Source organism: Rattus norvegicus, chromosome 18, assembly GCF_021556685.1.
Source record: "Rattus norvegicus strain SHRSP/BbbUtx chromosome 18, alternate assembly SHRSP_T2T, whole genome shotgun sequence".
Classification (NCBI taxonomy): domain Eukaryota; kingdom Metazoa; phylum Chordata; class Mammalia; order Rodentia; family Muridae; genus Rattus; species Rattus norvegicus.
Window position 1 is genome coordinate 53,328,359 of NC_141551.1, and position 144,179 is coordinate 53,472,537.

At 42.1% G+C, this 144,179-nt stretch overlaps 1 protein-coding gene and 1 pseudogene across 2 annotated transcripts; both read left to right on the forward strand.

The window, feature by feature from the left end:
• Positions 1 to 22,239: 22,239 nt before the first annotated feature.
• Positions 22,240 to 90,394, forward strand: Slc12a2 (solute carrier family 12 member 2). 2 transcript variants are annotated; one of them, NM_031798.2, is made up of 27 exons: positions 22,275 to 23,130; positions 39,903 to 40,022; positions 40,965 to 41,040; positions 41,663 to 41,758; positions 42,880 to 43,019; positions 43,763 to 43,873; positions 45,061 to 45,169; positions 47,571 to 47,698; positions 47,799 to 47,883; positions 49,229 to 49,380; positions 51,652 to 51,759; positions 52,882 to 53,005; positions 53,668 to 53,769; positions 55,031 to 55,186; positions 56,320 to 56,419; positions 60,440 to 60,551; positions 62,521 to 62,661; positions 68,113 to 68,219; positions 74,921 to 75,000; positions 76,797 to 76,922; positions 79,337 to 79,384; positions 80,700 to 80,822; positions 82,074 to 82,185; positions 84,466 to 84,552; positions 85,336 to 85,471; positions 85,942 to 86,009; positions 87,589 to 90,386. In NM_031798.2, exons 1-27 carry the CDS (start codon positions 22,402 to 22,404, stop codon positions 87,722 to 87,724), a joined length of 3,612 nt encoding a protein of 1,203 aa, NP_113986.2. In that variant the 5' UTR covers positions 22,275 to 22,401; the 3' UTR covers positions 87,725 to 90,386. The 2 variants fall into 2 exon arrangements, with proteins under 2 accessions (XP_087449673.1, NP_113986.2); XM_087593547.1 differs by lacking the exon at positions 79,337 to 79,384 and having other exon boundaries at positions 22,240 to 23,130; positions 87,589 to 90,394.
• Positions 90,395 to 120,847: 30,453 nt separating this feature from the next.
• LOC120098445 (U6 spliceosomal RNA) lies at positions 120,848 to 120,934 on the forward strand (annotated as a pseudogene).
• Positions 120,935 to 144,179: the final 23,245 nt, after the last annotated feature.

Consider the following 144,179-nt stretch of genomic DNA (forward strand, 5'->3'; position numbering starts at 1 on the left):
CATCAGGCATCTCAATTCTGAATGTTTTGTTACATACTAGGGAGGGACACTATTTATTTGGGTGACTGGAAAATTCACCCAAACTATTTAATTTAGAAAAGCAAAGATAAATGAAGCATTTAACTTTATCTCACTTCCTTCAGAAACCGGTTTCTAAGGTTGACATGTGTTCTCACTGGAAAAAAATTCTTTACATGCAACCGAAAACCTGACTCAAGATGAAAGAATTCAGCATGAGTGAGATTCACAGTTTGTCACAAGTCAGTGATGAGGAAGCTTAGCTGAAGATACAAAACACATAGACTAAACTGAGGCCAGAGCTTCCTGGGTATGACCAGGCATCCTCCAGCCTGGAGCTGACTATTCTTAGCTGCTCTAAGGAGGGAACTAGCCAGGGTCATAGAGAGTCAACTGCAGCAAAGAGAAGGATTAAAGGAGGAAGGTCCTAGGGAGGGGTTGGGGATGGAAAATGAGCTACAGGTTCAAAGTTCTGTCTTAGCCTGTGGCACTCTAGAAGAGAATCCCAGAGCTGACATCAGAAGAAGACAGGATATGAGAATAGCGATGTACGTAAGTGCATGTTTGTGAGAACACAGGGACTACTTTGTTTATAAAAGTCCACAACATAGGGCTGGGGATACAGAACAGGGGTAGAGCACTTGCCTAATATAAGTGAGACCCTGGGTTTCATCCCCAACACCGAAAAAGAAAGTGAAAACATTTTCACAAAATGATATACATATTTCCAAAGAGTAGATATAGATGTCTATTTGTGAGTGTATAGTTTTGAATTTTTTGTGGTTGTTATTTTGTTTTGTTTTGTTTTTAAAGCTGGAGAGATACTGTGCATTCAAGTTTTGTCAACATGACAGGAGCTAGAGGTCATCTGGGAAGAGGGAACTTCCCTTGAGAAAATGCCACCATCAGACTGGCCTGTAGACAAGTCGGGCGACTGGGGGCACTTTCTTGATTAATGATTGATGTTGGAGGGGCCCAACCAGTTGTGGGCAGTACCAACCCCAGGGGCAAGAGAACCTTGGTTGTATAGGAAAGTAAGCTGAGGAAGCCATGGGGAGCAAGTCAAACAGCAGCACTCCTCCATGGCCTCTGCTTTAGATTCTGCCTCCAAGTAGCTGCTAGGGTGCCTGCCCTGACTTCTCTTCACGATGGATGGTAAAGCTGTAAGAATGAATAAACCCTTTCCTCTCCAACTTGCTTTTTTTTTTTTTTCTTTTTGGTTCTTTTTTTTCAGAGCTGGGGACCAAACCCAGGGCCTTGTGCTTCCTAGGCAAGCGCTCTACCACTGAGCTAAATCCCCACCCCTCCAACTTGCTTTTGATGGTGGTGTTTCTCCTAGCAACAGAAAGCAAAATAGGACAGAGAGCATGGAAATGAAGACCACAAAATGAGAATAATCGGAGGCTATAAATAATTCCCCCGGGCTCGTCATACAAGGAAATCAGACACCATTTTTTAAATTTATGCCAAGCATAAATTATAATGCAAAAGTAAGCAGAGGAGGGTTCCATGTTAAGGGCATTATAATAATAATTAAAAAAGGAACATCTCAGTACGCTCCTGCTGGAGGAGCTAGGGGCAGTAGGCTCATCAGAAGTGGAACTTTTTCTTGTGAGTGGATGGTGTGGGGGTGGTTCTATTTTTGGCTTTCTCATTTTGGTCCTGGGTTTGAAGACAGCAACCATCAACTGAGCACTGACAAGTCTAGGTCGATGATGGACTTCTTCAGGGTCCCTCACTTAGCTGACCAGGCTGGCTGCTACAGAGGCTGTGTCACATTGTATTTGCTTGGGAGAGCTGTGCCTTGTCCATTTGAATATCTCGATATACACCAAAGTGATCTTAATGGTCACCAAGGACCAGGACCGCACATGATCAGCAAAGGCTAAATTCATTACTCTTCATTCCTAATGTTTACTCACATAACCTCGTGAGATCCTGAACGGTATAGCAGGAAAATGGTAGTTGCCTTTTCTACGGTCAATACAGTCACCTTCTTCTTTCACAGTTACAGAAACTGAGGCACTAAGAAGGGGACCTTTCCAGACACCACCGATCAACAGTAGGCAGATCTGAGTTCCAAGAATACTTGATCCTAGTCACTGCTGCTCAATCTGCTATACTATGGCCTACAAAAACATCCTCGACCCGACAATGAAAAAAGAGGATGCCATTTGGCCATTTGGACTGCAGGAAAGGTTGAGCAGAAGTCACACCCGGCTACTAAATACCAACGTCTTCCTGCTGGTAAGTTAGAGTGCAGAACTGGCCGCAGCCCTGGGCAAACTGATTTACTTAAAGTTACATGGAAGTTCTGCAGGAAAGTCTGTGAGTCATAGCTTTTGAATTCCCCACAGGGGAGCTTTGGCTTTTGAAAAGAGAGCCTTTCTTCTTTAACTGGTGTGTGTGTGTGTGTGTGTGTAGCTCTGAAACCTTGAGAATGCCAGGAATGCAAATCCATCACTGGGTTCTATCTCTCCTGACTCTAAGACACACATGGATACAGCTACAACTGATGACAAAGTAAGAGAGTGGGGGCCTTCAGAGCCTCTTACAGAGGTTTCCTTTCAGGGCATCACCCATGGTGCTGGTGACATGCCGCTTTCAGTTTCAGATCTGGGAGATACTAAAAAGAGCCACTCCCTGGGTATTTGAAGAGGTTATAAACAGGCTGACTCTCTTCATGTGTTCATGCAAGTAGCCTAATTTATTTACCTTGCAGATTAAGAGGCTCTAAAAGTATTGTATTTGTCTATGGCTTATGGAGTACAGAACAATAGGGCTACTCTCTCTTTAAAATAAAAAAACAACTTTAAATGGAGATTAAATGGTCGTGTGGTTCTATTTGTTTGTTCTTGAGTTGGGGGTCTTCTTTGCTTAGCCCAAGCAGATCCAGAGTTCAGAATCCTCTCAAACAGAAGCAATGCTTACGATCACAGCTGTGCAGATCCACACAGCCCTAAATTTGAAAATTTTATCTGAAACTTCTAAGTTGTTGGTGAGCGCTCTCTCTCTCTCTCTCTCTCTCTCTCTCTCTCTCTCTCTCTCTCTCTCTAAAATGTGCTTGTTCTACCACAGAGATGATATCTTTACACAAATTAATTTTTTCATATTTTGATGCTCTAATAGATCTGATCAAGGCTTAGAATAACCTCCTAAATATGGGAGTTTGGGGCACAATGAGCAATCTGTTATGGAAACAGGGTTGTTCTGCAGTCTCCCTATCTGCACGAAGACTTTCCCATCTCCTTGGGAAATCTCACTGTTTAGCTCCAAATAATCCCCATATCAAGACAATGCCTGTGTCCCAGGTTCAGATTCTAGTCTTTTTACAAACTTCTAATTTCTCTCAGTCTTTCTCTACAGCCCCTCAAACACTCTCTACATTCTCTAGTCACCTTACCTTCTAAAAAAAAGTACATAAGTATTTGATTATATTGGCTACTTGCTAATCACATTTCTGTGATTTTTCCTCCTCCTGTAAACCAATAAATATGCACAGCCCCAGGTGTGGTGGCAAGGAATGAGGCCTTAGATTCCCTGATAGGCACACAGATACAGAGAGACCATGAGTAGGTAATAAAGATAGATGTTGATCTTCCAAGATGGTGTCTTCCTCATCCTCCTGACCTGAGAGAGACAAAAGTGGAGGCTTGGAGCCAAGGCCCTGATGTTGTTTCCCCTCCTGCCTGTCACACCCCTGCTGATGGACAGGCTCACCAAGTTCAAGACCAGATCAGGACCTGTGTTCACAGGAGTTGTGGGCCAGCCAGCCATCCCATCTCTTCAAATTGACAAACCCTGAATTGGGGGAAAAGAATCTTCAAAGGTTTTAGAAAACAAGCAAGAAACAACAGCCACAACAAAAACAACTTTCAAAGAGAGGCCAGTCTTAGACTCCCTGAGTTGCCACTCTGCATTGACGAGGGTCTTTTTAAATCTGTGTATGTGTTTATGAAAAGATAAAGCGGGGAGAATATGTTTTGGTGGATGTGTGGTGAGGTATGGGGGAAGGGGGTGCCTCAGTGGGCCCATGCTGAGGCATCCCTTCCCCATGAGGGACCAGCCACACAATGGTATAGTATAGAATAGAGTTTATTCAGGGCATGGGGAAGGAAATTCAGAGAGAGAGAGAGAGAGAGAGAGAGAGAGAGAGAGAGAGAGAGAGAGGAGGAATAGAGGAATAGAGGAATAGAGGAATAGAGGAATAGAGGAATAGAGGAATAGAGGAATAGAGGCTGGCTTTAAGCACGTGGAGAAAGGGGGAGAAGGGAATGGGGAGAGAGCAGGAACAAGAAGGTAAGAGCAAGAGAGAGCAAGAGAGTGAGGAGGGGGCAGTCAGGCACACCTGGCTGTTGGCAGGTAAATGTGGGTGGAGCTTGGACAAAATGCTAACACTGTGTTTGCAGACTCTGAGACGGCATAAAGTTAGTAACGTGGCATGAGGATGTGAAGCCTTACATTTCTCCTTTCCTGTAACCCTTGGATCACAGGGTTGGTTCAGTGTTGGACAAGTAGTTCATCATGGTTCTTCACGGACAGGCCCTAGACACCATCTGTCCTTTTAACTATACAGCAGGCAGGAAACCCTGACCCGGCTGGTCCATTTCATTCCCAGGGGAAAAGCAGCCCAGTTTCCCAGATTTTCTGAGTTAACTTTGAGATACCCTCTCACCCTTGTTTTTATCCCTTCAATAGGGCCTCACTATATAGCTTAAAGCTCACTGAAGGCTGACTTCGAATTTAGACATCCATCTGCCTCTGCCTCCTGACTACTAGGATTAGAGGTGTAAGCCACCACCCAGCCAATCTTCAAACTTAAGTGTTTTTAAATGGGAAGTTGGTTAAATAAGTCTAACACAGTGGTTCTCAACCTTCCTAATGCTGCGACCCTTTAATACAGCTCCTCATATTGTGGTGACTCCCCACCATAGAATTATTTTTGTTGTTACTTCATAACAGCTAAATTTTGCTACTGTTATGAATCATAATGTAAATATCTGTGTTTTCTGATAGTCTTAGGTGACCCTTGTGAATAGGTTGTTTGACAATCACCCCCACCCCAAAGGGGTCTGGACCCACATGTCGGATGATGTCATTGTGCAAGTGAAGGCAGGTACAAGATAGAACAAGGCCTGTCATTGGAGGAGAAGGAAGGATGGGCAGGAGGAAAGTTTGAGGGAAGAGGAGAAGACTGGGACGGGGAGGAGAGGAGACCACAGAGAGAACATGGAGGCTGATGTTAAGATTCCACTCTGTGTATTTACAGGTTGTCATGAATATTCTTAAGGGGTGGATGCATACAGGGCTATGTATGTTTAGGTGGGAAATTATATCTTATCAATTATATCTTATTATTGTGTTGTATGTTCATTCCTTCTTGTGGCGAATTGAGTTTAGGAGAATGTGTGGCAGCAGAGACACTGGGCCGCCACAGAGTTGGGATGTATATTCCTGGCTTGGTGGCAGCCCACCTTGGGAACTTGGTTAGAGAGATTGCTACCAGGCTCAGAGAGATGCTATCAGCAATGTTAGATGGGATGGAGCAGAGCGGGTGAGACGCTTTGCTGACTGAGATTAAGATATCTATCAGATATCTTGGGGCACTGCGGTGCCAGACCTAGTGGGGGTAAAAGACAGCATTTTGTTTTTTATAATTTTACAGCAGCACCCATGAGTTAAGAAACACTGTAACACATCAATACTTTTGACCCAACATTTATTGTCTGGGAAAGTTCTGCTCAGACAAACTGTAAGGATCTCAGGGAGGAAAATACGACCTCTTCCTGAGGAAAATACTATACTGAGATAAGCTTTGCAATAAAGCTCCGTGTCAGTTATTGCTGCGAGTGTTATGTGACAGAATGGAAAGCGCAAAGGCTGCCTGAGGCCGGGATCAGAGCTATTTGCCCCACAGTTGATTGATCTTTAGGAGATCTACTCAGGATACCGTTTCACAGAAGAAAACTCGGGAAGACAAGATAGCGTCTGACCATGATCCAGCTCTTAGGTAAGCAGATGTACAGCTGTACAGGGTTCATTTCATTGAGGCTCATGGGAAAATCATATTTGAAAAAGGAAACTAAAGAGGAGCAGATGCGGAACACACTGGGGTGTGTCTGAGAGGAGTGGCTACGGGGGAGGTGAGGTGGATGGGATCAATGTGAACGCGTATGAAGTTGTCAAAGAGTAAATAAAAGATTTTTTTTTAAGAGAGAGGAAGCTGTTGTTGTGTTTTATAAAAAGAAAGGAAGGAAGGAATGTGTTTGGTGGAGGCGCAGTACTGTGTAGGGGAAGAGGGTGCCTCTGTGGGCCCGTGCTGAGGCCCCCTTCCTCCTCTGCGGTACCAGCCACAGGACAGTATAGTATAGAATAGAGTTTATCCGGGTCATGGAGGGGAGTAGGGGAATAGAGGGAGTAGAGACAGAGAGGGATGGGGAAAGAGAGAGACAAGGAGGGAGGGAGGGGAGGGAAGAAAGGGATGGAAAGGGGGAGGGGAGGAGAGGGGAGAGGCCCGCCATGAGCACATGGAAGGGGAGAGGGCAGGGAAAGGAACAGAAGCAAGAGGAGAGAGCAAGGGCAAAAGAGTGAGGAGGAGGCAAGCTGCCCCCTTTATAGTGAGTCAAGCACCCCTGGCTGTTACCAGGTAACTGTGGGGCGGAGCCTAGACGAAATGCCAATCATCTGAGTAATGACTCAGAGCTCTGGGAAATGCTCAGGACAGCAGAGATCTGTTACCAGGGGATCTACAGTGGAGGCCAGAACCAATAGCCTGTGGGCCAACTCTTGCCCCCAAACTGCTATAACCTGTAAAATGGTTTTCACATTGTCAATGGATACAACAAAAATCAAAGATGCTCATAGAAGAAGCCACATGTTATCTGTCTATCTGTCCTCAGAAACGTGTCATGCCTGGTGCCCATGTCTAGTCACAACCAATGAAGGTTCTGAAATTTTGTCTTGCAAGCTAACAAGTTAGGCCACTGCAGAGTCATGGGTCTGGCAAGAGACAGGAGAATCTGGGGTCAGAAAATATGGACTAGTTTATAGCAATAGGAGGATAGAATCTACTGCGGTCACATGGGAGGGAACCAGGTGACAGACACCTGCTTGCACAGTAGGAAAGAAATCCTGAGCTCAGAACTCTGAAGCCTTCATAAAGGACCTTAAAGGCACCTGCTCCTACCCAGCAGGGAGCTATTCTCTCAGTCTTCTGGGGCCTTTTACTATACCTTTAAGAAAAGATAGCTTGGCTTACCAGTCAGTGTCTCTGTTTGTGAGATGGGCAGAACCCCACGTGGACACTGAGATATGTAGCTGTTTTCGTTACTTTTCCTATTGCTGTGATTAAAATACCATGGCACAAGCAACTCAAGGGAGAAAGGTTTAATTCAGTTCACAATTTAAGAGTTTACACTGGGGAAGTCAAGACAGTGGGTGTTTGAGGCAGCCATGTCATCATCAGGAGGAGAGAAAGAACATTTTCCAAAGACTGTGATAAAAGTCAGACAATGTAAGAAGGTTTTGATTTTTCGAGATAGAAAAGAAGACTTCTTAATGCCTTAGAAGTAATTATTACTGGGTGACAGTGATGTAAATCTTCGATTCCAGCACTCAGGAGGTAGAGGCAGGCAGATCTCTGTGAGTTTGAGGACAGCATGGTCTGCAGAGAGAAACTTGTCTCAAAAAGAAAAGAAAAAGGAAAAGAAAAAAGAAAGACAAGCGCAAGGCCCTGGGTTCGGTCCCCAGCTCCGAAAAAAAGAAAAGAAAAGAAAAAAAAAACAAAAAGAAAAAAGAAAGAAAGGAAGGAAGTAACCATCTAAGTTCTAGAAGCAGACCAGCCTAAGATGTCTCCACAAAGCATTATAAATGGAAGAGTGTAAAACTTAAGATAGTTTTAAAAATTCTATAGTTTTTAAAATTCTACAGTTTTTCAAGTCTATGACCAGCATTCGGTTGCATATTTAACAAGTTGTCTTGTTGAAAACACTAAGCCTTGTAAAAGTAGATCGTCTGTAGACAGAGTATGGGGGGACGGTCATAGTACCGGGCACGGTCAGCAGACTTCTCCCATTCTGATAGGAAAGGATCTCACATGAATGTTCTCATGCCGCTAAAGGAACCCTGGAGAAGACCGGTCACTTCGATGCTCACAGCCGACCAAGTCTGACCTATACTTTTCAGTCCCCAATCTGCTGAAACAAAGCGGCAGAATTGGTTTGATGTTTCGCTAGTTAATCTTACTGGGTCATTTGTGAACCACTTTCCAACAGATAGGAAGCCAGAACATAGTAAAAAACTAAGAAAGACGCGCACAGCTGGTGGCTCTCTCTGACCTCTCAGTGTTACTATGTAGATTTGCCCAGTGGGTTTTGGTGGGTTTACTTGACGTCATTTTGCTGAGAACAAAGCAGGGGCAGGGCTCACACGGACTGTTTCACAGAGACTGTTCTTATATCCTAAAATACCCATGCATATATACACTTAAGTGTTTTGCTCAGATTGTATTTCAAGGATCGTACAAAAAATAACAATATAGGATTGTTTTGTTTGTTTTAAGACAGAGTCCCAATAGGCTGGCCCCAGACTTGCTCCAACCCCCCTGCCTCTGTCTTTCAAATGCTGGGATCACAGGTTTGCGCCATCACACTCAACCCTTATTACCAGTTAAGACAAATAAGCTTAGAAAATGCCCAGATGAATCTGCTTAATGTCATTACTGCAAGCCAGTGGTTCACGGCGAAGTCACCCTGTGATACTGTGGCTTCAGTAAGACGAGGGCTGTTGCTTAGAAGGGAGTTGGAGAGAGGGTATCCTTGTGTTTCACCAGATGAGGTTTTTGTGTAATACAACATTTCTACCTGTTGGCTTTTTGGGAGACTAAAGGGGAGAGGCAGAAGTAACTTAAATGTTAAATATATTTGTGTTTTGACAATTCAGACTTACAACACTCAAGCATCTGAAGGGGTTTCTTTCTGTTCTAAGAATGCTCTCACAGACTTCGAAAGAGGTAGGGGACAAATTTATAATTCAGTTTGCGTCATTAGTACCCAACACGCGACAGCTCTTGAAATTGGCTTCTAAGCAATTTGAATGCTGTGTGTAACCCCCCCCAAAAAAAACCTTAAAAAGAATATTAAGATATACAAGAAAGTTACAAAACAAAATGCAAAACACACTAATGCCAAAATTGGAAAAGTATTTTCCGTAAAAACTAATTAAAAATGACTTTCTTTAATCTACCAGTTTTACAAATCACTAAGGGAAAAAAAATAGAACAACATAATGTTCTGAAAGAAACAATAAGAATGCAGTATAAATGCATTCACAGTGAGTTTGAGGATCTCCACAGTAAAACTGAGAAAATGACGATCCTCTGGAAGTGAAGGAGGGAGAGATATGAGCTTGAGGGGGCGGACTTGGGGGCTTGGGGGCACTGAAAATATATTTCAACACCAGACAGTGACTTAAATGGGTGTTTATTTTATAATTTTAGTCAAAATGCACATACATGTTCTAAACCCTGCTATACTGGCACACTCCTGTAACCTACACACCACGGAGGTAGGACAAGACAATCCAGAGTTCAAGGCTATCCTTGGCTGCTCCGTGAAACCCTGATGCAAAATATAAACAGAACCAAATAAAAATAAAACAAACTAGGACAGAGACAATGGTTCTGTGGCTGAGTGTGTACCTAACTTGTCCAAGGCCTTGGTTCAGGCCCCAACAACACTAAGCAGCTCCCCCAGTAAATCCAAAACAAAACCCCAACAAAATACAAAGAAAAACAAACAAAAACCAAACTACCCACTCCATGAACATTTTACACCATTCGACATTAAACCAAAGGCTTGTAGACTTCTATTCTACAATTCCAAAACATATCTTGTATTGGTGTGCAGAGTCATGCATTAGCTTGTAGGAAGAATGCCAAGGTTTACACATTAATAATCCAAAAATAAAGCATAGAGCGGCTAAATATGGAACTGCGTCTAAATCACCACAGAGAAGACACAGTCCGGTCCCAAGCATAAGTGTTATATTTAGATTAGAAGATAGAATTTCTAATTCCTCTTTCAGGATATACTTTTAATATTCATTCCTAAATTAGATACAAAGCAATCTTTTTCAAGGATATTACATTTCGTGATAAATTTATCTCATAAATTGCCGGGTTCTCTTATTAATCTTCTATTGTGATAATTGTGTTGAACATGGATCGGAACATGTGTTCATAACTGTAAAGTGAAATTATGCAGCTAACATTTTACACCGTGTTGCCCTTATAAAATGAGAACGTGAGTCTGTCAATTTTAAACTTTTCTTCCTTCTCCTTTTCTACCACCAGTACCATATATCTAGCCTGTACCGAAAGGACCTGAAAGCTGAAATGTATGAACAGATGGATCTGGTCCTAGAATCTTCTTAAGAGTCCCAAATTGGAAAAATCATAAATCATAAATTCAAAGTCATTTGCTCTATTTGAGAAGTTCAAGGCCAGCCTAGACAATACAGAGACCCTATCTGAAACTAAAAACCGGCAAACAAACAAAGGACTGGGGACTTAGCAGAACCCTTCCTCACTAGCATGCCTGAGGTCATAGGCTCAACCTGGAGAACACAGAAGAAAAACACACCTATAAAACTGTCTCCTTCTGCAAATACATAAGGTACTGTATATAGTACTCCTGGTCACAAAGGCATGCATGCTCCCATGCACACACTCACTTGCACTCACACACACATACACACACAAACATTTTCCAAAATTTGGGAAATGCGCTCTCTGCTCTCGCTTTACAGTTGTAAGCAGATTTTCAGTTCCACATTCGTCATAATTATCATTTTTAATAGTAAACATTTAAATAATAAAGAAATGTCTCCTAACCCTTTAAAATAGGTTTATACTTACTGGCAGGACTCATCAATATGGGGAATTCCAGAAACCTGTGAGCTTTGCTGCCCTGGGATTGCCAGGTAAGAAGCTTTTGCTCACACAAACACCTCGACAACAACAACAACAACAACCAAAAGACAAAAATCCTACCTTCTATGTAAAGTGCAGAGAGAGAGATTGTTCTCTATTCTCCAGTCCCCCCTCCCCCTTCCCCAGGATTGGAAAACAGCAACAAATGAAGGCTTTCCTTTCTGATATCCGAGTCTCCTGGTGAAAAGGAGAGGCTTGTTGGGGACAAGGTAAACATGCACCTTTTCTACACATTGAAATCTAAGCTGGAATGACTGTTAGACCAACACATAAAAGCCTGAATACTCAAAATATGTCCCGTGGATTGCTACAGCATTGGCGTGCACTAAAAAAAAGATCACTGTGGTAACAGGGAAAAAATGAGAGCCAACGCATGCTTCAGGTTTTATTTATCTGATCTTGTGACTCGTTTTATTTGTACGATTTTTGACAGCAAAGGATTCTCTAAGCATTCTATTAAAGATAAGAGTCACAGAAAAACACCAAAACACTACTGGGCTCACTAACTACAGGAGGTTAACGGCACGATAGGCAGAAACTACAATGCAAGGCATGACCTAGAGAAAAGGAATTTAAAGTTTGTAGCCACAGTACATTAAGATATATGTGTGAGAGAGAGAGAAGTGGGACGGGGTTGGGGTATGGGAGAGGGAGGGGGATGGAGAGAGGGAGAGGGAGGCATAGATGCTCATTCTTGGTTGCATGCCAGCTCTGCTTAATTCAAAGCAGGGTAAATTGCTGGATGGGAATTGCTACAGGAAAGCCAGGTGCAATGAGGTTGACAAGAGAAGAACTTCCAGAAGGTCTTGTGAGGACAACTGTGAAATCTTCTGAATGCTGTCACCGGAACCAGATGGGTGGTCCCTGGTTGCAGACTGAGATGGAGAGGGAAGGAGAGAGGGAGGGAGAGGGGCTTCTGGGTCTCAGGAGATCTATCTCAAAAGAGAGCGAGGCAGGACTTGCAGAGGGTTAGTCTAAACACAGGAGGATGCTGAAGCCTCAGCCACTCCCACTGGGTGCTCACTGCTGTATCCTTTCACAGTGGCCCAGGCAGCTGAGGCCTTTGTAATCTCTCTCAGCCAGCAGCCCACATTGGACCAGCCCAGGCACAGCAGTTCCCTATCGAGAAGTCGTGAGTTAGGATGAGGTAACAATTACAGCAAATTGACTTCGTGTCTAAGTTTTCAAACTACCACCCAGACTTCAAAACATGACAGAGGCTGGTTGGCACACTTCGGTGATGTGCTCACAATTTGGTTGGGGCTGGCAGGGTTTTAATTTCTTTAATTTAGTTCTTCCAAAACTATACACAGTGGTATCATCCACCCAACCGAATAAGTGGGGAACAAAGCAACTAAACAAGAATAAGAACTAAAAAAGCATTTATAGGTTTGCATCAAAACAGGATGGAAGCCAGACTCTCAGGACATAGCAAATGTCTACTACAGGCATCAGCAGGCACTTCAGAATGTACATACATAACTGCTAAAGGCTGTTCTTTGTGGGAGGCGGGCATAGTTCTGAGGCCTCTGTTGTCCTGAATGGCCTTGAACTCTGAGGATCCCACCTCACCTGAGTAGCTGGGACTGCAGATGCGTACTAGAAAGCACATCCTTAGACCGTTAGTTCTAAAATCTGAAAATTAAAATATCTTCTGCTGATCAAGTCATCACAGGACGAGGAGGGGTTCATCTTCAAAGCTGCAAGGTTAGAAGGAATCAGGAGTCAGACACAATACCAACAGAATCACTTTTCTGAAAAACAGTTTTGCAATGTATGTCAAGTTTTAAAATACACACATTCTGTCACTTTATTTCTAGGGATTTATTTTTAGGAAAAATCAATCAGGGAGAAAGCCATGAAAGCTCAAAGTGGTGTCTGCCTATAGTCAGGATAGTTAGGAGTCTGAGGCAGAAGAATCACTTGAGCCCAGGAGTTTGACACCTGCCTGGCCAACAGAGGCAGGCGTGAAGAAAGGGGCAGCCAGGACATGCACACAAAGACATTAAACGCAACATGACAGATTTAGTGAGTTGTGGTAAATCTAAATGATACAATGTTATGAAGCCAATAGAAAGTGTGGAATTGTAGGCCACCCAGTTTTACTTTATGTGGAAAATGATCATATCATTAATAAGTTTTTAAAACCACAAAACATACAAGAGGTTATTTTTATATCAAAACCAAAAGGTGTTATTTTTAGGTGACACCGTTGCAAGCATCACTTTCCTCTTGTTTTTCTCTATGGCTTTTTAACATCAGTATTGTGAACTAAAGAAATGGTTCAGGGGTAGAGTGATTGCTTACCATGCATGAATTCAGGGGTTCGGTTCCTGCTACTGCAAAACATAAAATGCCTCCCTGTATCTCTTTGATAAGATGATAAGTAATAAGTGCTTAATTACTTGGGATCTTAAATGAAATGTTTGGTATAAAGTCTATAATTTCATATTTTTAGAAACTAACTATAATAAAGGTAGATATTTTTAATGAGGGGTATGAGTCACTCTATATCGCTCAGTGTCTTAGTCCCTGTCCTATTACTATGAAAAGCCACCATGACCAAGGCAAATCTTAGGAAAGAAATCACTTAATTGGGGCTTGCTTATAGTTTCAGAGGCTTAGTGCATTATCATCATGGCAGGGAGCAGACAGTGTGCACCGTACTAGAGCAGCAGTAGCTGAGAGCTACATCCTGGTCTGCAGGCTGAGAGAGAATCAACCTTGGCCTTGGTTTAAGCTCTTAAAACCTCCAAGTCCACTCCCAGTGATAACACATTTCTTCTAGAAGGCCTTGCCTGCGAATCGAATTGTCAAACAATTTTATTTCTTGGTGACTAAGCATTCAAATATCTCATCCTGTGGGGGCCATTCTTATTCAAATTTCTACCCTCAGGCTCATCTAAATGTTACACTCCTTCAGGGTCAGGCTTCCGAAGAACTAGGATTATGCCTGTGTGCCAACACTCCACACACAGCTTGAGTTGGTTATTTTTGTTGTTTTGTTTGAGACAGGCTCTCACACCACAACTAGCTGAGTCTGACCTGGAGCTACATAGTCCAGGCTGGTCTGGTACCTTTGGTAATTCTCCGGTCTTTACTCCCCCAAGTGCTAGAATTATATGTGATTCTTTACGGTCAACTTGCAAAGGGCCTACCAATTGAACGCATTTATACTCAGGGACATATTGGAAGTTAGCTCAGTATAATTTAAAAATTCTGTTTCTTTGTTTTTGCCTTTTGTTTTTATTTTCGTCCACAGAGAAGACTGAACCCAGAGCCTGTGTGTGCTGGGCAAGCCCTTTACCATCAAGCTACAATGTTAACCTAAGAGCCTACTAAAAGAACTTTTGTGTGTGTGTGTGTGTGTGTGTGTGTGTGTGTGTGTGTGTGTGTTCGAGCACGAGTCATGCCCACACACATGCTGAAGTGAACATATGTAGGTCAGAGAACAAATTGCAAAAGTCAGTGTTCTGTTTCCACTTTATGCAACCTAAGACTTGATCAAGCCATCAGGTTTGGTGGCAAGTGCCCCTGTGAACTATGTCATCTCTCTGTCCATGATAGCTCAATTTTAAAGGAAAACATTACTTGAACTATAAAAGCTTGTTTTTACCCTCATAATCATTAGTGGGATTTGTTTCCTTAATTTTCTTTAAAAAAAACTGTAATATCAAACCTAATAGTTTTGGCTTACATTTAATGAAACATCAAATTACTTGGAAAATACAGAAGAAAGTGATAAAAACCATATGCTTAGAAACTGGGTTCCATAATGACACACTAGGAGAAATAATCCAGAAAATAAAAGTGGAAATTATACTTTTTTGCCATAATCTTTGGTCGGGATAAGAAACAAAAATATGAATTGTTTGTTTATAATAACTTGAGTTGGCTAAAATACTGAAGTGACTTACATATTCGATAATTATGTAAAATTATTTAGTGTGTTACTAAAGAAAAAAATGTCATCTTTACAATGTGTTAAATAGAATTTTTATTTTGTTTTAAGACCAGGTCTTACTATGTAGGTGTCCTGAAACTCACTGTGTAAACCAGGCTGGCCTGGAACTCATAGAGATCTGCTTGTCTCTGCCTCCTGAGTGCTGGGATTAAAGTGTATCCAGCTTAAATCTTTTTGTTTTATATATTGTTTTCGGACATTTTATTTATTGACTATTTTTATGTGTATGGGTGTTTTGCCTGCATACACGTGTGTACCACATCCATGCACAGCGTATACCAGAAGACTGAAGACACAGACAGCTATGAGCTGCCATATTGGTGCTGGGAATTGAGCCTTGGTCCAGTAGAAGAATATTCACGTGCTCTTAACACACTTCTAACACTGCTGAGCCATCTCTCCAGTTTAAATTTTTTTCTTATTTTATTTGTTTGTTTGTTTGTTTGTTTATTTAGGCAGGGTCTCTCTACATAGCCCTGGCTGCCTTGGAACCCCCCATGTATAGAGGGCTGAACCTCTAACTCAACAGAAACCTGTCTGCCTCTGCCTCCCAGCGCTGGGATTAAAGCCTTGTGCCACCACACTCAGCCTTTCCTTTGTTTCTTTTTTAAAGTGCTTACTCACACCCATTTAAGATTCTCTCCCAGGCCTGGAGGTATAGCTCTGTGGTGGAATGCTTGTCTAGCACGGGTCGGGACCTGTGCTTGAGCCCCAGTGGTAAAAAGAAGATACTTTCCTCGTTCATGGCTTTTTGGATTTCAGGCATCTTAAAACATTTATAAAAATACATCTGAATTGTGTTTGTGACTTTTTTTTTTTTTGAGGTAAGAAGAGAATCATTGAAGAGTGCACTGGAAGATTCAATCGTTAAAGATTTTTCTTATTCATGGTGAAGGAAACGTGAGTGTGCAGCTTAGTGAGGGATTGCATTAGTGCATTATTGAATATCGCATTGTTCAGCCCGTAAAGCATGGGGGAGGGGCAGAGCCATTATGAAGGGGTGTGTGTTTTAGGGAAGTCGAGGCTTTACCTCTACTGCCTAGTTTTCACAGCACCTCACTCTGCACGCTACTAGAGGAGGATGGTAAGCCCCCTACAACTGCTGTGACCTTCAACTGTGGCTTGCCCGTGAGGTCTCCACGGTGGAAGGAACCAACGACTCTGACTGGATTTAAGGCCCACTCCATGTGGAATCCAGGCCCGACACTGCTAGCGCAGACAAGACTCTGAGACTGGAGCCCAGGGGAAACCCCCAAACGATTCTGCCCCAGGAACCTAGTGTGTGATACAAGGACTCCTAATGACATTGGCTATCCCCATAGATGCGCCTCCCTCAGCCATCATCAGAGAAGCTTGTTCTTGGAGTAGAGGGGAACTATGCAGAGGCCTGCAACTGACAGTGTACAGACAAGAGACCTTGGGGGAGGTCTCCATCAAATCCCTTCCCTCAGGGCTCAACCGAGAGTGAGGAGGCAGAAAGATGGAAAAAGCCAATGGTGGAGCACACCAAGGAAACAGTGCCTTCCAGACACAACAGGACTGAGACCCACATGAAGTCATAGATAGGTAGGTAGGTAAACAGACAGACAGAAAGACAGACAGTTGGTAGCTTTGGGTTGTTTGTTTCAAAAGGGATAACTTATAAGCATGAGTTTAAATATTGTGCAGTGAAAAGGGCTAATAAGGTTTGGATTGATGTTTAGTGCTGACTTGAAAATATTTACAATGTTTTTAATGAAAGGAGAGCATGAATGGGACTTAGGAAAGAAAACAAAATAAGGTTCACGACACGAGAGAGCCAGCTTCTCCAGGGCGACTGTTTTCTTTTTCCCAGGAAAGGATAATCGCTTCATTTCCCAAGGGAAACACCGGTTGACTACATCTGCCTGCCTCATGCCAGTCAGTGAAAACACAAAACCACAGCCAGCTAGGCGGTCAGTCTGTCTAACTGAACTCACTGGCTCAGGGTCGCATGCACGTGTGTTAATTTTAAAGGTTCCACAGGAAGCCAGGCGGAGACTCGTGCTTGTAGCCCTAGCGTTTAGGAGGCAGAGGCAGGAGGATTGCTGCAACTTTGAGGACAGCCTGTCCTATACAGTGAGCTCTAGGCCAGCAGGGGCTATGCTGGTTTCAAAAGCACTGAAGGGTTCTATGCGGGTTTTGTACTTATATACTAATTCTATAGATAGAGAGAAGAGCCCAACCAGCACTTATGCCTCCATGAGGTACCTTCGTGTTCCGGCTTCCTTTCTTCACCAAAAGCAACTTAGGGAGGAAATGGGGTCATTTGATTTGCACTTCCAGGTCACGGTCCACAGAGAGAGGTCAGGGCAGGAACTCAAGGCAGGATTTCAAAAGCAGGGCTGCTTGCTATTGGGGTAGCATTGCCTCCCACCAGGGAAGGAACCTATGGCCAAAAGAAAGTCCTACAGGAACCGCAGAGGATGCTACTTGGTGGCTGACTCATGTAGGCTCATGCTCAGCTAGGATTTCACCTAAGATTTTACAGCCTAGGACTACCCTCCTTGGGATGCTGCTGCTCCCAGTGGGCGGGGCCCTCTTACATCAATCAGGCATCAAGCAATGCCCCACAGACAGGCAGGCCCATAGGCTAATCTGATGTAGGCAGTTCGTCAGGTTCTTTCCCAGGTGACTCTAGGTTGTAAGAAGTGGACAATAAAAGTGACCAGACACATCATTTGTGGTGTGAGAAGTCTGAAATAATAACCTAAGAACCTTCTAGCTCCCCATCTCGGTACAAATTGCTGAGATTGCCCAGAGTGCATTGTGCAGGGCTGGGGCTATGAGCAGAAGGTGGAAACGTAAACAGGTGGGGCAAGGGGCCTCCTCTATTTCACTGAAGAGGAGTCTGTTTTCATGAGGCCCTCAGCTGGCACCTGGCCAACAGGAGGGCCACATGACTGACCGCTACCCAAAGGAGACCTCCTGACAGCAATTCTGCATGTTTCACGTGTGTGTTCTGATTGTTTCTCCTGGAAATACATCCACTCCCATTCCCCTACCCAATACCTCTATGTAATTCAATATATTCAACTCACCTTGGTCCTGCTTCCGAACGGCTTCAGCTGGTTTTCTTCTCATCTTTTGGGTCCCTTCCTCCCCCTCCCCTTTCTGTCTTTTGTCACTGAGTTTTGGAATTACTCATTTTCGTAACTTAAGTTTTTCACATGCAACACGGGTTATGCTGCTCTATTCTTCACAGTACTGTACAATTAGACTGTGATGTAGAGGCTTTAGGCCATTGTCCCAGACATAGATCCTTCTAAAGTGGCCACTACTAATGTTTTCACCCTGGAGTAGACTGACAAAGTCTCAGATCCCATTGTTGACTCTCCCTCTTCCAGCCTTCTAAAGAGGCTGGTCACATGCCCTTCTATATCAGCAGGGATGTAGACAAAAAGGAACATCTCAACTGTCCACTGCTCTTACCTGTCTCTTATGCTTCTAACAAGACTTCAAGGTCACTGGGTCATGTTCTCTCCAGGAAGGCTTTAGTCTACACTGCGTCCCTCCCTGAAATCCATCATGTCTGCAGACACCAAACCCAACACTATTGCTGTGGTCAAGAGGTGCTTGCTGACAGGAACCCTGGTATGGCAGGTCCTGAGGAAGTCCCGCCAGCAATGCAGATGTGGATGCTTGGAGCCAACCATCAGACTGAGCTCAGGGAACCTGGTGAGGGAGTTGGCAGAAGGACTGGAGAAATGGAGGGGGATTACAACCCCATTAGAAGAACAACATAGGCTGGCCTGACTACCCAGTTTCTCCCACAGTCTAGACCACCAACCAAGGAGTGTACCTGGAGGGATCCATGGCTCCAGATACATATGTAGCAGAGAACAGTCTTACCTGATAGCAACAGGAGGGGAGGCCCTCGGTCTCGAGGAGGCTTGATGCTCCAGCGTAGGGAGATGCTGAAGCAGTGGGCGGGAGAGTGTGGGTGGGTGGGGAGCAGTCTCATATAGGTAAAGGGGAGGGCAGATGTGGGATGGGGGGCTGGTGGAGGGGTAACCGGAAAGTGGGATATCATTTGAGATGTAAATGAATGGAATGATTAATAAAAAAGAAATGCTCTGTGAGTTAGTATATTTCTAGGCGTGTTTCAGATGTCTGCTGAAATGTCACTTCCTTCCAAGTGTGACGTCTCTACTTCGTATCCTCTCTTGGAACTTCCGTTTGCAATCATAAGCTTATGCAGGTGATGATTTGCTACTCCTATATGTTTATGTTTAGTTTTGATGTCTCTAAGCTCCTGTTGTTATCTCATTCAAGCCTACTCTTTCCCTCTCACTTCAGAAGCTTCACTATTTATCAATTGCCCGGGCCAGCACCCTTGGGTTTTCACTCTGTATCCGTCTGCAAATGCTACTCTCTCCCTTACCATGACTCATCTAACCACCTACCCCCCTTTCTACTACGCACTACCATGGCCAAAGCCACACTGTCCGATGAGGGCCTGATCTAATACACCTTTACACATTGCTCTTTCTTTGTCTCTGCCACCTCTTTGTCTACAGAAGGTCCATTGGTCCTCTATGTTGGTAACGTAGGGGGACAAATCTGCTGTTTGGTAATACTGAGGGATCACTGTAGGATGTAGGTGCTCAAACCTAAATGGTTCACACCATACCATCCATGGGTTATACTCAGCCTATTTATCCTAGGCAACAAAAATGCACAACATGTCAATGAACAGAACGCCCCAGGCTTAATATAAGGTTGTGTGTGGATCCAAACAGAAAAAGTACAATAAAACAGGGATATAAATTTCTTTCAGCTCCATCATTGACCTTGCATGACAGCTTTCCTGAAGCATCACTAAGTTGGACACACTTTTGTTTTTTTTGGGTTTGGAGACAGGTTTCTCTGTGTAGTCATGGCCATCCTGGATCTTCTACAGACCAGTCTGGCCTTGAACTCACAGAGATCTGCCTGCCTCTGCCTCTTGAATGCAGGGATCAAAGGCATGTGCCGCCATCTGCCAGTCACTGAGCATAATTCTACATGGAAGATGCTCTTCCTGCGGAAGGATCCTGGACTCTTCAATGATTTGACAGCTGCTACGGACCGAATTATGTAGTGTAAACACTCACAGTTTAAGTCGCCTACCTCTGTTTGATTGAATTAGAAAGAAGGTTTTTCAACGGTCACTTCAAGGCCAAGTGAGCTCATAGGGATAAAACAGGGGTCAGCTCAACCGTGCCTTTATGAGGAGTCAAAGAAGCAGCAGAGTGGTGGCGCCCCTGTGGAAGGCCACACTGGTAAGGAAGCTGTCTGTAAGCAGAGTCCTCACCTGCGCCTAAGCCTTCCAGTGCCCTGGATTCAGAGATGCGGAACTGTTATTTTCTGTTGCCTAAGTCATCTGGTCTATACTAGTTTACCGAGGAAGCCTGAACTATCATTCCACACAAAGTAAAAGCCCCAGCAAGAGACTTGACACATCTCCCACATCCTCAAACTCTGACTTTCTGGCCCTCGACTCTTTTCATGTCTTGAGAAGAACCAGTCCAAATGCCTTGCATGCACTTCCACACCAGGCCTGCTCCCATGATGGTGCTTCTGCTTTCTCTACTTACAATAGATTGTTTCAACATATTTGCATAATGTACTCTCTCGCTCAACGGTTGGTCACCTCAGTGATGCCATCCTAAGGAAGATCTACCATTCCAGTCTCACACAACCCCACCCCCACCCTTAGCATCTGCTTCTGACAGATCTCTTTAGTTTATCCATTCTCAGGACACAGGGGAGCTCATAGCAGGTGTTCCGACATTTGCTAGGTAAATTAATGTTGAATTCTCACAGCCACAGATGAGCTGTATGCTGAAAGGCACACAATACAGAGATCTGTGACTAACACAGCAGTTCCCTAGTAGAAAAGCACACAGCTTTAAAAGCACACATCCTTTTTTCCCCTGGCTTCTCCTGATTTTCTGTTAATATTGGGAAAGTTCAAGGTGGGGAAGAGTCAGGGAGGGGTGTATTAGAAGCCTTGGCTGAATGACCCAATATCTGTTCTTTTCCATCTCCATCTTTAAAATACAGAAAATATAGCTGATAAATTATCAAGGGTGATTAAGATCTCCGGTGAACTGGCTGCCCCGCCTCCCCCCAACACCTTTTATTTCTGCAATTCCAGGCTCTTTGATCTTGCTTAAAGTAGTCAACAACAAGTGGTGTTTATTCCAACTATTCTTTAAACATAGAGTGAACGCAGGCATAACAGGCAATGATCAGAGGAAACTACTTGGGGTCACTCACTTTCACTTAGGTTTGGTGAGGCTGATAAAGGGGGATACTGATACTAAGTTGGAAAACAGGTGTTCCTCTATTTCCAGCGAAAACAAGCCCGCAGAGCAGGAGTGGCTTTTTGTGTTAAAATCTGAGGGAGTTCTTCAGGACCACAGCAAAAAGGAAAACTAGCAATTGTTAACACTGGCTGCTGCGGTCCCTGTATTCTAAGAACTGCGTTTCCTAACACTGAAGTTAAAAATGTCATCAAACGTCGAAATGAGGTTCCCTCCTCACCGTTTTTTTTTTTTTTTTACCAGCTTTTGAAATAAAGGTGTCACCCAAGTGTTGACACACCCACCGGCATCGCGGCTGGAATTACTCTTTGGTTATGGAAATCTAAAACGCGGGCACGGAGCGGTAGAGCTGGGCGCCCGGTCAGGGTGCGCGCCGGGCTCGCCGGGAGCGAGCGTGGCCAGCGCCTCCGGAAGCGCGCGCGGGCCCAACAGGAAAGCCCCCAGCATCACCCGCAGCCAGAGCGCCGCGGGCCTGGGTACCACGCGCCCTAAGGGAAACCGCCCACAGGCCCCGCAGCATCTCGCGAGATCTCGCCGGCTCGCCCCAAGTACTGCGAGTTTAGAACTTAAAAAAAAAGGGGGAAAGGAAAAAAAAAAAGAAGCGAGAGGAGTCCACAGGGTCCGTGCAGCCGGGAGAGCATCCGCGACAGCCGGTGCGGGAGCCGGGGCTGCCGGCGGGCGGGAGGACGGAGGGAGGACGCGGAGCGGACCGCGGCGGCGGAAGGGGCGGCGGCGCGCAGGTCTGCGCGGAGGCGCGTGCGGCCGCGCCTGCTCGCTGCGGTGCGGAGGCCGGCGCTCTCCAGGGTCGGCGCGCGAGGCTGGCCAGCGCAGGGCTCGGGGCGGGCTGAGGGGCGGGCTGAGCGGCCCCGCCTCCCGCGTGCTGCACCGAGCGCCGCGGCCCCGCCGCGCCTTTAAACCGCGGGGCCGGCCGCGCTCGCGGGCACTTGGCGGCTGGCGGCGAGCGTGCCGCGGGTGTGAGGCAGCGGCGCTGCGACTCTCTCTCCCCCGGCTCCTTAGTGGGAGCGCCGGCCAGGGACCCGAGCCGCGCTGTACGCAGCGTCCACCCGCCCGCTCCGCAGGTCCCCGAGCGTCGGGCGGCGATGGAGCCCGGGCCCGCGGCGCCCTCGTCTGGCGCCCCGCGGCCCGCCCGGGATGGGGACGCGCCGCTGACTGCCGCCGGGGTGGACCTGCCCGGCACGGCCGTACTCTCCGGTCGAGAGGATGCTACCGCTGGGAGCCAGGCCGGCGGCGGGGTGCGCGGAGAGGGAACCCCGGCCGCTGGCGATGGGCTGGGCAAACCTCTGGGGCCCACCCCCAGCCAGAGCCGCTTCCAGGTGGACCCGGTTTCCGAGAACGCCGGGCGGGCCGCGGCTGCTGCAGCTGCAGCGGCGGCTGCGGCGGCTGCCGGGGCAGCGGGCAAGGAGACCCCCGCGGCTGGGAAAGCCGGCACTGAGAGCGGCGTGGCCAAGGGCAGCGAGGAAGCCAAGGGCCGCTTCCGCGTGAACTTCGTGGACCCGGCTGCCTCCTCGTCGGCGGACGACAGCCTGTCGGATGCGGCGGGGGTCGGTGGCGACGGGCCCAACGTGAGCTTCCAGAACGGCGGGGACACGGTGCTGAGCGAGGGCAGCAGCCTGCACTCGGGTGGTGGCAGTGGACACCACCAGCAGTACTACTATGACACCCACACCAACACCTACTACCTGCGCACCTTCGGCCACAACACCATGGACGCGGTGCCCAGGATCGACCACTACCGGCACACGGCCGCGCAGCTGGGCGAGAAGCTGCTCCGGCCCAGCCTGGCAGAGCTCCACGATGAGCTGGAAAAGGTGAGCTCGCCCAGACCTTCCTCCCTCCCCATGCCCTGGCGCGTGCTGGCCTCAGGATGCAGCCGCTGACTCTCCCTTGGTGAGGTGGCAGCGCAAGACCCAAGGAACGACTCGCTGGCATCTCTGGATTCAGCTGTCAAGTGTGGAATTGCAGCGGAATGTAACTTAATCCTTCAAAAGTTTGCAGCGGGTTTGGCCGGTTATGTGATACAGCGGAGGCAGCACTTAGCGGCCTCTCCCAATCAGTTATATATCTTGTATACACTGTCTTTTGCACCCAGTGCCACCTCGCTGGGTTACACATGTTAGGGACCAGCGAAGAGAGTGTGGAAGAAGTTTAGAAAAGGCTCTGTTGAGACAGGGTGGAGAGAACCTACTGCCTACCATCTGGGTCCTTTTTAGATTGTAGTGTATGGCTTCTGTATATCCATTAGAGGTCCTGAGTGGAAAGGTTGGTGTTTGAAGGAAAGCTCTAATAGCATGTGTTTGTAGTCTATTAATTATTAAAGCTCAGTTTTTGCAATCCTAAATATGCAGAGGGCTATAGAAATCTTTCTTTGAAGACAGGGTCTTCCTATGTAGCCCAGGCTGTCCTAGAACTTGCTGTGTAGACCAGGCTGGGAACTCACAGAGATCCATCAGCTTCTGCTTCCCAGCCCTGGGGTGGGAAATCCCAAATCTTGTTGTTTTTGTTTGTTTGTAAACTTTTTGCAAAGAGGCATGTATGGAGGGTGGGGGTTGTAGAAAGATGTTTCAGAAGAGCACTTGTTGCGTAGGGGACCAGGAGGGTTCTGTTCCCAGCCCTCACAAGGAGGCTCACGACCACCATCTGTAACTCCGCTTGCAGTTTGACAGGCACGAAGCATGCATGCATATGGTATATACATCCAGGAGGAATGCAGGCAAAACATTCATACACATAAAATAAATCTTTGAAAGAGGGCCGAATTTAAAAAAACAAAACATAACAAAAACTGACAGTGGTGAATCTTTGAGTCTAGAGAAAAAATGAAACACAGGGATTTTATTTTACCCCTCAGGGATGTCCAGAGACATAATCTGGGGTCCCTGTAAAAGCCCTTCTACTTTGTAAATAGAGAACCGTTCTCATGTACTCTTATTGACTTTACTAATTCTGTTTTTTTATGGCCTCATAAGGCTTTTATTTCCTCCGGGTTCAGATAATTATTTGAAGATAACATTGATGCTTTTGAGATCTGATTAATATTTAACTTTTATGAGCTGAATTACTTGACATCTGCCTCAGCGAGTCCATAATGGAATTCTGTGACTTCAGAGTCGGTACCACAGGTTGAGATGATCACTGTGAAGAAGTTTCTGTGATTGGTTTTGGCTGATGTTATGATTTCATAGGGTCATGTCTCATGAGACTGCATTTGTCCCTGTGTTTGACAAAGTAACAGTCATGGTTTGAAGTAAGTGCACAAGTCCTAGCTCTCACAAGCTTAGGGAGTGTAAAAATTGACATCGTTTAGCCTTAGATAATGCTACCATTCTATTGTTGTCCTTTGTCGTATCAGGAGCCAAATACTTCCTGAATCATTTATTTTATTCGTATGTAGTTTTTCACATAGTAATAGAGTTGATAAATGATTCGGGAGCATCTTTAGTATTGGGAATTTCTGTACAGTGCATTTCACTCAGATTTATTTCAGTAAAGCCAAAGTTAGCAGTATGCCTATAAGTTGTAGGATTTAAATAGAAAGGTGTCATCTCAAACCCTTGAAAGTAAGTTTTCGCTATTTTACGTTTTGTCAGTAACAGTGCACTTCAAATCTTGGTTTGTGATTTGGGTTGTGGTTTTGTTCAGTTTTGCACATCTGAAAAATAGGCACATTATTAGTTATTTCTTAGTTGAAAAAGTCACCTGAGTCCTCAAACTCAGCTTCCCCAATTTTCCAGGATTATTTATGGTGAAGATTAAAGAAAATATGCAGTGTAAATAATGGGCCCTGGCCATCCTGAGTGCATGGAATATTATTGCTAAATGTGATTCTTATTTTGATTTTCTTAACATTGGCTCCTCAGAGTATAAGTCTAAACTCTTAAGATTTCAATTTTAGATTCTTTTCATTATATCACTAGATGGAAACAGTTTATCAAATGCTCAATTCAGAGTTCTGTTTGAGCAGTGAGCAGCATCATGAAACCTTCAGCTTTTCCTTACCTTTTCACAGCACATGGTAGATAGGTGCTGTTCCTATAGGTGGACCCCAGCCTCTACCCAGATTCCACATAGCAACCAGAAGGTGCTGGTGTTAGCTAACTCATAAGCAAACTTGAGGATTATTGCAGCAAACGGGTTAAAAACCTGTCGTGTTACATACTACAAACACCGCTAAACACTGCTCAGTGTGGTGGAAGGGTGGGCAGTGGCGGCACACATGGCCATAGTCTCTTGATTGGCATTCCCGAAGTTGTTCCTTATCCATACAGATTGACAGACACTTTTCTAGTACTTTAGCCCTTGTGAAATAATGATACTTAGAATGTCTTTGATTGTCATGTCACTGGACTCCAGTGCCTGAGCGCTTTCCCATCCTCGAGCTAAGTAACAGGTGCAGAGAATGGGAAATCAGAGGCCGTAAAAGGCAAATATGCTCCACAGACTTGTTAGGAAAAGACTAGTGTTGCCTTCTTGTCACCGGCCTTGTCAAGTCTTTCCCTAATGCCTGACTGCAGCAGGGTCAGATTCTTTCTGTGTTCTGCAGCCATTCCAGGAAGAAGGCCGAGATGGCTTTCTAGTTAGCTGTTGACTGGGGAAGGGGCGACTGTGTTGTAACTGTAGGATGATGGGTGATGCAGTGAGTGGCAAGACAGATACCATGCCTGCCTACACAGACACACAGCAAATAATAGTTATTAACATAACAAATAAAGGCAGTGAAAGGAAACATCGGGATATGATGAACCCTCGTTTTGGCTGGGCTTTGGGAAGGGATAAGTGCTGTATTGTGGCTGAGACCTGAAAGATAAGTTGATGGTGAATCAACATTCCAGAACAAAACTGTATTTATAAAGGTAGTGAGGACAGCTCTGTTCAATGGCCAGTTTGTTGTACTGTAAAAGTAGTGGGAAGCCTTCAGCGGTTCTGTGTGACAGAGAACATGATCTATTTTATTTGAACGGCATTGCTGGCCAGACAGGGCTTCTAAGGTGTGGCTGGAAATGCAATCTTAAACTGTTGGTCTGACTTAGACACCGTAAGGATTTCTGCAAAAACAGATTAGATAGATGTGAGAGAGGCTGACTCCCAGGATTTAAACATGAGTAACTGAATAGTTGGATTCTCCTACCAGACTTGGAAAACAACGTAGAGTGAATTTGGAGTGCCAAAGAGCGTTCTAGCTGTATTTTGTGTAAGACACCAAAGAGTCGTGGAGCAGGGCGTATCAGAAAGTAAGTGTGGTCGGGGGCTGGAGACCTCCTACACTTGTGTTGGGGACTTCTAATAGCCTTGAAAGCAGCACCCTAGGAAGACAGGAGTTTTAAAGATGGCAGACAATATGCAGGTATGGGAGGCTGAGGTGGCAGCACCGTTTGGTACTGGGCTAGTCGTGGCTGTTTACATGGTTCCAGGCCAGACTAAGTTATGTAGTGAAACTCTCAAAAGGGTAGACACTCTAAAATTGATGCTTGGAATTGATTTTTTTTTTTTAAGTTGCTATGCGCCCCTCTACTTCTCCCCTCAGTCAAAGCAGCAGTTTCTCCTACAGGAAGAAATAGAAAGGGTTGGGGATTTAGCTCAGTGGTAGAGTGCTTGCCTACCAAGTGCAAGGCCCTGGGTTCGGTCCCCAGCTCCGAAAAAAAAAATAAATAAATAAAGAAAAAAAATAGAAAGCAGAGAGTACCAGAAAAGTAAGTATTAACAACTTAAACACTTGTGATTGTGGGCATAATTATTAAATGTGAGGTGGTAAGCAGTCTGCTGCTGCTGGACTTAAAGCACCACCACCACCACCACCACCACCACCACCACTACCACCACCACCACCAGTGACTGTATTTGCTGACTGCAGTTAGAACCACTGTGCTGAAACATTTTCACGTTTGCAGGTACGTGTTGACCTCAGGTGTGCTGTTCATTGGAAACCTTTTACCTTGACTGACCTAGGGTTAGGCTCCCAGATCAGGCTGTGGGCCAGCTCTGGGATTATAAGCATGGGCTAGCACATCCAGCTTTTGTGCTTTACTAAACCATCTCTTCACCCCACCTCTCTTCTTTCAGTGGAGATATACTTCATATCACCTTTGCAGTTGTTCTTAGACCACGACTTAGAATCCTTTTGAAGATGTTATGTTACCAAAGCATTGAATGCCACCTCTCTTTTTTTTTTTTTTTTTTTGGTTCTTTTTTTCGGAGCTGGGGACCGAACCCAGGGCCTTGCGCTTCCTAGGCAAGCGCTCTACCACTGAGCTAAATCCCCAACCCCAAATGCCACCTCTCTTTGTCTTTCTCATTAACAAAAGGGGAAGGGAGTAAAGGAGGCAACAGTATTGTATTGTTTTTTTTTTCTTTTAATTTCTAGGAAGTCAGTCTTTTACCCACTTTACTAGTACTAAAATGATCTTATAGAAACTAAAAATGGCTTACTAGCCATTTTCATTGAAAACTACAGAACTAGAATTCAGACTTGCTTTTCTGTCTGATGCTAGAATATTTTTTCGGGGTCTTTCTCTTATCACGTATTTCTGGCTGTCGCTCAGACCTGCTGTAAGATGCTTGAGCTGCTGAAAGGGAGATTCGCCATCCTCACTTCAGCGTGTTGACATCCTGAGGATAATGAGGAGGAGGATACTTGAGATGATGCAATTGTTAATTAATCCCTCACTAGAATCAGCTTTTGTCTCATTAATTTCCATACAGAGATTAGGTACTTAGTACAGAGCTGTTCACTGAATGTATCAGGGCTGGCAGTTCCTGTCACTTAACAAGGGCTTTAAGTAAAACACTGAACAGTCGCCTCTAACACTGAGCTACTTCTATGCCCTGCTAACAATTATTTCAAGATATAGTTTGGTTCCTTGAAAGTCACCCTGGAAGGACAAGAACAGCTCCCGACTTGGGTGGTATCTGGGAAGTTTCCAGATCAAGTGGGAGCATGAAAAGTAGTTGCATGTAGCAAAGACAAATTGCAGTTTTGCTGGGGCCCCAACCTGCTAAATTCATGTCATTGGCTACTGTAGTCTGGCTTTTGGTTTCTTTATTAATTCTCCAAGGAGATGTAGCAACTGACTACCTGGGTAAAAAGAAGATAAACTTGGGGATCTAAAATGAGGCAAAGGAAAAGATTTGTACATACTAGTCACACTTGTCTCCATATCTCCAGATGTTTATGTTCATGCCTGTCCTGTGAAACTAGAAGCTAAAAGATGTAAGTTGAATCAGTTCTTCGTGGCTAGCATCTTTGTCACAGTGATTTCCCAGTGTTTGGGAAGTCTATAATACCAGTTGAATTAGTTCCTTGCTGAGGGAACTGGGTGTAAATTCAGTTATTCATCAAGTTCTTCCTGAACGTCAACAGCAGCACTATTCTAAGTGTGGCAGATACAGATAGCAGTGAGCACAAAAGCCAGGAGACTTCTAGTAGCAGACAACAGGCAGATGTACCTACTGTGAAGAAGCTAAAACAGGATGAGAAAATGGCAGCTAGGCCACCTAGGAGTAGTTGAAAACTGTCTCAATAAAAGACAGTAGCAGAGAAAGGGCTCACCCCATGCAAATACCAGGATGGATACTCTGGTCTCAGAAGTAGGCAGAATGTCAGGTGGCGGGCAGAACAGAGGTTCAGATCAAGGTGTTTTTAAAGGGAGAATTATGGGTATTTTGCTCTAGTATGGATGAAGTGTGTCTAAGTTAGGGTTTTCCTGCTTCAAATAGACACCATGACCAAGGCAACTCTCAGAAAGACATTTAACTGGGGCTGCCTACAGGTTCAGAGATTGAGTCATTATCATCGAGGTGGGAACATGGCAGTTTCCAGGCAGACGCCGGGCTGGAGGAGCTTGTTCCACCCCTTATTCAGAAGACTGGCTTCCAGGCAACTAGGAGGAAAGTATTTTTATGGAATTCTTTTTTTTTTTTTTTTTTTTTTCGGAGCTGGGGACCGAACCCAGGGCCTTCTGCTTGCTAGGCAAGCGCTCTACCACTGAGCTAAATCCCCAACCCTTTAGGAGGAAAGTATTAAAGCCCATGCCCACAGTGACACACCTACTCCAACAAGGCCACACCTCCTAATAGAGCCATTCCCTTGGCCAAGCATAGGCAAACCATCACAAAATGTATGGAATAGAAATGTAATGGTTCTTTAGAATGGCATTGCTATTTGTGGAGGTAGGCAGGACCTGGGAAGGGCATGGTTAGGTGGAGTCGGTGGGATATAATTCTGTAAATCAGTTTTACAGTGAGGCAAACCCTAGAAGATTGCAGCTACTAATTAATGAGAACTTGAACAGTTTCACATTGTAGCAGTTTGTAAGACTCTTCCTTTGTAGGATAGGTGATTGAAACAAGATCTTACAAAGTAACTAAGGTTCTAGGATTTTTACTGTGAGTATGGCTAGTGGTACCTGCTCTATCTACTAGGTACATTGAATTTATTCAGTTAAAATACTGTAATCTTAAGACAGAATACCTCCTTAGTGCCTTTGCCATTGTCATGTACTGTAAACTCAATAGTACATTGCAGTACTGTTCTTAACAGTCACACAGCTTTATTAAAATTAAGACCAGAATAATGTCTATTGTTTTTCAACTTTTAGAAATGTATTCTTCCACCTAATGTTGCTTTCCTTCCTTAAGAACATCTTGCAATAGAAGCAAGGTACCGTGACATACTGTTTTTATAAGATGTCCTTATTTCAGACTTGACAGTTCTGCAGGTTCTCTTTTAGCCCTTTGAGTACACTGTCCCAGGGTCTGACCTCAGTTGCTGCTGAAAGTCCGGATGGGTAACTCCTCTAGGACTGCAGATTTTCTCATGTTCGCTTCCAGGCGTTTGTAGCTACAGGTGCTTTCCTTTGTGTCTTGCCTGGGAGTTTGATTTCTTGCAACTGTAAATTAGTTATTTTATCTACTGCTTTTCTGTCATTTCCAGTCTGAACTGAAATCCTTTCAGTGACTTTATCATTCTAAATATTGTGCTTTTCTTTAAAATCTTGTACCAAAGTCTCAAATTTCTGAAGTTTAAAATGCAGCCTTCATTTCTTTATCAGATTCCTGTTGGTACTCAGACTTACTGTTAACTTCCTTAATAGTCCTTAATATTTTCCTAATATTCTTTAATAGTTTTAAATATTTGCATCCTGACGAGAACATTAAGTCCCTACCACAAACATTTGAATGAGAAATATTTTCTCATCTATTTATACATTTATTAGTATGAGGAGGGGAGAAATCAATATGTAGATAATACATGTAGTGACCCTGAATTTTTATTTTTAATATTCTGCAATGTATTTTCCTTTCTTATTTGAGACAGTGCCTTACTATATATTTTACCCTGACCTGGAATGCACTGTGTGACTCAGGCTAGGATTACAGCCGTGTGCCACCTTGCTAGGCTCAGGCATCACAGAATGTCTCTGTTCTGTGCCTGTCTCTGCCGACACCCACTGCTGGGCTCCCAGAACGCTCTTCTACTGTTCTTCATTTGGGGCCAGGTGATGTATGGGGATTTACTCTTACTCCTATTCTCCTTTTTCTCGAAAAATCAAATGAATTTTCTATTTCCACTGATCATTTTGAGGTCTGTTCCGTTATTTCAGACTGATCTGGCTTCTCAACTTTGTTTGCCACAAACTTCTAGAAGACTTTGAAAAAGCAGCAAACTCATGCTCTCAGGTACAGGAATCTGTTTCCCCTCTGTTCTGTGCCTCCCCCCATCCCCCAACACACTCACACACACACTTTCCCTGGGTTCTTTTCCATGCGCAAATAGTTGGGCTGTCAGTTGACAATTCTCGAGCATTAAATGGTCATTTAAATTCTAGACCATTCCATTTAATGCATTTTCCAAAGAAGGATATGGCATCTTTGATTCTGATGAACTGAAAATGAGAAAGACGACAGAAGATAGCATCTGTTGCTGTAAGAATCACATGAAGCATCCAGTGCTGTGACAGCCATGGGGTTCCCTACATAGTGCTTTCCAGGGCTGGCTTAGTTTTGATACTGCCTGTCCGTTGTTTCCTAACTTTTAGTCTTCCTTGTAAACAATTAGAGATAAAAGTTACACATGCCACTGCTTCTCGTTTCAGAAGGTGTATGCTTCCTGCGAATTCTGTTTAATGTTTTAAGCTCCTAGTTGACATTAGCAAGTTGTGTGGGATTGAAGTGATGCTTGTGTTATTATTTGTGAAACAGTCTTTTGTAGCTCAGTCTTGAAGTTTTGGTAAAGAACATGCAGAGCAGTTCCAGTACTGAATTCTTTGACTTGGATCAGCAGTTCTGACTTGGTTCATTGTGAAGTCACATGGTCACACTGTCCACTTTTATCTGTGGCACTTGAGTTTTGAGCTTTGCATTAATGCCACTGGATATTAATAGAGCATTGTTAACCAAAGCAAGTTGGATTTGTGTAAAACAATACTCTGTTTTGAAAGCATAGTCTGTATGGGGAACATTACACTGAATACACCAATCACCGACAGCTCGGACAGGAAGTGTTGGTAGCTTTGGGATGATATAATTAGCTAGTACTTGCTAAAAAATCAGGACAGTTATTAGAATAAGCCCCCGACTTTGACATCTAAATTTGCATGTGTGTCCATATGTTTTAACTGCTAAGTAAGCTATTTTATTAACATTTTGGCTTAGACTAAAACAGATGCTGTTAAATTGTATGAGTAATTTTGATGTTTTAAGGATTTTTATCAGTATTGTAACCCCCAAAATATTTTAAGATGTAAATAGTTTTTTGATGTATGAACCTTTACATTTTTGATGTATTATTTTGGATTTATTTAAAGTAATAATAACCAGTACTCGGAGACTGAGTTCAAGGCTAGCCCAAGCTTTTATGATGAAATTCTGAGACATACAACTTAAAATGCCAACTTTTCTCTCTTGAAACTCTTTAATAGCTGGTATGAGAAACTTTGTTATATAAAACTATCATTTTTTTTAAATTTTGTCTTCTCAAACAGTATGTGAAAGTACCCCATCTCACAGTGTTCAAAGTCAGCTTTTAGGGGCTGAGTTCTACAGACAGTGAGTGTTAGGACTGGGATCTGAGGAGAACTGACGTGGGAGCTGACGCTTTTCACCATGTCGTTTCAGAGTATTATTTAGAAAACAGGCTAATCATAAAGCTCAGTGTTAATTCACTGTATTTTAGTACAACTGACAGGAAACGTCTCTATTTCAGACATTCTGTTTTAATTCAGTCTGGACAAGTCGAGGTGAGCGCTTGAACTATAAAACCTGAGTACTGTCTACAAAAAGGGCCACAGCATGTGATGTGTGCTACAAAGGAACTACGAGAGCATTAGAAAGTTATGTGACCACCCAGTTACGGAGGCGAGGTTCAAGCTGGGATTTGGTTGAGGTGGTGCTACGTCCCTTTAAGAGAAAGGCAGAAGGAGCTCAAGCTGAAGGTCCCCAGGAGAAAATAGTTTAAAACCAATTTTTAGGTTGAGAGTGGCATATGCCTTTGATCCCTGCACTCCAGGTACAGATGAGCCTGGTCTACAAAGTGAGAGTTTATCTTAGTTACCAAAACAAAAATTCAGCTTTTCAGCTAAAGTCAAATTGCACCAGTTAAATACTTGATTTGAACTTGTAGTAATTTCTCAATTGGAAGCATAAGAATTGGAGGGGAGGAGTTTCAAAGAAAGTTAGTAGATAGAGAAGTCTCTTTAAAAAGTTATAGAAACTTTCTTGGCTCTGTAAGTGTCATGTATATGTCATATTTCATGTACATTTCTGCTTGTCTCATTGAGCAGTAAACTCCTCTAAGACACTGGAAAAATATAAAGTCATGATTTTGTAGATTTGACTAGAGAAGTCTCAACGTTAGAATTTCTTTCATTCCTAAAAAGGAAGTATGCTTTTCTTTAGAAAAAGTGTGAGAATTTCCCTTCTGTTAACTGTCTAATGTTTATCTTTAAACATGTCAGATACTATTTATTTAAAAAAATTGATGACAAATTCAAGGAATAATTTATTGAAAGAAAAAAAACTTGCATTTTCCCAGCCTTCTTGAAAAAGCATGGACACTTTGGGCCTGGGGGCAGGCTTACGATGGGAAAGTGTACAAGGGAGTGTGAAAGCTGCGTAGGACTGGGAGCATTGATGAAAAGGAGACTCAAGTGTGAGGGGCTCCCTTACAACACAGATACTGAGTGACTGGCCAGTTAGACTGATATCTACCTGTCAAAATGGCCTCCAAAGTTAACACACATCTGTTTCCTGTTACACATTTATATGCCTTTCTGGAGGGATTATATCTATGGATAGCGATTCCTTCTCTGAAAGTGGTGTGGCTCGATCTATAGTTATTCTGTCTTCTTTCCTGTTAGTAAAAACCTATGTCTTGCCGTGTTGGCACAGAAGAATCTGGGGATTACTGCAGTAAACCTGGGTTGATTTGGAATGGAGTCTCTGCCAGGATCCCCTTCCACAATTTTGAAAAGCCAGGTTATTCCCCAGTCTAGAGACCAGTTCTTGTGGCTATTAACGTTTTTGTAGCAGTAATGGGGAGAAGAGCTCTTTCCTGTTGCATTTTCAAAGGACTTGAGTTGAAGGCAGCTGTGGAGGCCCCCAGCAACTGTGGTGGGTGTGAGCCTCTGGAAGGCGGCTTGAGTCACTACTTTGGCTTTTCCATTTTGTTTTTCCGTAGTGTACATGTTGTAATTTGTGTTATTATTTAAAACTCAACTTGGGCTGGAGAGGTCGCTCAGCAGTTAAGATCACTGACTTCCAGAGGTCCTGAGTTCAATTCCCAGCAACCACATGGTGGCTCACAACCATCTGTCATGGGATCCGATGCCCTCTTCTGGTGTGTCTGATGTTAGCAACAGTGTACTCATGTACATAAAATAAATAAATCTTTAAACAACAACAACAAAACAACTCAACTCAGAAAAGGGTTGTTTTATTTATGTGTATTCCTCTTTTTTAGATTTTTGTCTCTTTTGGTGACTTGCAGTTGTCTGAAGTGATTAGAATTTACACAGAATAATTTGCAAAGGGATAACCTGAATAAAAGTCTGGCTCTGACTGCTAAATTTCCTGTTTTCCTCTAATGTAGCTATTATCCTGTATTCACCCCATCTTCTGAGTATTCTCTTCACCATTTTTGTCCTGTTCAAGTTTCTTTGCTGTCCCTTTAGGTTATTATTTATAAGATTTGATATACCATATAAAAGATACAACAATAAAATTGTGACCAGAATCAAGACTTTTATTTCACAGATAAAGTATGAGAAAGGCTTTCAGTGTAATAATCCTTTGCTGCCTTTTATCATGGAAAGGAGTATTGAGCCTATCTTGCCATGTCAGGAGAGTATACTATATGCTTTCCAGGACATATAATCTGACTACTGAAACCAAAAAGCTTTTATTTGCAACTCTCCGATTATTGTTCTTTAGTAAATAGCAATCCTCGTGTATTCATTAGATGAATGCCTTTTATTGTCTTCTATTCATGTGTAAGGTATATTAGTCCACAATTCAGGGTTTTTTTAAATAGGTGATGCTGAAAGGAAAATGTATTCTTTTAAATATCTCCTTGCCCAAAAGCAGGATTGTTCTTTGTCCACACAACCCATGGAGAGTTGATCCATGTATATTCAGCTGTGATCATTTGCAAGAGGAGTTAAGAGTAGTGAGGGGTCTGCTCTTAATCTACCCTTACTGGGATAGGTCAGAGCTTCTAAGCAGGCACAGCAGGAGCAGAATTGACCAGGATCAATACATGTTATAGTTCAGGGAAGCTGCTACCCTTACTCACATAGGATCAGCTGGATGAATTTTTCTCTTCCTGAAGAGTAGCCAGGAATTAAAAAGCCAAGTCACCTAAGGACTACTGTCCTGTTAAAATGCTGATCTCAAAATCATTGAAATGCCTAGCTATAGATTTGACTGTCACAATTGAACTGTGGCATTACTTAAATTTCATAATTATGGTATGTCAGTTCAATAACCCAAAGCTGGACATCTCACCCACTTCATATATGTCTGTTGTATTATGTAAAGAGCCTAATTAATGCCTTCCAGGATGTGGTATTGGTGGATAGGGATTATTACCTCCATTTAGATGAGGAAACCAGATGCTTTAATATAAAAAGGAAATCAAAAGTTGTATAGCCTTTGATAGGGCTAACTATTTACCGGAGGCTGCATTGAATATGGAGGAGCTCTCCAGTGATGGTAAAGACTTGCCTTCTCCCCTCAACTCTAGTTGGGAAGGAAAAAAAAAATCACCCTGTAAGAGGGTGGGGAAGTCCCAGCACGGTGGCCGATAGCATTGCTACCTCTGTGTCTAAAGAATGAGTGAAAGGGTATGGTTGTCATTTATGCCCAGAAACCACAAAAGCGGGGATGACGGTCAGCACCACTTTGGACTCTTGCTGCATATTGGCACCATTAAGGGGTTGGCCCATTTCCCTACTTAAAAGGTATTGATATTTGGATGGCCGTAAATTACTCTAAAGACTGTGTCCTGAACCCTAAAGAGACTCTTTACTACAGCTTTGCCCCACTGATCTTTAAAATGAAAGACAACCCAAGCATCTTCCTTCCTCCCAGGTTGAAAATGGTACGTCTTCATTATGCCTAAAGTCACCGAGTAAAGATTCTTTTTACAAAAAGCAGGATGACGTTTCCACTAAAACTGAATTTATGTTAGTAAGCATTGCCCAAAGTCTACTTTAATAGTGTTTCTGCCGTTCCTTGGGGCTGCACTCCTTAGTCTTAATGCCTTTCCTGGTGGGTGATAGGGACATGTGATAAAATCATTTTGGTAGGTGAATACGGTGGTTCATCTCTATAATCCAGCATATCCAGCATGTGAGAGGCTGTGTAGTAAAAGGATGGTTGAGTGTGAGACCAGCTGGGACCACATGGCCAGACCCTATCACAAGAAACCAAAAGCATCCCTGGTGTCTGCACTGTCATCATTGCTTGGTATTAATCTCTTTGTCCAGAGTTGACTAATTCTTTCGTGTACTTGAGGAGAAAACTCTTTGGACTTTATAACTGGGAGGCCCACAGAAGAGCTGCAAGCATAAGAAGAAGTAGCATCAGCATGGGGGGATAGGCCTGTGATTCCTGCTCTCCAGAGGCTGGGGAGAAGGAACAGGAGGTCAAGGCTACCTAACATGTAGGACACCTCCACTCAAAAGTACGAAAGGAGCTCTGTGGTGTGTAGATGAGTGTGCATGCATTAGCAACAGCATACATGGAAGACAGCCTTCCCTTTGTTGTATGTTACAGCTCTAATTAAAGTGCCATTAAGGTTTTTCATTGTAATTAAGGGGGAAAAAACCCTTGGGAAAATATTTGTCCTTAGGTACAGTTTTATTCATGATTTTTTTTTTAATCTGGCTTCATTGTAGACTGTCTAAAGTACATAATGCTACTTTAGTGTTAGGAAGAATTAGCTCAATTTGTAGGAACTTTTTGCTATGTATTTTGTGAATACTGTGTGATAAATTGTATACTATATATAGATTGGAGCATTTTCTGTTATATGATGGGAAAAAAATCACTAAGTCTAGTTGGTGCCTTAATAAGGAATATTTTCTTTCAGAGCCAACAGAATCAAAATATACATTGGTAAAACAAGTGACAAGTTGGTATTAGTAGAGTTTTTGTTTCTAAGATGTATATATCCAAGAATAAGTCTAAAATGTATTTATATCTCAGGCATTTTAAAAATTTCAATTTGGGGGCTAAGAAGCTGGCTCTGTGGGTAGCTCACCTTTGACCTTGAAGACGCGAGTCCCCATACAAAACAGGCATGTTAACGTGTGTCTGTGATGCCAGTGTTCCTTACTTCGATGAGATGAGAGGCAGAGACAGAATCCCTGCAGCCTGTGAGCCAGCTAGCCTGTCCTGTGAAGCAGCAAACAAAAAGACCCCGCCTCAAACAAGGTGAAAGGCAAAGATACGGACCCATCTACATACCCCATTTTGGCTTGGTTGAAGGAGACCTTTGAATGGACAAGAAACAAACCAACAAAAAAACAAACACACAATCCCCAAAACCAAAACCCATCTAGTCTAAACAAACAAAAGCTTTTTCAAATTCCTGCAAAGAAATAATAACCATGAAAGCTAGGGTTCTTCCATTCTTGTAATTTCTATATGCTTAGAAGAACACTCATCTGCCCATGCTTTCTCTCTGTATGTTCCTCTCATTCTGTTCCCATGTATACATTCATCTACTGGCTCTTCTGGCCCCTCTTCTACATTCCATTCATGAATTTTTAAGGTGCCTGATAGACTTTTGTCTCCTGGTCTACACACTCCACTTTTGTCTTTTTCTAACTTTCTTTTAAATAGTCCAGGCTGACTGTAGACTAATAATCCTCTTGTAATCCGAGTGCTAGAACTATAAGCATGCCTGCATATTCTTTTTTAGTTTAATATGCATATACTTTGATGTGAAATTCTGATAAGCACCCACAGCAAACATTTTGGGATGCCTGCATACTTAGACATTGTTCAAGACACCCACATTGCTACTTAGCTTTGGGAAGAGTAGCTGATTAGGGATGCACATATTCAGTTTTCTATGGCAGAGATGGAAAGAGATGCCTTCTTTGTGTATATTACAGACTTTATATTCCAGAGTGAAAACTGGAAGAAAAAAAGTTACTAAATTTCCAGGAAGCACTGTGTTTTGTGGTTTTATTTGAATAATTGAGCAGCTGAGGGGGTTGGTGAAGTTGAGTAATCAGCATTGACCCTCTGCTGTCTGGGAAGCATTTGACAGCGGTGTAAAGCCCAGCTGGGATTGTGACTCTGATGCACTAACATCTGGTCGCCTTACAGAAAAGGTATTTCTATCATTTCTGTTAGGGTTAATGGTGACTACCTGGCTGCCACGTTCACCCCAGATTCTGTGTAAGGAGAAGGACAGTAAGACTAATGCAAGGGAAATTCACTTAGTGATGTTGAAGCACTAAAGTCAGTTTCACAAATCGGATTCTGTACATACAAAGCATCGATGTTGAAGGTAACAGCTGTGCTTTGTTATCTGGTGTTGAATTAAGAACCACAGTGATGGTGAGAAGGTTGTAACTTTAGACTAGCGCCTGTGTTCCAAACCGTTTCCCGTTTCCCACCATGTTCTCATGAGTCTTTGTAATAATAGTTTGGAGATGTCAGGCCTGCGCCCCACTAAGGACTGAACAGATAGAACACCGAGAGGGGAGGTAGACTAAGAAACTAAGAGCTACAGAATTAGAAGAAAAGTGAGACTGTACTCTGATTTGTAGAAAGTGTATAGAACTGATGATGACTTAGAGCAGGTAGGGTCAGCTCAGCGTGAGGTGGCTCTGAATAGATCTGTGAATCTTAGAATCTTCTGTATTGGTGGAAGAATTTTATTCAGGGAGGTGGATGCACTTGCCTTTAATCCCATGACTTGGGGGGAGGGGAGCACAGGCAGACGGGTCTCTGAGTTCAAGGCCAGTTTGCTCTAGAGCAAGTTCCAGGACAGCCAGGGCTACACAGAGACCCTATCTTGAAAAACAAAAACAAACAAGCATATATACCCAAAAACAAAACAAAAACCCCAAACAAAAAGAACTTTACATTGTTAATGTTGATATTTCAGATGCGGGAAAGGGTATGACAGCTAGGTGAAAGAAGTTTGTGGTAAAGAGTCAAGGCCTGACTCTGTTTACCATCTGTCCATCTGTGTGTCTATCTGTATGTCCATTTGTCTGTCTGTCTATGTTGAGTTCTTACTGCATAGTCCAAGATTACCTAGAACTGGGACAGGCTGTCCTTGGAGTGTTGGGGTTCAGGACAACCCCACCGTGACCCCTAGCAGCAAGCAGGCAGCCACTGCACTCTAGACACCAAGTGTAAGACATTCATTTTGTTATTTTCATTATTAAGTCAGACTGGACCATGCATGTTGCCTAAGGTGATACCCGGATTTTGAGCTCAAACAGTCATCCAGTTTCTGCTTTCTGAGTGCTAGGATATGGTTTCTACCACTAGGCCCATTTTAAAAGCTGGAGTCATTAAAGTAGGCTTACTTCATAGGAACGCTTAAATTTTATGTTTCCTTTTACTTTGTTGCTTTGGTCTTTCTCAGGTAAAGTATTGTCTTTATACATGGAAATGCCTGAGCCAGGCTATTTAGGAAGGAAAGTTTATTTGACTCACAGTTGTGATTGCTGAAAGCCCAGACAGCATGTTGTAGGCTTTGGAAAGAGCTTCCCCTTGACTATGACACCTTATAGTGCGGTACAACAGCAGGCGCATGTGCAAACGTGAGCATTACATCACCCACATCCAGGAACATACACATATACATGTTATATATGTTTTTGTCAAGTGATTCAATGTTACATCTAATTCGTTTTAAAAATTGTTTATGTGAGCTGGTGTGAGGGTGTAAGGGTGTCCGCTCCCTTGGACCTGGAGTTATAGGGTTGTGAGCCGCCGTGTGGGTGCTGGGAACTGAACTGGGTCCTTTGAAGACAGACAGTGCTCTTAACCACGGAGCCACTTCCCCAGTCCCTATATCTAATTCTTATTCTGCATTCTTATTTCTTTCTGTCACCAGGAACCTTTTGAGGATGGCTTTGCGAATGGAGAAGAAAGTACTCCAACCAGAGATGCTGTGGTCACATACACTGCCGAAAGTAAAGGAGTTGTAAAGTTTGGCTGGATCAAGGGTGTATTAGTATGTATGCACACATTCAGTTTGCTTACAGTCCTTCTGTTGATATCCTCAAGAGAATTATGTTTTACTGCTTTAACAATTTGCTTGTGAGTACTATGGAAGGCCCAGTTAATACCTCGTGTGTTTCTTTTGTTTTAAGGAGAGAAATGTTAATTAATTATACACATCATCTGGATGAAAATTGTAAAGTCACAAATTTTATTTTTGGTGGAATGAGTCTTGCTATATAGCCCCAATTGGTCTAGAATTTGCAAAGTACACTGGACAGGCCTTGAACTTTGTGATCAGTGTTTTATCTCTGCTTCCTAAGTGTTGAACCAGTTGTAACAATACACAAACAGGAACTCAGAATAAAAAATTAACATATTCCAAATTGTGCGAGTATCATACTCAATTTAAAGTTTTCAAAAACGATGTGACCCATTGACGTTTGTGTTGGTGTGTATGCAGTATTAACTCTGCCTTAACTGTTTATGACAGATATTATGAATACACATGCAAAATTTACACAACAAAGGAAGATTACTGAGGTCTTATCTCATCCTGGTGGCATAGGCCTTTAATCCCAGCAGTTGGAAGCAGAGGCAGAGGGATGTCAGAGTTTAAGGCTAATCTGGTCTCTGTAGTGAATTTCAGGACAGCCAGGCTACACAGAAAAATCCTGTCTGGAAAATAAAAATAAAGTGTTGAAACCTTAAACAGTTGTGCTTCTGACACTTCTGGTGGGCACATTTATTTGTAAACATGTTTACATTGCACTTTCTTACATCAGCTGACAGACAGTGAGCTTTCAGTGAGCCCCTTGGACAGACTTGAAGATATTAGATTTCAAAGCTTCCACGGTTTCAAGTGCATTCTAGTTTTTGGCTTGTTTTCTCTTTATTGTTGTATCATGTTTTAGTTGCATTGTTTATCTGTGGTGTGACCTCTCTTCTCTCCCAGGTACGATGTATGTTGAACATTTGGGGTGTGATGCTCTTTATTCGATTGTCATGGATTGTGGGTCAGGCTGGAATAGGTGAGTGAAGCTTTATACTACTTGGTCTTTGTGTTAAAATAGCTGTGTGCCTTTCTACAATTGCTGACTGAACTATGGTGCTCTTTAGGTAGATTGCTGTCTTAATTGACTTCTATAATTTTGATTTTCTCAAAACTGAGATGAAAATTAGGTAATTTATGGCCTGTGCCTTAGTTACTTATCTATTTCTGTAAAAAAATATATCATGACCAAGGCAGCTAATAAAAGAAAGCATTTAATTGAGGGCTCGCTTTATAGTATCAGAAGGTGAGCCTTTATGGTGGGCTTTATGATCTACTGGTGGGGATACATGGCCGCAGGCATGACCCTGGAGCAGTAGCCGAGCTTACATGATTCTCATGCAGAATGCAGAGAGGGTGAGAAAGCCTGCTGTAGGCTTTTAAGACCTCAAAGCCCACCCCCAGTGACACACTTCCTCCAACAGTCTTCCCGCATGGTCCACCAACTAGAAAGCAAACATTCAGATATGCGAGCCTATGGGGGCTTTTCTCATCCAAAACACCAGTCCATGTTATTTCAGTGTTTAGCCCAGCCAGTTCTCGGAAATGACAAGCCTAAGAGGATAAGGTTCTTAGTTGTTTTTGCTTTTTCTCCTTTAAAGGTCTCTCCGTTCTTGTAATAGCAATGGCCACTGTTGTGACAACCATCACAGGATTGTCTACTTCAGCAATAGCTACCAATGGATTCGTGAGAGGAGGTGAGACTATCTGGCACAGGCCCTACCTGAAAGACGTGTTCATGCCTTTTAAGTTACTGCATCTTCCTTAGTGCCCAGAACCTTGTCCTGTTCTGTAAATCCCATCTGTGTTCTCGAGAGCTTGTGCTTGGCAGACTTTGCTGGGGTCCTGAGGATTCTGCCCTTGAATAATACTGCTTCTCAGTCCCATCACTCAGACCTGCATTCTTGCATTGCACAGACCAGCCTCTTCCTGTCTTCAGCTGAGTCCAGACTACAAAAGTAGCTGACATCCACAGGCACCCTTTAAAGATGACCACTGTAAATTCTAGCACTTGGCCATTCTGTGAGGCAGATGAAATGTGTTGTACTTATACTTCAGCCAGTCAGGAAATTGTTGAGCCCCTTTTGGCACATGCTGGATTTGCACAGGGTCAAGCAGGGTTCAGTATTGTAAGGACGTACAGTCATGTAGCAATAGTAGCCACTGTTGAGACATAAAGGCTGGGAGTGGTACCGTGGTTTTGACATACGTGGTCTTAATCCATCATTGCTACTTACTTTCATTATTTATATGACTAATGAGACCAGAAAGGAAACAGTCACATTCCTATCCTAGCAGAATTTAATCTGGAAGAAGATTGTGCTGCTTGGTCTCAAATGTCTAAAAGAAAAAAAAATTTTTTTTCTGAAATAATTGGAAGCCTCTTCATTTGGGTATCAGCAAAGCCAAAACGCAGAAATTGAGGAAAAGTAAACATTTGGCTACGTGTGACAAAGTACTGCATTAGTAAAGTCAGTTTGGTCTTTAACTCCATTGTTTAGCTGTGGATTACTAGTGTTACCAGGCGAAGAGTGCCAGAGTTCTTTTCTATGATAGGGAAGTTCCTTCTCAGGGTAGCTGTCAGGTCAACGCAAGCTTTGTGTAAGTTACGGAAGGCAGGTCTCACGTTCTGCTTTATTAAGGCAGTTTTCCCTGCAATGCTTCCTGCAAACACAGCATCTCAGGAACCAGGCTTCTGGTGCATTTCTTTCTGAAAATACATTCACCTAACTTGGTGAATCTGTCTTGTGAACTCCTTGGTACAATTAAAAGAGTTATTGGCATTAAAACCCTAACTTGTTTTCAATCTTTTTCTTAGGAGGAGCATACTATTTAATCTCTAGAAGTCTAGGGCCAGAATTTGGCGGTGCGATTGGCTTGATCTTCGCTTTTGCCAATGCAGTGGCAGTTGCTATGTATGTTGTTGGATTCGCAGAGACTGTAGTGGAGCTGCTTAAGGTAATCTGGCCATTTGCCAAATCCTCACTGGGATGGTACACACATGCACACACCTAAGCCTGTATGTGAGCTTTAAAACATGCTGTCTAGGGCTGGGGATTTAGCTCAGTGGTAGAGCGCTTGCCTAGCAAGCGCAAGGCCCTGGGTTCGGTCCCCAGCTCCGAAAAAAAGAAAAAAGAAAAAGAAAAAGAAAAGAAAAAAAAAAAACATGCTGTCTACATTGTTACCTCTTAAAAGTAATTTTGCTTATGGAGTAGGAACTGTGGGGTTTTGACAATAGCATGAGGATTTATTCTTTATCCCTATCCCTCTTGTAGGGATCATTAAAGCATGAGTTCATTAATTATACCAAACATAGAATGCATTTGTGGTAATGCCACTTCCTAAAACCTAACAGAATCAGTCAGACTATAATTTTTTTGGTTAGTAATTCCTTTTCTGATTAATTGGTTTCATATTAGATATACCAGTAATAGTAATTTATTAAGACATTAGATATCTAAGATATTAGTTGAATGAAACTAGTAGTAATTAGTATTCTTTTCTTTTTTTTCTCTTGTTTTTGAGAGAGGATCTTGCAATGGGGCTGGCTAGGAACTTGTGGTATAAACCAGGCTAGCCCTGCCTCTCACTTCTAAGTCCTGGGAATGCAAGCATCATCACCTACCTCTGTCCATGGCTTTAATAAGCACTGCTGTGGTGTCTGTATGTAAGGAGCTGTGCATTGTGTCTCTCCTCTGTAGGAACATTCCATACTTATGATAGATGAAATCAATGACATCCGAATTATTGGAGCCATTACAGTGGTGGTTCTTCTGGGCATCTCAGTGGCCGGAATGGAGTGGGAAGCAAAGGTGAGCTGAGACAGAGATAGATCTGTCATCATTTAGTCCACACAGCAGTGTTCTAGGAAACTCAGACTGATGTGTTCAGACTCTAGTGGAAACGTGGCCATTTTTATAGAAGTTTACGATATGTAAGAGTTGGCATTTACAATGATAGATTTGAGGATGACACATTTAAAGCTCAGACAGAGGCTGCTTTCCTCTTTGTACTCTTGGTTTTGAGTGCTTGAGAGCCCACGGCCCCTTGTGTGCTAGGTGTGATGTCTACCATCGAGTGTATCCCAGTCTTTCATTTATTTATAACTGTAAGAATTGAATTTATTGAAAAAGGTTATAATTTCATCCCTCTTGGGCCATAATTAATGTGTAAGAAAGAAGTTCCTTCTGGACTAGCAAGACATATCAGCGGATAAAGTGCTTGCTATAGAGGGAAACCCTGTGGTCTGAGCTCTAGCTGACTTCCTAGATTGTCCTCTGAGCTCCACACATGCTATGGCACGTGGTTCCCTTTCCGTAATAATCATATTTTTAAGTGCTGTTTAAAAATGTTATTTGCACAGATGACAGTATTTACCCAGACTTTGAGAAGCCAAAGTTGTTGATGATAAGTTTCAGGCTGTCTCCTCTCTGGTGCCTTTACCTGAGGTCCTCATTGACATTACTTTCTCCTTTTCCTTCTTTCTTAGAACAGTTGCAGACAGATACAGCATTATGTTTGAACCTGATACAAATCTTGTGTTGGCAACAAACATAGTCTTTACCATCCCACGATGATAGTCAGGGCAGGGAGGTGGGAAGAGTTGTATAGAATGGGAAGCCTGTGGCTTAGGTGTCTTTGCCTGTCTTTAGGCCTTGTTTTAGAAATGGGTGACATTATTCTATCTGTAATTGAATGTTCTCAGTTTTCCCTGAGGCAGGGTCTCACTAATAATTCAGAGCTGGGACTAGTCACAGACTCATGACCCTTCTGTCTGCATATTATCTGACAAGGGGAAGCTTCAGGCTCACGACACTGCATCTAGCTTTAATACAGTTCTTTAGGAGCTGTTATTCATGTAACAGCATTTATTGAGTACCTACTGAATACTTTGCATTCTTTAAGACATTTGGCAGAAAGACAAAATAAGACAAATTATCTGTGTAATGGAAGTGAGGACAAGAGACAAGGTTGTGATTTTCAGTGTGTAAAACCACAGGCTCAGATCGTCCTTCTGGTGATTCTTCTTCTGGCCATCGCTGACTTCGTCATAGGAACATTTATCTCACTGGACAGCAAGAAGCCCAAGGGTTTCTTTGGCTATAAATGTAAGTAAAAAGATTGAATACTTTCTTCAGTGCAAATTACAGCATTCTGCTGATAACTAAATTTAGTACATTTTAGGTAATTTATCCTGTAATTATGTTTGGTCTGCTGATTCACACTAATTAATGACTCAGGTTTTGCCCTCTTTATATAGTCTGTACAATTAGAGTAAAATCACTTTCATTTTTATCTTTTGTGTTTGAATATTAACAGCAGCAGGTGGTAGAGAGTAGAGAAGCCAGTTTTACTGAGGAGAAGGTGCCAGCATGTCTCCCATGTGTCCAGTTTGTGTTTCTTGTAATGGGACTATGAAACATGTATCTTTAGGTGATCTTATTGTTGCATACATGCTAGGGTTTACTTACTCTAAAATGTCGGTGATGCTGTCAGACTGGATAAAGTTACAGAACCTGTTACTTATCTGTCATTAACCAGAATTTTACTTGGCATGTGACTTTTTAAACATAAGAGTTTAAAAGTGCTCTGGATTGTAAAAGCAGACAGGAGTTGTAAAAATCATGACTTTTAGTCTCTAAATTCGTCACCTCCTATCTACTAAGGAAAATGGCAGTTTAGGAAATGTACCTTTGGTCAGATGCATGGATGATGCACAAGTGTTTCTCAGTCTTCATGGGCCTCCAGGGTCAGTTGCATTGAGTTGGTTGCCTTTTTCACAACAAAGCCAAAGCATGACTCACTATGTGATCTTCGGTCTCATTAAACTTGGTCTTCCAAATGATGACAGTTCTTGTTTATCTGTGCGGTCATTTCTCCAGGTGTTTTGTTTATATTAGCTTGTAAGTGATGTGTCCTCAGCACCCAGAATAAGGTCCTGATCTGGTCTCCCCACTGCTATGTTAATTTTTATCCTTTTGTTGATGTGATGACTGAGAGGCTTCCCTTTTGGGAAGTTGCCATTTAATACGTGATACTTTGAGACAGTGCATAGCCTTGTCTCCATCTGACTATAATCAGATAGTGTGATTAGTAATCCTTGAGCGGGCTTCCGTTAAGCCACACTGACATAGAACAGCATAGATGGTTGTCTCCTCCTTTCTGAGTCGCATCCTTCTCCTCTGTGAAAGGCTTTCCTCGGCTGTGAGCCTGCTGCTCTGCTCTCAGCGGTGGTTGCCGAGTCCATCACCTCTCTCACCCTGTCCTAGTTAGGATTACTGCTGCTATGGGCAAGCACCATGACCAGAAAGCAAGCTGGACAGGAAAGGGTTTCTGGCTTAAACTTTTATATGCTGTAAGTGGACAGAACGACATGTGTACTGTAAATAGAGGGAAAGATGGAGATGTCATTTAGTAGTAGGAGGAGTCTGAGACTGAGAAGAGAGGAGAGAAGGATGGTAAGCAGAGATGCGGGCCAGGAGCTCTGCTACAGGCACATCCAGGATGGTCTTCTGGAAACCAGAAAACCATTAGGTGATTAGGCCTTAGGGTTACAGCTGCTGGGATGAAATACCATGACCAAATGTAGCTTGGGGAGGAGAGGCTTTATTTGGCTCCATATTCCTGTTCATCATCCTAGGAGGTCAGAACAAGGCAGGAACCTGGAGGCAGAGCTGATTCAGAGGCCATGGAGGGGTGCTGATTACTGATACAACCCAGGACCACCAGCTTAGTGATGCACTACCCACAATGCACTGGGGCCTCCCCAATGAATCAGCAATTAAGAAACTGTCCTACGGGCTTGCATGCAGCTGGGTCTTGTGGAGGAGGCAGTGTCTTAATTAGGGTTCCCTTCTCTGGCGTGAGCATAGCTTTCGTCAAGGTGACGAGATAACTACCCACCACACTCTTCCTTCCTTTCAGGGCACACTTGCATTTGTCTTGGTCCTGGCCTGCCAACTGTATTTTCTCTCTTGGTGTCTTCATAGTTCAAACTAACTTCAGGAGATTGTTGTATTTTAATTTTTAATTGCTCCTGTAGACTGTTTATTTTAGTTTTTAGCCAAAAATATCTGGTCAGGAAATAGGGAAAGCTATGTTAAAAATAGTTGGGAGTGGCAGTGGGCAGTGGAGAGTGGGGCAGACTGGCTACAGGTATCCCCCGCCTCCTTTCTTGGGAGATGCTTGTGGTTCTGGTTTTGTTTGTTTTGTTTGGTGGAGAGTGGGTTAGTGATCTATACTTGTGATTTCTGTTTGAGTTAGTGTTAACAATTAAGTTTAGAATTTCTTTAAATTACTGGTAAGAGGTAGCCAAAAAGTAGGATATAACAAAGATTAGGTCAGCTTTTGATTTCCTTCACACCAGAAAACAGGAGCACTGATAACTGAATTATCATTAACTAAGGATGAGCAGTTGTGTGGAGACCATACATACGGATTACTCTTAACCTAAATTATTTTGGTCTTATTTGCTGTCTAGTAATTTCCAAAATATTTTATCTTCTGTAGCTGAAATATTTAGTGAGAACTTTGGACCGGATTTTCGAGAAGAAGAGACTTTCTTTTCTGTATTCGCCATCTTTTTTCCTGCTGCAACTGGTATTCTAGCTGGGGCGAACATCTCGGGTGACCTTGCAGTAAGTGTTGTGAAGAACTGTATCATTACTGATGTGAAACAGAATGACATGTGTGCATTTACTTTTAGAGATAGACTAAAAATGTCTTCTTGTCTTTCAGGATCCTCAGTCAGCCATACCCAAAGGAACGCTCTTAGCCATTTTGATTACGACAGTGGTTTACATAGGAATCGCAGTGTCTGTAGGTAAATAGCCTTGGTTTATTTATCTCAGGAATTGACCGAGTTTCTAGCGTAAGTGGTACTACATCATTTTCCACCTTTGCTATTCCAGTAGTGTTGGTGAAAAGTCAGAGAGTTCGTTGCTTTGTTAAATTAGTTATTGTTCTTAATCTTTAATATTAAATACAGTCTTCAAGGATCGGGACCCTGTTCTACATGCATCTATTCATTCTCAAACAAAATTATAAGCTCTGGATTTATTAATTTCATGGTAAGAGGTTTCCATGTATAATTAGTAAGAATAATGTAATTTTACCACATTTAAAAGTTATTTTGTTCAAAAGTAGCAACAGAACTCTATTTTCAAATCTCATAGCTATCTCTTAGTGTAATTTTGAAATTTAACTGAACAAAAGTTAGAAATGCTAACTGATGGGCCAAATTGCCTTTTAAAAATGATTTTGGATATAATATATTCTTAATACATAATTCTGAAGTTTGTTTGGGAAAACAACTATACGTTTAAGCATACTCATTTAACACAATTTATGCTTCCCTAAAACTTGCAAAAGTGCTTATATTATGTAGTTGAGCTAAATTAAATTTGTTTTTAATTTAATTGAGGGAGTAACTGCTTACGTTCCAACCTTTAAAGTAATGAGTTGCCAAGGACACATCTCCGACATGTCTGTCCCTCCTCGGTTGCTGGACCTCATGGTCACTTCATTCCATCTGTGCTACGTAAGCAGTGGCCGCCCCTGGGTGCTCAGGAGGGGCCAGTGACTAGTTCAGAGCAACAGAACCTTCCTTTATCACCCAAAATGTCAGGTGTGGTGTAATGGCACTGTGGGATCCATCCTCTTGCTCAGGACACAGAGGCAGGGCTCTCCCTTCAGTGTGCCTAGCCTAGCATAGACAGTGACTGTCTTCCAAAGAAACAGGCACAGGACATGGAAGCATGACTGCTTGCAAGCTGATTGGAGATACAGGGCTCTTGTCTGTCCTGTATCCTGTAAGGTCTCAAGTGTATGTAGAGGGAAAGGTGCTTTTGCCAACATGGTTGAAAGGTAGAGGGAAACAGAAGCAGCCAAGTGCTCTGTAGTCCATCTAGGGATTGAAATATTTATACAAGGGTTTCCTGCATTTGTGGAAACACACTTTTTTTTTTTTTAAATAGAAGGCTCAGTTCATTACTTAGATTTTAGTCACCCCAAAACTTGTCTGACTTCATTCAGAGTCAAGCTGTGTGTAAATGCAGTAATGCTGTTATAAGTGTCGCCTATACAGCACTGCAATCTCTTCGGGAGTGGAGGGGTAGTTTTAGGAGGAATGCAGACGTGACTGACTCTCACTGTCACTTGTGCTTTAGGTTCTTGTGTTGTCCGGGATGCCACTGGGAACGTTAATGACACCATTACAACAGAGCTAACTAACTGTACTTCTGCAGCCTGCAAATTAAACTTTGACTTTTCCTACTGTGAAAGCAACACCTGTTCTTATGGGCTAATGAACAACTTTCAGGTGAGCATTGAGCTAATATGATGTAGACATTCTGTATTTATCTAGGGTTTAGACCACCTGAAATCTGGCCATTCAGAATGTCCCTGTCCATTAGGGAAGACGGTTGTTACTTTCTGCCTTCTACTTACTGTAATTTCTGCCCTTACTACTAAACCCTGTCATCATTAACCAGGCAAAAGGGGAAAGTAAACTCTAGTGTACAGTGTGTATACCTGTAGCACATGGGTATCCTATTTTATACTATTTCAGAAGACCATGAAACAAGCATCTTTCATAAAAGTCATTTCGTCTCGTCTGTTTCTGGTTTCTGTCTGCTCTGTTCCATTGAGCTTTGGGTGTATTTGTTCATCGGTGTCAGTCCTGATTCACGTTGTGTGTGTGTGTGTGTGTGTGTGTGTGTGTGTGTGTATGTGTGAATGTATGTATATATATATAGTAAGTCTTGAAGTCAGATTAACTTCTTCCAAAATAGTTCTAGCAATTTTAGCTTCTTAGTAATTAGTAGTACCTTTATTGTTTATGTATAAATAAACTATTAAGATATACTGATCAATAGAGCTGGGCATGTAGCTTGTTGGGAGGTGCTTGTCTAGCCTTCACAAAGCCCTGGTCTCAGTCCTTAGCACCACACAAACTGGGTGAAATGTCACATGCTTGTAATCCCAGCGTTTGGGAAGTAGAATGGGTCATTGTCATTGTGGTGAAGATCTGGGTGGCACGCAGGCAGGCATGTTGCTAGAGAAGTAGCTGAGAGATTTAATTCCTGATCTTCAGGTAGCAGGCAGAGAGAGACAGACACTGGGCCTAGGGTAGACTTTTGAAACCTAAAAGCCCACCCCAACAACTCATGGCTTCCAACAAGGACACACTTCCTAATCCTTCCAAACATTCTGTAAGTCAAAGCTCCTAACACCTGAGCTCTTACACTTCTGTCTGTCCTGGACTTGGTCCTGTGTTTACGCACGTTTCGGCAGTCAGGCTAGCGTTCCTTACTTCCGTTCAGCGCTTCATTTGGACAGCTGTCTTGCCTGTCATCTTTGCTGCTGTATGTGGTGGACAACAGTGATGGAGCCCCTATTTTCAGTCAGTGTCACTACGTCCTTTCTACTCCTATTCACCATTAAATTTTAGAAGTGCTGAGGGAAAACATAAACTGGAAAGTCAGAAGTCCTACTTGACTTTTCCTACAGTATTTTCTGATACTAAGCATAGGATACTGATGTGTTTGTGCAAAGGACAGTGCTTCTGAGAATTGAGCCTGAAGTTTTCATGTCTAACTCTTGAGTGTGGGAGGAGTGCACATGCATGTGCAGAAATGTTTGGGCACAATGCACAGGGGAAGCAATATACTGCATGTACATGTAACCTTCGTCACTTATCAGGGTGTGACTAATTGTCTTTTGCTTGTAACTTCCTGTATCCCAGGTATTTAGAAGCAGAATAGAATTTGTATCATAATCTTTTTGGCTTGGCATTTTTACCTTTAACTGTTATGTACTTAAAAAACTTCATACCTACATTACTTTTACAGCCCGTACAAATAAACCCTCTTGATGTATGAGTACACTTTCATAAGAGCTTACCTCAGTCTGACTTACTGGCTAGATCTAACCATCAGTGTTCTAGAACCTAGATGAGAGAAATGAGTTACATAATAGAGAGATAGAGTCAGCACATCACAGGATATAGGATAGGAGCTCCAGAGTGTGGCAGGAAAAACAATTAGAAAAATTCAACAGTATGACCATATATTACAAATATTGAAAACCACATTACCCAAATAACAGCAGACATTTTTGAGAGCTGTTTAAAACAAACAAACCTGTCTTGAAATGACCAAGAAAATGGGGTAGTTGGGGTAGTTTGATTGCTGACAACATAGGGATACTGTGAAGAAAAGTTCAGATAACTAAGCTGACTAATGGCTGTAGTTAGACTTTTCAAAAAGTCTTCGCCTCTTAAGAGATACAGACTGATCCTTCATGCATTAAAAAGCCAGGAGTCTTTGGAACGTGGTGTGGGATTGGCCCACGTTGTGTTTGGTTGAGACCTGGTGTTGTGTAGTTGGTAGTTCGTTACCCACAGTTTCCGTCATTTGTGCATTTGAAAATTTATGAGGAAAGGGTTTTTAAGTCAGAGACCTATTTTAATAATTTGTAATTTACTTCTCATTGCTATTACCAGATTCCTATCAGATTATTTCTAGTATTAGTTTTCTTTATTAGAAACCTCAAGTTGTGAGTATTTACTCTGTTCTGTCATTTATTCAAGGTGATGAGCATGGTGTCAGGATTTGCACCCCTGATCTCTGCGGGTATCTTTTCAGCCACACTCTCATCAGCACTGGCATCTCTTGTGAGTGCTCCCAAAATATTTCAGGTAAATATTTTCATATTATTGTTATTGAAGATGTTAAAATAATATTTCAAATTCAGATAAATTACCTTATCAATCTCATGTGTTTGTTTGCATATACATATATCAAGATTGGTGTAAATTTTATTTACATAAATGCTGTGTAGATCCCTAAAAACATTTGTGCATTTTCCTACTGTCAAGGTACAGCCTTGAAATGTCTTTAGGAAGGATGATTGGAGGGTCTGGAGAGATGGCTCAGCAGTACAGGTTCACACAGAGAATCCAGATTCAGTTTCCAGTATGTGCACTGGGTGTACATAATCAGCTGTAACTCCAGACACATAGATAATTGAAAATGATAAAATAAATATTTTAGGGATTAAAAATATTTTAGGGATTAGGTGGGTTTTGTTTTTGGCATACTTAGCATTAAAGTTTAGGATGGTTGTCAAGTTAGGAGTGCAGCGTAAGACTCTAAATCAGAACTGTAAATAGTGGTTTCAGTTAACATGATGCCAACTTGACTATCTTATGTGGCTCATAGTGCAGCGACTGTAGTAGAGGCCGTGATAGCTAGGATGAGTGTTGCTTCCTATGGTGGTCATTAAGCATCTGACAGTGATAAGTGTTGACTTTCTAGCCTTGCTCTTAATACTGTATTTGTAGCAAGAAGTATAGCAGTGTTGTCTAATAGGACTTTTAAGACAATATCTGTTAGGATTGGGAGAAAAGTAGTTCAACTTTATACTTCGGGTTTTTAATCATTTTCATTTCAGATTTGGAGTTGGTTTTCTTAAAGCCTTAGGTACACTGTATCATAATGCCAACTTTTAGGGTTTTTCATTGTACTTTGTTTGAATGACTGCTTCTCCGATTCTTCATAAATAGAGTTTTAACATGGGATGGAGCAAGACAAACAAAATCTTTAGCAGTGTTAGGAACCATCTAGCCTTCAGCTGTCTGAACTGTTCACTTGTCCTTTATAGTCTGTCGGTGCAGCACCGAGAGACAGGAAACATAGTATCGGAAAGGAGAGACTTGGACTTCATTCTTGGTTAACATACTTTAACTGTTTGCAGATTTGCACATCGTAAGTTTTATGTGTTTTGTTTTAATGTTTGTATTTTTTTTCCCTTGGGTTAGGCTCTATGTAAGGACAATATCTACCCAGCTTTCCAGATGTTTGCGAAAGGTTATGGAAAAAATAATGAACCTCTTCGTGGTTACATCTTAACATTCTTAATTGCACTTGGATTCATCTTAATTGGTTAGTTCTATGAATGGTATATTATGTAGGTTTTGGTATGTTTTGATATAGTGTTATCTGTAATCATGAATATTAAGTTATTAATGTATATTAATTAGTTTCTAATCAAAGTAAAATATTGCAAATAGTAGTACCTGATATTACTTATTAAACTTAATTCCATTGTGCAAAATTAGGGTAAAAGGAATATTATATTCTTTCTTTTTTTGTCCCTATTCTTTCTTTCCTGCCTCCCCCCCACCCCTTTTTTTTAAGATTCACGTAGCCCAGCCTGGCTATTGCAGCCATAGATAATCTTGAATTCCTGATGGTCCTGCCTCTATTTTGTAAGGACTAGGGTTATGGGCATGCACCTTTTCCTGAAATCCATGCAATGACAGTGTAAAGGAGAGGTTGCTGGTGTCCCCAAGAACGATAATGCCTCTGACATACGTACAGCTATGGACCCCTCACTGCTAACACAGCATGGACTCTAAAGAGTTTTGTGTAGCCAGGCAGATTAGTTGACTGAAAGTCCAATTATGCCATCAGTTGTGATACAAGATCTAAGTTTCAATTTGTGGTAGATTTAAGGGTGCTTATGATGCTGTTTAAAAACTAGAAATATTTCAAAATTTGAAGTCTTCAATACCATTAAATTTCTTCTTTTTCTTTTTTTGCAGCTGAATTGAATGTCATTGCTCCAATTATCTCTAATTTCTTTCTCGCATCATACGCCTTAATCAACTTTTCTGTATTCCATGCGTCACTTGCAAAGTCTCCAGGTGATTTTACATTTTAAGAATTTGAATGTATTAGTAGCTTTTATTTCAGAGGAAACAATTTTCACAATTCTAAAACTTGGTTTGTGTGAGTTTAGTTCATTAAAGTGTTTTCTTTTTGTCACATCAAATTCAAGGTCTCTACCCTGAAGTGCACTGATGACAAGCTCCTCCTTCCTTCACTGTTACTTCCTTCAGAACATTGACAACGGCATTTGTCATACTAAATAATTATTCCCTATTTTTAAAATGTCTTTACTATTTGTGTACCTGATTCAGTTCTTAGAGCATTGTCCTTATTTAATAACCCTCTAAAATTTTTTCCGCCTGGTGCTTCATGCCTGATAAGCACATAGTTTACCACTGAACCCTAAGTGCCAGCCTCCAATGTATTTTTAACAATGAGTTCTGTGGAATTCTCACATAAGGGTCTTTATTAACTTAAAAAGGACCATGCGGGGGCCTTTGTTACGAACAGACAAGGGTTGAAAATCAGTGAATGTGTGGAAAGTACCGAAGCACTTAAGTTTATCAGAACAGGCTAAATCACGTGGGGTTCTTAGAAGAAGGAAGTGTGAACATACATGCTTGAGCCTCAGCTTTACTTTCAAAATAAAAATTTATTGATGTAATTAAAAATATTTTTAGCTGTTAGTGACAAGTTAGAACATCATCTTTTAACATCTTACGAGTAGTTTAAGTTCATTAACACCAATGGACAGGTATGAGTGAGCTCACATCTAGAGTTGGTTCGATGGGTAGGTTTCTTGAAATGTTTCATCGAGCTATTAGAGCGCGAGTGTGTCATGCTGAGGGTCAGAGAGGGTCAGGGTGAGGCCTTTCCTGTGTACACCATTTCTCTAGTTTTCACTGTGGTAGGTTGATTTACATTTTAAAAGATTGTTTTGACTAAAGGACTGAGAAGATGTAGTAATAGGAAAATATTGCCTTGTCGTTAAAAATTATCAAAACCAATTGTGATCGATAACAGTCGTTGACTTTACTGTTTAGGGATTATGCTTGCATTTAATACTTGAGGTCATCTGAGTGTGGCAGCCATAAAGAAAGCTATTTTTTTTTTTTTTTTTTTGTGGTTCTTTTTTTCGGAGCTGGGGACCGAACCCAGGGCCTTGTGCTTCCTAGGCAAGCGCTCTACCACTGAGCTAAATCCCCAGCCCCAAAGAAAGCTATTTTATACACAATTACGCACCACTGTATAAAGCAGAGAGAGATCTGAGCGATGTCTTCTTCCTGTCCTCGTTAGGGTGGCGTCCTGCGTTCAAGTACTACAACATGTGGATCTCCCTTACTGGAGCGATTCTCTGCTGCATAGTGATGTTCGTCATTAACTGGTGGGCTGCACTGCTCACGTATGTGATAGTTCTTGGACTGTACATTTATGTCACTTACAAAAAGCCAGGTCAGTAGACTTTGGTTTTAGTATTTTAAACTAGAAAATGTTGACAAGTTTTTATGTAACTTTTCTTATTCAAGCATCTTTCGTATATTTGAAAAAGTGTCACATGTAAAATTTAAAATACCCCCTTTCTAAGTAAGGATTTTTTTTTTCTTTTTGAACTACATTTAGTGTCAACAAACTATTTTAAGATGTTTTATTCCTATAGAATTTCATTCTCACCCATTAATTATGACTAACCTTATTTTAAGAAAAAATACACTAACATTCTGTTGCACTTAGCATGTTCTAAAATTGTTCTTTGAAAGTTCCAGATTCGCAGCACTGTTGTGGCTACTAGCTGTGTGTGTGTGTGTGTGTGTGTGTGTGTATGTTGCCTCTTTTTGTTTTAGAACTGCTATGTAGCATGGAATTCAAATGTTGGAAAGATATACAGATAGATATTTTCCAAAATATGTAAATATAATTGTTCTTAAACTGAGAGTCAGCGATTACCATTTTCTACATTTATGAGGGTTGAGTGCTATTAGGATTGGTTCAGAACACCAAAAAAAGATCTGTCAGAAAAAGTTAGGGAAGTTTGGTCCACCGGTTAAAGCGGAAGATGAACAGTTAAAGCACGGTCGTTTTAAACAGTGGTGAAGCTATTTAACCTGCATGTGAAATGAGGAGCTTCTGGGTTCAAATGGAGGCTCCAGAAATGGATGGGCAAAGGCGCTGTTTCTAACTCTTAGAGTCAGACATTTCCTCTGAAATGTCCCAGGAGCACACTTCCAGTGTTTAAAGTCATTTAAGGCCCAAGCCTTTTATTCAACGGGAAAGGACATCGTCATGTTCACGTAGCTTGACCATGTTTACTGTACTTAAAGCCGCCCTCCCTTCAGGCTGCAGTTGTTAAGGGATTGTTTGGAGTTGTGCTCCTTTGCAGTGCTGTCCTCAAGCCTTTCGTACGTTAAGCCTTTCCTCAAGTGTAACAGCAGGCATGACGATAGCCTTACTGTGCTGTGTCCCGGAACTGTGTGAGGTTCTAGAGGAGTAGTTCATTTTACATTTTTAACATGAAAATTTGCTGTCAGTCTCCTGGGTTTGAATCCTTTGCCTTTGGTGTTACTCTATATGATGCTGTTTCCCCACAGATGTGAACTGGGGATCCTCCACACAAGCGCTGACTTACCTCAGCGCACTGCAGCATTCAATCCGTCTTTCCGGGGTGGAGGACCATGTGAAAAACTTCAGGTAGGTGCTGGGTACCATTCTCTGCCCGCTAAGTCAGCCATCCTTACACCCTTCATTCTTCAGTAATGTTCTGTGTGGAGGAGTACACAATACTCTGGGTGGTCTTGAGCAGTTAATTACTCAAAACCAAATTACATAAAGGTTACCTTCTTTTGAAAAAGATTTTGTAAGTTTTGGAACTGTCATTTGAAGACAGTTTTTTCTCTTTGTGACCGTTCATATTGTATATCTATTTATAAGTTTCTGTAAGAGTGTTTATGTGTAGATGTTGGCCTGCATGTGTGTCTGTGCAGCATGTGCGTGCCTGGTGCCTGCAGGGGCCAGAGGAAGAGGTTTGTTTGTTTGTGACAGGGTTTCGCTGTATAACTCTGACTGACTGGGAACTCCCTTTGCGTAGACCAGGCTAACTCAGATCTGTCTGCCTCTGTTACCTGAGTGCTGGGATGCCTAGGATAGGACTGTTTTGGTGTGTCTGTTCTTGTAGTTTTATTAAGACTAAAGATCGGTTGCTCCCGGTGCTGCTGTGTGGGCGCCTGCTCACCTATGGTGCCTTTGTCTAGAGTGAAGAGTCCCTAGACTTCACAGCTTTGCCTGTGACGGGCTGGGGAGGAAGAAGTGCAAACCCTGTCAGCAGTCTTTAATGTTAGCATATTCTGGGCAGTTGATGTCAAGTATGACAAAAAATAGAAATTACTCTCTTGTAAGTTGTGTAACATAAATGAAGATATGAACGAAAGTCACAATTAATTTTAAACCAGCAAAAACTCATGTGTACTTATAAATGGATTTTTTGAAGTTCTTTTTTTATTCCCAGTTTGCTTTTTGCAGTTTACTTATTTGTCTATGCAGCCCAACTGTCCCATAACTCAAGGACTCTGGCTATACCCACCCCCAAGTCCTGAGGTTATAGGCGTGTGAACTTTAGTTCTTATTGAAGTTTTAATAACATAGCACAGAGAGGAGATCTGGGAGACTTCATAGAGCTGTGTTTCTTGCCGTGTGTTCCCATGCTTGTTTAGCTGTCATTGTCCCTCTCTCTGGTCATAGCACATGGGTATGCTCTTTTTATACTTCCAATATATTTTATGGTGTTACTGTGATATAATTCATATGTAACATTTATGTTTTTATGACTTTAAACAAGGTGGACACAGTGTAAATTTCTTGCTTTTTTTTTGGCTTTTTTGTTTTATTAGAACTAATCACCCTCTGCCTTTTTGTTTTGTTTTGGTTTTTGGTTTTTGGTTTTGGCTTTTGAATCTACCTCTGCCCTCATCAGTATTCCCAAACATAGGTTACTTGAAGTTTCTTTCTCACTGTCCCTTTTTCTCTAGCTTGGTTCTTGGATTCATCTGAAGTGCAGCTCTTCGCTTCCTCGTCTGGGCATTGGTGCTGAGGTCTGCCAGTCAGGTCCTTAACACAGATTAATGTGGCTTTGCTCATTCCTTGGGGAATTTAAGATATCTTAAAGGCTTTCTTTTTGATCTGATTAGATTTCTCAGAAATGAATATTTTAAGCTGTTTGTGTGTCCTTGTTACCAGAATTCTGAGAGCCAGGTAGGGGAAGGAGGTGCAGGTCTCAGAGTTTTTGCCCATGAACAACTTTCTGAGTCCTCTCCTTTTAGACCGCCGAGCCTGCCCTTCTACCTCAGGGTCTGGCCCACAGAGGCCTCTTTAGCTGAGGAGACGCAGGCAGCTGTCACAGAGTGATGGAGGGGCCTGGGCACTGCCCGCTTGCTTCTTCTGTGCACACGAGACCAGGGCTCTTGGTTTCGGTGTCTCTGATTCAGCTTCAATACAGTTGGCAGAGATATTTGGAGACGCCCGGCTGCTCGCAATTCATGCTGCCGCCTTTGAGGGTTAGAATCAGTAGCTTCACAGTGTTAGGTTTTCATTTAGTGTCTCAGTTTGTTCCTTCACCATTCTGCTTCTTTATTATAGCTTTCAGTGTTTTGGTGCTGTATTCTCTGGTGTTTATTTCATGAGTTTTGTGATTTTATAACTTTAACAGAATCGTTAAGAGGAGACTCTAAATCACCCCACTAGGAAGCTTTTTAAAACGCAACAGTTGAGTAAGAAAGGCACTGGTAGATGTCCAGGCATGGATGGTTCATGGCAGGCAGGCAGGCAGATTGAAACATCCGTGATCTAGCTTATGAGGAAGAATACAGGAAGAACTACTTTTAAGTAGTGAGGCCTGGAAAAGGAGCACCTTTCAGGTTGTAAGTTACTCACAGTTATTTTATTCTAGGAAGGTGTGTGTGTGTGTGTGTATGTGTGTGTGTGGGTGTGGGTGTGCGCGCGCGTGTGTTGGGGGGGTGTTACCCTCTAGAAAATCACGCCACCCGCAGAAGCTGCAAAGCTAAACAGATAGAAGAGGGCACTGAGCAGTCTGGGCCATGATGTTACATTTGATTACTCCAAAACAACCTTCTCAGACAGACTTGATATGTAACCTACTTTACTAAAATGCCAAATAAGTCAGTATTTTTTTTTTTTTTTCGTAGCTGGGGACCGAACCCAGGGCCTTGTGCTTGCTAGGCAAGCACTCTACCACTGAGCTAAATCCCCAACCCTATAAGTCAGTATTTTTAAAAGTCTTCGTTAATGTTTTTATTATTAGGGACTACTATAAAAGTTAGTATCTAAGTTAGAATTAATTTTAAAAAGACTTATTTAGTTTTATTTTATGTATATGTATATTTTTTTACGTATATGTCTATCTGTGAATCAGAAGAGGGCATCAAATCCTCTAAAATGATGAACTGTGTTTAATCACCTATTTTATTTTATTTTATTTTATTTTTATTTTTTTTTTCGGAGCTGGGGACCGAACCCAGGGCCTTGCGCTTCCTAGGCAAGAGCTCTACCGCTGAGCTAAATCCCCAACCTTACCAATTTTAAATTTACAGTCTGAAAGGTTTTTCCTTTTCCAAGCCTTGGTGCTGGAAACCCTGCATGGTTCTCTGTAAGAAAAGGAAGTGCTCCTACCTGCTGAGCTTTTCTCCAAGCTCTTACCATCGGAGCTCTAGTCGTTCTTTGCTTTTGTCTGATTATAGAGGTGGCAAATTTAAGGAACTTCACTAGTCATATTTGGTGGATAAAGTGGATACTGACTATTATATAAACAAGATTGATTTCCTCTAGTTAGTAAAATCTATTTTTTTTCAAGTCAGGGTTTCCTTCTCTAGTCCTGACTGTCTTGGAATTTGGTATCTAGACAAGGTTGGCCTCAAAGTCAGAGATCTGCCTGCCTGTGCCTCCTGTGTGCTGAGATGAAAGGCGTGCACCACCACGCCCAACCAAAAAGACAATGGTTTAAGACATAAATATCTTGTCAACTTTCATGTTTATATAGATAATTGAGTGCAGTTTTGGCATTTGCCATTCATTATTAGCTAGAATTAAAAGATTTTAGCCCAGTAGAACTAACTGAACTAGACAGATCAAACTGCTGTATTTGATTTTACTTGTCCAACACTCTGAAGAGGAAGCTTGACTAGATGGATGGTTGATTTTTAAGTCTATGTCATCATGGAACTTACCTGTTACTATTATGGGTTAGTTGTGCTCAGTAAGTTTTGCAGGATCTATGAAGTGACTGGGACAGTTTGTTATTCCATTTAAACACGGTAATGTCTATAGTATTCCCAGAGACACAGTAGAATTGCTTGTTATTGTAGAGGTATATATCTGGTAACATATTTGTTGTAAGGCTTCTTTGTTGTTGTTTATTTTTATTTTGAGAGACCATCTTAGCAGAACCATTTGGGTGGTTTGCATTTTCTAAACCTTTGCTTATATGTATGTGTATTTGTGCATGTGCCCCTCTGTGGGGCCCTTAATGGCCAGCTGGAGTTATAAGCAGTTGTAGCCCCTGACTTGGCTTCTAAGAACTGAACTTGGGTTCTTTGGAAGGATTAAAGATGAATTTTTAAAGTTCTTGTGTAGCCTTAGATCTTAGAGAAACTACATAAAAATTTCAAACTGTTCTAATTTTTTTTTTTAATTTTAAATTAGGCCACAGTGTCTTGTAATGACAGGTTCTCCAAACTCACGGCCTGCTTTACTGCATCTTGTTCATGACTTCACGAAAAATGTTGGTTTAATGATCTGTGGCCATGTGCATATGGTATGTATCAGTCTTGTTTTTTATAGTGAAACGCCTTTGACTCCTCAATCGGACTGTGATTAATAGACCTTCTAGATTAGAAATCATTAGGAAAATCTGTAGGATTTTTCCTTCTCTTTTTCTTTCTTTCTTTCTTTCTTTCTTTCTTTCTTTCTTTCTTTTTTTTGAGATGTTTTCTTCAAAACTCCCTTTTCTTTAAACAGTTACAAAATAACATTTTTAAAAAGACCTGGATATTTTGAACTATAGTTATTTTAACGAGGAGTAAGTAAAATGTCTAAAATAATATGTTTTCACCCCAAAGGGGTAGTGCATTTTTTCTCTTAAATCATTCTCAATATTGAAAATAATTGTGAATCTATGACACACCTGTTCTGCATAAGAAACTAAGGTGACTCTTTTGCGGCACCTCCTGATCAGTTGTGTTCAGTTGAAGCTGACCATCTCCTTCCTGATTGGCTGTTGGGGATTCGCTGATGCGAGCTACAGACTTGGTGCTCTGTGTGAGGAGCACATGGTTATGAGGTAGCTGCCAGTGCTGTGGCAGGGTTTTGTGGTGCGGCTCATTGGTGGGAAGCCAGGAGTCTTGATGCACAGCAGGGGGTGCCTGCTGCTGAGTAGGCAGCACTCCTGTGACAGGCCACGGAGAGCTTCGAAGGGCTCACGCCTGTTGGAGAGACTTTGTTGGATGCCAGTCTGAGCGCTCTCAACTTGGTTACAAGATGGAGGCAGGGGGATTCCTAGAGGAGAACTACTCAGAACCGGAAGACATTTGGGTTTCTAAAGATGATGGCATCTGCCAGTGTCTTAGCAGAAACCACCAAACAAAGATGGAGGGAAGCCCAGGCCAGCGCACCCAAGATTCAGCATGTTACTGCTCCCGTCCTGTGACACAAGGGCCCATGTGCTGCTTTGAAGAAACAACACTAAGAAAATGAGGAGGCTGCAGAATTTATTAAATAACCATTTGGCCAAGAGAATGAAGGGAAGCCAAAGAAAAATGTGAGGAACAGATTGCCAGGAAATGTCGACTGTCTTCACTGTTTCTAAATCTGAGCCCAATTAAAAATACACCTTTAAGAGTAACAAATAAATGATAGGCCATGGGCAGGGGATGAGGGGGTGTACAAAAAAGAAAAACTAGAGCGCCATTTTCCTCAGATTCTGCCCACTCATTTAGGTGCCAGGAATGTGTTGTGCACTGTTTTGCACCACCTGCGACAGTTGCTCTTATTGCATAGCCCAGGCCACAAGCATCGGTGCGCACACGGGCTTGTGTAGAGAGCCCTTGGTTAGATGTATGGTTAGGGTGTGTAGAGTTTTCCAGTCTGTCTCTAGCTCATTCCTTGAAGCTAGTGCTTGAGCCCAAGATGTTATAAAAAAGGCAACATACTTAGGAAAGATTGTATTTTTCTCTACGTAGTTATTTTGAAGATAAATACTTTTAAGTACTTTGAAAAATTTGTATTAATATTTGTGCCTAACAAGTTTTATATGTTGCATAAAAGGATGAAAATGGAATCCTTGGTTAGCAAAGCTCATTTGCTTCAGCTAGAATATGTTTTCCTTCGATTTTCAATGATATTCTCATGTCACTGTGATTTAGTAACCCAGACACTTAGACCAAAGAAGAAGCAAACTAGTAAACTTTCTATAGAGGAATAGAAGGCCTTTTATTTTGCTTTGTGTAATCTTTTCCATTTTTGTAATTGCAGATTTCTCTCATTAATTTAGGATTGAGATACTTGCTTTAAAATCTTGTTTGCGGCCTCTCTTCCCCGGCAGCAGCAGTGCTGTATAACCTTCCGTATTAGAGTCCCTTCCCGGGAGACCATGAGGCGCTACTGCTCCTCATCCCAGCACTTAACAGCACATTCCTGCACACTGCTGTGAGAGGGTGGCCTCTGTACGTGGATTTGGATAAAATGGATTGTATTTTAAATAAAAATCTTGATAATTTAATTTAAAGGGTCCCCGAAGACAAGCTATGAAAGAGATGTCCATTGATCAAGCCAAATATCAGCGATGGCTCATTAAAAACAAAATGAAGGCTTTCTACGCTCCGGTTCACGCAGATGACTTGCGGGAAGGTGCACAGTACCTGATGCAGGTGATGGTCTTTGATGGGCGCATGTGACTAAAGCTCCTACGTTCTCTCTAGTTCTTTTTTTTTTTTTTTCTTTTTTTCTTTTTTTCGGAGCTGGGGACCGAACCCAGGGCCTTGCACTTGCTAGGCAAGCGCTCTACCACTGAGCTAAATCCCCAACCCCTCCCCTTCGTGGTAATGTAAATGTAGATCATTTGAAGATAGCTCTCAATCGCTATTTTTGTTTTATAGTTTAGAAATCTCCAGAAATTTTGTGTTGTAGGGTGACACAAAGAGCCTATCTGGAAGTCACCTGAGCCAAAAGTCTCTTTCTGTTAGCTTTTCTCACCTCCTCTGCCCACTAGGGTTGTTTTTAAAATGTTGGGCCATAGCTATCTTTATTTGACTTTTCAGAAAATCCCTGTCCTTCATATTTCTGTTTACTCGCTAGCTCTTAAGTTTAGACTTCTCTTTCACTGTATGGATTTTATAGGCACCACGATGGGAAATTTAGGATAAGTGCCAGCTGTGAGTGTTAGTGCTGTTGCTTTATTTTTTTGTTTTTTTGTTTTGTTTTGTTTTGTTTTTTCTTTTCTTTTCTTTTTTTTTGGAGCTGGGGTCTGAACCCAGGGCCTTGCGCTTCCTAGGCAAGCGCTCTACCACTGAGCTAAATCCCCAACCCCAAGTGCTGTTGCTTTCTTATTTTGGATTTTGGACCAAACTATTTACCTAACTTCTGAGCTGTAGGTCCTGAAGAGAGTATAAATTGAGACGGGGCAGCAGTGGTCCTCGTGGACATGGGCGCAGACAGAGATGCTGTTAGTTCTGCCTCTAGCCGTCCTCCCTGATTCTCTGCACTCCTTTCTGTTTTGCAGCTGTGGAAGGCTTCCTTATACCATGTATTCCAGGATGACCTTGACTAATAAAGTGTTTACCACTTTAACCTTAAAAACCAACCAACCAAACAGTAAAAGCAGAAGCACCTGTGACCATGGAGCTCTGTTAAATGTGGAGTGAGGCTTCCAGCCCTGTCCTCAGCTCATCCTGTTGCACATCTTAGAATTTAGTTTAGACTGATCAATAGTCTTTAAGGATAGGCACCGGGCAGGGTTGCTAAGTATATGGAAACTACTGTAACTTAATAATGGCAAAATAGAAGAGAGACCCATTTACACAGAAAATTCACTGTGTGATACATGTGGTTTGAAAGGGTTATCTGTAATAGTTGTTGGTCTATGAAAAAGATGTGAAATAAATCCTTACAAAGACTGTTAAAAAGCCATATTGAACCAAGGTTTGGTGTATGCCTTTGTAATCCCAGAGTGTGGGATGCTGAGGATTACCATTAGTCAAGGTCATCCTGGAATACATGGTATAAGGAAGCCTTCCACAGCTGCAAAACAGAAAGGAGTGCAGAGAATCAGGGAGGACGGCTAGAGGCAGAACTAACAGCATCTCTGTCTGCGCCCATGTCCACGAGGACCACTGCTGCCCCGTACAAAGAAGTTGGGTGTTTTGAACGGTTATGGAAATTCATGTCACAGTCACTAGTGGACAAGAGCCTGGCAACCTAAAGGACTCTTTCCGTCTCTAGAGAACAAAACTAGGTTTTGTGTACACACCTCTTTACATGTAAAGAAAACTGAAATTTATGATCCGGGCACAAGAAACTTCCTTTGAGTGGTTGATCAGTGTAATTTTTATGAAGGAATTTGTTCCTTAAAGAAAACTCATTAGCACACAAATTTCTGTTTCTCTGTCACAGTCAAACAGATTTGTGGTAAGGTTCAAGGCACAAGCAGGTGGATCTGTAAGTTCGAGAACAGCCTGGTCTACAGATTTCTAAGATAGCCAGTGCTTCAGAGAAACCCTGTCTCAAAAAACCCCCAAAATGAAAAACAACAAAAAAGACAAATAAATCAACCCCCAAACAAATAGGTCATATATTTACTTTCTCCATGATTTTGAATCTAATGAATTTCCCTTGCTGTTATTTAATTTATGTAGCTAGCCATAATATTTGCAAATACTTTTACTTAGTAGTTGAAGGCAAAATTGAAAACCCCTACAGCCTGTTCTTCCTTCTGCTATGGTTGTGATAACACATAGAAATTGACACAACACATGTACTTCTGGTCACTGAGTTCTGGCACAAGGTGCACAGAGAACTGTGCTGAAGATCTAAAGATAGCACTGTGGGAGGGAAGGCTGGTGTGTGTGAGGGAAGGCTGGTGTGTGTGAGGGAAGGCTGGTGTGTGTGAGGAAAGGCTGGTGTGTGTAAGAAGCTGTGGGTGCCTGCACAGCGTCAGTGGTGCGAGCTTCGTGGTTCTGGAAATGCTACCCTGAGTAAAGGATTGAGGGCGAGAGAGATGCATGTGGGAATGATAAAAATTGAACAATCCTAGGGGAGTTATTGTAGCAATGCCATTGAAAGCCTTAAGTACTTCGAGTATCTTACAAGGTGTTTATGCCTAGTTTTATAAAATTAGAGCTTTAAGGGACTACAGCTTAGTGGTAGCATGCATTTCTAGTTTATGTGCGACCCAGAATTCAATCCCTAGCACCAACACCAAACAAGCCGTTTTAATTATATTAGGATTATAACATGATAGTTTTTCTTTTTTGCAAGAACATGACCTTGATAGTGTCATCAGTAAGTTACTGGCCATCTTGGGACTTGGTGCTGGTAAACAGCTGTCATTCTTGAAAGTAATGCTCGGCTCAGTTCAGCACTCTTGACTACCACCACTCTGCAGGGAAAAGTATTTGATGTCATGGTTAAGCCACCTGGCAGATAGTTTTGCTTTTAGAAAAAGGCGAGGTAGTCCTTATTAACCCTTAAGAGAAGGATGTTATAAACACTGAGCAAAGTCTTAGTCTCCTAAAGAAAGATATTTGTACATGAGAACAAATTAAGATGAATGTAAGCTTGCAGGATAGCTTTACTTCCTGTTCCTAATTATCCCAAATGCATAGGGCAGTGGCACATGGCCAGGCCTTTGATAAATATTTGAATTCATTTAATGTTTTGCAAAAGAAAAAAACTGATTTAAAGATGTCGCTTTAAAGCACAGACAAAACAACTTAATGTATCTCGAACATAAACGTGAACTAAATCTTAAAACTTAAAACAGAGCTTAAATCTTTGTGACGTTGGACCTGGCAGTAGACCCAGTTATGACATCAAAAGAATGAGGCTTAAAACAGAAATAAATTGCACATTTCCAGAATTAAGATGTTTTCTGCAGAAGACATTGTAAGGAAAGTGAAGACAACTTACTGAAAGGGAGAATCTTTCCCTTTGATAGTTTTGTCTTAGTAGCAAAGTAACTTAGTAACTGTTGAGACTCCATGACCAGGGTAACTTACAGAAGAAGCAGTTTATTGTGGGCTTAGTGGATGAGTCCATGACTATGTGACAGTGAGCATAGAAGCAGGCAGGCATGGGAATGTGGCAGTGGCTGAGAACTTATCCTGACTCGGAAGCATAAGGTGGAGACAGGGCTAACTGGGCCTGATGTGGCCCCTGAAACCTTGAAGCCCACCCGCAGTGGCACACCGCAGCAAAGCCATCTCTTCTAATCCCTTCCGAAAGGGTCACCTACTGAGGACAAAGCATTTGTATGTATGAGCTTATATGGAGGCCATTCTCATTCAAACCACAGGGTTTGATATCTGTAATATGTTAAAAATTAAAAAAAAACTTATAAAAATAGCAAAAACAAGAGAATTTAAAAATTGTTAAGAGTTAGGTAAAGAAAATATATATCATCAGTACACATATGAAAAGATGTTCAACATCGTTAGTTATAAAGGCGTAAATCAAAACCACAGTGAGATACTAGGTCAATATACTAGGATAGCTGTCATTTTAAAAATATAAAGTCTTAAGTTAGTGGGATTGTAGAAAAGTGAGACCCTGTGCTTTTCTGATTGTGAATATAAAGTGATATAGACGTTTAAGAAATTAGGTTGATTGTTTCTCAGAAAGGCGAACTCGAAGTGGCTTTAGTGCTGTGTCCCTTGGCATTTACAAAGCTGAAGTAACTCAGGCAGATTGTTTTTAAATTCGGGTAATTCACTGCGCCATCATGCACGGAAGGCAAAGGGTACAGACTGGAAAGCATCGAAATGCCCATCATCAAATACAGCAAAGTGTGACATGTACATGTGTGCACAACAGCATTTGTCTGTGAAAGGAGTTAAGTTAGAATTGTAACTTTAACCTAGGAGGCAGCCTGCTGGGTGCAGACCCCAAAGTTGTAGTATTTCATTCATGAACTGTCCAAGGGGCCACAAGCAAAAGCCCGAGTAGTGATTGTAGAAAGAGCTCTGGAAATGGCGGTAGACGACCTGGCAGTACCGTGCACGTGATGAGCACTGCTTTCAGTGTTAAGCTTGTTAACTTCCTACCACAGCTCACGTGTGTGTGGACTTGGAGGTAAACCAGAGGTCAGTCGCAAGTCCATTTGTAGATGTTATCCCCTCGTGTTTTGTTATTGTTGTTATTTTTGTTTGAAGATGGGTCTTCCACTCTTTCCCTGGAACTTGCCAATTTGTGTAGCTCGACTGGCCCATGAGTCCCAGAGAAATGCCTATCTTTACTGCCCACCATTGGTATTTTAACGTGGGTTCTGAGGATTGGAATAAGGTCTTCATGGTCAGACTACAATCCCTTTCTGACCAAACTGTTTCCTCAGCCCTTACCACATTTTTAAAAATGCTGTAATTCCTGAAACTCAAGTGTTACTGCAGTCCCCGGATACAGTTCTCACTGTACTTAGAGCAAAAGAAAATGCATAGGGAAGCGATTTTAGTGGACTTTGAGGGATTCCTGTTAATCATGTTGAATTACAGCTCTTTGGTTTTGTATGAGTGTCTGCATTAATGTGCTCTTTAAGACAGGATCTTCTATAGTCTCTGATAATCTGCAGCCCCCAGCACTCCCTCTCTGTACACCAGGTTAGCTTCAGACTCACGGATGGCAGTGGGTCTCTGCCTCCGGAGTGTTTCGATTACAGGCAGGCCCCATTATGCTTGGCTTGTGCTGCAGCTTTTGGTGAGATTGAAAATTACTTAAACTATTATGGGAGGGAACCAAAGAGATTTCAGAAGGAATATTTGCATGATTAAAAGAACTCAAAGTTTCTTACTGGTAGAATTCAGAACTTCAGACATTAGACTTACATCTAGGCCCTAGTGGCTGTTGTTAAAATATATCATGGAGGTGAATACACTTTTTTTTTAATTAAATATGTTATTTTGGTTAGCAAAGGTACAATTTTTTATGTCCTCAAGATTATAAAAAGGAATTTTCAAGAGTTTCATTGTAACATCTATTTTTAGTGTTTATTGTAATGTGAGTTAATTTCATATTGTAATTTATAAGAAAAACTGTCAACATAAAAATACTTCATCTTTTAAAAATTATTTTGTTAAATAACTTGTATTTGAAGTTGTGTTTATATATTTTAGGCTGCTGGACTTGGTCGTATGAAACCAAACACACTTGTCCTCGGATTTAAGAAAGATTGGTTACAAGCAGATATGAGGGATGTGGATATGTATATAAACTTATTTCAGTAAGTATGTTCTAAATTGTTATGTACTTGGCAGAGAAAACTGCTAATTCTGAAAGCATTCACTCCTTTTTTAAAAACTCTGTTTTTATATAGTCTTTTCTTAATTGGTGCAGAAAAATGAAAGAACCCATGAACTGTCTGGGCTTTAAAATGATGATCTGTTAACAAAATGAAGCTCTCTCTTACACAAAGCATAGACAAATATGTACAGGTACTTACGTAAATGTACAATTTCAGATAAATCTACAGAACAGCTTCTTTTTCTATAAAATAGTTTGTCAGCCTTTCCCTTTTCATTTTATTTTTAAAGATTTGGGGCTGGAGAGATGGCTCAGCGGTTAAGAGCACTGACTGCTCTTCCAGAGGTCCTGAGTTCAATTCCCAGCAACCACATGGTGGGTCACAACCATCTGTAATGGGATTGGATACCCTCTTCCGGTGTGTCTGAAGACAGCGACAGTGTACAGTATATGAAATAAATAGAACTTAAAATATAAAAAAAAAAAATAAAAAAAAAAAGATTTATTTATTTATATATAAGTACACTGTAGCTGTCTTCAGACACACCAGAAGAGGGCATCGGATCCCATTATAGATGGTTGTGAGCCACCATGTGGTTGCTGGGATTTGAACTCAGGACCTCTGGAAGAGCAGTCAGTGCTCTTAACCACTGAGCCATCTCTACAGCCCTTCATTTTATTTTTAATTAGTTCTTTAATAATTCTAATGCATTTGAAACATATTCATCTCCTTCAACTCTTCTCTTTCTACCAGCATCTCCCATCCAATTTTCAGATTACTTCTTTTTCCCCCCTTTTCTAGCTGAGCCCAATTTTGGTTGCCCAGCTAGTGAGTTCAGTCTACCAGAGGCGGGCAGCACTAAAAAAACCCCCTAACTTGCTCTCCCAGCCACTAGCTTGGGATTCCCTATCTTGGGATTTTTCTGGCTGGAGCTTGTGCATGTTATCCCAATCACTGCCCTGTTGTGTCTTAAAAAAGTGTTTCCTTGAAGTTGTCCCCCACTGTTCGCTCTTACAGTCCTTAGTCCTTTCTTTGGCAAAGATTGAGCCTTGGGGTGAAGAGCGTGATGTGTCCAACTTAGGGCTAAGCATTCCAGTCTTGGTTTGTTGCACACTCATTGGTTAGGGTCTCTTAATTAGCATCTCCTGCAGGGAGAGGATTCTGATGTAGGATAAAAGATGCTCTAGTCTGTGGGTACAGCAATAAGACATTAGAAACAGTTTTAATACTCAGTACTCTGTCCATTAAACAAACTGTGTTTGATCCTCTCCTGGAGTCTATGTCCTATTAAGCCAAAGGTTCCTTGTCCTTTTAATAGTGTCAGTTATTGGTTCTTTCTCATAGACAAGACCTCAAAGTTTTGAGACTTAAGTTGTGACTTAAATCCCGTCAGAAAGTAGTTGGTTACTCTCATAACGTTTGCCACTCTTGTGCAAGTGGGCATCATCCTGTAAGGCCAGTCATTGTTGAAGCTTGCAGGTTTCATAGCTGGGTGAGAGTGAGGCTTGCTTTTCTCCTTTAGCGGTGTGCACAGAACCTTCCAACACTGTGAACACTGGCCAGCAATGATGGAAAGCTTACGGGCGAACACCAGCTTGATGTTCCCATGATCTGTGATCCAGCTGTGTGCTCTCTTAGCAATAGGCTTCAGCATCAAGTTCTCAAGACTTGGAGGACCCCATTGACTAACAGCTCAAAAAATGCTAACCCTTTCTTGGTACCAGGATTATTTGTTACAATGGGGTATCTAGTTGGGATATTGTTCCCACATTGTAAAGTACTCATCATACCTCTTTATATGTGTGTATCTATTTTAGGAAGCTTCTACAGCAGTGGGTTGCCAAATGATTAAAAAAAAAAAAAAAAAAAAAAAAAAACTCCTGTAACCAGGCATTCCTCCCCATATTCCCCCCTCTACCTTGCCTCCCATCTTCCGTCCCAGTTTAACCCATTTTATTCCGTTGTCTCCTTTAGTATTTTATACTACTGTGCACTGTTCCCCTACTCTTTGAAGACCACTCCTCCCCAGTGCCCTATTACTAAATTCCTGCCTTCTAGGATATTACAAATAGAACGCACATATCTGACTATTTAAAGGTAGTATTCAGAAGGGAGAGAACGCGCACTATGTTTATCCTCATGGATTTGGTTGCCTTATTCAGAATGAGTGTTTCCAGCTCCATCAGTTTACTTGTGAATTTCACAGTTTTATTTTTCATAACAGCTGAATAATGTTTCGTAGATATTAGATGTGACTATTCAATGGTGTGCATAGACCCTGCTTTCTCTATAACCATGTATACTTCTTCTATGCTGTAGCTTTAACTGAGCAGTTAGCTGTCAGAATGTTGCCTTATAAGGTTATTATGTTCTGTTCTACACTGAGAAGCTACAAAGGTTTGATTTTGTTTCCACTTAGACTAATTCTGCTGCTGGTCCCTGGCTCATCCCTTGAGTTATTTCCCTTGTTGAGTTACACGTGGGTGCTGGTCTTTTCCATTTGAAGTGTCTTGAGTTTACATTTGTTATTTCCTCTGCAGCGTGTACGTGCCCTTAGCTTGTTCACATCACTGTAACTTCCGTCTCACAGCTTGTCTAGTGCATTCTTTTTATTTTTTGGTTACTTTGCCTCTCTGGTCCATAGACTTTCATGTATGCATTTAATCTTAGTGCTTTTGAAGAACTGAATCCTTTAATAAGAGGTTCTTTGGTTTTGCCAGATAGAATTGTTAAAACGTGAGAAGGACTTCCTTTTCCTAGTATTCTAGGATTTGCTTAATAAATTTTACATTGAGAATTCTCATTGTGCCATTAGCATCAGACAATATTACTTGTTTTTAAAAAATAAACATCAGGGAGAAAATCTTGTCTTTAGCAAAGTGGTTTTAATATGGAATTCAGATGCCAGTTTTACTTGTAACTCACTGGAGTTCTCTCAGTGAATTCATGCCATGTCTTTAGATTTTTTTCATAACTTATTTGAAAATTCTTTCAAGAAATGATCAGAGGTCATGCAGTAGGTGGCAAACGTGAGTCCTTGAATTGTTAGGTGATTTTGTGGACTTTGTGCCCTCTGGTTAGATGATGAGGAGAATCTCCTTGTAGCTACGTAAGTTCTGTACTTTGCACGTTGTATATGGTAACTCAGAAAAGAAAGACAGTAGAAATAAAGATTAAATCATAAGCTATCTAAGTCTGTGTGCCGTGCCACGCTGTTTCCCTCAAGGCTCAGAGCAGTGAGATGAACTAATTACCCTAGAAAACAGAGAAGCGCCATTTTGGAAGATGGTTTCTATACTTCACCTGCCTTAGTTGTAGCTGTAGTGGATCACAGTAGCCCTGGAGGGGTCTGAGTGCCTTGGTACAAGTGTGGAGGCCTGAGGGCAGCTTCCAGGAATCCGTTCTCTTCTTGTCCTAGTGAGTTCTAGGGGATAAAATGGGGTTGTCGGGTTTGGTAGCAGGTGCCTGTGTCTACTGACATGGCTCCTATGGCTACTTCTATGGTTTTTGGGTGGTGTGGAGAGTGAACCAAGGGACTTTGCACATGCCTAGGTATGTACTACACCAGTGAGCTGATGAAGGTCATATTCTCCTCCCTACAAGTCCATCCAGACAGGTTTCAAGCTCACTATGTGATAAGGCTGGCCATCAATTCTGTGATCTGTCTGTCCTCACCACCCAAATGTTGGAATTACAAATGGTGGTTACTACTACAGCTGGCTATGGTGAAAGGTGTTTTTATTTTGAGAAAGAGCCTTTCATTATTTTGCCCAGGCTCCTCTTGAACTTGATGAGTAACCCATTCTCACCTTGAATCTGATACTCTCCTGACTCAGACTTTGCCGTGAACCATCCCCTAATGATTTACTGGCAGTTTTAAATATTGTGTGTAATTGAGGTATGCTTTATATGTCTTTATTAGCAACATATGGGTTCTGAAATCACAAATCATTTTCTCTAATTTCTAGCAAAAATTTTCAAGTGTTATATTCACAGTAAACTCCAAATTTATTTCCTGACAGTCTCTGTAGAAAATTGGTAATTGATTTCTGTTGATTCACTGTCTACGTCACAAGCTAGTTATTTCTTTAATTAGATCCTTCAAGAAGTTGACAGTAATATCTACTGATCTTCTTCTACAATGGCTCTGTAACCTTAGTTAGATAATATCTACTAACCTTCTTCTACAATGGCTCTTTAACCTCAGTTAACTAACTATAGGGACAAGACCAGATCATCTCTGTCCCACTCTAGATGGATGGATGGACAGATGGACAGATTTTGTTATACTGTATACATTCTGTATTTTTTATTTGTCAGAGCAGCGATTGTCCTCAGCAGCTGAGCTCTCTTTAGCACCAGTTTTTGGTTTTCAAAGAGTGGGCTTAGAGGGGCCTTCAAGGTTTTGCTGTATCTAAACTCTTGCAACACCTTTACAATTTTTTGAAAAATTTTGATCCTATTCTTTCACCCCCTCCAATTCTTCCCAAGTCCTCCTGCCTTCCTTCTCACCCAACTTTATGTTGGATAATTTTATGTCAGCTTGACAGTAGCTAAAGTCATCTGAGAGGAAGGAACCTCAATTAAGAAAACGCCTGCACAAGATCAGGCTATACACTAGAGTGTAGGGCGTTGATGGGGGAAGGTCAGGCTCATTGTAGGCAGCACCACCCCTGGGATGCTGGACCTAAGCAAGCAGGCCGAGCAGGTCAAGGGGGACAAGCGAGTAAACAGCACTCCTCCATGTTTCTGCCCTGTTTGAGTTTTGGCTTGACTTCCAAAGTCACATTCACACACATCACATTCAGTGATGGATGGTCACCTGGAGTCTAAGCTAAAATAAACCTCCCTTCCCTCAAGTTGCCTTGGTCTTTGTGTTTCATCACGGCATAATGTCCCTAACTCTCAAATAGAAAGACAGTTTCTCTTCCTCAAAAGAAAAAAAAAAAAGAAAAAGAAACAAAAACGAAAAGGAAACAAAGCAAGCAACAATAAAAACCTCAATCAGACGGAGAGTGCACAGAGAACATGGGATTCTTTGTGTTGGTCAGTCACTCCTAGTCATGAGGCCTGCCCTGGAGCTTGGTTGAAAACCGGAGACTGGATAGGTCCTGGTCCTAGGGGAAAATGTACTATCGTTGTTCTGCAAAGGAAGGATAGCCATCAAATGACTCCTAATGGCATTACTATTCCAGAGCTCACCTCTCCTTAGAAAGGTTCGTCTTGCAGTATGTGGTGATCAGCAAAGTCTCCTGACTGGACAGCTGCTCAGACAGAGACTCTGGAGCACTCAGCCCTGAGTGCCTAGACTCTCAGACCCTCCCCTCAAGGCTCAGGACCCCTGTGGCAGCAGAGGTCGGAGGGGTGTAAGGAGAGCATCAGCATCCAGACACCGCAGGATTGGTGCAGAGATTGACGCACACTTGGAACCTGCACAGGCTCAAACCAGACGATTGCTTTTCTAAGCTAACCTAGAAAAAGCAAAAAAAAACTGTTCTTAAAATACTATCTGCTAGGGATGGCTCAGGTGGTAATGTGCTTGGTTATGAAACCATGAGGACCTGAGTTTGACCTCTAGCATTCATATAAGAAAACTGGGCATGGCAGCATGACTACAGAATCTCAGCTTTGGGGACATGGGGATAGCAGAGTCCTTGGGGCGTGTGGGCCAGCCACTCTTGCTGAATTGACTAGCTCCAGCTTCCTTGGAAGACCCTGACTCAATCAATTGTACCTTCTGGATTCTACAGACATGACACAAGTACCCATGTACACATATATTCACACTCATAGATATGATCCTTTTAGAAATGTTTGCATATGTGACATGACACAAGTACCTGTGTACACATATATTCACACTCAGATACAATCCTTTTAGAAATGTTTGCATGTGTAAAACTATTCTCATTCCCAGTAGAACCCATTTCTTCATCTTCAATTTTTTTTTCGTCTTTATCTTAAATTCAAAGGGAATATGCCTAAGTGTAATTGTAGTAGGATTACTGTGATAGCTATTTTCTGTTATATTTCCTTACAAGATAAAAATCTGTTGGAGGGGGCTAGGTGGTGCAGTGGTTAAGACCTCGGCTCTTCAACAGGACCCAAGTTTGGTTGGTTCCCAGCACACACCTCAGGTGGCTTCTAACTGCAATCTTTCTGGCTTCTGTGCTCACAGACACTCAAATGCACATGCCTACAAACAGACACATAATGAAAAACAAAAGCCAAAAACAAAAAAAAAAAAAACAACCAAAAACAAAATCTAAAAACAAAAAAACCAAACAAGCCTATTTCTACTCTAAAAAGCTGCTACACGAGTCAGTCACCATAGCTTATGGTGGTTACACCTCATGGGAAGTGAGTTGTGAGGTGGCTTTGTTTACAGTAGGTACAGAAAGCTAGACCACACCTGGGCTCTGTGGCACGTGAGATCATGTATGCATAGGTTCCTGGCCAGAGCGTCATGTGACACGGCACTCTGATGCACACTTAAGAGTTTTCAAGGGTACTACAGAAGAAAGGTGTGGGGTTAGGAACTAACGTGATTGATCTCTCACTGACTAATTTTATATTAAAGAAAAGAGACATTGAGCTGAAAGTCATTTTAGAATCTCTGATTCCCTTCATTTTTTTTTGCAAAACATAAATAATTACTGTGATTCTTCCCTCCATTATAGTGATGCTTTTGACATACAGTATGGAGTTGTGGTCATTCGCCTAAAGGAAGGACTGGATATATCACACCTCCAAGGACAAGGTAAGTACGGGTTAGCCTGAGCTTATTTTAGCAGCACAGTTACTTTGTTAGGAAGTTGTGCCTCATTGCTATAAGTTCGTCACCCTCTTCCTGAGATGCCGTCCTCTTCATGTCAAATGCTCACCATCTTAAGAGCAGATGTGCTTGGAAACAGCTATGTCTGCATCTTCTCTTTGTACAGCTCATGTGATAGCTTTATTTTCCATTAATTAATATTAATGGAGAGTGTAAAATTTAGTATAAATCATAGCCTTAAGAGAGGCAGACATTAGTTATGATTGTAAATTGGCTAAATTTGTTTTTTAAAAAATAAGGATGAGAAAAATATTTAGATTAGTATTAAAACATTTAAATTACTACTTAGGCTGTAAAAGTATTAAAAACACAGTATATAATCTTTAAAATATTTTAAAATGAAGGTTAATACCTAATTCTTTCCATATCCTTCAAAAAATTCTACTGATTTAAAAAAAAATTGAATACCTACCATTTTCTCTTATCAGTTAATGAAATCATCAGATTAGCTGCATTTAGATAGACAAGAAACATAAGCTTTTGTAATTTGTTCATGAACTTAAATTCCTTAACCATATACTTTCCTTTAAGAGTAGTCGACAACTTTGAAGAAACACTTTTGAGTTCTCTGTGAAACAAAGCAGCTTGTCTTGTTGTAAACATGCTTTCTTTTTCTGGAATAAACCTGGCAAGATCTCATTTGAAGTCTTATAACAGTGACTAAGTTTAGAGAATGTCACTCAGACCCATTCACACTGCACAGTTAAGAGGTGATGCTCCCTTTCCCTCAAAAGAATAGCGTATTATTCAGTTGTGTCATTTACTGGGAATTGAATGTGACTGAAACTGTCTTCTACCAGGTGTGGTGGCATACTCCCTTTAATCCCAGGACTTGGGAGGCAGGCAGAGCTCTGTCTGACTACAAATCAAGTTCAGGACAGCCAGGGCTATTAATTCAGAAAAACCCTGTCTCAAAGAAAAAAGGAAAACAAACTATACATTTATGATTAATCCTTTTTTGAAAGCCTTGCCCATTGCTAAGATCTGGTGTTGGGCCCACGTAGATGTTTTCTGAAACCCCCAGCCTTTTTCCAGAGTTCTGTAACCCAGGCAGCTTTGGTGACTTGTCATCAGTGCCCAGTGACATCCCTCATGGGCTTGTCATGAACAGTAAAGAGGGAAGTCCTCTTCACCCTTAGTTTAATGCTGGCTCCCAGCTCCTATAGCTTCTATTTCTCTCCATCCATACACATCGGTGATGGAAATTATAGACAGATTACTAATTTCTTATCATAGTTTTCTTCATGTTTCACAGTAGAAGTTATATATTTACTTATTATTTACCAAAATCTCAAAATGCTTTTAGAGGAATTGTTCCCTCCATTTGCGATTATTACAAAAAGGCTGTTCCTCAGACATTGACTTTGTAGTCATAGAATAATTCCTCTATGGGCATATAAAAATTTGTTACATCTACATTTTTTATATTATAATTCCTTTTGAGAGTAGAGTTTTGTTTTTTTTTTTTTTGAAAGCCTACATATCATCCTTTTGCTTGCTACATTCTACTTTTATCTGAATTTCTCAGTCATGACATAACTCCCCAGAATTCAGCTTAGCCACTCGTGGTTGACATGTTTAAATGGATAGTCATTTTAAACATTGTAGGTGTTTCTTCGGGAATCAGTCATCACAAGGAATACTGGTTACCTTTTAATTATTAAATCATGAATAGTTAAAACATGGTTTTGATACTGTTTTAAATACCTTCTTATCTATAGAAGAATTATTGTCATCACAAGAAAAGTCACCTGGTACCAAGGATGTGGTAGTAAATGTGGACTACAGTAAGAAGTCAGATCAAGATGCTTTCAAAGCATCTGGTGAAAAACCTATTACACAGAAAGGTAAGTTTCATTCAAACTAGATTTTATTAACAGTTCTATTTAATATGGAGGCTATTGGCTTTCGTGTATAATGTGTACGACAAAATCCCTTTTCTTAAGCCAGCATTGTTCCTAGTAGGCCAGGTACAATTGCACCTCAAAACTGACTACAGAGTGAGTAGCAGTTTTACAGTATCTGTTTGCCTTAGTGAGTGAAAGAGAAGTCATGCCAATTGATCAGTTACTAACATGATCTTTAGTTGTTTGCTTTCAATATTTTTGTTTTAAAGTGTGAGGAACACATTCTTTTCCATGAGGCTTACAGATAATTTCATCTCAAACTGTGTATCATGTTGTAAGAAGGAAGAGGGATGACTTCCAAATCTTACTCTCCCACCCTCACTCTCCAACCTCTGTTGAGACTCGTATCTCCATCTGTCCTGTTCCAGCTGATCCGCAACAAGAAAGAAATCTGCACTGTAAATCATCAAGCCATAGTGTACTTTTGATTTCTCGAAGATGACTGCTATCCTCTTCATGAAATTGATAGCCTTGGACAAACCATGTCTCTGTGCAATTTATCTTTTAGATTATTTGAAAGCATTAATGTTGCTTTTTATTCTTTTCTTTCCTGTGTAACTTGCCTAGTGTGTAGTAGAAAGTGTAGCCCGCACATATTGCTTCTTTCAGCCCTTGGTGGCTTTAGTATTCTTTGCTGTATTGTCTCTACATTTCATAAGCTTTTTCTGTTCATTTTTTGCATTTATTTTAATTTATATGTACATTCTTTTACCCTTCTCCATTTTATTGCCTGAGACAGACCCTTCTGTATAGTCTGTGAGGAATCAATGTATGCAGTCACATTGATCATTTCCTAGAAGATATTCTGCATCACATCTAGATAGATGTTAGCATGTACATCAGCTTGTGAACGTGTGCTACAACTTCATATTTTATCAATAGGAAGCTAGGTTAGTGCATTTCTACTCTGTTTTAAACATTTAGATGCATTACCCCAATTTAAAGGGTCATTTTGGAAGTGGGTAAGAAAGCTCACTTGGAAAAATGCTGCTAAGTCTTATGACTTGAATTTGCTCCCTGGGACCCTCAGAGTGGAAGGAGAGAATTGACCCCTACAGGTTGTCCCTCTAACTTTCATCCACCCACATAAATAAGTAATATAAATAATTCTAAATGCCACCGGGTCTTCGACATTTAAATTCCTTTAAATGACTATAAACTACTTATCACTATATTTTCAAAAGCAGATATCGTATTACTTTGTAACAGTGATATTTATAGCTTAGTTATTTTCCTATAACATACATAAAAATTGTTATAAAGTTTGATTTTCTGTTTTGCATTTGACAATTTCTCAAAATCAGCATACATAAGAAGGGTGGATACTATGTAAAAACTTCAGTATTTGGAACATTATAATAAAGTTATATAGGCACAGTATTTAGTTTTATCTGTCTTGCTTACTGAGGCGTATAATTAATATACAAGGACACACAGACAGACAGACACACACACACACACACACACACACACACAGCAATACCCTTTTAAGTGCTTGGCTTGTGCCAGTCCTAATCTCATTTAATCTGTATCTGAAATTTTACAGCCTTAGGAGGTAGGTACGTTTTCTACCAGTGAGAAAGCAAGGCATTCGCTCACCAGCTCTGCTCATACTAGGAGATACCATTGGAAGCCAGGGAGTCTGACTCAGGACCCCACTGCAGAATGGTCTTTCTTTTTTAAGTCTTGAGTTCTGCTTTCCTTAAACAAACAGACAAACAGTAATTACATTTGGGGAAAAGGAATTATGAAAACCACTTACCCCAGAAAACCAACTGGTGAATATTTAAACATAAACTGGTAAATGTATGCATACATGCATATGTACATGAACTTAATTTAAAGAAAATGATTCCTTTATAAACAGACATTTACATACTAGACTTCTGTCTCTGATTAAATTCTTTACTATTTCAAGTACAGTTTGACTTGTACAAATATCAGGTGCTTTGCTCTTGTGTAGGGACACAGTGACATGATTACGGCTGTGTACTATCTGCAAGGGCAATAGCTCAGTCATGCTTTCATCCTACACACTGTAGTTTGACATTGTCAGCTGATTTCAGGAATGAGAGCTTAAATTTTACAAAATCTCCTGGCTTTTTTGAATAATTTTTCAGAAATAAAATTTCAGGGTGGGTGTTAATCATTCACTCTGTATGGTATATAGAAAATATGTTTTAACATATTAAACACTCAGTATAAAAAATAACTTAATTTTCAGTCATAGTCATTTCTTCTCATGGACTGTTACTTCACACTGTCTTGTTTATAATGTGCTCTATTTACATCTCCAAACTTTATGATTATACAGGCAATTAACCTCCTATTTTGTGTTTTTAAACATAATCTAGATGAGGAAGAGGATGGCAAGACTTCAACTCAGCCACTGTTGAAAAAAGGCAGGCATTGTTCATCATTTTATTTTATTCCCTCTCATATTGTTAACTCTTTGATTCCAACCCTATTATTTTCCTTTTATTTTCATTTAGTTTTAATTTCCATGGTGAGGTGATATTACAGTTATCTATTAAATGCAGATTAGCAAAATTAATATTGTTCCAACTAAAGCATTCCATCTCACTGGGACAAGCTGTTACTTCACAGTCTTTTGAACCATCATAGTGTTTCTGAAATACTCAAACCTGGAGTGGCAGGGCTCGGTTTTGTTTTTTCTGAGTTCCGCTGCATGGTTGAGAGGATAAGCAGACACTGAAGGAAGTTTATGCCAGTGTCACTTACGTTCTTCACCAGCAGCTGTGCCCCGCCAAATTCTCGATTTTGATACTAATATATTTTTTGTTTCAAAAATTGTGAATTTCTCACAGTCATGCTGCGTTTGGGAGATACAGTCATGTCAGCGTACATGAATTTTATGAGAAGGAGAGAGAGGTGAGAGTTATGGAGCAGTGTGGTTTGGTAGCCATATTTCATCGTGCAGAATCATTTGTCATGTTTGCTTTACATCATGGCAGCATGGAAAGTGAATGATGGACCTTCTGGGAAATGACCAGAGGTCCTTCTGTGGATTTGTTTTCAAAGTTGTACTGGAGTTTCGTAAAAGCCATTTGCTTGCTCAGAGTCCATGCTGATTTTTTTTTTTTTTTAATTCCTAGAAATGTAACTGGGAACTTCTTTCAGACATGCAGCAAGCTTGTATCCTTTCCAAGGAGTTCCCACCATCTTTCTGTTCCTCAGAGAAAGATGTAGTTATATGGCTTTAAAATTGGGCATTTCATATTGAGGGACAGATGATAAACGAACACATTTCCCTGATAATTATAAGAGTGATTGGTGTTTCTCCAATCATCTTGCAAATACATCTTTTATTTAATACTTTTGAACTCATTGAGATACCAGATAATAAAGAAATATTAAGGAACAAGTGTAAAGCTTGATTGGTTAGCCTAAAATAGCTTTCCAAAAGAAAAAAATTAAGCTTTGTTAGTGATTGTTTGGTATTTAGAATTCCTGTGTATTTGCCAAAATATTAGACACTAGTATAATTTGGATGAGTTTGCCTATTGTTAAATAAAAGGAACGTTTTTGTACTCAAAGTATCTGTTATAAGCTCCCTCAGGCTTATGATGGAAGCCATATACAGCTATCTGCATATAAATCTCTAAATTTACAAATGCTAGGAAGTTCTAGGAATATGGTAAAAAGAGATTTAGCATTTACTTCCCTTATGTCATAATTTTTTGCTTAATCCTTCAGAATCCAAGGGCCCCGTGGCACCTTTAAATGTAGCTGACCAAAAGCTTCTTGAAGCTAGCACACAGTTTCAGAAAAAACAAGGGAAGAATACTATAGATGTCTGGTGGCTTTTTGATGATGGAGGTAAGGCTCTTAATGTATTTCTTTTACAAAGAATTACCGAAGTTGTAAAAATGAAGTGGCACACATTTTTCATGTGTTTACCCCATTAATTAAGGTTTTACGAGCATTCTCAAACAGCAAAAGGATCAGTGTGAGAATTATGTCTCTTCAGGGTCCTTCATGGAGCAGATGTTTTAGCTCTTCCTTGAACATTTGACTATGCCATTTTATTAATCATCATAGTTCCAGTTTATGGAATGTCACTGAATTTGGAATGCACAAATCACAGATCAGTCACAGTTTCAAGTTATGAATCTGTGATAGAAATAGCAGAGAAGTGGTACTGTGCTTTTTCTGTCTGTCTCACCAAGAGTGTCATGTTGAGTAAAGCGTATTTTTTCAGGCATATCCACTGAAAAGTTGCTTACCCCTCTTTATGATTACAGATGTGCTGGTAGGGCTTCTGGAGGTTCTGCAAATAGACCGTTCTTCAGTCATGTCTCGTGACTCTTACATTGTCACTCCCATCAATCCTTCCTCATCACCTGGCTGGTTCATTGTAACGAAGAGCCTGCCTCTTCATTTTCAGTCATTGATTCTTACGTTATCCAGAAGGATGTGACGTGTTGTCATCATTCATTTGGTTCAGATTGTCCACATCTAGCCAGCAGGATCTTCCCTTGCTTCTCTAGAATGACTTAATGTGTTCACTTGTCAAAAGGCACACAGTTTGGGAGTCCCTTCCTGAAACAAGATGGCATACTGAGCTTGTCCCTTCCTTGTCCTGGAAAAGTCCTTTTATCCAAGAACTCTTGGTTCCTTCTAGTCAAGAGTAGTGTTTAGAAGAAGCTATGCTGGCTTCTTGGATGATACTTTGTTACCAGGATCCTCAGTGGACAGAGCTGGGAGAATTTCTAATGTGTGTACTGTATAGACCTTTAAAGCCAGCTCCAATCTCCCTGTTCTCTTTCCTCTCTCATTTCAGTGTGAAGCGTGCTCCTTCTAGGCTGTGTCCATTCCCTTTCCCTTTCCATATGCAGCTTCCTTTCTGACTGCCTAGGCCATCCTCTGACTTAATCACTTACGTATAGAACTGCAACTCTTGGACTGGACCTCAACTCTTAGACCTCCCTCCCTCACAGAATTGTCAAGGGAAGACAGAAGAAGAATTTTACTTTGAATTGTAGTTTTTTGAGACCAAGTTGAAACTAAATTCTTTTGTTTTCAGCGTTAGCATTTAAAAAAGGACTTAACTATATTTTTATTATTCAGGTTTGACCTTGTTGATACCCTATCTTCTGACAACCAAGAAAAAGTGGAAAGATTGTAAGATCCGAGTATTCATTGGTGGAAAGATAAACAGAATAGACCATGACCGGAGAGCGTAAGTTTGTTTTAAGTTGGAGAACATTATTCAGCTAGCCCTATCATAATAGAGATTTGATAAAATAAAAACTACATGGGCCCTGAAGTATTAACCATACTGCAAAAGTCTCATTAAATAGAACCTCATTCTCTTTAATTTCACCTCCATGTTTAAGTTATAAATACATACTCTTCCATATGTTATATTTTAAACACTGCATTTTAGAAAGTCTTTACTAATACCTAAGAGAGTGCGTGGGCATTGCCTTTTTATATATGGAGTGATTGTGTGGACTTGGAGACGCCAGGAGTTCACATGTGCGTCTTGGTCTGCACTGCCATGAGTGGCTTCCAGCGTGTCTCTCCTTACTTTGTTCCACAGGGTACTGCCCGTGTTGCTCCCAGTCTTATGTAGAAAGTCTGAGGGTTTTGACTGATCTTTCCACAGCTCAGTAAACATTCTAGACAGCGTGAGTGCTGCAGCGTGACAGTGGGGTTCTGATGGTCTCGTCCTTTTCCATCTTGTCCCCACTCGAAATACGTCCTTCACGCTGTCCTCAATTTGGGGATTTTGGGCATTTTGGTCTACTTGTTTTATCTCTTGTGTACATATCTCTTCATTTGCCTCATTCATCTATGCAAATGTGTTGTACAACAAGACTTTTCCTGGGAGATACAACATCACATACTCCAGATAAGGAGGGAGCATGTTACATGACCGTAGAGACACTACCAAAGTCCAACTTGGTGAACCGATGGGTTTTATTGGAGTTACTTACAGGATTAGAGATGAGAGGTTACTTGCAGGAGCAGAAGTGATTCAGAGACAGCTGCATTCAGAGCCCACCCCAGCGTGGGTGACAGATTACAGAAGCTGTGACACCTAGAGCACTACACAGCCTGCAGGCAGCTCAGCAGGTTGGAGTGGCCTTGTGCCTTTTGCAGGAAACTCTGGTCTAAACCTCATTCATCCGAGCAGCTTGGCTGGTTCCTGCTTCCAAACAGCTCAGAGTCTTTGCAGTTTGGCTTGTCTGAGAGTGACTCTCAGCAGCTCTGTTGTTTCCTCTGGGTAGGACAAACCCAGTGAATATAATATGTCAGTTTCAGGAACTTCCTGAAGCTATTTTGGGTTCCCTTCCTGCTTAAGGTAACCCTTCTCTGCAAGATAGAGTGTATCAAGCTGGGAGGAAACTGTTACCCAATAAAGTGCTTCCTTGTTTTAAACCCAGCTCAGTCCTCAGCACGGGGTCTGACTCTCTCCCCCTTCTCTCTCCAGCACATTTCTTTCCTGAATTAACTAACAGTTGAGACCACTTATATCACTTTTCTTAAATTCTAGTCCTGTAGTCCTGTAGTTCTGTAACACTTAGCAGACTGTAGTTAGGATGTACTAGAACCCAGTTAGGAATTTGCACGTCAGCAGTGAATCGTGTGGGGAACACTTGTCACACCTCCCTTTGTGATGCTTGTTACACACTGGGTCTCGTTTTGTTGACTGCTTTTCTTGGGTGCTTCAGGTTTCTGTTATGACGCCTGGTATTTCATGGCTCCTGACCCAGACCTGGGTCTTTATTTACCAAATGTTGGCAGGATTGGTATACTTTCCCTGACCATCACCAAAGACAAATCCATCCATGAGCTTTTTTTCCCCTTTTATGAACTGAATCTTCAACATGACTTTGAAAGTTTTATTTGTGCCTTAAGCTATTTTAAGATAAATCTAAAAAGTAATAACCCAAAAGTAACTTAAAAGAGGCTTTCTTGTTATTAAATATATGTTTCTAGTATGCTTTGACTTAAATTCATTTTTAAGCTGTCTCATTTCATTACAGACAGCCTTTGCTCATGCACAGCAGGCGCTATATTAGTTACTTTCTCATTGCCATGAGGTGCCTCAAAGACACCTTGAGAAGAGGGAGGGCTCACAGTTCGAGGATATAGTTCATAGTAGAATGGTGTGCTGGCTGGTCAAATGTGTCTAAAGCCAGGAAACAGAAGCATAGCTGCTCAGCTTTTCTGGAAACTTACTTAGCGGCACAGCCAAAAGTTTGTCTCCTAAGTGATTCCAAACGCAGTGAAGATTGACCGCCACATACAGTAAGCAGGAAGATAGACAGACTACAGTTGTCTCTACTTGGGCAATTTCAATGGTTTCTTTTTTAATGGAGAGTAGGAGCTAGTTCAGGAAATGCGTGTAGCAGCTGATAGACTTTCTGTCCGAGTCATCTTCCCAAATATGCAGGGAGTGAGAATGCCAGTGAGCATCCTCTCCCGTCTGACGCTCTTCTTCTTCTCATAGGATGGCTACTTTACTCAGTAAATTCCGAATAGACTTCTCCGATATCATGGTCCTAGGAGACATCAACACCAAACCAAAAAAGGAAAAGTAAGTTGCTGGATAAATTATTCTGTACAAATTTCCAGGTCCTGTGGCCTGTGCAGTTACAGATATTGACTTGAAGTGATCACCTGGGCCTTTTCCCTGTCCCGAGTTACACTGAAACCGTGTGGTGATCTGTTTGCCAGTGAGACTGGAGGAAGCTTTCAGGACAAAGCTTTCAGGAGTGATTGGTTTTCAGAGGGGATTGCATTTCTCCATGCTTTCTGAAAATTGTTAGTGCCACAGAAGTTCCAATAGGTTTAAGTTTCAGGTACTTCCTGTGCACAGTCTGTGAAAGTGTTTGATCCCAGCTTGTCATGTGATTGCTTCCATCCGTTACGTCACTGTGAAGGTCTGAGTGGTTCCCTGTAATCACTGTTGTCAGAGTCTTTTATTCAGAGTTCCTACTCGCCGGATTCTCTTCCTATAAAGTGGCACAGAGAGACAGTTACTGTCTGCATATTTTGTTAGATATAATTGTAGTTTTTTTTAGTCATATGTTAAAAAGGTACAGGACTGGGGTAAGAATTATGTTTTCCATTTATAGGGAAATGATTCACTGTTTGAGTAAAGTTGTATTTGACATCAATCAGGAATCATTCTGGCCAATGTGACGCTGTCTAGGTTGAGGGACTGACACAGGCAAGAGCTAAGTCCGCTCAGTGAGAGAGTGGGGGTTGCTGTTTCTACCTCAATTATAAAGATTGTTACAAGTTATCGTTTACTATGTAGTATGTCCTTGATACATAATTGAAAATAAGCTTGTTGGCATCTCTGTACTCTTTAAAGCATCGTCGCTTTTGATGACATGATTGAGCCATACAGACTTCACGAGGATGATAAAGAGCAGGATATTGCAGACAAAATGAAAGAGGATGAGCCCTGGCGCATCACAGACAACGAGCTGGAGCTCTACAAGACCAAGGCACGCGTCCTTCACTCCCACCTGAACCTAGTACACTTGCTGATGCTGTAAACACCAAGCACTGAGACTTAGCACAGCTACGTAAAGTCAGCTTCCATTAAGGCCATTTATATATGAATGTGGGAAGCAGCACCCAATACGTTTCTAAATGTTATTTTATCACACAAACTTTATTTTGTTTGTGCTGTTTGTTTTTACAAACCATGGTAGCACCTGCTGCTGCTGCTTTCCTCCTCTTCCTCTTCCTCTTCCTCTTCCTCCTCCTCCTCCGATGCTGCCGCCTCTTCTGCCTCTGCTTCTTCCTCCTCTTTTTCTTCTTTCTCTGTCTCCCTCTTTGGCAGTGCTAAAGGTCTCGTCCAAAGCTACATGGACACGCACACTGTACACTGTTATAGTCTGCCTTATACTTACACTGTTCACAATTCTAATTGCAGGGTATTTAGGAATGATTCTGTCATTTTTCATTTCAGACATATCGGCAGATCAGGTTAAATGAATTATTAAAGGAGCATTCAAGCACAGCTAATATTATTGTCATGTAAGTATTATCGGAACAAGCTGTAGGCTATTTATGAAAGTGCATTTGTGTATCTGTCTCTCTGTTTTTGCTATGATTAATTACTTAATGGTTTTTAGAAGGTTCTTAGATTTTCATATGTTGAGTATTGTATTTATACCATTCTGGATGGAGAGTAGAGGGCACACGTGTGATAAAAGATAACATTTATGCCTGAGAACTCAGTCACTCACTAGGCACTTTGATAAATTGTGAGTCTGCATTAGCCACTGGCCTCTACAAAGACGGGTGACCAAGGCGGAGGCCAGCACCAACTGTGAGTGTAAACATACTTAGAAGGCAGTTTGACTGCATTAGAAGCAGGTTACCCACTAGGGCCACTGACATCCCGAGCCTTGAGCGCTGACCCTGTTCACAGCACCAGGCACGATTTCCCTCTTGTAGCCCAGGCCTTAGATCCGCTCAGTGTGCTGGTTCCCGATGGTCCGAGCACTGTTGGTTTGTGTGTTTCCGTTATGGTTGCTTTTATTCTATAGTTCAGCCTGATCTTGCTCCTGAGTCTTTGCCTCTCAAGTGCTGCCTTTGCTTTTCAGTCGACAAGGCCTGGCTACTGAGTACTTGGAGTTGATCAGAAGGACATTATCTATAAAAGGGAAACCTCAAACTTTCAAATGTGGTTGTTTCACGATAGGGATCTAGCAGTTTAATGGGCAAGAGATGCACTATACCTTTGTATTAATCGAAGTACATTTTTGATGTTTTCTGAACTTGTATGTCTATTTGATTTCCTGGCAGAGCCACAGGCGTGAGTGGCACAGGAAAGGCTCTCACAGTAGAATTTGAATCCCAGACAAGTTTCTCGTAAAGATAGTTATTTCGATGGTTAACTTGGGATGGCAGTTCATGTCTGAACCTGCCCCATGTTTCCCTCGCAGCTGTGTTCTGCACAGGCAGGCCGTCTTTGAATTAGATATAAGTGTCGGTGCCTACTTGAGCCTCTGTTTCCTCTACTGAACTGTGTTAAGTAGAGATGACTTAAACCTGGATTTCTTCAGCTCTAAATCCTGTGTTCCTTAATAGAAAAGAGAAAGTTGGGCACCTAGAAACCAAGACAAATGATAAAACTTTATGACACTAAACTGTTACGGTAACCTAGCACATTTTCAATTTGTGCTGTTGGTAGGTAGATTTCCATAATGAAAGATAGTAAACCATAGAAATTTAGAATGAATTCTTATTGGTCAAAAAGTCACTTCCATACTCTATAAATAGAAATTAAGATTCACAAGAAAAGGTAAATTCACCTTTCATCTTAATTTTCATTTTCTGAGTTATATATTTTTCTTCTAAGAATCCTTAGTCAAGGCAAAGTTTGAAATTCATACTAAATATGAATTATAGGTATTGAAGTTCAAATAATTCCTAATCTTATAGACAGATGTTTGAAAATCTTTTGAAACCTGGGGACAGTGAAATGAGAATATGTAAGAAGTCACTGATATATTTATACAGAAATCCCTTCAGTCAGAAATATCTTACCACAGGGATGGGACCTAATTAATAATTGCATTCCTCAGTGTCTCTCTCATTCTGATCCTAGGAGTCTTCCAGTTGCCCGGAAGGGTGCTGTGTCCAGCGCGCTGTACATGGCTTGGTTAGAAGCTCTGTCTAAGGACCTGCCACCAATCCTGCTGGTTCGTGGGAATCATCAGAGCGTCCTTACCTTCTACTCTTAATTGTCCTGCCCCATGGACTCCCTCTAAGAATGGTACTTCAGTGCCTAGTCAGAGTGACTGGATCGTCAGCAACACCGCAGCATCACAGTGGCGAACTGGGTCTTTGTTTCACTACTTCATTCTTTGAAAGCACATGGACACGTTGCTCCACTGATAGATCTGTGGAGACTTCGGTTTTAGTCTACTCCAGATCTCAGTCTTATGACTGCTGATTCTTCCTTGTTGGACTGAAGTTCTTGAGAGTAAAGTTTTCCTTTGCTACTTGACAGCAATAAGAGTGAGTTATTTTTGATTGCTGAAAGGAGTACATAAGCCTTTAGCCTTGAGGTGCCTTCTGAAATTAACCAAATTTCATCCATAGATCTATCGTCTTTTGTACATTTATAGAATGTTAAACTCTGCCTTCAGACATTATTTTTACTTCTAATCTCTGTCATCCTAAGTGGACACTGCTTGTCTCCTCCCATTGACCAGTTAGTGTTGAGAGCTGTGTGTTTCGTATTACTTTTGTAAAAGCGTTTGTTGGATACTGAAGAGGGTAGGACAAGCTAATAAAATATGTGGAGAAAGTATCCAAAAATGGAGCCCAAGGTTAGGTTTATATGAATAGATACTTAGAGCTAGGGAAGAGAGGCCCGAACACCGTTTCTATCTCTCAATTAGAGTTATCTATTATTTCTTTTAAATCATAGAGATGACTGACGATCTACCCAGTACTTCATTTATAACATAAAAAAAAAAATCACATTTTTTAAAAGCAAAACCTTGAGGTCATTTGTATTGTTTTTAAAAGATCTCTTTTAATTTAGAATTTCCTCTCAAATGGGAGGGACTTTTAAGACATGCTAACTGGTATTTTTCGAGGAAATTTAGACAAAGCATTGCCATTTACTAGAGCATTTCAATAAAAACTATGGGGATTTCACTATCCTATGCCATCCTTTATTTAAAAAGAAAGATGACAATGTTATCAATGGTTAAATGGACCACTGTTTTCTTAGTGAAATGGTTTTAGGCTTAATTTATTCAAGTATCAAGTACATTTAGTCTTAATACACTCAGGTTTGAACAGATTATTCCGAACATTGAAATTTAATCCATTCTTAATACTTTAAAACTTGCGTTAAAGAAAACTGCCAGTTTGTGCATTTGACCTTGTCGTCTGCAAGTGCACTTGACAGTGAGCGTGCACACCTGCGCTGTCCTGAACGCTTTATACACAGTCGTTAATGTGAAGTGTCTAAGTTCAAGGAAGGATCTTCTAAACATTTCAAGGGATTCATGTCCACATGTCTGTCTGTGTGTATGTTTTGCATACACAGGTGCATATGTGTATATGTAATGAAATTTATGTTGCCAGTGTTTCAGATTTTAAAGCGATCATGATTTGGTAGGTTACAGATTTTGTTGTTGTTGTTGTTTTAGTTTTTTCTTTTCTTTTTTAAGTAAGCATTCAAGTCAGATCAAGACATTACAGATTTCATGGAGGACAAAGACAATTGAAAGAACATCGTGTAGCTTTGTACAGTTATCCAGTTATGTAAAGTAGATGATCTGTAAGTTTCAGTGGAGAACATAGCGCAGACTTTCATCATCTTAAGGGAAATGTCAGAAAAGCATTTCAGTAGTGTAGTACTTGTGCTCCATGAAAACAGACTGCGTTAATACCAGCTGGATATCTTCTCGTTTCCACTCAGAATATTAAAGAAAACAAGGTTAAGTGATTTTTTCCAAGTTCTTCTTACATTATAATATAATATTGTTCCATTTATTGTAAATTTTGCAGAGTTTAGGGCAGTATAGAAGAATCATATTAGCAAACCATATCATGTGTGGATCTTCTGAATGGATACTAGGGCATGGGCTGAATGCTGCTATCTTGAAATGTACACAGCTAGACTTGCCTTTTATTTTTAAAGGTTTTCCCTCATTCAGGAAACTTCATTGTGATCTGTACTACAGAAACTAAATGTCATACATCATACGTGTGTGTTCAAAGTACATAAAATGGATCTCAACGCACCTAACAGGGAGGGTGGCGACACTGTGAAGTGATGCCAGCAGCAGCTCTCTACTCTTGAAAACCGCCTTCCGTCGTCAGCTAACACGAGCTGCCAGGCCAGACGTTCTCAAGGTTGCAGTAGTACTCTAAAACGAAACTTCTCAACGGTTAATTCTTAGACATCTAGCTAGTATTAGAGCTGTTTTCATTTTACGCTGTTTTGATTATTTTGATGCCAAATTATGTTTTAGTCCTAATCATTGATAATAACTTAAAAATACGCAGTGGCATTTGAGCTCATTCTTGGGATAAGTTAAAAACTTGAGTGCGTTCAAAGAGAACGTCGTTGATGATTAACGGTTCACTAAATCAGATATTCATTTGTCTCATCTTTTCCTTCCTGCTTTGTTTTCCTTCACTCTTCTCATATGGCTCTCCTGACGTGTGTGTGGTTTGTTTTGTTTTGTTTTTTTAAGACTATGGAAATAATTTAATGAGTTGAGCTCCGGTGATGATCTGCTAAGTTTGAAAATGTAATATTTTGATAATACTGTACTGTACCTGTCCCAAATGCTTTTGTAATGTTTTAACCCCGAGTATTGCAGTTGCTGCTCCGTACAGAGGTTACTGCAATAAAGGAAGTGGAATCATTAAAACTTTAATATCTACTCTTGCTTTTACCTGTCTTTGCCAGCCCTGTGATTTCATGTCACTCAGGTGACTAACACTCCCTCGGTGTCTGTGTCTGAGGTGGCCTTGGGGAAGTGGAGTGAGTCGTTTCCCACCTCTAGTCTTCTGACATTTTACTGAAGAGTTCAGAGCACAGCACAGCATGGCTGCTCTTACACTGCTGTAGCTTTTCTAATCCCCAGTTTGGGGCCAGACTCCTTGGGAAACTAAACGATTAAAGGGAGTCATGCTCCTTGAGTTTAAGTTGATGTTTTTTGCTCCAGGGATTTTTTTGTTTATTTTGGTAAGCTGATTTGCAGTTTTAGAAAGCCGTTTCCCTTGCTCATGTGGACCCTTCAGTGTGTCGCACGTGCCTTTACTCTCGAGCAGTTCCAAAGGTTGCTAAGGTGATGGAGGTTGCTAAGGACATTGGCCAAAAGCGGGCTTTGTGCCTTCACTGCTCTTCAGTGAGACATCTGAAGACAGAGCAGGCCTTGCAAACTCTCGTCCCCCTCTGCCCTTCAAGGCTGCCTAACATTCCAGCTGCAGACAGATGCCTGTTCCAGGTCGCATCAAAGAGCTGAGACCAAGTAGGAGCATCCACTCGATCTTTGTTTATTTCCAAGTACGCTCCTGTCTGTGTCCCTTTACCCAGATCTTTAAGAGTCTAATAAGGATTCAAAAGTCGCTATGATATTTTAATTTTAAACAGAAACCAGTAGGGCTACTCTTTTCTGCTGAGGGGAAGTTACAGTTGATACGCACTTGTTAATTTATACCAGGAGGACATTAGAGCCTGGAGCAACCCGTGGTGAAGGCCGTGTGGTCCTCAAATGCACTAATTCTGACTTGTTCAGGTAGTTTAGACAGTAGATTGACAAGATATGCTACCGGTGGCTTATGAGTCAGTCTAATTGTTTTTATAAATCTGGTGGCAAAATAAGACTTCAGAATCTTCGTTCTAGAGAAGATGGGGATTTTCTGCCTCCTTGGCATATAGGTTTACCTCAGCCTGCTGTCCTTTTGGACCAGGGTCCCATTTCCCAGCTATCCATGAAATAGGGTGAGTGATCCTTGAATTAAAAGCCTGACCCATTTCTCAGTAAAATCCTATCAAAATATTGCTAAAGCTTTTGTTAGAAAATTGTCAAGATTTTGATGTGGAAGAAGACGTAAGTTAGCCTAAAGAAAAACATTTCATAGGCTAGTGTAGATTCAACTTTCTCATCTCTGATAACAGACATATGCAGAGATAATGTTAAAGTTAAAAAGGCGGTGTTTTCATATTTACCGAGCTGCGTGGAGGACGATAGGAGGTGTGCTTGCTTTTTCACATTTTAAACCCAGTGACACCAATTGTAAAAGCAGTAACCCAGTTGAGCAATGTTTAGGGGAGCAGTTTTCAGCCTGTGGGTTGCAACCCCTTTGGGTCCTGTGTGTTGGACAGTTACAACTCATAATAGTAGCAAAATTATCCTGCTGAAGTAGTGATGGAAATGTTTTTATGGTTGGGGTCAGCACAACACAAGGAACTGTATTAAAGCGTCACAGCATTAAAAAGGTTGAAAACCACTGTTAAATAACCAATAAGACCCTGGTTCTTTGTTCTTTTTAGTATTTTGTTTTTTGCTCTCTTTCCCAACATTATTTTCTTTCAAAACAAAAATATCCATTAAAAATAAACATCAAAACAAGCAACAGACCAGCAAGACAAATAACAAGTAAATTGAAACAAAAAGTACACACACACACACACACACCCATATACACAGACACAGGCACACATGCACTCACACAGACAGACAGATACACACACATATGCGCACACACACACACACACACACACACACACACACACTCCAGAGTTTGCTTTCTGTTGGGCAGCTGTTGGGCTGGGGCCTGCTCTGGAGTGTGGCTAGAATACCGTGATCTATTGGAGGAAACTGTTTCTCCCTTTGTCCAGGTATCAGTTGCAAATAACTTCTTTGTTAGGGATGGGACCTCGTGTCTACTTTTCCTTCTCAGTTCTGGGACCCCATCTGGCTTGAACCTACACAGAGTTTGTGCGTGCCAGCACCGTCTCTCTAAATTCATTTGTGCACCAGTTGTATTTGCAAGACTCTGCTTCTTTGGACTCACCCATCACCTCTGGCTCTTAAAATCTCCCTGCTCCATTCTGCATAGATTCCTGAGCCCTGAGGGGTAGGGTTTGATGAAGGCATTCATTTAGGGCCGAGTATTCCAAAGTCTTTCATACTCTGCCCTTTGTCCCAGTAGTGGGTCTCTGTGACTTAGCATTCATGGTAAGAAGTTTCTCTGTTATTTCCCATCTATTGCAAAACAGGACACTTAACTGATGAGGGTTGAGGGAGACATATGTCATTAGTCACTGTATTGCTGTGTTCCTTTAGCAAAGTAATGTATTAGGTTTTCCCCTAGGCTCCTGACCTATCTAATCTCGGGTTTGTGGCCGCTTTAGGAGTGTCAGGGTCTAGATTTCACCTCACTGAGTGGGCCTAAAATCCAGCCAACCAAAAGCGATCGATCACTCCCATAATGCTTTTGCCATTATTACACCAGTGCATCTTGCAGGCAGGTTGCTGATGTGGGTCTCAGTGTTTGCTAGCTGGGCGGTATTGATTAGCATTGGTCGATATCGATAACACACACAGATAGGTGTTTCACTTACCATTCAGGTTCTGGAGAGCAGTTAATAGTTTGGAGAATAGCATGTGGTTTGGGGGTTCCTTGGGACTCCTTTGGCCACCTACTTAACAAGATGTAACTCATTCCTTACACCGTAGATGTTACTTCATGGCATAAATATACTCCAACAATTCTTCTGTGGGGAAGTAGACTGTGAAAGGTAGCCTGGTATTCGGTTGAGCTAAGACTTGAAGCTCCAGAGACCCTGAAGGGATGATAGGAGCTGTGTCTGCTCCTAGGCACCAGGCCCTGTCACTAGCCACAGCAGCCCGCAGCAGTGCCCCCATAGATTTGTGGCCATCAGTGTTTCTAGCCCAGCAACAGTAGTGAGAGGGCAAGTAAGGATCTAGCTTTTTGGCCCTTGGGGGACCCTGGGTTGGGCCTGGGCTGGCAGGCAGGGGAAGCAGAGAGCTCAGGGCAGGCACTGCTTTCTGAAAGGCAGCTCTGTTAGCTCTCGCTGTGACATGGGGGAGGGGCAGAGAGTGGAGGCTAGTCTAGTCGCCACAGTGGCAGAACAAGTCCAAAATAAGATTTGGAAAGTGTAGCTAAGAGTCAAAAGTGGGTGGGGGGAAACTGGCCAGGAGCATGTATGGGGGAGAGAGTTGGGGGTAGAAAATGAGGAAAGCCTCAGTCTTTTGAACTAGGTCAGGGGTTGGTTACTCACGGTCCATGAGTTCATGTGGAATTCCAATGTGTGTGGGTCAACAGCTGAGGGTACGTTCTTTTATTATTCAAGATTGCTTTAGCTATCCTGTATGTGCTACCATATAAAGTTAAAGATTTTTACTTTTTTTTTTTTGTAAAGAATTTTGTTGTAATTTCGATGGTAATTGGTTTCTTTCCTATTCTTAGCCCCTTGAACTTCAGTTGTCTTCTTCCTCTAGTTAAAACTTCAAGCACTGTATCAAATGGGTGTGGGGAGAGTAGGCAGCCTTGTCTTGTTTCTAATTTTAGTGGAATTGCTTTGAGGTTCTCTTTTTTGGTTGATGTTGGTTGTAAGCTGGCTAGAAATTACTTTTATTATATTGAGGAATGTTCTTTGTGTCCTTAGTTTCTCTGGGACTTTTATCATATAGGTATGTCATTGGGTTTTGTCAAATGTTTTTTCTGTATTTAATGAGATGATCATATGGTTTCTCTCTTTCAGTTTATATGGTGGATAATGTTTATTGATTTACGTATATTGAACCATACCTGCATCTCAGAGATGAAACCAACTTGATCTTGGTAGATAATTATTTATGTGTTCTTGGATTTAATTTTTCATGTATTTTATTGAGAATTTTTGCTTCTATGTTTATAAGGAAAATTGGTTATGTTTATAAGGAAAATTGGTCTGTAATTTTCCTATTAATCTGGCTTTTGTGTGGTTTTGGCATCATGATAATAGTGGGTTTATAAAAAGAGTTAGGAAGTATCCTGCCAGTTGTTTTCATAGAGTAATTTAAGGTGCATTGACATTAATACTTCTTTGAATAATGTCTGGTAGAATCCTTCTGGCCCTGCGCTTTTTTTTTTTTTCTTTTTTTTCTAGTTGAGAGATATTTTGTCATCATTTAACTTTGGAAGATCATTTTTATAAAAAGGTTCTCTGGTTTAGAACACAGAGTTTTAAAGCATGTCCTTATGATTCTCTGAATGTCCTTCATTGTTAATATTGCTCTATTCATTTCAAATGTTGCTTATTTAGATTTCTTTCTTCATCTTTTGGTTAGTTGGGAGAGGGTTTGACAATCTTCTTGGTTTTTCCAAAAAACCAGTTTGTTGTTTCATTAATTTTTTTTCTATTTTGTGGTTCTCATTTGTATTTCATTGATTCTGTTGCTGAGTTTGGTTATTTCTTCCTGTCTACAAGTTTTATGTTTCTTTTTATTCTAGAGCTGTCTGGAATGCTGTCAAATTATTAATAGAAGGTCACTCGTTTTCTGATGTAGACAGTTAATGCTATGAACTTGCCTTAACTCTGTCCCAACGGTTTTCTGTGTTTTCATTTCCATCCAATTCTAAAATGTTTTCAACTTTCTTCTTGACTTCTGTCTTGACCCGGTTTTCATTTTACAGTGACTTCTTTGGTTTCCATGATTTCTATACTTCTTTATAGCTTGATTGTCATTGATATCCAGCTTTAATCCGTAGTGGTTTCTGGGTGTTATGCTCTCTTACATCTGTTGGGAGTTGTTTTATGCCCTAATATGTGCTCAATTCCTTAAGTCTCTGAGGAGAAAGTATATTCTTTAGTATTTGGTGGAATGTTCTGTAGCTAACTTTAGGTCCACTTGATTTATGGGTTTATTTAACTCCATCATTTTTGTTTAGTTTTTGTCTGATGACCTGTTTATTGATAAGCGTGAGGTATTGAATTCATCCACTATCACTATGTGAGGGTCAATTAGTGGTTTTAACTATAGTAGTCTTTCTTTTATGAGCTTTGGTGCCCTTGTGTTTGGTGTATAAGTGCTTAGAGTTGTAATGTCCTCTTGGATTTTTTTCCTTCTGGTCTCTTCTGACAAAATTTAGTTTAAAGTCTATTTTGCCACATTTAAAAGTAGCTATACCTGCTTGCTTCTTGGGTCCATTTGTTTGGAATACCTCTTTCTTGGTTATCCTGAGGTGATGTGTATCCTTGTTGGTGAAGTGTGTTTCTTAGGTGTGTTTCTTCAAGAAGAGAGTTGGATCCTGCTTTCTAATCAAATCTGTTAGTCTATATTTTCCTTAGAAAATTGAAGCAATTAACATTGAAAGCCATTAACAAAGAGCGTTTATTGATTTCTGTTTACTGTTTACAAAGCTCTAGTTTTTTTCATCTATTTCCACCTGACAGCTTCAGTGTTCAGCTGAGTACAGTGTTTAGCTGCCCATCTCTCTTTGTAGTTAGATGTAGTCATGTGATCATATTTGAACCAAGTTCAGCACCAAAGCCATATTTGCTAATATTTTAGTCAGATTCCTGCTATTTTATTGGTGCAGTATGGGTATTTTTTTCCCTCTTGATTTTCTGTTTCTAGGTTATTTACTCCTCTTGTCCTTTTAGGTGTAGCTAACCTCTTTAGACTGGAGTTTTCCTTCTAGTGCCTTCTGTGGAACGAGGTTAATATTATGTAAATTTGGTTTTATTGTAGGATATTTTTATTTCCCTTTGATTATGACAGATAGTTTTGCTGGGTATAGTTTGAGTTACCTACCATCTGTGGTCCATTAGCTCACAGAAGATCCACTCCCTTCTGGCTTTCAAAGTGTCCTATGAGAAGCCAGGTATTATCTAGTGGGCCTGCTTTTATGTTACTTGGTCTTTATCCCCTTGCAGCTTTGAAGTATCCTTTTGCTGTTGTTCTGTATATTTAGTATTTGGGTTATTGTGTCTTATGTCTCATAGGGAGTTTCTTTCAGTTCTGTTCTCTGTGCTTCTTGTAACACACTAAACATCTCTTTCTTTAGACTGGAGAAATTTTTCTCTATGATTTTGTTAAAAATATTTTTGTGCCTTTTTGTGTATGGGTTTCTTCTCCTTCCACTCTACCTGTTATTTGTGGGTTTGGTCTTTGCATTGTGTTCTAGATTTCCTGGATATTATTGTGACTGGATTTTTTTTTTTTTTAAGATTTAACATTTTCTTTGAGTTAGCTATCCATTTCTTCAAGTCTTTAAGACCAGAGTTTCTCTTTTCCATGCTTTTTAATCTGTTGGTGAGACCTACTTCGGAGGTTTTTGTTTGACATCCTAAGTTTTTCATTTCTAGTTTATTTCAGTGTTGGTTTACTTCTGTAATTATATTTCTTTGTTAAATTACCCTTTCATGTCTTGAATTGTTTCCTTATTTCACTCAACTGTGTTTCTATGGTTTTCATTAAGGCATTTATTCATATCCTCTTTAAGGTTCTTGGACATACTAATAATCATCTATTTTGAAGTCCCTGTCTTGCGCTTCAGCTGAGTTACTTTTCTCTGGGTCAATTATTACAATAAAGTTTCTGACTTCCGGGTGATGCACATGTTTTGGCGGGTTCTTGTTTGTGTTTTGCACTGGGATCTAGGCATCTGGACTTGTGCTGTTTGGATTACTTCTCAGTGTGGCTATCCCAGCTTCTCGTTAATATGGGCAAATCTTCTGTTGGCTTGCTGCTGCCCACTCTGGATTCTAGGCAAGTGTGGTGGCTGTGAAGTCCCTGGTAGAAAGTGTGTTTGTGACTCCACAGGTGACACAAAGGAATGGAGATGGAGGACTTGGAGGAATGGCTGAGGGGGACAGGGAAACGGATAGGGAGAACTTAGGTCTGCACCAAGAGGCAAAGTCCCCAGGGAATAAGGGTGAGGTGAGAGGAGGGGCTCCTGCAAGCAGGCTGCAGAGTCCTACTACCTGTCTGGATAGACCAGAATGGAGGTCAGGAAGGATAGTGTAAATCATCACTTGCTCCCCAGCCAAGTATATGTACGAGGGAGGTCCCTGGTAGGAAGTGTTCCTGAAGTTGAGCGGGTGAAATGAGGAAATGGGGACGGGATGGAAGGAAAGGGCTAAGAGAGACAGCTAGAAAGAGCTCACAGGACTAATTATTTTTCAGTCTACAATTGTTCTGCTTAAACTGTGAATACTGAGTCCCTAACATGTTCTTCCTAGGTATCTAGACGATGACAAGGATAATTTGAGAACGGGGAAGGGCACTGGTGGAAATAGAATGGAAAGCCACACTCACTCCAAGAAGCTTACAGAGTCAAAGATTTGCCTTTTCTTTTAAATTTAAGCTTTCAAAATTACATTTTCCTCCAGAAAATAGAGAATTGTAAAGAATGGAGGTCATTTCACTCCTGATTTCTCTCTCTCTCTCTCTCTCTCTCTCTCTCTCTCTCTCTTTCTCTCTCTCTTTCTTTCTTTCTTTCTTTCTTTCTTTCTTTCTTTCTTTCTTTCTTTCTTTCAGAAAGGCTGATTCAATCAGCATCTCCTGTTAGCTACTCGACCCCAGGCTCAGCACCACAGCCTACCTTCTGCCTGTGGCCTGCTTCCTGGATGCATCCACAGCGGTTACCTTTGTTTGGGTTCTCACACCTGGGATTTTAGTCGTATTAACATAAACTTCACAGTTGATTCCCCACCCAGGCCAGAAAACACACAGCACAGATGTGTTATGTATTGATACACTGAGGCCAACAAAGGTTCTCAAGCTGTCACCTTCTAGCTTTCACCAGAATCTACCAGTAAAGCTTACTTAAGCTGCTACCCTGGCACGGGCAAAGTTGTTTATGCCCAGCACCACACATAATCATACTTCAATCCTGGTGTATCCCAGCTCTTTAAAATGAAGGCCTACACATCATTCCTTCATACACCTCTCTCCCCGTGCAGTCATTTTCATTAGGCTTTCTAGGGGTTCATACATTCCTAATCCCCCCAATAACAGCTATGGATTAAATTGTTAAAGCTTTGATTAGTTCTTTGTTTGTGGCTGGATCAGAATCTAAAAGTTGCTGGTAGTGAAGGGAGTTAGGCACACCTGTGGTAAGAGGGGCCTCATCCTTGTCGTCCCGAGAAGAGATAAGGAAGAGTATCAGCGAACCCTGCTTAGCAGGTGTGGTCCCTCTGATTTGGTCACGGCATTGGTTGGGCATGAATCATTTGCCCGCCTGACCTGCAGGGGGCGCTCTAAAAGGGAGGAAGAAGAAGACCAGAAAGGAATAGATCTTGCAATCTGTTACCATTAGGGCTGCTTTAAATAAGAATGGTCCTTGTTGGGTTGGGGATTTAGCTCAGTGGTAGAGCGCTTGCCTAGGAAGTGCAAGGCCCTGGGTTCGGTCCCCAGCTCCGGAAAAAAAAGAAAAAAAAAATATGAGAGAGAAGCTGAGTCATCTACTGTTTTGGAGTCTAGCAACCAGGACTTACCTGAAGGCAGAGGTTTTAGGATGTTTACTTCTGAGTGTGGCTCTTTAGAAGCAGGCAAACTAGGATGACTAAATGCTTTCTCCTATTATAGTGGCTGATGTGAATGTCTCTATTTGATGTTTTGTCTCACCTAGACTTTAACAGATATGATCTGGATTCTGAGTTCTTGCCACAGTTCAAAGCTAGGCTCCCAATACAGGTGGTGTGACCGAACCACCCAGCCACCCGGCTTACATATTGAAATAACAACAACTTACAAACAAGAGAAAAAACTGCTGTTCAAGTGAGTGCGCCGTTGGCTGTGCCAGTCTGTTTCACCCTCTCATTATTATCTTCCATATCTGTGTGAGCCTGGGTTCCCCCTTGGCTACTCCCGTGAGACTAGGGTCAGAGGAGTGCTCTTAAGGAAGTTCTTGCCTCTTAATCATAGACTGGTCTTTTTCTGGTAAGCAATGCTCTCAACTTTTCCAGATGCTGACCTTTGGGAATTCCAAGGCAACTCTATTATCTGAAGTCAGATCTTTTAAAAAAAATTATAATTTTTAATTGTGTGTGTGTACGGGGACACAGGGTTGGGTGGGGATGTGTGGGTGTCGTGGGTATGTGCATGCGTGGGCTCGTGCCTGTGCAGACCAGAAGAGTTGGCTACCCTGGAAGTGGAGTTCCAGGTGCTTGTGAGCCACCTGGTGTGGGTGCTGGGAGTCGAACTCTGGTCTTCTGGATCTTTAACTATTGAGCCCTGTGTCTGGCCTGAGAAGTCAGGTTCTTGATTTAATACTTCTTTAACATCTAATGAGGTTGGAGCCCAATGTGTATGAATCTGTGAGCTGGCCACAAAAAACAGGAGAACAAAAGACATAGTTTAACAACTATGCCTTGAAAGGTCAACAGTGGCAATGCTGGCCACAGTCAATGCTGGCCAGTGCCACCGGCCAGCAGATGACCAGAGTCAACAGCTAAGGCAGAGATGGGCAGGGTGAGCAGGGAGCTCATGGCACACCGTCAGCTCCATGGATGGTCCAGAAGAATCTGCACAGACTCTCTAATTGGCACACCCTGGGATAAGCCCAGTCTCAATAGAAATTACCTCAATATTTGACCAGTTTTTGCCTTAAAAACATTTAAAAAAAAAAAAAAGGCTGATGGACATGCAATTTAGGTCCTTCCTCTTGGGTTAAGCTTGTCTGATCCTTGGTTTCTCACTTTTCCTTTGAGTGCTTTGCATTCACTTAGCATTCTCCCTCAAGTTCCTGTGTTTAATCATCATTGGCATGGGACAGCAGACTCCAGAGTCACACACAGGCACCCGGTGTCATTTGGTCACAGCTGGGCAAATCTCAAAGGTCTGCCAGTCCATATCGCCAACAGGACTTAACAATGTTTGTCCCAGCCCTCTACTCACCTCATGTACTAATCACAACAAGAAAGTATACACGTCGTAGTAAGAACAGTAGTCGGTCTTAACCTCTAGACTGTGTGTATATATATAACATATATCTCACATATATGAGATATACAGTACATATATCTCACATATATGATATATACAGTACATGTGTATATAATATATATATAGTTTAAATAAGGCTTAACTTATGTAGACTAACTCTAACAGAAGCTTAACATTTCTTATACTGTTCTTAAAGTATGTAACAGCTGATAATTAATGTTTCCATATACATCAATCTGTCCTTTTCTTTCTAATTCTTAAAGGTTAGGGACATCCATTGGGCTTAGGAACCCAAAACTTAGCAGCACCCTAAGTAAAAATAATAAACATTCTTCTGCCCTCCTGTTTATCCTAACATGGCATCACTTAACAATCCCTATCCTCACTGCCTAAGGCCCTCCTTCCATCAAATATATTTCTGTCTTTACTCTGATTTTAATCTAATCCTTAGTCAGGTTGGGAAATTGTTATTTCTAACTGGCAGTGACTTGCCACCCAAACCCAGTCTAACTCTGTTTCAAGCCTGCCTGGTTTTCAGTAATGGTTATACCCATCGTTCTGCCCTTCCTGTGATCCACCCTAGTTTTCTGTGGTATGCACACTTCAAGATTAATCAACCATTGTTTTTTGTTGTATTTATTTTTGTTCTCTTTATACTGATCCTAGTTCCTGTTGGTAAACTACTTCAAAAGGTATCGATTGGTTGACAATGTGGGCACACTCACGGCAAACGGATGCTGTTACAGCAATTTAGATATTCACACTGTAGACACTGATGAGGTCATGGACCAAGAGGAGAACCTGCTACCTCTACTTTCCTGAAGCAGCACAATTTCTAAGTGCATCCTCAACACCCATTCGACCCACAAATACATCTAGCCCTCACTCTTCAACCAAAAGAGCTAATTTTTTTTTTTTTGCAACAGACAGAGACCATTACAGAATTCCATAATGGGTCAAAATGCACAGAGCAACTGATCATGGGGTACCCAACTCCAAAGGATAAATGTACACCTAAGGCTAAGTTACCACAGAAAAGGGGAGCAAAAAACCATAACAACCAGAGGACCAGGATGTTTGTTGTGTGGTAGTATCTGACAGGGAAGCTATAGCCAGGAAATCTCAAAACTGTGGTTGCCTAAAGCAGACCAACACAGTGGGTCTGTGGAGTGTAGGGTGGGTATCCTGTACTTTATGGCTAATATCTACTTATCAGTGAGTACATACCATGCATGTCCTTTTGGATCTGGGTTACCTCACTCAGGATGATATTTTCTAGTCCCATCTATTTGCCTGCAAAATTCATGATGTCCTTGTTTTTAACAGCTGAATAGTGCTCTGTTGTGTAAATGGACTTTATGTGTAAGTGGATAATTTTCTGTATCCATTCTTTGGTTGAGGGGTATCTGGGTTGTTTCCAGTTTCGGGCTCTTACAAATAAAACTGCTATGAGCATAGTGGACCAAGTGTCCTTGTGGGTGTGGTGGAGTATCTTTCAAGAATATGCCCAAGAGTGGTATAGCTGGGTCTTGAGGTAGAACTATTTCCAATTTTCGGAGAAACTGCCTGACTGATTTCCACAGTGATTGTACAAGTTTCCACTCCCAGCAGCAATGGAGGAGTGTTCCCTGCTCTACATCCTCGCCAGCACGTGCTGTCTTTTGAGTTTGTTTGTTTGATCTTAGCCATTCTGATGGAGTAAAATGGAATAGGAGGGCTGGAAAAAGGTTTTCCGAGCAAATGGACCCAAGGAACAAGCTGCAGTAGCCATTCTAATACCTAGTAAAATAGGCTTTTAACCAAAAGTAATCAAAAGAGATGGGGAAGGACACTTCATTCTCATCAAAGGAAAAGTCCACTAAGATGACATTTCAACTCTGAACATCTATTCCCCAAAGGCAAGGGCATCACATTCTTAAAAGAAACATTGCTAGAGCTTAAATCACACATTGACCCCCACATATTAGTATTGGGGAGCTTCAACACTGTACTTTCACCAATGGACGGGTCATGGAAACATGCATAGTTATCAAGGCTTTGATTTTTGTCAGTTACCCTGAAGCTGAACTTCATGAATATTCAGGAAATCACATATAAACCACCAGGTGCTGCTTCATCCATGTTTGATAGACAGCACAGTTTCATGATGCACATTTGCACAAATATTACATGTGTGTAACAGGCATACACTCAAACACACATCTTCATGCCCAGATGCCTTTGTTTTACAAACCATCTCTTCACACCCTCCCATCCCCTCACATCTCTAAAAGTATCACCAATAAACTCACATATTACTGTAAACACCTAGGCTTTTATTCTTGCCAAACCCCCTGAAACCAGAAAACACTATATACTCATTAGTTGAGGATAATTCCGTAAATAAGAAATTGATTTACAAGCTCAATCAGTAACCGGTTTTAGCCCGACTCTTAATTACCCCGACTTGGAAACCTCAAAAGCTTTACTTCCACTTATCAGTCTTTCATTCTTCCTTTGTGGAGTCACTTAAAAGACCCCCAACACTAATGTAGTACCCGAAAAGCATCTTTATTTTCCCTCCAAGGGGTGTTTTTCTAGGATGTGATTTTTCTAAAACTTAAATTAACAACTTCAACTAGAAGCAGGTTTTAGCTCAACTCCCACAAAATACATTTAACTTTTCGCCACATAGTTAACATTGCTTAGTAAATAAAACTAGACACAGAAAAGGCCAAGGTGTTTTTGTTTTAAAAAAAATAAGTCCATCCACATATAGATTTGGTCCTGGCCATTCGACTAATTTCTAAAACATTTACACATACAGGCCACCACATGCCAGCAAGACTGCCTCCCAGCTCGTGAAGGTCAGAAAGAGGAAGTCGCCACCAGACAGCTCAACCTCTCACCAGCAGTGACAAGAAAGAGGCAGGAAGGGGAAGCCGACTTAGTGTATGCCACAGTTGAGATGGGCAGATAGAATTAACCCATGTCAGTCAAACCCAGCATAAAGTGTCTTTGAGAATGAGGGCAAACGGTGGGCGGCACACACCTTCAATCCCAACACTCAGGAAGCAGAGGCAGGCAGTTCTAGGTGAGTTCAAGACCTGTTCTACTCAGTAAATTGCAGGGCCACGGGAGCCAGGTAGTGAGATCCTGTCACAAAAAACACAGAACCAACCAAACCAAACAAACAAACAAACAAACAAACAAAACCACCAAATGCTAAGAGAAAACTGTACAAATTTACAGAGAATGTGGAAATGAACCACCAAAGTAACTGTGATAGGTCCGACAATACAATGCCTAAAGCCAAACGCCTATGCTAGCTGCGAAGTAAATGTCTAACGGAATTGCTCGGTCAAGTGCACACAGCAGCGGGTCAGAGCTCAGAGGACTTAACTGTGTTCCCTGTCCCCTCAAAGGATGGGTTCTGCCATACCTGTCCCCTGAAGTTGCAATCCTAGTGACCAAGTGTCACACAATATCAGGGAAATTTGGCAACGTTAGAAGATTTCTGGGCACGCAAGCACCAAAGATTAACTCCTCACGCACACACTGCCTCTAAGGTCTCCAGTTATAGTGTTGTATCTCACTGCCCCATGCAGCCTTGCTCCTGAACACACAGCATACTACAGAGCACCAAGAGGAGCTGCCCGAAGCCCTGCACTTCAGATTCAAGACTACTGAAGCTTTTAAAGTCAGCATTTTTTAGTTTACGTACAAAGTTTTTTTTGTTCTGGTATAAAATGGTGGTTGTGTCACGGGAAAAGAGGAGTTTTAAAATTTTCTAATCATCATACCCCCCCCCACATACAAATAATTTAAAAATAAAGCATTGTATGTGGGTGCGTGGGTGGCTGTGTGTGCATGACAGTGTGGGTATCCAGAGAGGCCAGAGGAAAGTGTCAGATGCCCTGGATCCCTCACGTGCCTGCTGAGAACTGAGTCTACGTTCCAGCCCTGGCCATTCATGTTTGGCTCTAGAATTAACTATCTGTTATTCCTCTTGAGATGGGAGAGGTGCTTTGGCCAGGATGCTCACTTTGGAAATCCTATTGTTCAAATGATACATAAACCCTAAGTCTCCACAGTGAGGAATCCCACATCCCTGGTGTATCTGAAGGCCTGAAGTCTTCAAGTCTCCCTTCAGGGCAATTGGATCCCTAGAGAGATCACCCACACCGCCATTGCCTTCCAGCAGAACATCTAAGCTCCCATACAGTTCCCACCAGCTACGACCAGATTGTTCTGCTTTGGTTAGAGGGGCTTGCAGAGCAGGCTACCCAGAGGGAGAGACAGCCAGAAGTCCCAGGTCTCAGGCACCTCCTGATTCTGCCCACATTTGGAGTTTCCACCTTTACTTCTTTGGATCGCAACTCACCACTGGGATTTTGAACACTGAGAAGTGTTTGTTTGACATCATCCGGTTCCGTTTGCTCGATGGGGAGCTCTTGGCAAAACCACCCCCTGTCCTTTGTACTACACAAAACCCAACCTTCACCTGTGCTTACACAAAACTGGCAGGATCTCGGGACAGCCAAATGGATGCTGTCACCATGGAAAGGGAAGTTTTACCCACCACACAGTAGAGGGAGGCCACATGCCCAAGCTGCCACAGTAGAGATAGCTTTCTCATTAAGAGCAGGTCACTGAAGGAAGTCTAGTGCAAACAGGGCCACCTCTCCCGAGCTGAATCCAAAGTGGCTTGTTGTGCAGGACAGGGGTGATTGTGGCCTGCTTTGCATTTCTTCACGGGCAGAGGTTTGTGACCAAATGATGCATCTCAGCCCAGGGCCACTCTTGACGCTGGAGAGTTTTCTCCTGCAGTTCCTGACATCACACACACACACACACACACACACACACACACACACACACACACACACACACACATAGGTGACAGGGGTATTGGGCCAGAGGCCCTCATGTTGATCACCAAACATTAGATAATGAAAGAAAACAGGATTAGTGCTAGAGGAGACCGGTGGGGTGGGGGAACTGGCAAGAGAAGAAAGAGAAAACATCTTCTGATGATTGTTGGGTGGTGGAAGTCGATGTCTGGTTGGGTTGTTCAGGGTGTGAGGAGAGCAGGAGAGATGGTTTCACTGCTTATCTTCAGTGTCAAAACGGAAAGTTTCCAAAAGTTAAAACACGAAGCAATCGGGTAGAGCACGCAGCCTTAGACACTGTGGTTTCATGGTCACGAATTCCTGGTGCGCATTCTTTATTTTACCCTCTATTGGTTAGATCCGTTTCTGTTTTCTGAAGGAGATAACTTTTGTACCGATCCCTGCTTTTCTCAGGGATGACAGATGAGATCATCACCATCTTTCTACTGTGGTTCCTCACTTTTTTGAAATTACGCAAGCTACATGGGATATGTTGGTTCAACTCGATCCCGGAGAAAGTCCACAACTACATATGACAATGGGACTCTGGAGACAACCATTGCTTTCCCAGAATCCCCACCATCTTGCATATCATGCAAGGGTAAACCTTCCATCTTGAATAGGCTTAGCTATTTCAAAACATCAAAGCAAGTCTACTTCTAAAAGGATGACACAAGTTAGCCACTTGGCAGCAGGCTGTGAGCGAATCAGGCTCAGATCACGCTGAGAGTGCCCATGTTCTGTTGGATGTATTTGACCCTGACCAGCTAATTATCAGAGTTTGCTCCTAAGCTTTTAAGACTGAGGGGATAAAACGGACCGACCTAGATCTGTGTAAGAATGCAATGTTGCGATGTTGGGGCTTTAGCTCAATGGTAGAGCGCTTGCCTAGCAAGCGCAAGGCCCTGGGTTCGGTCCCCAGCTCTGAAAAAATAAAATAAAATAAAATAAAATAAAAGAATGCAATGTTGCTTTCCCAAGGCCATCCATTCTTCCTCGGAAGGCAGTAAGAGGTGGGGCATTAGAATACTCCAGAACCCACTGAGAGAGAAGGTAGAGTCTGGGCTAGCCTTGCAGGAAGTCACCCTATTAGTCTCATGCTGTCCTCACTGGTCCCTAATGACCAGGGCACGCTCCTTGGCCTTTGTACACTTTGCTCTTCAATCCTAGCATGAGGACGCCATCTCCCCTTCAGAGGGCTCTTAGGGGGTTTCAATAGGTTGAAATAGGCCAATTCGGCCAACGTAGTCAGTGATGATTGCTGTTAGCTTCTCCTCTTAGCCCATTCCCATGTCTCTTGACCACACTGGGTCCTCTGTGGACTCTGGCTTCTAGTTTACAGCCAGGCGTGGCGCCTCACCGGATCCTGCTATTTTTTCTCCTTCTTTCTTTATCCGTCCTTTGAGCCACGCCTTCATATCAGGTATCAAGCCCATGCCATTTGGAACATTAATCTGGCCCCTCTCTCCCTAGAACCTTCCAACCTGTTGCACACTGAAGTAAACCAGAGACTCCAGAGCTGTGGCTGCCAACCCTGAGTCACACCAGGGCCCCCCCACAGTGTCCCTCTGCCAGTTTCTCGGCGAGCACAAGCACAGGTCTAAGAAACCAAGCATAAATCATTTTAGCTCTCCAGTTCTGCAGGGGCCTTCTAGGCTGACCACTTTCAATATTTTTCTCATGTGAGTATAAATGGCTTTTAATGAATCTGCTGCTGTCCTCTCCCTCCCATTTTGAACTCTTTCAACACTAAAGCAGGGTGGGGCTTCCAGACAAATGAGTTTTTTGTTTGTTTGTTTTCTTTGTTGTTTTTGTTTGTTTTGCCAGAATGGAAGCTAGGTACCTGCATGGACTCTCTGAGTTCAAGCTCTGGATCTCCCTTGTTTCGAGTGAAGGTCCATTTTTTTTTTATTCTGATCTGGTTAATTAAGGATCCAAATGTGATAAATGCCTTTATTGGCCTGCTTTCAAATTATTTGGTTTAAGGTATCTAAGACAGCATGTGCCTCTTACATTAGCCTTAAATAGGACACTGCTATTCCAAGAAGGGGTTATCTGATAAACCACGATCTAATGAATACTCACTGGTTTCGTATCCCTAACACTCACGACAGCACACAGTAGGCACTCTATAAACGTGTTTTTGTTTGTTTTTTGTTTTGTTTTGTTTTGTTGAGTAATGAACAAAATTAACTTATTTAAAAAATCGGGGGCTGGAGAGATGGCTCAGGAGTAAAGAACACTGGCTGCTCTTCCAGAGGACCTGGGTTCAAATCCCAGCACCCACATGGCAGCTCACAACTGTCTGTTGCTTCAGCTCCAGGAGTTCTGACACCTTCACACAGATACACATGCAGCCAAAATGCTAATGCACATAAGATAAATAGAGCATGTTCTCCTACTGTGTACACATGAGTCTGAACAAGAGCTGTGAACTGCCAGGGTCGGAAGCATCTCATGGCCATCATTTCCCAGTAGTTGTTAGCTTTCGGACAAGGAGCTCAAAAGGTGGCGCATCGGCTGGGCACTGGCTGGCTGTCAGAGTTCATCGTGCTCCATTTGTAGCTTCGCTTTCTGCTTATAGGGTAATTAATTATGTCTATGACCTATATAAATAACCAGTTCAATTAATATTGCAAATATTTACAGAACTGCCACATCACAAATGCCATGTCAATGGTCAGAGCAGGGAAGGGAGCAGAGAGGGCACTGTCCTATCTCTGAGGAAGTCACCACCTCCTGTTATAAGCGATGTCAACGTCCAGGCACAGCATGGCAAGGTTTTGGTTGAAAAACACTTGGAGGAAAAGGTCAGAACTCTTAGCTTTGAGAAGCACAGAAGGAGCTCAGGAATTCAGGTTAACCTTCCTGTTTGCCAGGTTCAGAAGCCAGAGACAGAAAGCCCCATCGACTGCTGGACATGGGGACTCGGGAACAGCCGGCTACCACCTTCATGTATTATTTCCTGGAAGTCCCTGACCTCCAAGTTACTATCACTGTGTGACTTCCTGGTTTCACATAGAGAAAGCAGCTTCCAGAATTGGTGATGCCCCTTATTTCTATCTCAGGAAAGAAATGAGAGTCAGATGCAGCCAGGTGCTTCCCCATTCTGGTGCCCTGGGCTTGGGAACGCCTCCTGCAAGAAAGTGCTTGAGGATGTAGGCTTGAAGACAACAGGCTGGGCTGTCTGGGCCTGAGACCAGCTGGGCCAAGGCAAGTTCTTAAGTTTTGATTTCTGTGAGGTCAAGGCTGGCTTTGTCTACATAGCAGATGTGGGGGGGACAAACAGCTAGAGTTACATAGTGAGACATTATCTTTATATCTATCTATATCTCATAAAAAATCAAAACAAATCAAAAGATAGGGGTGTTCTTGAACCCCTTCCCTTGTCTGGTCCAGGTCCCAAAGTCTAGAAGAGAGCTAAAGCAGAGATATGGAGAGGTGAGTAGAATTAGGGAGAATGGGAAAGGAACTATATGCGTAGTTGAAAGGAGATAGGAATTGGTGGAGAGGAGCTGCTGGAGGGAACACAGGGGAGCGGTAGTGGCCACAGGATCTGGGTGGGGGGGGTGGACAGAAAAGAGGCTAAGAGAATTGGGAAGATATGGCTGCGTCAGGGAGATCTGGGACAGACCCAGGCCACAGCTTCTGTAAAGCCAATGTCTGTGGAGTTAAGTGTTCCCAGGTGTTCCCAGAATGTCAAGGACCCCATTGAGTAAAGGTGCAGGTGCAACCACTCACACGGGAGAGTCGACATTCTAAAGAGACGCTCAAGCCTCTCTTCAGTCACCAGGCTATTAAAACAATGGACCCTGGATGACTCAACATTCCCCAGAAGTCCCCTTTAGTGGATAGGCAGCCTGAAGGCTTCAGCCACAGGAAGAACTGTTTCCAGGGAAAGACTTAACACAGTTCTGACAGCTTAGGCCATTTTGCAGGAGAGCCTGGAACTGAGACAGTGACCGCCCAGTGATTGATAAGAGCACAGCTGCTGGGACATGCAAACCCTCCTGCCCCCAAGTTTAGCATAAATTTCATGTTGATACCCCAAAAAGACTTGGCGGGCACTGGACCTCCTTGTTTCCCTTCCCAGTGTGTCCTCTCTGAGTGTGTCTCTTTCCCACGCTGTTCAATATGTCTTGTCTTTTTAGTTGGTGTCTTAGGGACTGGTACAAGGACCTCACCTGGCTTGTTGGGGCAGAGTTTTGACTTTCGGAACTCCAGTAACACTGGGACCTGATTTGAAACGCCTTAAGTCAAGAAGGAAGGGAGGTAGCATTTAGCAAGGCCCCTGAGTGTTTGCTTAAGGAATTAGCTACCTGCTTGTCCAGGTTTGAGCACCTTCAAAGACTTCTTGGTGGCTTTTGTTCTTTGAGGATTATTGGATAAGCCAGCCCTAAAAGTCCTTACTGTTCTGAGACAACTCTGTGTTAAAAGGCAAACAAGCACAGGAACGGAAGCAAACCCTCCGTTACCGTTCAACCTGGCTTCTTTTCTTTTCTAGTTGAAAATAGATTCGTCTTTCATACAATATATCCAGACTATGGGCCCCCTCTCCCTCTACTCCTCTCCATTTCCCCTCTCCCTCAGATCCACTCTTTCTCCTCCAATTCGTCTCCAGAAAAGAGCAGGCCTCCAAGAAACCACAGCACAACAGAACAAAACCAGACGCAGTAAGGCAAGGCAGCTGACTCAAGCTTGACACAATCCCAGGGTTCCAAACAGAACTGGGACATTTTTCTAAATCTGCGGCCCCTGACTCAGGTTCACATCAGCAAAATGCTCCTTCTCCTCCCTCCCTTCCTTCCCCTTCTTTTCCTCCGTCCCTTCTTCTCTCCCTCCCTCCTTCTCTTCCTTGATTTTTCCCTTTTCACACCCGTTCACATTGCTATTTTCGGTTTACTGTAGCTGCAATTATAACTTATTCCCTCTGCCTTCTCTGTGATATTTCTTAACTTTCATGGTTTGGGGCACACTGTTTTGGGGGCGTGTGTATGACTTGAAAAATGTTTTCAATTCTTAATTACTTTTAAATTTTAATATATTTTTTGGATATAAGTGTGTTTGCATGTGGGTATGTGCACGTGGGTACTGATGCCTGCAGAATCCAGATGTGCAGTTGCGACCTGCCAGATGTGGACTCTGAACTTTATTCCAGTCCTCTAGAAGAGCATTACTCACTACTAACCACTGACACATCTCTTCATCCCCTTGTTTTAAAAATTTAAAAGGACATTTCTTTCCTATTTTGTCTTTAGTTTGACTGAATGGAGCTTGCAGAGTGCTGACTTAAACGCAAATCTCCACATCAGCTTAGAAGATCAAGAGCTCAGAATTGCTGCTAAGGGCGCCCCCGTGTGGCGCCAAAAGATGTTGAAAGTTGACCAGGGGACCAAGGACTTACCTCAGTATAAACAGAAGACTTTCTGGTTCAATTTCTCCCCTCCGTGGTGTCCCTCCCTCCCTCTCTCCTGCTTCTCTCCTTCCCTTTGTTCCTCTGTCCCTCCAGCCTGTCTCTCAAATACTTCTCCCTTCTCCTTTCCCTCATTCGTTTCCTTCCTCTCACTTCTTTCTCTTTTTTCATTTCTTTCTGTCCTTCTTTTCTCTCTCTTCTTCTTTTCATTCCTTCCTTCACCCCCTCTCTCCTTTACCCCTCCACCTCTCTGTTCCCCATCTCTCTTTTCCCTCTCCCTCTTCCTTCCCATTATACATCCTGATTGTTGTCCTCCTTTACACAGTCCCTTTCCCATCCTCCTCCCTTTTGCCTATAAGAGGGTGCCCCCCCTGGGTTTCCCCGCACCTTGGTACATCAAGTCTCTGCAGGTTTAGGCGCATCCTCCCTCAACTGAGGCCAGACAAGGCAGCCCAGTTAGGGGAACAGATTCCACAGACAGACAACAGCTTCAGGAACAGCCATTGCTCCAGTTGTTGGGGAGCCCCATGAAGATGGAGCTGCACGTCTGCTACATATGTGCTGGGGTGGGGTGTTGTGGAGCGGCGCTCAGTCCAGCCCATGTATGCTCTTTGTTTGGTGGCTCAGTCTTTGAGAGCCTGGGAGGGTCCAGATTAGTTGACACCGTTGGTCTTCCTGTGGAGTTCCTATCCCCTTCAGGGCCCTCAATCCTCCCAGCCCTTCCATAAGAGTTCCCCAGCTCGTCCAATGTTTGGCTATGGGTCTCCATATCTGTTTCAGTCAGCTGCTTTTCAGTTTTGTAAGATCCCGTTGATCAATTGTTTGTCTTAGAGCTATTGGTGTTCTGTTCAGGAAGTTACCTCCTGTACCAATGTGTCGAAGGCTCTTCCCTACTTTCTCTTCTATTGGATTTTGTGAATCCGGTTTTACATTGACATTTTTGATTCATTTGGACGTGACTTTTGTGCACGGTGATAAATAAGGATTTATTTTCGTTCGTCTATATGTAGACATCCAGTTAGACCAGCACCATTTGTTGAAGACGCTTTCTTCTTTTCCATTGTATGTTTTTGGTTTCTCTGTCAAAGATCAAGTATCCATAGGTGTGTAGGTTTATTTCTGGGTCTTTGATTCAATTCCATTGATCAGCCTGTCTGTGCCAATTGGCTATACCAATCCTGTGCAGGTTTTACTATTGCTTTGAAGGGCAGCTTGAGGTCAGGGATGGAGAGTCCTCCAGAGGTTCTTTTATTGTTCAGGACTGTTATAGCTATCCTGAGATTTTTGTTTTTCCATATGAAGTTGAGAATTGTTCTTGCAAGGTCTATAAAATATTGCGTTGGAATTTTGATGAGAATTGCATTGAATGTGTATATTGTTTTTGGTAAGATGGCCATTTTTACTAGGTTTATCCCATGATTCCATGAGCAGGGGAGATCTTTTCATTTTCTGACATCTTTTTCAATCTCATTCTTCAGAGACTTGGAGTTCTTGACATAGTTCTTTCACTTGCTTGATTAGAATTACACCAAGACAGTTTAAATTATTTGTGACTGCTGTGAAGGGCGTTGCTTCCCTAATTTCTTTCTCAGCCCATTTATCATTTGTATAAAGGATAGCTACTGATTTCTTTGACTTAATTTTGTATCTAGCCACTTTGCTGAAGATGTTTGCAAGCTGTAGAGTTCTCTGATATAATTTTGGGGGCCACTTATGTATACTGTCATATCATCTATAAATTGTGATACTTTGCCTTCTTCATTTTTAATTTGTGTACCCTTGGTCTCCTTTTGTTGTCTTATTGTTCTAACTAAAATTTTAAATGCTATATTGACTAGATAGGGAGAAAGTGGGCAGCCTTGTCTTGTCTCTGATTTTAGTGAAATTCCTTTAAGTTTCTCTCCATTTAATTTGATGTTGGCTATTGGCTTGTTGTGTATTCCTTTTATTATGTTTAGGTATGTGCCTTGTATCTTTGATCTCTCTAAGACATTTAGTGTGAAAGGGTTTGTCAAAGGCTTTTCAGCATCTGTGAGATGATCGTGTGATTTTGTTCTTTCAGTTTGTTTATATGGTGGATTATGTTGATGGATTTTCATATATTGAACCATTTCTGCATCCCTGGGATGAAGCCTACTTGATCATGATGGATGATGTTTTTGATATATTATTGTATTTTATTATTTTTGAATCGATGCTCATAAGAGAAAATGCTTTGAAATGCTCTCATTCTTTGTTCAGTCTTTGTGTAGTTTAGATATCACGGTGACTCTGACCTCATAGAATGAGTTTGGCAGTGTTCCTTCTGTTTCTATTTTGTGGAATAGTTTGAGGAGTATTGGTATTAGTTCTTCTTTGAAAATCTGGTAGAATTCTGTGCTAAAACCATCTGTCCCTGGGATTTTTTTTTGGGGGGGGGGTTGGAAGACTTCTATTAACTGTTTCTGTTTCTCTAAGGGTTATAGGACTATTTAGATAGTTTACCAGATCTTGGTAAGTGTTATCTGGGTAGCAAATCATCCATTTCATTTAATTTTTCCAAATTTGTGGAGTACAGTCTTTTGAAGTAAATGAACTTTTAAAATTTCCTGTTTATGTTGTTATGTCTTCTTTTTCATTTCTGATTTTGTTAATTTTGATACTGTCTCTCTGCCCTTTAGTTAGTTTGGCTAAAGTTTTATCTATGTTGTTGATTTTCTCAAGGGACCAGCCCTTGGTTTTATTGATTCCTGGTATTGTGCTCTTGGTTTCTAATTGATTGATTTCAGCCCTGAGTTTGAGTATTTCCTGAACTCTGCTCCTCTTAGGTACGTTTGCTTCTTTTTGTTTCAGAGCTTTCAAGGGTGCTATAAGTCCTTAGTATGACCTCTCTCTAATTTCTATATGAAGGCACTTAGTGTTATGAACTTTCCTCTTAGCATTACTTCCATAAAGTCGCATGAGTATAGGTATGTAGTGCTTTCATTTTCATTGAATTTTAGAATGTGTTTAATTACTTTCTTTATTTCTTCTATGATCCAGCGATCACTGAGTAGGGAGTTGTTCAGTTTCCATGCGATCGTAGGCTTTATATTGTTCCTGTTCTTGTTGAAGTCCAACTTTAATCCATGGCGGTCTGATAAGATGCAAGGGGTTATTTCAAGCTTCTTCAGTCTGCAAGACGTCTGTCCAGGGCCTTTTGGCTTTTAGCGTTTCTACTGAGAAGTGAGGCACAATTCTGGTAGATCTGCATTTCTATGTTACTTGGCCTTTTCCCCTTGCAGTTTTTGTCTTTTTTCTTTTTTTTTTTCTTTTTTCCAGAGCTGGGGACCGAACCCAGGGCCTTGCCCCCTTGCAGTTTTTAATATTCCTTTTTTGTCCTGTACATTTGGTGTTGTGATTATTATGTGGTGGGTGGATTCTTATATGTTTATGTCCATCTCTTTCTTTAGACTAGTGAAAATTTTGTATATGATTTTGTTGAAGATATTTTCTGGGCCTTTGACCTGGGAATCTTCTTCCTCTTCTGTCTCTATTATTCTTAGGTTTGGTCCTTTCATTGGTCCCAATTTTCCTGGATGTTTTGTGTTAGAAACTTTTTAGATTTCGCATTTTCTTTGACCAGTGTATCAATTTACTTTATTGTATCTTCTATGATTGAGATTCTCTTTTCCATTTCCTGTATTCAGTTAGCGATGCTTGCATCTGTAGTTCCTGTTTTAGCTCCTAGGTTCTCCATCTCTAGGGCTGCCTCCATTCACATTTTCTTAATTGCTTCTATTTCCATTTTTAGGTATCGAACAGTTTATTGCTTTCTTTTACTTGTTTGCATTCTCCTGTAATCCTTTAAGGGATTTACTCATTTTCCCTTTAAAGGCCTCTATCATCTTCATGAGGTGAGATTTAAGGTCATAGTCTTGCTCTTCATGTATGTCAGGATATCTAGGGCTTTCTGTAGTAGAACTAGGTTCTGATGGTGCCATATTGCACTGACTTCTGTTGGTTATGTTTTTGCAGTTGCCTTTAACCATCTGGTTGTTTCTGGTGTTGGCTGGCCAGGTAGTCCCTGGGAGTAGCAGGCCTCTGGGGACTATTCCCTTCCCCACTCCCTGAGAGCAGGCCTCCCTGGAGGTGTGCAGAGCTGTAGCCCGGGGAGTGAAATACAGATCTTTAATTGCAGGTAGAAATTTGGATTGGAAGATGGAGCACAGAGAGCATGGGGCAGACTTCACAGCCGCTGGAGACTGGGGGTTGAGGTGTGGGTGTCTCACCTGGTTGCCCCAGGTGGGAACAGATTTCCCAGGAGGTAGGCAGAGCTGTGGGCTGAGGAGTGGGGTGTAGATCCGTGACTGCGGGTAGAGTGTGGACCAGAAGAGCTTCCTTCCCTTCTTATACTCCTTCTTGTCACTTCCATTCTTCCCTGATCCTTACCCATCTGTCTTCCTTAGGGTAGAGACCGTCTTTCTGGATTTCAGTGTCACCTAACTCTAAGAGACATCCTTCTGCTTAAAAGACCACTTGGGGCAAATTACCATTGGATGCCTGGCTACTCCTTACCCTTCAAGTGAATGGAGAGGAAGAGATATGGATGTGTGGATGCACACTAGGTGCCAGCCTTTACTGGCATTGTAGTCTTACAATCTAACTCGACCCCAGGAGGTGCCAACTTTGCAGAAGGTGAAATATTCTGATGGGCCTAGGACTGACAGAGTCTGCAGATGGAGGGGAGAGTTTCCCACACAGTCCCCTTCTCTCCCTGCAGTGGTCAAAACCTCAAGTGTGGATGCCACTTTGGAGTTAAATCAGTGTGTCCCTCTGGTCTCTGCTACATTTTCACATTTATCTAGCTGTGAGTCCTACGGGATTATTTCTCATTGATAATTTCCTCATGAAACAAGTCTGAGGGAGATGACATCACATGCTAAAAACTGTGGAACTGACAAATGGGTCTTTCCAGGCCACTTGTGGGAATCCTTTTTCCTTTTCATCTCAAGTTGTTGTGTATATATCTCTAAAAATCACTTTTTTAGAGATTTGTCAAATGATCCAGGTGATCTATTCCACCACTTCCCCCTTCTAAACACCAAAGTCTAAGGAAATTTTGGTTCTGAACAGTGTTTCCACTCACACCCCATCTCGTATTCTCAATACCCTGTCGTGGGGAGCCAGGGCTCATGGGAAGAAGCTTTGGGATCAGGAACTGTGAGTGCCTACTTGGCTTGTTCTTCTAAAAGCTGTGTCTTGCTGTTCTGAGTGATTTGAACCTGTCAGTTTCTCCAAGTGTTACCCAGATTCAGATAGAGACTGCATTGATCCGTGTGTGGAGCAGTTCGGGGAACTCTACATTTTAACCACATTAAGTTTGGAATCTATGAGTAGGGATTCTTTTTCTATTTCTTTAGAATCTCTACCTTGTTTAAATGGAATGTTGTGAATTGGGGGATGAAAGCTTGGAATTTTGTGTTTGTTAAAATTTGTTTATAAGTATTCCTGCTGAATAGAATGCTTTGTTCGATTCATTTCTAGGTGTGTGTGTCTATGAGCGCGTACAAACACAAACACACACACACACACACACACACACACACACACACACACACACACTCAAAGGAATTTTTGTAGAACCAGCCAATATTCTTCTCCATTAATTCTGCTGGATTCATGGTTTGGAAGTTGAAGGGATGCTAAACAATGCTAGCATGTGTCATAAATGGCTTTGCCCAACATTAGAGTGGAGAATGCTTCTGCTAGTGTTTACAAAGAGCTTTCACATTGGGAGATGTGCACACTGAATATTTTATGTGCCTTCATTTATTCATGGGGGGGTGGTGGTGGAAGAATGTGTGTATCATGGCTCCAGGGTGGAGCCTTGCCGAAGCAGGCTCTCTCCTCCCATCACATGGACCTCAGAGACCAAATTCAGATTGTCAGGGTTGGCAGCAAGGTCACCTCCAGGGTTGATTTATTTTTCTTTAAGTCTTAACATGCGCATTTTAAATATGAGGAACCGGTGACTCTGCCCAGAGGCTATGGTGGTAGATTAGAAGCTCCCTCCTTGCCTCTCCGTGAATGAGAAGAGTCAACGGGGCTGGGAACTGTGCACTCAGGAAAGAACATAGAAGAAGCCTGAAAATCAGGAAGTGTTAGGACAGTGGAAAGCAAGCAGAAAGAAAACACATAGAAAATCTTAACTAGCCCACAGCTCCAATTATAATCTTAGAGTCCTCAAGAGAACATGAATTGGCAGTCACAACCACAAGGTGAGCAGCAGCCCCAGTGATGAGAGGTTGGCAGCCCCGGCCCAGCCCGGCTACGATGCCTGTTGGTATTGTATTTTAAATATAATTGTGATGAAAGCTGAGTCAAAGAAAATTGAGCACAGTGTGTGCTGTCCTTGGCAGATTCCTAAGTGCATCACTTAAGGCCCAGGAGGGAGGTCCATTATTATTATTATTATTTTTTTTTTTTTTTGCCTCAGAGTGTAGAAAATTTTCCTTGTGACTGTTCTCTGCTGTAGGTCATTATGTCTTTGGACCTAAATACTGTCTCAGCCACATTTCACAGGCCAGTCGAGTTAGGACAATATGCTCAGTGTACAATAGTACCTGCTTGACTTGGAAGAAAGAAGGGTTATGGATGTGTCTCAGTCCTGTGCACCGAGGAACAGAACTCACACCCTCAGTTCCACTTCAGAGTGGAAAGCAAATGCATGACCTTTTAACTCCTCACATGCCTGTGGTGTGTGGTGATGGAGCGAAAGTGAGCAGAACTGAGCAGTCCAGGGAGCTGGGCTCTCAGACTGTGAACGGCTGGGCTCAAAAGGAGCCAGTGTAGTGGCAGAGATGAAGGACGGATGCGATTTAGCTATTTATAATTTATGGGGGTGAGGAAACTCCATTTTATTAGAGGGGTCACAGGACAGCAACGCAGCAGCTGTTCTTGGCCCTAAAACTCTCTTGAGACACAAAGTCATAGCTACATACACAAACTCAGTAACCATCCCTAGACCCCAGTTGATGCTAATTGGCCAACACACGTCCTGCCCAGAATTGCAAATTGTAATGTTTGTTTGAGAAGTAGAAACCCATTCCTGTATATGGACGGTGGTGTTTCTCTATAAGTATGGTGAAGGTAGAGAGGAGAGGGGGGGGGGTGGAGAGGAAGGGAGGGAGGGAGGAAGGGAGGGAGGGAGGGAGGGAGGAGAGAGAGAGAGAGAGAGAGAGAGAGAGAGAGAGAGAGAGAGAGAGAGAGAGAGAGTCCTTGGAACACTTGGCCTAAATGGATTGTCTCCATGGAATTTCTCTTATTCCTCAGGGCACCCTGTGCAAGAAGAGTCAGAAAGACTGTAGGAGGCAGAGGGATGGTGAGTACCAGGAAAACACGTCCTCCTAGATATAGCAGGACTGATGCACACAGGAACTCACAGAGACTGTGGCAGCAGGCACAGGGCCTGCCCAGGTCTAAGTCAGATGGGATCCCAGTGCTGAGAGGGGAAGTGGACATAAGCTCCCATCTCTAACTCAGAAACTATCAACAACTGATGACCACTCACAAATGAAAACTGTTTTCTCCAACATGGTCTCACCGGGTGTACAAATACTCTAAGGCTAGGCCACATGCCCAGCAGAAGTCAATAGTATTTTTGGAGCTTTTTTTTTTTTTTTTTTTTTTTGAGGAAGGGGAGGTTCTCATTTTTTTTCTTCTTACCCCACAGCTATTGTGCTTATGTATTATGTATTTTGTGTTTGTATAGGTTTCTTTCTGTGCACGTTCATGTTTCTATGTCTCTATTAAGGGTGTGTGTGTGTGTGTGTGTGTGTGTATATGTGTGTATGTGTGTGTGTATGTGTGTGTGTATATGTGTGTATGTGTGTGTATGTGTGTATGTGTGTGTGCATGTGTGTGCATGTGTGTGTATATATGTGTGTGTATATGTGTGTATGTGTGTGTATGTGTGTGTGTATGTGTGTGTGTATGTGTGTGTGCATGTGTGTGTGCATGTGTGTGTGCGTATGTGTGTGTGTATGCGTGTGTGTATGTGTGTATGTGTGTGTGTGCACGTGTGTGTATATGTGTGCATGTGTGTGTATATATGTATGTGTGTATATGTGTGTATGTGTGTATGTGTGTGTGTGCATGTGTGTGTGCATGTGTGTGTGCATGTGTGTGTGCATGTGTGTGTGCATATGTGTGTGTGCATGTGTGTGTATGTGTGTGTATGTGTGTGTGTATGTGTGTGTGTATGTGTGTGTGTGTATGTATGTGTGTGTATATGTGTGTGTATGTGTGTGTTTTCTTTGACTCTTTTCTGTTTATTTGTTTGTTTGTTTGTCCCATTTGGGTTTGTTTGTTTTTATATTCTTAATTTTACATGCCTGTTTGTTTTCTCGTGAGAAAGACAAAGAAAGGATAAGGATTTGGGTGAGTGGGGAGGTGGGGAGGATCTGGGAGAAGTAGGGAAGACAACCATAATCAGAATATATTTGTTAAAAAAATCTATTTTTAATTAAAACATTTTAAAATAAGACAAACGTCTCAAAAGAAGAGACAAACTGTGGCACAAATTATAAGAGAACCAGCACTTCAAGCATGAGTACAGCGACGAGGATAAAACACTAGAACAGTAGAACGTGCTGTCCACGCTGAGTCCACTTCAGAGAGACTAAGATGAACTGCGTATTGCTTGTGGCCGTCCTGCTTGTCTACAGGAAAGGCATGGGCTCGGCCGAGCTCCAGCTCTCAGGGCCACACGCGGTACATGGGACGGCAGATGTGGCTCAAGTTCTACTCAGGACAGGAGTCTGGCCTAGAGGCTGCTTCCACCCCAGACAGCCACACCGTCAGGTAAGTGCAAGCCAGATGCAAGTTTACCCAACTGCTAACTGTGGAAAGTGAATGACGGGGGACTGTTGGACAGAGTGAACGGGGAAACAAAATCTGAATTACAGGCTGAAAATCGTCTTTACACGGATTTGCAATCTAAATGTGCACTATCCGTGTGGTTTAAAAAATCTATCTGTAAACTTATTTTACCATCGTGTCAGAATGTTGATACCAGGAGTGCTAGGAAAAGGCGGCTATCCAGCTCCATCATGACTCCATGGATTGCCGACACATGGAGCTCCCAAGAACACTAAAGATACCCTGGCTTGCAAGCAAGAGCTTCAAGAAACAAAAGCACATAGAATCACATTGGAGTCTCCTGAGGAAGTTTTCAGACTTAGAATAAGAAAACATTTTATTGCTTTTTTTTTTTTTTAACAAAATGGTAATCTTAAAAATGCTTCCAGGGAACAGAAAACTATAAGGAAAGAAGTTCAAAAAGAACCAAACTTCTTGGATTATGAAACTGCCTAATACTTTTAAGTAGGGTTGTAGATGCAACTGAAGATCCAACAGAGATGGGGGGAGGGGATTAGTAACCTGGAGGGCAGGTCCAAAAATATTGATGCAGGACCCAGGGCAGAGACAAGAGACAGAAATAATAGCAAAGGCTGCCAGACTTGGAGGGGAGAATGGGGAAGTCAAACACATTTGTTAGGAGCTCTGAAATAGCAGGAAATGGGGCTGGAGAAGAGGGGTCTGACTGAGAGGTCAGCAGAGACTCACGGTATTCAAAAATGCAAAGCAGAATGAGAAACTGATTTTAAAAGGTTTTTAAACTGAGGAAGACGAAAGGAGATGGGGTTAAAGGGGAGATGAGAGGAAAGGGGAGAAGGAAGCAGCATGGGGGAGCAGGGAGGGAGGGGGATGACCTGGAAAGGAACAATGGTTTCACAGCTACCTTTTCAACAGCTGCCACAAAAGCATATAATTGACTCTATTTAATGTGTTAAGAAAAATTGAAGTGCTGACCTAGAATCTCTGAATATCCAAAACACCTTTTAAGGATGGGGATGAAGGGCAGGCACTAACAGACAAAAAGAAAATTGTCTCACACCAGCAGTCTTCACAAATGAAAGTTCTGGAGTGTCTTCAAGATAGAAGAAAGAACACAGAAGCAATGGCTTAGATCTGAATAAAGAGGCAAGACATGGTTACCTATGGATAGATCTCAGCACGCAATGGTTCCGTAAAGCCGGAATGTGTTTGGTGGGTTTTGTTTGTTTATATTTTAGGGAAATACCTAGTTCACTTAAACCTTTAAAGTAAAGTATAGTGTCCTCGCTTCAGCAGCGAATGGTACAGAGAAGAGCGGCATGGCCCCTGTGCAAGGATGGCAGGCAAATTTGTAAAGCGTTCCATATTTTTAAGAAACAAGCCAGAGTAGACATTCTAATATCAAATAAAATTGATGTACAACCGAAAGTTATCATAAAAGATAAGGAAGGACACTTCATACTCTTCAAAGGAAAAGTCCACCAAGATGAACCCTCAATCCTAAATATCTATGCTCCAAATACAAGGGCACCTACATACATAAAAGAAACCTTACTAAAGCTTAAAGCACACATTGCACCTCACACAATAATAGTGGGAGATTTCAACACCCCACTCTCATCAATGGACAGATCATGGAAACAGAAACTAAACAGAGACATAGAGAAACTAACAGAAGTTATGAACCAATGGATTTAACACACATCTATAGAACATTTCATCCTAAAGCAAAAAGATATACCTTCTTCTCAGCACCTCGTGGTAACTTCCCAAAAATTTACTATATAATCAGTCACAAAACAGGCCAAAAAGATACAAGAAGATTGAAATAATCCCATGCATCCTATCAGATCACCATGGACTAAGGCTGGTCTTAAAAAACAACAAAATGACAGAAAGCCCTCATATACATGAAAGCTGAACAACGCTCCTCTCAATGATAACCTGGTCAAGGAAGAAATAAAGAGAGAAATTAAGGACTTTTTAGAATTTAATGAAAATGAAGGTACAACATATCCAAACTTATGGGACACAATGGAAGCAGTGCTAAGAGGAAATCTCATAGCGCTGAGTGCCTGCAAAAAGAAACTGGAGAGAACATACCCTAGCAGCTTGACTGCACACCTAAAAGCTCTAGAACAAAAGAAGCAAATACACCCAGGAGGAGTAGACAGCAGGAAATAATCGAACTCAGGGTGGAAATCAACCAAGTAGAAACAAAAAGAACTATACAAAGGATCAACAACACCAGGAGATTTTCTTTGAGAAAATCAACAAGATAGATAAACCTTTAGCCAGACTAACCAGAGGGCACAGAGACAGTATCCAAATTAACAAAATAAGAAATGAAAAGGGAAACATAACAGAAACTGAGGAAATTAAAAAAATCATCAGATTCTATTATAAAAGCCCTATACTCAATAAAATTAGAAAATCTGGATGAAATGGACAATTTTCTAGACAGATATTAGGTAGCAAAATTAAATCAGGACCAGATAAACCATCTGAGTAGTCCCATAGCACCTAAAGAAATAGAAGTCATTATTAAAAGTCTCCCAAACAAAGAAGCCCAGGACTACAGGAGTTTAGTGCAGAATTCTACCAGACCTTCATAGAAGACCTCATACCAATACTGTCCAAACTATTCCACAAAATAGAAACAGAAGAAGCACTACCCAATTCCTTCTATGAAGCCACAATTATGCTTATACAAACCACACAAAGACCCAACAAAGAAAGAGAACTTCAGACCAATTTCTCTTAAGAATATCCATGTCGACATACTCAATAAAATCCTTGAAAACCGAATCCAAGAACACATCAAAATGATCAACAGAATCAAGTAAGCTTCATTCCAGGGATGCAGGGATGGTTCAATATACAGAAATTCATCAACATAAGCTATTATATAAACAAACTCAAAGAAAAAAGCCACATGATCATCTCACTAGATGCTGAGAAAGCATTTGACAAAATTCAACACCCCTTCTTTTTAAAAGTCTTGGAAAGATCAAGAATTCAAGGCCCATACCTAAACATAGTAAAAGCCATATACAGCAAACCAGTCGCTAACATTAAACTAAATGGAGAGAAACTTGAAGCAATCCCTCTAAAATCAGGGACTAGACAAGACTGCCCACTCTCTCCCTACTTATTCAATATAGTTCTCGAAGTTCTAGCCAGAGCAATCAGACAACAAAAGGAGACCAAAGGGATACAAATAGGAAAGGAAGAAATCAAAATGTCACTATTTGCAGATGATATGATAGTATACTTAAGTGACCACAAAAAGTCCATCAGCGAACTCCTAGACCTGATCAACAACTTAAGCAGAGTGATGGATATAAAATTAATTCAAACAAATTAGTAGCCTTCCTCTACTCAAAGGATAAAAACAGGGTGAGAAAGAAGTTAGGGAAATGACAACCTTCACAGTAGTCACAAATAATATAAAATACCTTGGGGTGAATCTAACCAAATGAGTGAAAGATCTGTATGACAAGAACTTCAAGTCTCTGAAGAAAGAAATTGAAGAAAATCTCAGAAGATGGAAAGATCTCCCATGCTCATAGATGGCCAGGATTAATATGGTAAAAATGCCCATCTTGCCAAAAGCAATCTACAGATTTAATGCAATCCCCATCAAAAATTCCAACTCATTTCTTCACAGAGTTAGAAAGAGCAATTTGCAAATTCATTTGGAAAAGCGAAAAACCTACAATAGTGAAAACTGTCCTCAATGATAAAAGAACTTCTGGAGGAAACACCATCCCTGACCTCAAGCTATATTATAGAGCAATAGTGATAAAAACTGTATGGTATTGGCACAGAGACAGGTAGGTAGATCAAAGGAATAAAACTGAAGACCTAGAAATAAACCCACACACCTATAGTCACTTGATCTTTGACAAAGGAGCTAAAACTATCCAGTGGAAAAAAAGATATAGCATTTTCAACAAATGGTGCTGGTTCAACTGGAGGTCAGCATGTAGAAGAATGCAAATCGATCCATTCTTATTGCCCTGAACAATGTTCAAGTCCAAGTGGACCAAGGACCTCCACATCAAACCAGATACACTCAAACTAATAGAAGAAAAAGTGGCAAAGAGCCTTGAACACATGGGCACTGGAGAAAATTTCCTGAACAAAACACCAATGACTTATGCTCTCAGATCAAGAATAGACAAATGGGACTTCATAAAATTGCAAAGCTTCTGTAAGGCAAAGGACACTGTGGTTAGGACAAAACAACAACCAAGAAATTGGAAAAAGATCATTACCAACCCTGCATCTGATAGAGGGCTATTATCAAATATAAACAAAGAACTCAAGCAGTTAGACTCCAGAGAATCAAATAACTCTTTTTAAAAATGGAGTACAGAGCTAAACAAAGAATTCACTGCTGAGGAATGCCAAATGGCTGAGCAGCACCTAAAGAAATGCTCAACATTTTTAATCATAAGGGAAATGCAAATCAAAACAACCCTGAGATTCCACCTCACACCAGTGAGAATGGCTAAGATCAAAAACTCAGGTGACAGCAGATGCTGGCGAGGATGTAGAGAATGAAGAACTACCCCATTGTTGGTGGGATTGCAGACTGGTACAACCATTCTGGAAATCAGTCTGGAGGTTCCTCAGAAAACTGGACATTGAACTGCCTGAGGATCCAGCTATACCTCTCTTGGGCATATACCCAAAAGATTCCTCAACATATAAAAGAGACACGTGCTCCACTATGTTCATAGCAGCCTTATTTATAATAGCCAGAAACTGGAAAGAACCCAGATGTCCTTCGACAAAGGAATGGATACAGAAAATGTGTTACATCTACACAGTGGAATACTACTCAGCTATCAAAAACAATGACTTCATGAAATTCTTAGGCAAATGGATGGATATGGAAAATAGCATCCTGAGTGAGGTAACCCAATCACAAAAGAACATATATGGTATTCTTTCACTGATAAGTGATATAATAAATAAATGATAAGTGGATAATATTCCAAAAGCTGGGAATACCCAGGATACAATTCACAGACTATATGAAGCTCAAGAAGAAGGAAGACCAAAGTGTGGATGTTTCAGTCCTTCTTAGAAGCAGGGAGCAAAAGTAATCACAGGAGGGAATATGGAAACGTGTGGAGCAGAGACTGAAGGAGAGGCCATCCAGAGACCGCCCCACCTAGGGATTCATCCGATATACAGCCACCAAACCCAGACAATATTGTGGATGCCAAGAAGTGCATACTGACAGGAGCCTGATACAGCTGTCTCCTGAGAGGCTTTGTCAGAATCTGACAAATACAAAGGTGGATGCCTGCAGCCAATCATTGAACTGAGAATGAGATCCCCAATGGAGGAGTTAGAGAAAGGACTGAAAGAGCTGAAGGGATTTGCAAGCTCATAGGAAGAACAACAATATCAACCAACCAGACCCCCCAGAGCTCCCAGGGACTAAGCCACCATCCCAAGAATACACTGGGATGGACCTATGGCTCTAGCTGTATATGTAGCAGAGGATGGCCTTGTTGGGCATCAATGGGAGGAGAAGCCCTTGATCCTGTCAAGGCTCGATGCTCCAGTGTAGGGGAATGTCAGGGCGGGGAAGTAGGAGTGAGTGAGTGGGTGAATGGGTGGGGGAGCACCCTTATAGAAGCAGGGCCAGGGGAGACGGGATAGCAGGTTTCTGGAGGGGAGACCAGGAAAGGGGAAAACATTTGAAATGTCATTTAAAAAACCAATAAAAATAAAGTATAGCTTCTGAATTAGAAAAGAAAAAACACAAATAAAATATGAAAAGTATTCAAGGAAGCTTTAAAGTAAAAGGGGAGAAAGAAACATTAGGAACAGATAGGGAATACAGGGCTACATTTACACAGAGTCTCAATGGATGGCATCCTCCACTCAAAAGAAAACAAACAACAAACCAGGAGAAAGAGGCTCTTAAAGAAGTATTGTGTAACCAGAGATGACACTCATCATTACAGTGGGAGATGCTTGAAGTGAAGGGGTGGGGAAGTATAGCTCAGAGCCTGAAGAGAAGGGGCTTCTATAGCCCTGATATTGATACCAAAGCTTTCAGGTATGAAACATGACTACATTATTAAGCAGCTTGATCTTCATAGAAGATTCAATTTTCACAACATTTAGCAATCCCAAACTTGCCACCCATTCAATAGCATGCATTTCCAAAGCCAACGGTATCTTCAAGAGATGCCTGTCCCAGCTAAAAGAAGAGTGTGTGCTGGGTAAATGTAAACTCAGTCTTCTGTTGTGTAAGGAGAGACAACTCAAAGTAACAACGGAGGCAGCACTGCTCACAGTGGCCGGGGCAAGGACACATTCAGGGAGACACAAGGCCAGACAAGGAAACTGTGGAATATACAATGCCACACTCAGACATTTAAACAGAAAGTCCTTTTGTGACAATGTGGGCAAACCTTAAGGATATTATGATAGCTAAAGTAAATCAGACAGGAAAAAAGACCAATACCATATTATCTAACTTATCTGTGGAATTTAAAAGTAAGCAAAACTCACTGAAACATCAAAAATGGTGATTCTCATAATGCAAAAGTCAGGGGAAGAGAGAAGAGTTTGTCGAAGTGTGTAAGCACAGAGGTATTCAGTGAGTAGGTTCTGGGGCAACACATAGCGTGTGAGTATGTTAACTGTGAGGCATTGTGGTGTGACATCTGCTGAGACCACACTCCTACATGTTCCCACCACAGACACCCACAGACGCTAACTAATCTGGGTGACGGTCATTCTCCCTAACTTTCGGTGCAGATGTTTTCATAATATGCATAGACATCAGAGGTATCACATTGCACATCGATTATACCTCTTGGAAGCTGGAATGTAAGTGTGTCCCATGAGGTAAACAACTGCATGAGAAAGGAGATACCTGGAATGTGTGTGCATTAAATAACATAGTTTCAAAACAAATAGAGTAAAAAGTAAAAGCCAAATGGACCTAACTACTAGGTACAGGCAGGCACAAATTTTAAAGAAGTGGTTCCAAATTTTTCTTAATATTTGGTTGACACACGGAATAAGTAATTGGTTTCGTTATGAAATTTTAATATATGATGTATAAAATGATATATTTCTCATATTTGCTCCCATTCCACCAGGCCATGTCCCTCCTACTCCTCTTTCTGGTTCTTTCCTAAACTTCAGTAGTGCCCCTTTGACTCTCATGTCTTATATGTAAAGGTATACACACCCTCCCCATATATATATAAAATTAAATCCACATGTCATCTATGAGAGGAAATGTGATAATTTGTCTTTCTTCCTCAACAACCCTCTCTTGTTCACTTTTAAATCTTTCTGCTCCCTCATAGTCCCCATCAACTTTCATGGTCTCTCTCTCTCTCTCTCTCTCTCTCTCTCTCTCTCTCTCTCTCTCTCTCTCTGTGTGTGTGTATGTGTGTGTGTTTAAAATCTAAATTTCACAACCGAGAGAAAACATGTTATTTGAGTCTGCTTAATTTGCTTACCATTCCTCTTCCTGTTCTCCACCCATTTCCTTACAAATAACATTTTTTCTTCTCTCCAGTGAAATAAGATCACAGTGTGTAGGCATTCCATCCTTCCTGATGGTCATCTAAATTGACATCTAGGTTGGGTCACTTGGCTACTGTTAATCATGCAGTAAAAATCAGGATATATACATATATGCACACACACACACACACACACACACACACACACACACACACACACACACACGTGACTCAGAGACCTCTCTGTATATCCCCAGGAGGGACATAGTTGTGCCTTGTGATGGTTCTATTTTTCTGTTTCTTTCCTTTCCTTTCCTTTCCTTTCCTTTCCTTTCCTTTCCTTTCCTTTCCTTTCCTTTCCTTTCCTTTCCTTTCCTTTCCTCTCCTTTCATTTCCTTTCCTTTCCTTTCTTTTCCTCTCCTCTCTCTTTTCTTTCCTTCTCCTCCCCTTCTTCCTTCTCCTTTTCCCACTCCTCCTTCCCATTCCTTGTCCACTCCTCCTCTCCCTCCTCTCCCTTCTTCCCCCTCCTCTTCCTCTTCTTCATCATCTTCCTCTTCTTGTTTCTTCTTTTTCTTTTGAGACAGGGTGTCTTTGTAGACCAGGCTATACTGTAACTCACAGAGATCTGCCTGCCTTTCTTTTTTTTTTTTTTTTTGGTTTGCTGAAAACTTCTCACACTGATTTCCATCGGGACTGCAACAGTTCACACTGCTGTCAGCAGCCTGTGTGTGTGTGTGTGTGTGTGTGTGTGTGTGTGTGTGTGTGTTCCTCTTTCCTCATATCTTGAACAGCATTTGTTTTCACTTATTTTCCTGATGTTAGCCATTCTCATTGGAGTGAGGGATCTCTAAGAAGTTTTGCTGTTTTTTTTTTAAATAAGAAAGCGATTTTATTTTAATTGATTAGCTTAATTATTTTTAATGTATATGGATGTCTTGTCTGCACTCAAAAGGCTGTGACTCATGTGTAGTGCCAGAAGAGGGTAGAAGAAGGTGTTTGATCCCCTGGAATTAAGATTACAGGGAGTTAGTTGTAAGGTGCCGTGTGGGTGCTGGTAATGGAACCTACTATTGAGCCTTAAAAGTAGCTAAGACTGTTTAGCCCCCCCCCCCCCCATTGTATTTCTTCTTTTGAAAACTGTTCACTTATTGAGTGGATGCATTTAGGTGTTTAATTTTTGGAGTTGTTTACATATTTTAGATATTAATTCCCTGACTTGTGATAGTTTGCAAGGATTATTTGTGGTGATACTAGAGACACAATTGAACACTAGCCCTTTTCCAGCACTCTGAGCTCTGTCTACAGCTCCATAACCTGAGATTTTTTTTAATTGGATATTTTATTTATTTATATTTCAAATGCTATCCCCTTTCCTAGTTTCCTTTCTGCAAACCCCTATCCTGTCCCCCTTCACCTGTCTTTCTTCTATGAGGGTGCTCCCCCAACCACCCACCCACCCACCCACTCCTGCCTCACTACCCTAGCATTCTCTATGCTGGGGCATCGAGCCTTCACAGGACCAAGGGCCTCCCCTCTCACTGATGCCAGATAAGGCCTCTCGGCTTCTTCAGTCCTTCCCCTAACTCCTCCATTGGGGTCCCTGTGATCAGTCCAATGGGTCATGATCTGGCCGAGCCTCTCAGGAGACAACTGAATCAGGCTCCTGTCAGCAAGCACTTTTTGGCATCAGCAATGATGACTGGGTTTGGTGACTGCACGTGGGTGGGGCAGTCTCTGGATGGCCTTTCCTTCAGTCTCTGCTCCACTCTTTGTCCCTGTGTTTCCTTTAGGCAGGAGCAATTCTGGGTTAAAATTATGGAGATGGGTGGATGGCTCATCCCTCAACTGAGAGGGCCATGTCTGGATAACCATAACCAGAGGGCCATAACCTCTGGATATGGTTTCTTCAGCTTCTCTCTCCCCTTTGTGGGGATTTCAGTTACTGTCATCCCTGTGGGGTCCTGAGAGGCTTTTGCTTTCCTGGCATCTGGGACCTACTGGTTGCTACCCCATCCCCCATTGCTACACACCTTTGTTCAATTTCCTGACCCTCTGTACATCTCCCCCATCTCCTCCCATACCTGTCTGCCCCTCTTTTCCCCTCCCCATCCTCTCTTCCTCCCAAGCCCCTCCCACCCTCTACTTCCCTTGATTATTTTGTTCTCCCTTCTAAGTAGGACTGAAGCATCCACTCTTTGGTCTTCCTTCCTCCTGAGCCTCATGTGGTCCCTGAGTTGTATTGTGGATATTCCAAGCTTTCTGCCTAATATCCACTAATCAGTGAGTACATACTATGACATGTTCTTTTGTGACTGAGTTCCCTCACTCAGGATGATATGTTCTAGATCCATCCATTTGCCTACAAATTTCATGAAGTCACTGTTTTTGATAGCTGAGTAGTATTCCATTGTGTAGATGTACCACATTTTCTGTATCCATTCCTCTGTTGAGGGACATCTGGGTTCTTTCCAGCTTCTGGCTATTATAAATAAAGCTGCTATGAATATACTGGAGCACGTGTCCTTGTTATATGTTGGAGCATCTTTTGGGTATATGCCCAGGACTGGTATAGCTGGGTCCTCAGGTAGTACTGTGTCCAGTTTTCTGAGGAACTGCCAGACTGATTTCCAGAGTGACAACCTGAGATTTTTAATAGATGGGTTTGTTTTGTTTTGTTTTGTTTTTTGTTTGCTTGTTTTGTTTTTGTTATTAGTAGAAAAAAGCAGAAAATTACAAAATAACCCATGAACAAAACAAAAAATTCAGAGAAGAAAATACTGGTAACGTTGAGTGTGACTTCAGTTTTCAAATTATTTCCCCAGATTTAAAAATATAATTCCCACCACACTAGGAACAGGGTCTGGATGGGGCTTCTGTGGTTTTCTGTTCCTGGACTTGTGCGAGTTGAAGCGGCCTCTCGGTTCCCACACAGTCCACGTCTGTGAGCGATTATGAGCAGAAGGGAGGGAAGGAATGTGTGCATCAGGTGTTAGCAGCATTTCCCCCCAATGTTCCCCTCACCGCTTTCCCTAATAATTCTGGTTTGGAAAGTCCCCCGTGCAGGTCTAAAGTAAACGATGCCACCTCTCTGGAGAGTATACCACAGCCTGGCCCTGTACCCTGACCACTTTGATCCCGATTCCTGGAAGGAAATGACCCCAAAAGGAGCTGGAATCCTCAAGGGCTGCCATCTGGTCCTGTGGTGGAGACAAACACAGTTCCAGAGATGTGAGAATTCCCACTCTGAGTAAGCCACCTTGCTTCAAGCCTGTGGTATGAAAGGGGGCCTTGTTCTTGGTGAGAGGGTGTGCAGTCCATTCCGGGATGAGGTAAAGGCACTTTATATTATTTTATTGTCTGTGCAAAATGAGCTGACGCCTCCCAGATTATATAGGATTCCTATAGTTTTGCTTAGTGTACGAGGAACAGAGCCCACGGCCAGAACAGTCCACCAAGGACCCATCTAGCACTGAAGTGTGGACGGGAGCCATACCAAGATGAAAGATACTTTCCTGGGCCGCGTGAGGTGATGGAAAAATAACAGGCCGGACAAGTATGCACGCAGACCAACACAGAGCGGAGCCTCCTCTCTTACTTAGCACAGCACTCGCCTTTGCAAAGTGCCTTTCGTGAAAAATGCTTCCAAAACCACTTTACAGTTAATAAAAAGCTCCGCTTGGGGCTGGGAATGTAGCGAAGTTGGACGACGGCTTGTCCCGACTGCACGAAGCCCTGAGTTCAATCCTTAGCACCATATAAAACGGGTGTATGGGAGCAACACCTGTAATCCCCGTTCCTTGGGAGACGGACAAAGGAGGATTAGAAGTTTGAAGTCACCGTAGGCTTCATAGCACGACAGAGGCCAGCCTGAGACAATGGAATCCTGCTTAAAAAAACAAAACAACAACAAAAAAACTCCCAAAAAACCCCAAAAAAACAAAAACCAAAGTCCAGAGCCTGCTGGTTGTTACTGTGCGTTAACAGATCACCTCAAAGGCAGAAGGAAGCATTCTAGTTGATGATACTGCTGTCATCTGGGTGTGCCAGGGACCCCACCAGGCTGAGTCAGGGGACTGCCTCCGTGTTTGCAGGCTCCAATTTTATCCAACAACGACAAATTCCTTTTGAGCTAAGGTCACCAGTGTTTCCTTCTCGGTATCTCTCACTCCACCTCCCTGACATCCCGGGACCCTCCAACTTGCAGAATGGAGGCAGCAAACACATACAAGTGGCCGCTCGTTATGAAAACGCACCTAAGTTAAGGGTCGATATTGGTTAGATACACTTTAGACAATCTGGCAGACATTTGACCAGTTGGAACCAGGGTCTATGCTTAATGTGGAACCAACTGAGGGACTTCCTGAGAAGTTTTAAACATTGAGATTCTGCATAGCAGGATGTATTCTGGAAGACAAATAGAATTGGAATCATTCGTTTTCTAGGGGAACAAAACAAAACAACTGAAAACTTTCCAATGTCTCTGCTTTAAAAGCAGTTTTTTGCTCGGCTCCTGAATTGTGAGCAGTAGATGGCAGTGTTGGTCCTGTCTTTGGGGAAAACAGCCGCTGACTCTGTTGGGCAAGCCTATTCTATTGGGTTGGAAAAATCCTTACTGGATCCCAGTGAAAAGCAGAGGAATCCTCCTGCTCCTCTCATGAGCCCCTCCCCCGCTTTCCTGCAGTGTTGAGGGTGTTGTGCCAGCCAATGTCACTTGCTTTATCTAATGAACTCAACGGAGGGGGCAGGAAAGAACTAACTGAGGTCTGTGAAACACTTCTTTGGAAAAACTGCTCCAGAATTTTCACTGGGGAGGGGAGAGGGGGGACAAAAAACAAAAACAAAAAACCAAACAACAACAACAACAAAAGCGCCCCCATCTCTTTGCTATCATTTTTCAAGAGTAGCAAATTTGGGAAACTAATAATCAAAACAACGTGAGTACTATTTTCGCTTCGTCCTTCACTTACACACGTTTATGGTGAGCCAGACTCTGTGCCCGGTGTGTTCCAGTACCTGACATCGTGCGGTAGGAACTGTTACCCCACTTTGCAGTTAAGGACACTGACTTTCAGAGTGTTCATGCACTTCCTCTGAGGTTTCAGTCAGTGGACAGACTGCTCACTGCCCTCAGATTGCAAAGATTACTATGCTTTGCTAAAGACAGTCACAACAAAGGCAGTTCGCCCTTTCGGAAGGAATTTCAGAGTCTAGGTATGAAGCGCACAAATTTCACAAACAAGGAAGAAGGAAACCTTCTATACACTGCCCCAAGTAATATATCAAATGTGTGTATGTGTGTGTGTGTGTGTGTGTGTGTGTGTGTGCATGCATGTATGTATGTACAATTTACAATAATGGTGCATACATTGTACATTCTATTTTTTAAAGATATTATTGTAAAGTTAAAGCATGCCTGCAGTGTGAAATTAGTTCTTAGAAACTTCCACCACATGAGAACTAATAGTCACTTTTAAACCATTCTCCAGGCTACTCTTAAATTCACGAGGTTAACAGGTTCTCCTACCTCAGCCTCCCACACGTCTAGAATTACCGGTATGCACCACCTAGCTTTGCTTGATACACTCTCCTAAGTGTAAATTCACGTCAGAGAAACGTCTGTTTTGTAGCAGCCTCTTCTTGCTGGCAAATGACTTTTTATTGCGAGTCCATAGTGGTGTGTGTCAGTAGAAACCAGCAGGCCTCGCTTCTATGGGAAGAGGAAGGGCAGCAACCCAAGGAAACCCATCCATGTGTCTTTGGAAGCCAAAAGAACACAATAAAAGCTGCCAGCCTTGCCCATTGTCAATAGGCTAGGAATCCTTCAAGTGCATGCTTGTGAAGTTGGTTACCCTTCAGACAAGGGCAGTGGGTAAGAGATTGAAGAAGCCCTTGAAAAGCTTTTGAGTTTTGTTGGCTTCGAGAACTTGAGTTGGATGGGTACAGAAAAAGTCTGCAAACATCTGGGCAACATAGGTTTGAAGGACTGTGGAAGACAAACAAAGCCAGGCTGCTGCCCCGTGAAGGCTGACCTCCACTTTTGACTCTCAAGTCTAAGTCAGTCAAAGCGCTCACACCTTTCTCAATTTATCTTTGTGCAGTAAGACACATGAGTCTATAAGACAAGAGTGGACAAATCTAGGTGAATAAAACTCCCAGTGTGGTACTCAACCTTGAATTACCCCCCTGAATGTAAAGCATGGGCAGCAGTTACAAGTAGAGACTCTTCTCAACACTTCTTTATCTTAAAGTTATAAACTAAGCTAAAAGTTGAATGGATACTGAGTGGTGAATTCTGTTTTCCAAGGTCAATAGACATACTTACCTTTTATTTTAAAAAATTATTTATTATGTATACAGTGTTCTGCCTGCATGCATGTTTTCAGGCCAGAAGAGGGCACCAGATCTCATTCTAGATGGTTATAAGCCACCGTGTGGCTGCTGGGAATTGAACTCAGGACCTCTAAAAGAGTCTCTTAACTTCTGAGCCATCTCCCCAGCCCCAAATATACCTTCTTAAAGGCTCAGAATGAATCTGGATTCCTGGCGTCTTCAGTTTCAGTGGAAACTGAAGAGAATTGACAAAAAGAAATCTTGAACTCCCGGTTGCTCAAGAAGCCATATGAGCATCTGTGAGGATGCCTGATCCATATGTCTGTGTTCTGCCCCCTTCCCCAACACCAGAACTTGTGGTTGATTCAATAGCATCATGACCTGACAGCCTCAGTAAGACCCAGTGAAGAAGCAACGGTGGGCCCTGGAAGCTTCCTGCAAGGCCGTCAGAGGGAGGAGCAAGCATGGTGGTATTTCGATGGAAGGGAGGTGAAGGCTCTTCAGGGTCAGGTTCTTTTTACCCCATAGAATTTCCATCCTACAGAGAGGGAGACAGGCGAGGCTGGCCAGGGTCCAGCACAGAGAACACAAGCTTGGCTAAGGTCCTCTGTGGAGGCTCAAATGTCTGTAAAGTTTCAAAGTGTCTTCAAAACTTGGCTTCTCTATAAAAGAGGAGGTCACAACAGGAGACAGAGGGAAGAGCAGGATAGGAAGGCTGAGAGAAGAACTGAGAGAACATTCCCCAGCAGAGGGGAGAGACGGGGTGATAGGCTTAGACTGCATGGCTCAGGCCCAGGCAAACAGAACTGTGGATCCAGTATTTTAGGGGAAAACTGTATGGCCATTTAGAAAGACCAACATTACCATAAGGCAAAGCCCTGGTGCCACAGACATTAATATCTGGGTTATTGGAACGACAGGCTACAGTCACACTGCAATTTTGATGTTGGGATAGCAAGATTCAGTATGTAAGACTGGAGTGTGTATGTGTGTGTGTCTGTGTGTGTGTCTCTGTGTGTCTCTGTGTGTATGTGTGTGTGTGCATGTCTGTGTCTGTATGTGTGTATGTGTCTGTGTGTCTGTGTGTGTATGTATGTGTGTATGTGTGTGTGTATGTGTGTGTCTATTGTATGTGTTTGTGTGGTGTGTGTGTGTCTGTGTGTGTATGTATGTGTGTCTGTGTGTGTGTCTGTGTGTGTTGTGTGTGTGTGTATATGTGTGTGTCTGTGTGTGTGTGGGTCTGTATGTGTCTGTGTATGTGTGTATGTGTCTGTGTGTATGTCTATGTGTATGTGTGTGTGTCTATTGTATGTGTGTGTGTTGTGTGTGTGTGTGTGTGTGTGTGTGTGTGTGTGTGTGTGTATGTCTGTGTCTTAGGTACATGTAGTGGGAAGAAAAGAACTAGAGCTAAGAGTGAGGGTGCACTCCTGGAATCCCAGTGCTCAGGAAGCAAAGGTGGGAAGGTCATACATTTGAGGCCATCCTGAGCTGTTGTCTCCTTTTAAAGAAAAGGTGAGGAAGCCCACACAGTTGCCTATTACACTGTTTATTCTCATAATCTGACAGCCACGGTTCCTCCAGTCTAAGGTTTCACTGTCCCTCTTCCATCACATTCAATTTCTTCCCCTTATGGCTTATAGAAAATCCTCTCAGAAGAGATGACCTTACCCGGTGTGAAACTTGCTGTCGGATGGTAAAATACCTTCTGATTCCCAAAAACACCCTGGTGCATAGTGTGGTTAGGAGTTGGTACCCTTAAATCCACTGTAGCACAGGAGACTGTCCACTTGCCCCTCCTTAATCTGCTTCAAGGATCTAGCTCCCATGCCTGGCCAGGATAACCGTGGCTAACCCAGACCTGAGAGCAGTAAGCCATGAGCTCTGAGGTTTGCTGGCTTTCTTTTCTCTTTCTTCTTTTCCTTTCCTTTCCTTTCCTTTCCTTTTCTGTTCCTTGTTTTTCAAGTCTAAGTATTTTTTAATTTAACTTTTGTGTTTATTTTATGTTTTGCCTGCATGTGTGTCTCTGTACCTTGTGTATGAAGTGCCCTTGAGGCCCAGAGGAGAGAATGGGGTCTCTTGAAACCGCAGTTACAGAAAGTCATGAGCCATCCTATGGGCCCTGGGAATCACACCCAGCCCCTCTGGAAGAACAAATGCTCCTAACTACTGAACCATCTCTCCAGCCCCTAGATTTTAAAACGTTGTTAAGGGCGACACCAGAACCTGTGGTTGATTCAATAGCACCATGACCTGACAGACTCAGTCAGACCCAGTGAAGAAGCAAGGGTGGGTCCTGGAAGCTCCCTGCAGAGGGAGGGGCAGCATGGTGGTATTTCAGTGGAAGGGAGGTGAAGGTTCTTCAGGGTCAGGTTCTTTTTTACCCCTTGTGTCTGTGTATACATATGCAACTGTGGATGCAGATACCAGCAGAAGCCAGAAATGCCAGCAGATTCTCTTGAGTTGGAGTCCCAGGTGGCCGTGAGCCTCCCGATAAGAGTGCTGGGAACCAAACTCCAGCCCTCTACAGAGGCCTAGTCTGCACTTAACTCCTGAGCTGTCCTGAGCTGTCTCTCCAGCTCTCTCCCTTTTTTTCATTCAACCGGAACAAATGTTTATCATGTAATGGAACAATTAACTGTACACTCAAACTATTGTATTAAAAATATATGACAATCAACTCGTGGCTTAGAAGAAAGCAAAATACACAACAGAAAAGATGAGCGGAAAGGCGGGCATTACCAGGGCAACACTCTACTGGTCTTCCTGCCTTGTGGGGTGAAAGGTTTCATTTGATAGTTCTCAGGTCCTTCAGAGACCATAGCAGACATTCCCAAGTCTCAGGCCTCATCACTGGCTGTCCAGTGTGGAGGAAGATGCTCAGGTGTGAGCTACCACAGAACCTTCCGAGGCATGACGGGCATCTCTGCTTTCCTAACCCCCTAGCAGAAAGGTGTTCGATTTCCCATCTCTTCTCCTGTAAGCACTTCAGCTGTGTGCCAGACCTCAGGAGATCCGTTTTGTAAACCCACACCTCAGAAAAAGCACAAGCCTCTGGGTGACCATTGCTGAGAGAGCTCAGCCGGGTTTTTTTTTTTTTTTTTTTTTTTTTTTTTTTTTTTGCCAGGAGCCACACTGTTGATCCTGGCTGGGTTTCCATCCTGATGTGGACAGGCTATGGGGAGACCAACCTCCCTCTTGGCTCTTGGTCTCCATCCTTGCTCCCCTGCTGTGCAGGAAGGCTTGGGTTTCTGAGACTCTGGGGGAGCTAAGTAGTTTGCCTCAGGCCAGGGGTGTGTGGCCTGTGCCTGCTGCTTCAGAGCCAGCTTTAATGAGCTCGGATAGCTTGTGCCCCACTACACCACGACTGGATGATGACTCAGGGCCAGATGTAATCAGGCTGTGGGGCAGGCAAGCTTTTAATGAAAACTGGAACATTGTAGGTCACACCTAGGGTGTATGTCATATAAAACTAATGTAGCAGAGGGGCGTATGAAGTATTCACAGGGCTTTCCCACCTCCCTGCACTTCTATGTCCCTGCCAGCTGGCCTGAGACTGGAGCCAGACATTGTCTGGAAAAAAGGGAGGGATGTCCAGGAAGAACCAAGTAACAGAGACGGTGGACTCTGCCTTTGGAGCTCAGAGCTGTGATCTTTCAACTGCAGCTAGGTACCTTAAGAGATAGGGGAACCAGCCCTAACTCATGTCATCCCTCTCTACAAGATAAAGGTACCCTTACCTAACCTGAGTTTGGAATAGCAGAAGAAAGGGCTTACATAAGAGGAAAAAGAGTTAGGAGTGTGTATTTATAAAGGGGAAGGACATTGGAACCCAGATCCTGTCTTAAACAATATATTCCAGGCCACAAGAGCTTAGGAGTGTGCCCATGAGGTGGCATGCGTGGAGAATGGCCCTCCCCCCCCCAATAATAACAATATGCATGATGGATTTTATGGCGCTAAAACAAAGTGATCTGTGACTTAGTTCCTTGGGAAGGAACTGAATGTGCACTGTGGGCTATAGGAGGTGAACCTGGAAGTCCTTGGAAGCTCTAGCAAGTCCGGTCTGACCCAACAAAGAGCTGGGGGTAGGGCATGGCTTACAATTAACTCTAGTAGTTATATGGAAAATATCAAAAGGGAGAGCTACAATTTCAGAAGCCTGGCTGCTAGGTCGGCTGGCCCAGAGCAGGACCCAAGAAATGGAGGTATCTGCTCAGGAGGTCACAAGGACGAGAGCGGCGTCAAGGATAAAGACACAAGAACTGTGACAGACCAAGGCACAGAAAGGCCATGTTACATGGATGCTACCCTGTGGACAGCTCTCGCGAACTCTTCTCTCTTAAAGCTTCAGAGCATCCATAAATAAGTTCATCTATGTTTGCATATAATCTTGTAATTAACAAAATTTATACCTGAAACTTGAAAACTCATAAAAGCGACTATTTCTAGAAGTGACTATGTATCTCTTACAATGACGCATCAAGCTCCGAAAAAAAGAACCAAAAAAAAAAAAAAAGAAATAAATATTTAAATTAGCAAATGAAACGTAATAACTAGCTGGGCATGTGTGCATATAGTATGCGTTGCATGGGTGTGGTACATGCATGTGCCCATGTGTCTGTGTGCACACATTTGAAAGGCGGAGAGGATTTCAGGTGCCTTCCTCTATTGCTCTCCACAGTCTCTCACTGAACACAAAGTCCATTGTCTGTGTTAAACTGCCAGTGAGCTTCCAGGATCTGTCTTTACCTCCTGTGGCTGGGGCATGTACAGCCATGCCTGGCTTCTACATGGGGATTTGAACTCAGGTCCTCCTGCTCATAGCCACTGCTTTTATGCACTGAGCCATCTTCTGGGTCCAGTAAATGCCTTTATTTTGGTTCCAGGCCACTTTAGCTATACTTTATACCATAGAACCTTTCTTGGCCTTGAACTTACAAAGATCTGCCTCCTCTGACTCCCAAGTGTTGAAATCATTCTACTGGTGACAATGTTTGAACCGTAGGACAAAATTTTGGTAGTAAATTTCCTAATACTTCTATCAATGCTGAAGACTTATCTACATGTATTTGTGTTTTTTTCTTTTACCTGTATGTGTGGTATGCATGAACACATGTATGTACGTGTGTGTGTGTGTGTGTGTGTGTGTGTGTGTGTGTGTGTGTACATGTGGAGGCTTAACTCCATATGAGGAATATTCATTACCCTTCCCCTCATTCTTTGAGGAATGGCCTCTCAGTAAACCACAGAGCTCACCCCATGGCTAATCTTACTAGTCCGATCTGCTTGCTTGAAGGATTCTGTTTGGCTTTGCCTTCCAAGGCTGGAATTACCCCCGATGCAGGGCATTTGTGTGGGCTCTAGAAATACAAACTCTAGTTTCTCTTGATTCTTTGACAAGCGTTTCCTCCCAGATCCTAGACATTCACTTCCCCTTTTACAGCCTCTACTGTGCATCTGAACACTGATATAACCCCAACATTATCTCACTTTTCTCCAAACCGTTTCATCATAGTTCTGAAGTTTGGGAGGCAAGAGATTTCAAACACATCATGGACACTGGCATTTGAAAAGAAGATACCCACATCACTCACAACATTCTGCACCAAGACTCCAGTATGAGTGGAACTTCCCATGTCAACTAGAATCCACGTTCCTACCAGCTCCATTGGTAGAACTAGCTGTCCCCTGGAGAGCATTTGAAGCTTGGCCCATGAGCTGTTCTTTACAAAGACCCAACTCAGAATTATCAAAGGCCCCCGTGGGGTGGTTCCCCAGGCAGACTGTGCAGACTATGTGGGTTCATATCTCTAGAACCCACATACAGTTAGGAAAGCAAAGAAAGACACAAAGGCTCACACACCCGTCTCCGAGTTCATCCCTCTCAACCATCCATTCCTGTTTTCCTTCCCTCTACTGTTAATTCTTCTGATCTATTCTCCATCCACCCCTAAGCTTATATCTCTGGAGACTAGTTGGTCCACTTTCATCCTTCATTTACGAAGTCACTGCAGCACCCCCCCCTTCCCACCCATCCCATTTAGAACACCTCTGTTGTGGGTAGCATATGATTTTTTAGTTCCTATTATGAAATGACTCCTGAGCAACCCACTGAACCCAAGTCATCTGACTGGTGGGATTTTTTAAAATAATTCTTGAGATGGGGGTCTTGTTACGTAGCCCTGGTTGCCCTGGGACTCACTATGCAGACTTAGCTGGTCTCAAATTCACAGAGCTCTACCTGTCTGCCCCTGACGTCTGGGGTTAAACAGTGTGCCACCCTTGTGCCTGGCGCCTCTTGTGCCCTTATCTCTCCAACTCCCCTTCTAATTGGAGCCGATTCAGCATTTGCTACATCGACTTCTCATTTTTGCATCTGGTAGAATACTTGCTGTGGAATAGATGTCGGTGGAGGTAGGGGGTGGAGGGAGTAGCAGTTGAACTGTCAGGGGGATAGATGGGAGAACATCATTATCCTTTTTAGTCTCCAAGAATTGTCTCAACATACAGTAGAAAGAGGCAGCAAGGACTTAATACTTACCGAACACCGAGGTTTACAGTGCCCATGTGCCCGTGACTTTTTCCTTTTCCTTTTTAAAAGTTAGGCTATAATCATATAACCAGAACCTTCACCCCACCTCACCCCACCAGCCCCTCCTGTGCCCCCTTCCTCCCATTCTCCCTCAGATCCATGGCCTCTTCTCTAATTAGTTTATTTTACTCGTGGCCTTCTATACTCCAATGGAAAAGACATATTAGATGTGGACCTTGCCACAGTTTTGGCCATGGTGTCCAGTTGGGAAGGAGCTGTGTGTGTGTTGCCCCCATCTCTCCCCACAGGGCGGGCTCTAGGCATACAGTAAAGGACAGTGAGTTAGCAGGGCCTTCCTTTGGGTGCTTTGTTACTCTTGGCTCTCGGCTTACGCATGGTGAAGGTTTTAATGAAACCCACTGTTTGAACAGAGCCTCCTTTCATGCTTGGTATGACATCATGTGGCTTTGAAGTCTCGGCTTATGAAAAGGGGGAAGAAAAACAATGCACTGTTATGAGGCCCCAATCTCACTTCACCTGATGCCGCACTTAATTTCGGGCTCATTAGCTCAATGCTCTTTGCAGCAGACAAGAACGTTTCTTGCTTTGGCCCAGGATGATGGCAAAGGAAGGGACCTGAAAGATGTAGATTTGAGCAACAGCCTCGAGCCACATGGGAACCTAAACCCTGCACCCCTATAGTGCCCCGAATTCTAAATCAAGTTCAGGAAACTAGGAGGGCCAGATAAATCTCCAAAGGAGGGAAATGTCGTGAGGTCAGGTGACAGGCATCTGTCACAAAGCTCCACGACAGCATCCAGGTCCAACAGGAGAATGCCTTTGGTCAGCAACTCTGCTTCCCAAGAGGATGGCTGGTACCCTTACAAGATTTCTCTTTTCATTATTAAAGAAACCGTAGGCCCCCGATTATTTGTAGTAGATGTGCAGTTTGGTCTTCATGTGGGTCCCCCAATAATTAGAATGGGGGCTGTCTCTGTTGCCTGCCTTTGGATCTCTTCCCCTAGCTGAACTGCCTTGTTGAACCTCGGTGGGAAAAGATGTGCTAAGTCCTGCTGTAACTTGATATTCCAAGGCAGGTTGGTATTCCAGGGGGGCTTCCCCTTGTCTGAGGAGAAGGCGTATTTGGGGGAAGGGCTTGTGATGGTGGGACCGGGATGAGAGGAGGGAGGGGGCTTTGATCGAGATGTAAATAAATTAATTAATGAAGAAATATAAAAAACCAAATAAGCAAAACAAACAAACAAACACCAAATCTCTCTTCAGTTCCATATCCCCATGAATTCTTTAGATTGCATATCACTGAATCTTACAACCCCAGGGCTTCCTAGCAAGGTGAATAAAGAAACCAGAGGCCTGGGGATTAGTTACTGTCCATTGGCATTCTGAGCATCCATTTTGTTGCAGACCGAGCATTACCTTGGCAGAGTGTACAGGCTACTCGATTCCCAAGAACTAGAAAGATCTTGATGCATCGCAATGGGTTGAAGAGTGTGGATGGACTGAATGGGGAAGTTCAGAGAGAGGAGCTTCTTGGCTCCATAGTGCAAAGAAGACAAGGGGCGCCCATGTGCAGAGTTAAGGGAAAGCAAGAGGACGCTCACCCGGGAAGAGCGAGTGAGTGATCGAGAGTGGGAAGAATGGGCTGGAGAGATGGCTCAGTGGTTAAGACCACTGCCGACTACTGCAGGGGATGTAATCTCGGTTCCCAGCACCCACAGTACAGTAACCAGCTCACAACCACAGTAACTGTAATTCCGGGGGGATCTAACACACTCTTCTGGCCCCTGGAGATGTTGCCTTCGCATGCATCCTCCCAAGCATACACATAAATTAAAAAGAAAAACAAAAATCTTAAAAAACAAAACAAAATGTATTTCTTTTTAAAGAGTGAGAATAACAGGAAAGACAGCTCATTCCCCTTTGGAAGCCAGTTGGGTATGGTAGAAGCCTTGTATTAAAAGTCTCAGAAGCTGGGACCACAGACCCACCAGTGCCCACTGTGACCCACTGGGGTGGCAGCCGTGGTAGGAGAAGGTTTCAGGAGGATGGAAACACAGACACTTCTTTCTGGAAAGTAGAGTTGTGCTCCCTGGGTCAGGAGGACTTGTGTTTGCTTGTGACCTAAGAGGAAGTGTTCACTGCTACAGAGATGAGGAGAGGAATCCTCTAGGGAGCCAGACAGGGATAAAATTCACACCCTAGGTCCTGTATGTACTGTCTCAGGATTTTCACCCAGGACCATAGTGTTCCTTGAGAATGAGTTACAGACTCCTAGAGTATTATATATAATACATGTATCTCTTTATCCATTCTCCCATGATCAGGCAAATGTTCACAGTATGGAATCCATCTGGGTGACAGAGTCTAAGAAACTATGAGTATTTGAGTTAATTACTTGCCCTAGTATCTTTTCTGCTGCTATGATAATCATGACCAGAAGAACAAAATGGAGGACAAGATTTACTCAGATCACAGATTACATGTCTGTCGTTCAGGAAGTCAGGGCAGATACTCAAAAGAAACAGCTGAGGAAAGGTGTTTGTTTGCTTTCTCTCTGACTCACGTTCTTGCCAGCTCATGCCTGAATGGCTTTCTTTCTTTTTTTTAATTTATGAGTAACTGTTGCTCTCTTCAGACAACCAGAAGAGGGCGCCAGATCCCATCACAGATGGTTGTGAGCCACCATGTAGTTGCTGGGAATTGAACTCAGGACCTACTGGGAAGAGCAGCCACTGCTCTTAACCACTGAGTCGTCTCTCCAGCCATTTGGGTAGCTTTCTTCTATGCCTAGGATCACCTGCTCAGGAATGATGCCACCTGTAGAGGGCTAGGCCCTCCTGCATCAGTTAATAATCAAGACAATCCCTCACAGACATGCCCACAGGCACTCCAGGCTTCTCCTTTCAGATGACTCTAGGCCATGTCGAGTTAACAATTAAGGCTAAACAGATCAGGAGGAGAAGGCTTAAAAGAGCAAGGTGAGTAGGAAGTAGACTCAAACCCAGCCCTAGCTAGTTTACAACAGTGTGAACTGTGTGGATGGGGTAACTGTACCAGCCCAAGTAGGGAAACTTTAAAGTGAAAAAGAAAATAAACCCACAGGGAAGTAGAATGAAACTTGTCATGGGTCTTTATTTTTATAAATGAAGAGAACAAAAGAAAATATCAACAGATAGTTTTGTGTTTAGGTCACATGGTTAATAAGGTTAGAAAACCAGAAGAGTCAAGCCCAAATTCTGTACATTTTTCTTCACCAAAGTATTTTATCACTTGAGTGTCTCCCCCATCTCTATTTCTCTCTCTATCTCCGTCTTTCTCTTTTCTCCTTCTCTCTCTCTCTCTCTCTCTCTCTCTCTCTCTCTCTCTGTGTGTGTGTGTGTGTGTGTGTCTGTGAGAGAGAGAGAGAGAGAGAGAGAGAGAGAGAGAGAGAGAGAGAGTACTGAGGATGGAGGTATGCACCTACGGGCTCTCAGCACACCCACAAACATAATTCTAAGCTGACTGCTATGTTCCATGACTCACAATGCACCCATATCCCACGGAAGTAACAGTGAACAAACAGCTACACCCACACTTTCGGTTGCATCGGTGAAGGCAAGCCATTCCCTCACAGGCTGATGACTAGATTAAGGAACACTTCGCTAGACTACAAGTCTTCACTAACCCAGCAGGGCTCTAGAGATCTAGTGGGAAGGACCCTCTGGCCTTGCTCCTGCTTCAGGCCTATGAAATACATAATCTTCTGGGGGGTCAGCAATGCAATCCACGCCCTGACTACAGCCATACATTTCTGGATTCCTGTTGTCCATCTGACTCTCTTAGTCCCTTAATCGCAGTAATGAGTCAAATTCATTACACTAATGAGTCTTACCTGCTACCATCGTTAGGGACTTACTGTCTTTCAGACAGGCATTATGGGATAGACGTAACCAGGTCGGTTGATAGTAATTACCTATGTTCCTTAAATGTATAATTAAAAATATCTTCTGAATGTTTATTAGTGATAGTGACAGTAATAGAAGCCTGGGGACAACTGAGGTGTGCAGGACCTCACTGAACTGTCTTAATTATGCTTCATTCCCACCAAGGAATTGGTGTTTGGCTCTTCCTAAGCTCTGCTATTGGCTGAACTTACTGGATTAGGTCATTAAACCCCAGTGGGTCTTACCCAGATTCTCTGCGGACACTATGCAGAGTTGTCCCGTCCCCCTCTGCTAAA

Excerpts from the sequence above, each read along its gene's own strand:
- Slc12a2 (NM_031798.2), top strand. The coding sequence starts at position 22,402 with ATGGAGCCCGGGCCCGCGGCGCCCTCGTCTGGCGCCCCGCGGCCCGCC. Across the intron at positions 45,170-47,570 it reads GGGTTTCTTTGGCTATAAAT|CTGAAATATTTAGTGAGAAC; the intron begins GTAAGTAAAAAG and ends TATCTTCTGTAG. Across the intron at positions 76,923-79,336 it reads AAAACCTATTACACAGAAAG|ATGAGGAAGAGGATGGCAAG; the intron begins GTAAGTTTCATT and ends AACATAATCTAG.